At 37.1% G+C, this 138621-nt stretch overlaps 6 protein-coding genes across 14 annotated transcripts; 2 read left to right on the forward strand and 4 right to left on the reverse strand.

Moving 5' to 3' along the window:
• Positions 1-583: 583 nt before the first annotated feature.
• LOC18447738 (E3 ubiquitin ligase BIG BROTHER-related) lies at positions 584-12770 on the reverse strand. The gene is made up of 8 exons (XM_011630055.3): positions 12657-12770; positions 11744-11992; positions 10567-10810; positions 7358-7395; positions 7196-7240; positions 5344-5471; positions 4078-4186; positions 584-929 (listed from the first exon to the last, which is right to left on the reverse strand). The coding sequence occupies exons 2-8, from the start codon at positions 11882-11884 to the stop codon at positions 891-893; spliced, it is 744 nt and encodes a 247-aa protein (XP_011628357.1). The 5' UTR covers positions 11885-11992; positions 12657-12770; the 3' UTR covers positions 584-890.
• Positions 12771-21897: 9127 nt separating this feature from the next.
• On the reverse strand, positions 21898-35926 carry LOC18447737 (DNA-directed RNA polymerases II, IV and V subunit 6A). Of its 5 annotated transcripts, none has more exons than XM_011630054.3 (6): positions 35779-35926; positions 24685-24718; positions 24190-24365; positions 23051-23102; positions 22758-22813; positions 21898-22455 (listed from the first exon to the last, which is right to left on the reverse strand). In XM_011630054.3, exons 1-6 carry the CDS (start codon positions 35811-35813, stop codon positions 22386-22388), a joined length of 423 nt encoding a protein of 140 aa, XP_011628356.1. In that variant the 5' UTR covers positions 35814-35926; the 3' UTR covers positions 21898-22385. The 5 variants fall into 5 exon arrangements, with proteins under 5 accessions (XP_011628356.1, XP_088704454.1, XP_088704455.1 ...); XM_088848328.1 differs by having other exon boundaries at positions 22758-22825; XM_088848329.1 differs by having other exon boundaries at positions 22758-22825; positions 24685-24991.
• Positions 35927-40240: 4314 nt separating this feature from the next.
• LOC18447736 (GRAS family transcription factor) lies at positions 40241-44096 on the reverse strand. Its single transcript, XM_006857823.4, has one exon. It carries the CDS (start codon positions 42663-42665, stop codon positions 40635-40637), a length of 2031 nt encoding a protein of 676 aa, XP_006857885.1. The 5' UTR covers positions 42666-44096; the 3' UTR covers positions 40241-40634.
• Positions 44097-67473: 23377 nt separating this feature from the next.
• Positions 67474-80982, forward strand: LOC18447734 (S-adenosyl-L-methionine-dependent methyltransferases superfamily protein). 3 transcript variants are annotated; one of them, XM_006857821.4, is made up of 6 exons: positions 67474-67973; positions 71440-71650; positions 72978-73281; positions 77350-77742; positions 78788-78865; positions 80437-80982. In XM_006857821.4, the coding sequence occupies exons 1-6, from the start codon at positions 67527-67529 to the stop codon at positions 80699-80701; spliced, it is 1698 nt and encodes a 565-aa protein (XP_006857883.2). In that variant the 5' UTR covers positions 67474-67526; the 3' UTR covers positions 80702-80982. The 3 variants fall into 3 exon arrangements, with proteins under 3 accessions (XP_006857883.2, XP_088704458.1, XP_088704459.1); XM_088848332.1 differs by lacking the exon at positions 78788-78865; XM_088848333.1 differs by lacking the exon at positions 71440-71650.
• A 627-nt stretch (positions 80983-81609) lies between these two features.
• On the forward strand, positions 81610-83805 carry LOC18447733 (protein MEN-8). Its single transcript, XM_006857820.4, has 2 exons — positions 81610-81890; positions 83612-83805. Exons 1-2 carry the CDS (start codon positions 81647-81649, stop codon positions 83617-83619), a joined length of 252 nt encoding a protein of 83 aa, XP_006857882.2. The 5' UTR covers positions 81610-81646; the 3' UTR covers positions 83620-83805.
• Positions 83806-91584: 7779 nt separating this feature from the next.
• LOC18447732 (plant UBX domain-containing protein 8) lies at positions 91585-107316 on the reverse strand. Of its 3 annotated transcripts, none has more exons than XM_006857819.4 (10): positions 107073-107316; positions 103674-103738; positions 102880-103465; positions 102520-102638; positions 102149-102398; positions 101655-101816; positions 101372-101536; positions 93482-93625; positions 93260-93316; positions 91585-91944 (listed from the first exon to the last, which is right to left on the reverse strand). In XM_006857819.4, the coding sequence occupies exons 1-10, from the start codon at positions 107154-107156 to the stop codon at positions 91837-91839; spliced, it is 1740 nt and encodes a 579-aa protein (XP_006857881.1). In that variant the 5' UTR covers positions 107157-107316; the 3' UTR covers positions 91585-91836. The 3 variants fall into 3 exon arrangements, with proteins under 3 accessions (XP_006857881.1, XP_011628355.1, XP_088704460.1); XM_011630053.3 differs by having other exon boundaries at positions 103560-103738; XM_088848334.1 differs by lacking the exon at positions 93260-93316.
• Between the last annotated feature and the right edge of the window lie 31305 nt (positions 107317-138621).

Consider the following 138621-nt stretch of genomic DNA (forward strand, 5'->3'; position numbering starts at 1 on the left):
AGAGAAGTAGAGAGAACACAATATTTACGTGGTTCAAGCTAAGTCCACAGATACAAAACCCAACTGGCTACATCTTCATTCGTTTGGATAAATGTTTACATCAATAATTTTCCTTTATATATAGAGGATAATCACACAATTACATGAGATAAAGATAAAGATAGTATGATAACTAGATGACCAAGTAACTAGGTCTCTATCTTCTAAATACCTAACCGTATCAAAAGATAAATATGGTAGGATAACTTGATGACCAAGTAACTAGGTCTCTATTCTAGATACCTAACCTTACCAAGAAATATATACTGTCTCTATTCTAGATACCTAATCTTACCAAGAAATATATACCCATACATCCATAATGATGTATATCAATATGAACCCAAGATATCCATATCTTAACACTTCCCCTCAAACTCAAACTCTAAATGCTTTGTGTGACATATGCTCATATATCCATAATGATATATATCAATACGAACCCGAGATATCCATATCCTAACAAAAACATGTTTCAAGCTTGAAACCCAGAAGGAAGGGTTTATGTCCTTTGGCTTTAGCCATAATCAAAACGCCTCCGAAGTTTCTTTAGTTGCTAAATTCATTTACATGATAACTTCAGTTCAACAAACATGAAACCCTTTACCAAATTATAATCATTTTAGAGCAAATTAGTCCCAAGTTTTAATGCTCAACATAAATTGATGGCAGATAACAGGTTTCACACACATGATATTGCAGGCCATTAAGTTGAAACAGTCCAATTGTCCAAGGGATAGAGAGGCCTGTGCAATGTTCCAATGAACTTTTCAAGATCACGGCAAACTTTTTTTATTTTCCATATAATGGCTCAAAAATATAGATTGCCATGCTTCTCACTCTGATCTGGGTCAAGAACCAAACACCTCCACATAGCAAATAGGGCAAGCCTGTCAAAAGTACATGGCAAAAGTAAGTTAGAGTATGACTATAGAGAGAGAGAGAGGCCACACTTAATCCATACCTATTCAAAGTGTTAGGAGATCTAACACATGTTATGGGCAACAATAGGGCTGAGAATGGATCGGATAGGGTCCGGATCCATTGGGACCCTGATTTGATCTAAAAAGTATACATGGGATCTAGCTTTGGCCTGATCGGATCCAAAATATTTGGATCTAGATTCAGATCCGGATTTGAAAGTATCCATGGGACCTGGATACATATCCAGACACAATGGGATCCAAAAAATTATTTATATAGTATTTTTATATCTATAAAATAATATATAACAACAAAATACTATATAATATATATGTATAAATAAAATCATATATAATATTTTAATAACTGGGTCAGATCCATCCATACTCTGATTTGATCCGAATTAGTATTTGGATCCAAATTTTTGATCCAGATCTGACGTCGAGAGAGAGGGAGAGAGAGGACACCCAATTAATTCATAAGTTATTTCCACATATCTAAATGGCTAACCATGTGTAGTTCAGATTGTTTGTGGTGCATGCAAGCATAAAGGTATGCTGAGATCACTTGTTTTGGAGAGCAATGCTTGAAAATTTGTTACATGGGTACTAAGAAATTGTAAAATAGGACAAGTCCTTACTGTAATTTCCTCCAATATGTAGACTCTACAACCAATCTTGAATGAAAACTGTGGTTCAATGTAGTTATGGCATTTGTAAAACACAATTGGTATTCCAGGTCTTTTTCAGACAAGTTCTTCACATGCCCATAAGACCGGGTTCTGGCCGGGCCAAACCAGGTCTCGAGCATGAACCGAATTTTTTGGCTGACCCAGACTTGGCGGGGCCTGAAAATTAGCATCAAGCAATGGCCCGGCTCATGCCCTGACTACGTCAATGAAGCCATGCCTACGGCCTGGCCCAGCCCGGATGTAAATCCGGCCACATTGGGACGGGCTCGAGTCCGCTAATAGCGGAAAGGGAACTTTCAAATTTTCATTTGAAAGGAAAAATTCTCTCTCACAAACTCTCTAGCACATACACAGAAATGCTCCATTGCTGTACCAAAATAAAAAGTTTTTTCCTTTCCCTCTAATATTCAATGCTATTTTTGAGCTGGAGTGTATAGACAACATTTGGGGTGCTATGACAATAGTATATGGACTATGGATATAAGATTGTATTTTATAACAATCATAAAAAGGCTTTAGACCGTAATTTTTATAAATTATAAAGATTTTATAGCCTATAGATAATAGAATGTGGACTATATAAAGTTATAGTATGGGCTACAAACAATATAGTCTATGGACTAATTCAAGTTTTTGTTGGGCTCAGGCTCGGCCCGGCCCCAAAATTATTCAGGTTTAGTACGCCTGGCCTGATGGCCAAGAGCGCGGACCAAATCCTGCCCGAAACCAGGCCTGGCCCGTTTGACGCCGAATATCCCCACATAGAAAATTAAACATGGTGGGTTAAACAGGCTTTTGCAATTTCAATAATTGAACTCAAAAGAGAAATAAGCTTCCCCAAAATTATTCAGGTTTAGTACGTCTGACCTGATGGCCAAAAGCGTGGACCAAATCCTGCCTGAAGCCAGGACCGCCCAGCCAGCCTAGGCCGTTTGGCAGCCGTACATGCCCACATAGAAAATTAAACAAGGTTGGGTTAAACAGGTTTTTGCAATTTCGATAATTGAACTCAAAAGTGAAATAAGCTTCCCCAATATAAAGGATTGGTCACTAATTGGAAAATAATGTGATTAATGAAAACGGATGGCAACAAATCATGTTTTACAGGGGTAAGAAACTCAGCTTGCAGCAGATCTGTTCAGGTGTCTGTGTAATATTGGATGTAATTTATTTGCAAAGTAATTTGGGGATTTCTAAGGAACATGAGAAAGATTCATTCTGGGTATTTTTTAAGGGGATCATCTACAAAGAGTCTATTTATCTTTTGTATATGAATGTCACAATCATTCTTGTCCCTTTAGTTTCAAAATGGGTGGTTGTAAGAGTGTCATTGACTAGACACAAAGTTCCAAAAAAAAACATTCTCAGACTTCGTGACTCACCCAAGCCATCCAATTTGACATCTAATGAGTGAGAATGATTGTAACCCCACACAAAAGATAAATGGTCTTTTTGTAGACAATCCCTTTTTTAAGTGATTTCATGCCTATGCCGTGTTTGGATGGATCACTAAATGGGAACTCCACTATTTTTGCTGCACACTAGTGCAGGAATTCCAACTTAGTTTTTCATTTTGGAACCTGCCTATGTATAAATGCTGCAAATAACGGCTAAATAAAAGTAGCAGTAGCAAAAAAAATAGATTTTTTTTTAAAAAACATTTGTAGGTATTCTGGTAAACTAGAATACTTCTGAAGTAGAATACTTCTAAAGGGTCCACCCAAACTTGCCCTTGAGGCATTTGTTAACTTGTGCCATGTTAACAAAGCCCAATGTGCGGCAACATAACATGGTCTCACCTGACAATCCCAATGCTTTAGCTTAGAGATTCATAAAACCTCAGCTAAAAGAATGTCCGCTATGGAAAAAAAAATAAAAAAGTTAAATAATTTTAAAAAATAAAGAAAAAAGAAAACTGCCACCCCTTTCAGACCCTACTTGTGCAACACATGGGCTTCCAGTTCATGTGCACAAGGATGCCAACAAGGACTAGGGATGAAGAAGCATCGTTTTGTCAATTCATAAGTACATGTGATGGTGTTGTAATTCTTTAAAATCTCAAATATATGTGCTAGTGTTCTAATTATTTAGAACCCAAGGTACTTTTATTATTGGGAAAGTATACAATAAGACATTTTACCTTTGGCACAGAATGGTCACAAATAGCCCTAAACATCAGATGTAAAATAAGGCAACTAATTCTGTACCATTATCCATGATCAAAGGCTGAGAAGATTTTTGTGGAGAAATGACACGCCCCAGTCGCCTGATTTCACTATCAGACGCCTTGTGTGCTTGTGACCTTTTTGTCCAAAGGTAATGGTGTCACTGTATACAATACCTAATTAATTTGTTTCAGAACCAGGGCTATTGGGGTTCTTATCTCTTATGATAAGAAAGAAAATTGAAACAACAAGAGTTACCTTGTTCTCTTTCAACCAGCGTGTGACACATTCTGAGTGATAGTGATGCTGACAAGGCAAAGTGATCAATCGGTCACCCTTTTTGTACTCCATATGGCATATTACGCACCTTTAGAAGTATAATACAAGATTATGAAAAACGCAGGAATATGAAAGGTAATAAGAACATGAAAGATAATAAGAGTAGGGAGACTGTTGTCTTTCATATGCAAAGGTCACAGACACCCCAAGCCTCAGATGTAAAATCAGATAGCTCAGGTGTATCATTTCTCTGCACAAAGTTCGAGGAAAATTTTGACTTCAAGCACAGACAAGGTACACTCCCAACCACCCGATTTCACATTTGATGGTTCAGGTGATTGTGACCTTTTCATACTAAAGGTTAACAGTCTTTTTGTATACTTTGTCATGAGTGAACATTATAGTTTAATTATAGAAACTACCAATCATATATTTCCAAAAGAACAGGTAAACCAATTAGTATGACAACAGCATGATACAATGGCAACCACAGAAAGCATTTTTTGAAAGAAGGAGATATCATTATTGGCTTAACTGGTTACTTGTTGACCATTGCTACCCTATATCCAAGGTTCAACTCCCAAGCTTACCATCTCAAAGAAGGAAGAAAACTTATTTTTACCTTAAATAAGAGGTCTCACCTTTACTTTGTCATAGGAATTGGAAAAATTAGGGGTGCTTCTATATGTTGGGAATTCATTAATGATGTTCGTGCACTGAAATTATGAGCTAATGTTCCTCAAGTGTCGCTACACATCCTCATTAGCAAGAGTGAAGTCCACAGAGTTACCAAAGAGAAAAGGCAAAATTGTTCCAACCATATTATTTTCCAAACAGATTTTCGGATCAGTCATAACCTCAAAACATTTCATTTCAAGATTACCTACAATCACCACCAATTCTGTTTTCTTCAACAACTGTCAGATTAGTCATAATGAACTATAGGTGAGTTTCGATGGACTGAGTGGGTATCTTCTTCTTTACAATGAATTGAAAACAAAGGGAAAACAGGTGTTTAGAGGTGTTTTTCAAATAAATGGGGATTGAAAGTGGAGAGGAACAAACACCCTATAAAAGTGTTTCACGACAAGTGCATTACAAATATAGATGGTAACCTAGCATACCATTCTTTATAAAAAGTAAAATTCCAACAATGATATCCCTACTCAATTCTCCGGAACCATGAGAAATTTAAAATCTCTGAAGTAAATGCCATTGAATATTCAATATGCAAGTGTATCTTACGGGTCGTGATTGTTATTCTTTGAGAAAAACCCCCCATGTTTATACTTTGAAGTTGGAAGGAAGGAAATTAGCTCATCAGATAGTCCTCGACTTTGGGTGCCAATAGCCTCTCCCAATGAAACCAATTCCTGCCACGAATAAAAGGTTAATCATGTAGACTGTAAAATATCAAAGAATTTCTCTCTGATTCAACAAAACATTGGAGGACAGGAATAAATGGGTTTGGCTGTCCAACAAACACTTAAAATGGTGATGTATTAAATAAAGCTTGTCATACGTTAAAGAAAATTAACATTCAATGGTAATTGTTGTGATGGGATGTGATAGACCATTAAACTCTGCTTTTGGTTGCAATAAATTATCGCTGTACTTTTTATGTCAATATATACTTGCAAAAAACCATTAAAATCAGTTGACTTTAATTTGCAGAAAATGTCCATGGTTTGTAAACCGAATTCACAATCTGGTTACCGTATTAAGGTGATCCTATCATTGATTTCAGTGTGCATACCGTGAACCAAGTGACTGTATTCACAATGTACTAATTAAAAATAAAAATATAAGATGATGGTTCTGATAAACAATGAATGGAGATGATTAGGAGAACCTATGAAGCATAACCAAATAGAGATCCTACAGAAACAAGCTTGAGTATAAATGGAACTGGGAAGAGCAATGAGAAGTTCACTTTCATGATATTTTGCAACAGATGACAACCTTACATAATCGCTTCCCCACATGGCAGATTTGATAGCATCAGAATTCAAAATGAAGATCATAAGAGATGAGTAACATAGATGTATTGGGACTTATGAAAGAATATGGCTTCTAGGACTATGTCATTTTAAAAACAGCGAATCTGAACCAGAAAGGAAAAATGGAGAGGATCATGCGATGATTGGAAACAGAAGTTTTGAGACCAAATGAAAAAACCAGATGCTTTCTTCAGTAACTGACCAGAACAACTGAGAGTTTCCTTGTAAGAAATGCAAAAAGTTGCATTCTAGGAAATCAATCACATGATCTACTGAGATGGTCAACCTGCAACTTGATCTAGAAGAGGAAATTACGAGAACTTAATGATTCTTGTGGGGAAAACAAATCTAACATTCATTCCAGGACTAAGAGAAAATAGAATAGACCTTCTGGTTTTATTTGATGAACGTGTGTTAAAAATTTAACCCAATTCTCAGATATGATTGACATTATTCCTCCTCTAGATAAAATAAAGGGATATATAACTGAATCAAAGAAAGAAACTTCCTCTATGTCGACGACATATACAAGATGCTCCAACACAAAGTGTATGTTGTCAACCAAAAAGTAGGAGGTCTTCCTCAAAACTATCACCATCAAACACTACTTAAGACAGTTCACTTCACTAGGTAATGGCAATTTATGCCTTAAGAAAAAAAAAAAATCATTACTTTCAGTGATCTGAAAAGGTAACTGTTGCTATCTCTCTGTAAAGAAAAATTTTCAGAACTACCCCTTTTTTGCACGCTTATGGCATTTCTTAAGTAAAGCTTCCCAATTCATGGTGCCACAACACAATTTAAATATCCATGCTCTAGTTTTCTAATATGTCTTAATAAATATTCCAAATAGTGGACCCAATAAATGTCTATGATCGAACAAATTTATACCTGAAAAGGAAAACTGTTTCATAATTAGAACTATACTTTTCTTTACACTATAGTTGACCAATGAGAATGTAATCAACAACAAAGAGCATTGCAGGAATAAGCATTATCCTTCACTTACTCTCTTCGTGAATATGGAAATTTTTATCAAGAATACATTAGAACAGGTTAATACCGAGTAACAGAGGGAAAAATTTTCAAGCATTCACCTCGTAAGACATATTATCTGGGTCAACATCATCTTGTCTCACTGCCTACAATAAGCCAAGAAAAAAGCGTTCTTAAGTGGAGCATCTGAGGCAAATAAAACAACACATATATGTTTAAGAAGAAGCACAATGAATAACCAACTCAAAACTTCACAAAATTACCAGGGCATTTGTTTCCTCAGCATTAGGTTCCACAGTGGCTACACAAAAACAAGAAGAATTTTTTTTTTAACCAAATAAAATCTCAAAAGCAAAAATAATAGAAGGACCACTAAAGGGGAAGTATCAAAACAGTTTGAAATCTCACCCTAAATCGGTCTTCTTTCTAAATAACCATTTCCCCAGGTCCGTCATAAAAAATACCAGATAAATTATGGTAAAACATGTTAAATGGGCCAGGGTGACATGATAATTAGAACCAAGTAAATCAATGTATGCGCATCCAGGAATCGTCTTGTTAAAAAGAAGTCGTGTACTGGGGGATCTAGGGATGGATAAGGATACTAATGTATGAATGGCTCACAACATACTTTATTTGTAATAGATAAGAACAAGAATGGTGCTAAGTTCTATTTATCTTTTACATTGATAGTATAATAATAATTTCTATATCAAAACAGTTCAACATGCTATGATGGGAGAAAATAAGTAAAGAAAACAAGAGAAGAAATTAGAAGCTCAAGATCACTAGACAAAGGCAACGAAAGTGACATAACGAGACGTTTATCCAGTATGTCATAAATTCATTCAACTTTCACTAGAAGGAAGAATTCAATCCCCATAAATCTGAACTGAAAAGATCAAGGTTTTAAAAAACAGATCGGTGACCCGGATTATCCATCCAAATCTATCTCATGTTTGAGTGTTTGTTGTCTATTAAATTCAATTCATAGTCAACAATTCATCTTCCCTATCTCAGTTATCTAAATGGATAAAGAAATATGTGCTAATAGAAGCACAATTTGCCATTGAAATTATTTCTCATGCCATCTAAATCAATTCAAAAATTTCAAAATATATAAAAAATACATTCCTGTGATGTTTTCAAAATAGGTGCACAATTTTTTTATAGTATCTAAAATGAAATCTATAAGATCACAGTTCAACTACCACTTCCATCATTATATACTTAATCACAAAGGCCTTCGAGAGAAAGACATGTGATAAGTTGAGTTAAAATGTCTAAACTTGTTTCTTGTGAGAGACAGAGAGAGGGAGGTGGTATTTGTTTGGGGTTGTTAGGACAATCATCAAGGGAAAAATACTAACTGAACCATGAAACATGGATAACGCTATATATCTTAGCACTACATCCTCTTTTCTTTTTATCTAATAATCAATTTTTTATATACACTGTATATCAACCAACACCAATCTCTCTCTCGTTACGTCTCTCTCTCTCTCTCTCTCTCTCTCTCTCTCTCTCTCTCTCTCTCTCTTATTGGCCTGATGCAATAAGAAAGAAATATACCCAACGCTTCCAATTGGGTGGCTACGCAATAAGTAGTAGAAATGCCCACTCTAAAAGTTACAGAAAAGCCTTAGGCCTTATTCTTTTCACCTTAGTATACTATTTTAGTAATATTAGGCAATTTAACCAAAACATGAAGTATATTTTTTATTGTACTTGTACATAACTTTTTGCAACGTATTTTCCAATAAGCTACAAGCAATATCGATAATCAATTGTAGATAATAGAGGTATTCTCACTCAAGCTCTAAGAGAGAGAAAGTTTGTGTCATGTATATTAGTCCCAGATCAGCTATTGCGAAAGGGTGGGGGGGCTAGTGCTATAAAAGGGGGTGAGGTGAGGGCAATGGGGGATTGTGAGCTCAAGAGCACATGGGTGAATAGCACCTCAATGAGGAGTGAGGGCCATCCCTATTAAATGGAGGCCTTGAAGTTATAAAACATAATTTATGAAATTAAAAAAAAGACAAAATATAAAAGGAGGTTGGGCCCACATCACCAATCCTTAAATAGAAAAGATATCAAATTTAAAAAGAAAAATAGTTTAAAGTTTTAAAAAAATATTTAAAATATACATGGGATTGGTAGGCCGGTTCACCAACCAAACCGGCCCAATTCACTAATAGAATTGGCAGCTGGGGGGAACCGAGAGGTATCTTGGTAAATGGATCCGCCTTACTGAATCCAATCCGAATTAGGAGATTCTGATTCGGATCGGCGATTTATGAAACCTTGGAAAAGATAATTATTTAGGGATTATGCTTTCTAAGAGTAATTTGAACAATTTAATTTCAAAAAAATAATTTGATTTAGTTCAATCCAATGTCAAATTTGCTTCGGAGTCTTCTTCGGTTTGGTGAGAAAAATGATGAAATTCGATGCTTCGGCCAATTCAGGGGAAGACTTTGGACTTTTTTTTAAAATTTAATATAAATAAACTAGATATTTATATATAAAATATATACAAATAATGAAAAAAATTTAAAATAAAAATATTAAAAAATAAAAATAAAAAAAATAACTTTTATATAGCTATTTCTTTGCTGACCGAAGCAAACCCGAAGCATATCAGAAGCAGACCCGGATTTGACCGAAGCAGCCCGCTTCCGAATCTGACCGAAGCAGCAGCACCATGCTTCGCTTCATTTCGGTTTATGCCTAAAATCTGAAGGCTTCGGCCCCTTCACCCGAAGCGAAGAGAATTTCATAACATCGGTTCAATCCTTGTAGAAAAAAAAGGGTGTTGTAAAGGGCATTTGGAGGATAGGAGTGGAACAAAAACCCACATAAATGTTAACTAAGTTACAACAAGAGCAAATGGAGGAAATTCCTTACCATGTGAAAAAGTAGACAAAAGATAAATATGAATGAAAATAAAAAAAAGATTCATGTGAAAGAAAGGACAAAGGTTTGGAGAAAAGAATCCAAGAGATGAAGGGACTCATTAGAAGTAAAAGATAATCTACAACTTCAAAAAGATAAATCTGATTTTCGAACCTCTGTGGTCTTATGGAGATAGTGACAGGGAGCCCTAAAACTCCATAAGTGAATCAACCATCCATAATGCAGATTAAGTGTCAGAGAGGATCACTTAACATGACAATAAGTAGAAACTGAGGAAAAATCTGAATTTTCACAAGGGAGGTAAATGACCCAATACAAAATCCTATCAATGGAATTGCAGAATAAGCATACAATAATGAACAAGAATCTAAAATACTTTTATGAGTAATAGAAAAGTATATTGTACATACTGAAACATTGGCACATTCAAATTTCCCAAGACATAACATAGTGCATCTTATTTTTGGGTAGATTAAACGGGTCCCCTACCCATGGTAGGAATAGAACTCAGGATGTCATGTTGTGGCATATATAACTATAAAAAATACATTGTTACCTAAATGAGTTCCAACAGTCTCATTCAAGGAAGTGTCAATAAGTTGATCCTCCAACTCCAACTCCAGCAAAGACCTAGCCAATGCTTCATCAATCGCTAACTGAAGCTCATCATTTTTGACCTGCAAATCTTTGTCCTCTGAACTTCTGCTCCCACCACTACTCTGGTCAGGGTTGGGATGAGCACCATTACTCATAGAAGCGACATTCTCATTATTCCTAGAACTCGTTTGAATCAATACTTCCTGTACAAAATCACTACTTCTTTTAAGGCTTATCTGTAAGCATAGAATCTGAGAATGCTAAAACAAAAAATGATGTAGACTCTCCCATACAATAAAAATCATGCAGAACAGGCTAAGGCTAACCTCTAAGCATAGAACCTAAGACTGCTGAACAACAAGAATGATCTAAACTCTCCCAAACAATAGAAACCGCATGAGCAGGTTGAAGTCTCACACAGAGTCTAGAAATACTTAAAAAAAATGTGAACTCTCCCATGTAAATAATTATATAAAAAGAGAAAGAAAAATCACAACAAGCAAGGCATAATGCTGAACATAGAATTTAAGACTACTAAAAAAGAAAAAGATACATAGACTCTCCCATGTAATTGAATGTGATACAAGCATACTATTGAAATGACAAAGCTTCATCAGTATCCACTTCTAACAAGCCAAATTATTATGGAACCGACAAACGAAGGGAATAATTTCTAAATCGTAACGAATTGGCATTAATAGAAAATATCACTTTCCAACGTCAACGTTGTGCAAGACCAGAAACAAACTAAAACTCAATGACAAAATACAAATAAATCTTCCTATTCTTATGGGTAAGCAAAATATAATCAAGAGTAGTCATCCCCAAAGCGGCCATTTACGAGGACGAAACAATTCACTTTAATGAAAAGTTCTGTCAAAATAAAAATTACTGTGAATTTGGACAGTGGGGAAAAGCCATGTAACTTCTATCATATTTCCAGCTAACTTGACTGTTTTTTTTTATCATACATGTTTTCAAAGTATCAAACATGAATACACAGACCATCTAGACATATTTCCTTGAATTTTAGATAAGTTATATAAAAGTCGCATAAATTTACTTGAGATCATCCAAAAATTTATAAATTTTATTATAGAATGGGATAACTCTACAAAAAGATATTCATGGCCAACCTGATTTTGGAGAATCTCAGAAAGAGCCAGATCAATGTGAATATGGTTGTCGCTTCCAAATAAAGAACCAAAATTGTCTTCAATCACACCACGAGGTCCTGCATTCATATAATGCACATCTACCTGGGGCTTCTCTGCCATCCTGATTCCTTTCCTTAGGAGACTAAGCTGATCTTCTCTAACTAAACTTTCAAATCTATCGTTTCTCACTCGAAAAGCCTCAACCTTTGTACTGCTCAATCCAGAATGCTGCTACACCAATTCATGGTAGAATTGTCCAAAATCAAGCAGGGAAACAAAACAATGCATTGCAACCAAATAGAGAAGAAATCTGACACAAATTTTTATTTTTATTTTTTTTTATTTATTTTTTGGGGTGGGTAAGCCAGGAATCAAGCTACAATGGAATTAGGCACCATTATATCAAAATCAAGTTTAGCCCAGGCACTGATTTTCACTTAAATCTCTTCAGTCCATGGTTTTTACCACAATCTATCAGTAACCCAACAGAGAAACAACAAAATCTAGTTCATTTTCACTGAAATCTCTTCCATCCATGGCTTTTACCCCAATCTATTGATGACCCAAGAGAGAAACAAAAAAACAAAATAAAATAAAATAAAATAAAATAAACTGGGTTTTGCCCCTATTAAGGAAAAAAAAGGTTGATACTTCTTCAAATGCAGGTCAACAAAGTCAATGTAATAAATACCAAATTCTCTTACAAAAGATCAACTGTAACTCTGTGAAGAGGAAGGAAAACCGCAATCTCCTAGATATCTGAGAACTATGCAGCTTCTGATACCCAAACAAAGGAAAATAACATGAAACCCAAGCCCACTTCAGATTCCTTACAAGAAAAAACCTGGGTTTTGTCCTCTCTCTCGAATTAGCCACGAGTGAATATACCCACCTTTATACAGTACCCAGTGATCTTTGTACCAGGGCTTGCAGTCTCTGAGCCAGTCCCCAATGCATCATTGCTAAAAAGAATGTGAATTGTATATCCGCAATTGAAATCATTGATTGTTGCAGGTTTGTTGGGGTTGTTTTTGCTGGTCCAGTGAAGCAGATTAACCACACTTTGTCGTATGCTGGTCGGGCGTGGATTCTATTGAATAAAACTTCCTATAATACCCTTAGATTCCATTGAAAACCCAAAAAAAATAAATGTTTTTTTCTGTCCATGATTAAAGGAATAAGTTTATATAAGGGCACGTACCTAAACAATCAAAGGCGTACCTTAAAAATTCATCAGAAGAGGACACTTCTTATGACTCTTTTCGTTCAGTTTTTTATAACGTTTCAGTACCAAGAGGTGGTTGTAAAATAGAACCGGAACAACTAATCTGATATGGATTCGAAGCGGTTTAACAGACCTAATCAATAAACTAGCTGAATCAACCGCTTTAGTCGGGTGGTTAAAAAAATGTTGAAAAAAATAGAAAAAGATACAAAAATGAATATATTAAAATATGAAAAACATATAAAAAATGCTTAAAACAAATCACATTCAAATGAATTTGAAAATTCATGAAAAAAATAGATTTCAACGAATCGATTTGTGCCTAAGGATATTTTTTATTTTTTAATAAATATTAGAAAATATAAAAGTGAGTATTAATAATCAAAAAAATTTCTTAATATTTACTATAATGTAAAAAATATTAAAAAATGCATTACAAAACAAATTTTTTATTTTTGGAAATTTATATACATTTTTTTTTTTTTTAAGTACCGGCTGATCACCAAAACCGTTCAAAACTTAAACCAATTTATTCGGGCGGTTAATAGTTAGATCGCCCAGTTTTGCGAATACTAGTACCCGGTAATTCATTCTGACGAGACATCTTACGATGTCATGGTGCGCACATTCCTATAGCCATACTTCTGGCTCTCGGGAGTCCCTTTGTAGGATACTTGGCCAAAGTATGACCCATTAGCCCAAAAGTAAGTACTGGCCAAGTCTACAAAACGAGCATGAATTGGGTGAACAAGAATTGGGGACAGGATGCGGGTGAAATTTCTCCCCAATGGTTGAGATGTTCAGTCGACTCCACCCCTTTTTGTTGGGTCTGGACCCCTACGACTGAGTAGAAAAGGCAGGAGGAAAGAGGTCCCGGTGAGCTAAAGTCAACAAGTGTTTGTTTCAATTCTCAAAATTCCTCAAATCGATCATCTCAACCTTAAGAAGTATGGACAAGACAAAAAATAGATTTTAAATTCTGAAAATAGCACATCTTGTGATGCATTGTTTGGCTGTCAATTTTTAAGATTTTCATGTATTAATAGATCTATTTGATGTATAGTAATTTTTTAAGTTTTATATTTTATAATTAGAGATGAAAATAAATTTTCAAGCTATCACAACGATTTTTAGTATTGCAACAATATCTTTCGATACTATTTAAAGGTGCATCTTACTTTGATGGCTTAGGGCAGCGGCCTTATAAATCCCACCGATAACAAAATTACTCACTGGTCATTTATATTTCCTCAAGGACAATCTCATTTTAGTGATTTCCTGGATAGCACTTTTGTCTTATTTGAAAGTTACATTTCCAACCATTTTTAGGCCATTATTCAAACTTACAGAAAAGGTTGATGAATAGGATGACTTGAAAATCCGTCTTTATTCCATTTCAAAAATTGTACAGATTGGTTATATCTATAGACATCAGAAATCTTGACAATAAACTATTCAAATAATTTGTTTGAAAATGCATTATTTCGAGGACTTTGAGATTCTTGTTTTTTTGCATTCATATATCTCGACTTCGGGATAATCAATTAGAGGATTTTTTAGGGAGCAATCTTTTTTAAAGGATTTTTTTACAAGTTCAATAATATAAGGTTGATATCTTATATGAACTTTCTCTTTCTACAAAAGAAAAAAATTTATATAAAGCATCAATCTTACAATATACAAGTAAGGTGCACCTTAAAAACCCATCGATAAAAGTTGTTACAACACAAAATAACCTTCAAATTGATCATCTCACACTCAAGATGTATGGATATAAAGAAAAATAGCTTCCAAATACATTATTTGGACTATCCATTTTCATGATTTTAAAGCGTTGATGGATCTGCTTGATCAACAATGATTTTACAGCAAATTTAATAATAGTGACGAAATAGATTTTTATACCAGCATAAGAATTTTTTGGCACCTAAATTCATCTATCAATAGAATTTGGTGCACCTTGCTTTGATTATATAAGGCCGAGAGCCTATGTAAAGATAATCAAGCAGGTATACTTGATAGTTTAAGGCACACATATACTCCCTTAGTCAAAAGAGTTTCTTGAAAATATTTTTTCAATCTGCAATTCTAAGAACCCCTAAAAATCACTGGATGATTATTTTCAAAAAATTATTTTAAATTTTTTGACACTTAGATCTAGCCCTTTAAAAATTACAGAGTCTATGTTCAATCTTGAAACACTATATTTTTATAGTATGTAAAGAGTTCAATTCATTATTTTTATTTTTAGTTTTACTAATATTAATCTATGAGTTGAAGAAGTTACATCCCCAAAATTTAGAATCCTAAAAGAATAAGTGAACGGTATACTCCTACAGTAGTATAAAACCTTTTGGTTAATCTTCAGTCACTAGTGGGAAAGAAAGCATTTTTAGAAGCCCTCTCTCTCTCTATCTAGAATGAACATTTTATTAACTTCCAAGAAATAGGACAAAAGGAGAAGAAGAAAAAAAAAAGACATAATTAGACAAAGTTAGTGATCACCAACGAGTCACAGTGAACACCACTCTTGGCAAGAGAATCTGCCTCGGTGTTGGATTCTCTGAAAATGTGGTGCATCACAACAAATTGAAATAGTAATAGCTCTCTAATCTATATAAATAATAATGTTAACCTTCATGGGAACCTATCTTCCCCTTGCCCGAAGCTATAATATTTGCATAGTTCCCCTCAACAATTTTACCACTCATGGTAACCTCTCTCTCTATGGTACATTGACATGGTAACCTGTGATTGTCCCTTGCCCTTCTACTAGGAGCATATCATATATTCACTCTCTTGGGTAAAACTCTATTTAGGAATATTTTAAGAATATGAAATTTGGGGATATAACCTCCTGTATTGAGAGACCAACTAAAAAAACTGTAAACAAGCTAAATATTCCCATAGAACATAACATACTAAGATTGGACAAAAATAATCTAATTTTAAGATGTTTAGGAAATAAAAAGTTGTTTTTTTCCTAGAAACTACTAATCTACTGCCCTCCCTTAATGTGGATCGAAACGATTTAATTGAAAAAATTAATTTCTAAGTCTTTTTCCTAAGAAATATCGTGTGCAGTGTGATCCCGCAAGAGCATGCTATAAGCACACTACTCCCATTTACTGTTTTGGTAATGATCCTTATACTACCTCTAAGAGAGGCTCTCTTAGGAATTATTAAATATGAGGGAAAATTATCAAAATATCAATAAGAGTGGTGCTATTTAGTATTTTATTCATTTACAACTATTCTTATGCTTTTATTGGTATTTTGAAATTAAATCAAAAAATATGTGTAAAGCGATAAATAGTATGCCTTTTTTTTATCAAACCACAAGAAAAGCTTTGTAAAGTTATCTTGTATTGATAACACTCGTACATAATTATCAATATCAAACCGGACAGGTGGTCCAACCAGTTGAGCTATTTATCAATGTTTTAGCTAGTCTAGTCTAAAATAAAATCTAAATTTTGTAAAAAAACCGATTTTTTATCGATTTTTGCTAGTCCGGTCGCCTGGTTTCCACGGGTTCAACCGTCTAAACAAAGTGAGCATTTTTTTTAATACAATACATATTTCAAATAATTATTTATATTTTTAATATTTTAAAAATTAATCAAACCAATTTAATTAATAGTCAACCGATTTTAAATGCACCACTCACCGATTCAATTACAGCTTATGATCGTAGCGTTGATTTCGTATTGCCCATAATAATCTCAATAGCACCATGAAAAAGGGCAAATAATCTCCAAGGTTCCAATTTTTCACGGGGCCCCCACAATTTTTAGGGTTTTCAATGAGATCGTCGTTTCCTTTTCAGAGCGCGTGAGAAGTAATGGAAGTTTTAACCCGAATCAACTTTTGGTTATATGGGGGACCTACACACAAACTTTACATTGACTTATTTCACCTGTGATTATTATATTTTATCTGTCTTTTTCACCTGGTTATTATTATGTTTTTATAAGTCTTTTTCACCGACCATTCTTATTTGCTCTATTGTGATTTGCCTGAATGAAACATATGTGGGCTAAAATTAATCATTTTGGGCCATAATTTGATTTTTTATGTTTGGGTAAGGATCATATAAGGTTGTAATTGTATTAGTGATAAGAAGGATGATGTGATTTACATCATTAGTTTTAGTATTTTAGTTGGGCAGTTGGTGGATGAGGACTTTAAGCTTTTTTTTTTTAGTCCGTTTCAATCCCGAGTAAAAAAAGTGTGATGCATTAAGTAGACAATCAACATAAAACTTTGTTGTATCTTATTATGAATCTTGAACATGTGGAGAAGAATATAGAAATACGATTTATGTAGCCGATCCCAAATAATTCAGATAAAGCTTGGATGATGATGATGATTTTAGTTGGACGGTATATATTTGACTCGTTAAAATATTATTAAAATTTAAATTTATTTAACAAATATATTAAATCTACATCATCCCGCTAAAATAAATTGTGCACAACACCACGACCTTCATTCTAAAATTAATGTTGTCACATTGTATATAAATATAAACCGTACCCTTTTAAGTTACTAATAAAGTTTTGGTAAGATCACATGTTTAAAGTTTTTGATAGGTCTACATTTCAGAACCCCAACAGAAAACCCGACCTAGCACCGGAAAAAACTGCAATGATTTGTAAATGGTAAATTTATCAAAATACCACGAGAGATGCATTCTTTTATCATTTTATACATTTGGTACTATTCCAACTCAATGTGTTTTTTATGGATACATTTTCAAATTAAATCAAACAATATGGTTAAATAGTTCATCTCACATGAGTATTTTGATAATTTTACTTTTCTAAATTCGTTTTTAAATTCCTTTTGTAAACACGTCTTTAAATAGTTTATCTCAATGTTAAATTCCTTTTGTGAAATGCTCAAAATGTATAGATATGTGGACCTCTAAAACTTTAAGAGAGAGTGAAAAAAAATGTTGTAAGATGGAACTGTTTTTAAAGCATTATTTTTCTACCCAATTCATGATTGGAGGAGATGATTGATTTACAAGTTTTTTAACACTTTACGAGATACTTTCCCTTTCACTCCATTTATGGGTTCATTTGTGGATATAAACCACGATTAAATTCTAAATTCCTCCTTTCTCTCTTGGTCGGTGGCCCCTAACCTCGATTAAAGTCTAAATCCCTCCTTTCTCTCTCTCTCTCTCAATTTCGTTTTCTATGTGTAACTATTTTTTGGATTCTAAATCCCTCTTTCTCTCTCATTCTAGGTCTAGATTTTTTGTCCCATGCTCTATCTCTCTCTAAAATTTGTTTTCTGTCCCTTTCTCTCTTAATTTCGTTGTTTATATCTCTGTCTAAATTTTGTGTTTTATGAGTTTCTCTCTCTAATTTTCGTTTTTTCTGTGTTAGTAATCTCAACATTAAAAATAAAAATAAAAAGTGTTAGTTATCTCGAGATAATGATTTCTCCCTTGCTATAAAATTTTCTTTTTAGTGAAAATTTCTCCATTCCATGCATGCACTCTTCGTGTATTTATTTATTGGGGAATTAACGTATAAATCCCTTTAATAATCCATATTTTTCATATTTTATGAGAGGGTCCTTTATCAGTTTTTTATTTTTTATTATAAAGGGACTTCTGTCCCGCACATGAAATGCCGGAACTGCCATTATATTAATGTTGGTCCGGCACTTCTAATACCAGACTATTTGGCCCCAAGCCAATCTGGTACTACAAATACCAGATTGCATTTTTCCATCCTTTGAGTTGGCTCACTACTTGAAGTAGCACACCAGCTTTGGCAAAGACATAGCAAATACGCTACCAAGAAATAGGTTTGCTTATGCGGTTTGGAAAGGGTTATCTTCTATTAGACACTTATAAAGGGGCCTCTGTCCCGCACATGAAATGCCGGAACTGCCATTATATTAATGTTGGTCCGGCACTTCTAATACCGGACTATTTGGCCCCAAGCCAATCCGGTACTACAAATACCAGATTGCATTTTTGCATCCTTTGAGTTGGCTCACTAATTGAAGTACCACACCAGCTTTGGCAAAGACATAGCAAATACGCTACCAAGAAATTGGTTTGCTTGTGCGGTTTGGAAAACGGATATCTTCCATTAGACACTTGTTCTCGGCCTACTGTCGAGTTCTAGTCGGCAATGGTTCAAAAACCCAGTTCTGGCATGCTAAGTGGCTAGGTGATAACCCTTTAAAATCCTAGTACCCTGACTTGTTTCTTAAATGCATCCCTAAAAACCTTCTCATTAGCGGCGTATCAGAAAGATAAGCGGAGAATATCACTTGAAATTTGATCCTCTCTTCAAGAAGGGAACAACAATATCTTCAACTTATGTCTAGGTTTTATTATCTGTGCCTCTCGCATTGCAAGGATGACAAGGTCATTTAGGAGCTGGAGGTGTTTTCACAATTAAATCCCTCTACAATATCCTGTGGTTGGACAGATTCATTCCTGCTAACAACTCTTCCATGAAGGTGTGGTCCTGCAAAGCCCCTTTCAGGGTGAGAGCGTTTCTGTGGCTGGTTAGTTGGGGGTCGTATCCTCACCATGGATCAACTTTGGATTAGGGGGGATTCCAATTGTCAATGTCTGCATATTTTGTAAGCAGGATAGTGAGTAAGTGGATCACCTCTTTCTACACTGCCCTTTACTGAAATAAATTTGAGCCTGGCTTCTACTCAAAAGTAATTGCCATTGTGTGATGCCTAGAGAAACGCTCGATGCTTGGAAAGAAAGGCTAGACAGTTTGACCTCATTGTCGCCTTTATTCTTTAAAAATGGGCCCAAGCACACGTATCCTTCAAGCACATCTCGAAAGAGTTTTTCGATTCCAACTTTCATATGCTCTTGACCTTGAAGAAAAAGAAATTTGCGAAGGACAGCAGGTGCTTTCCCCCCATCTCCAGGCTTCAAACTTAACTTTGATGGCAGTGTCAAGGACAAGGGGAGGTTTGCTAGCTATGGGGGCCTGCTCCAGGATTGTTCTGGTAACATGATATGGTCCTTTCATGGGACATTGCCACCAAGTTCTGCAAATGAGGCCGAGTTTTGGCCTCTCTACCATGGAACCAGTAAACTTAACGACTCTTTTAAGAAGATCGTCATTGAAGGAGATTCTCTTAATGTTATCAACTGGTGCAGGAACCCGCCTCTACCCCTTGGCAATGAATAAAAGCTTGGCAATGAATAAAAGCTTACGTGGGACCGAATAGATAAAAGCTTATGTGGGAAGGAAGTATCTTTTATTCATGTCCATAGGGAAAGGAATGGAAGTGCCAAAACTTCTTACCTACTTCTTGATTTTATCCTCTTATTGTACATCACATCTTGCCATCTGGTTTTATGTTTAATGGAAAGCTTGTGTTAATGTTTAAAAAATAAAAAATAAAATAAAATCTTACCTACAATTCAGTAAATGAAATACGATACCAGGGTTATTTGAGCAAATATAAAAGACTGGGAAAAATAAGGGAAACCCGAAATACTATGAAAAAATGAGGATTGGTATTTAGATAAAACCCAACTTTTATATTCTACCCCTTTATGTAAATTCATAAATTTTAGTGCTCAAAATTTGTTTATGCACTAGGCCATTTCATGGGTAAGGTTTAGAAGCACCTAGGCACACCTGTTCGTCCACCTTTCCCTTTTAAAATAATGGTACATGGATTTTATATCCAAAACCTATAGCGCTCTCTCTGAGCAATCTTATAGGGTGGGGTTTGTATAAGGTTGAGGAAGGTGTACCTCTAAATATTGGTCAAAAAAAAAAAAAACAGTGTACCTCTAAATGGTACGAAAGATAATTTTTCAACGGCAAATATCCTTGTGATGGACTAAATATTTGTTTTCATCTGTAATTATAAAATTTAAAGTTTAAAAAAATGGTATAAATTGAACATTATCTACAAACACTTCGAAAATATAAAAAATTGACAGCCCATACAATGCATTACAATATGCACTACTTCCCATACTTGAATTTTTTTTTTTAACGTCTACATGTCTTGATGTTGAGATGATAGATTTGAGTGTTTTTCAACATCAAAAGAACCTCTTCTAATGAGTTTTTGATGCGCACCTCAATTTTGATTCTTTAGGGCCTCAACGTTATATAGACTTTTTACAATGTTCAATAATATCCCTCACCGGATCTTATAATTTTAAATTAACCTCGGTAAATTACCTAAAATTGAGATCCACTTTTTGAAATAAGTGCAATATTTTGGATAGTAGAAAACAACTCCAAAGATTTAGTAAACCTGCTCAGCCAACGTGTTAACCCTTATCCACATGTATGTTAGGACTGAGGACTCCCCCAAAATACAAATGAAAGAAGAGAAGACCCATTAGCTCTGAAATCCAAGCCACACATACATCTACAAGATGGATATTGAAAAATGGTCTGTCCCATCGAAGTTTCATATTGACATTTTTAGAAGTATATCCAAAAATATAGATTTTCATTTTTAATTTTTTTTTTCAAATTTGTACCCATCATGGTTGAGATTTTCATTCCCCAAAATTTGAATCCAAAATCTCTCTAAAATAGATTTTGGAGAGAGACCACATTTACATAGATGAGTCGGCCGACTCAGAAACCTTATCCTTTCCTATTTTCTATGAGCACCTTGTGCGTTGCAAGGTTGGAGTGTCTAAAAGGAATTTGATTATTTCCTTTCTTAGACCCTATGCAAGTTGAGACTTAGAGAGAAAGTGTGTCAGCTAACAAATTTCGGAGACAGAGCTTTATCACCCAAATAATTTCACATAGAGTGAGAGAGAGCTTTATCAGCTAACAAACTTCAGAGAGTGTGTGTTTTATCAGCTAACAAACTTCAGAGACAGTGTGTAAGTTATATCAGTTAACAAACTCACGGTGAAAACAGATTTATCCGCTAACAAACTTCAGAAATTGTGTTGTATCAGTTACAAACTTCACGGGGAGAGCTTTATCAGCTAACAGAGAGAGGGAGTGAGAGCTTTATCAGCTAACAAACTTCAGAGACTGTGCGTGTATTTTATCAGTTGCCAAAGTTCAGAGAGAGAGTGTCTTACCAGCCAACAAACATCCACACTTCTGAGGTCCACCAAATTGTGTGGGCTATAGTTCCCAAAAGATGGATCTTATATACAAGGTAGAGATACTGGTTTTAGAGAGGGCACTTTGAGATAGTTTCTATATCAGCTACTACATGACTTCGAGATAGTTTCTATATCAGCTACTAAATGACTTCGAGATAGTTTCTATATCAGCTACTACATGTTTTTTTGAAACTATATCAGCTACTACATGTTCAGTCTCAAACCGCATCAGAAATGATATCAACGACACGAATTTTACAGTTCCAAACCAAAAACTGACCATGGATTTTCCACTAATCACCCCCAACTTGTCGTTTCCACGAGTCCTCGACAATAAGCTCATCCACCCCCCAATCTTCATAGCTGCCATAAGTTGGAAGGTGATTCAAATGTTATGAAACAGAGTGTTTATTCTCAATGGAGATGGAAGACAAGATCTTGATAAAAATAATAAAACGAACAAAAGGGTAGGTCTATATGTGTATGCGTGTGTGAGAGAGAGAGAGATGTGAGACAGAAGGCCAGTAACTTGACAAAAACAATAGAAAACAATAGGGTAGTTCAAAGGGAGACTGATTCTCACTGGGACATGGAAGGCGAGAACTTAATAAAAACAATAACAGAAGGTTCGATATATGTGAGACAGAGAGAGAGAGAGAGAGAACCTTCCATCAGGTAGGTAGCGGCGGATGGTGAAAGGAATTTTCCGCTCCCGAAGCTCCTTCATAGCAATCTTACATCACAAAAATTGTAACGAATGTTTTTTATTGCTAGTCTTTTGTCAGAAATTTTAGACATGTTCTCAATCTCATCCAAAAGTAGCAGTTTCGCTACCATTCAAGAGTTGTTCAAGTAATTTCATACGCACTAACAATATTCATTTCCATAATCACCTCAATAGTCAAAGGTGCTGTCCTCTTAAATGACATAATGAAAGAGATAGTTAAAGAGAGCTTACCTCCAATGGATCTGTCTCGCCTTCCAATTCGACCATAACAGGAGCATTCATGCTGCAAAACAATGGAAAAACCATTGAGTGTTTTGCTAGAAAAGAATCAATGCTTGAAGACAAATTTCAGGCGATCCAAACTGAACTAGGGAGAATCCCAGACAAAAAGGAAAAGGAAAATTTACAGAAAAATCCCATTATATTTTTGGAATTTAAACACACAATATATGCTCAAGTCCCTTTTTTTGAGAGCATATGGTGTATTTTTTAATTATTTTCTTATACATCGGTTAAGCTCAAATTTGGGGCATTCATATTTCTCAACATTACACACCAATACAAAATAGAAAAGAATAATTACCAAAACATCCCATAATCTTGTAGGGGTATTTTGCTGATTTATTATTTTTAAATATTTTTTCATGTGTGTGAAGATGAGAAGTATAAACACTCCAAATTTGAGCTTAATCAAATGCCAAGAGAAAGGAATAAAATTAAATCATATTATGCACCCTCAAGAAGCAAGAAGTAGGACTTCAGTCTAAATATGAAAGATAGGAGACTATTTTTAAATTTGAAAATAAAATGGGGTCATTATGAGAATTTTCCCAAATGAAAAAGATAACAGCAGAGTTGTAACTTACAGGTATGAAATCAGTATAGAAACACATGAAAAGGATGAATTTTCCATATATTCAGTTGTTACCAAAGAAATGAAATACGTCAACAATTTATTTATGGTCATGTGAGAATGAATCAATTTAGCAGTGTCAAGGAACATGGATAGTCTTGGAACATGGATGGTGGTTGTGTTTGCAGCTTTGCTAAATGGTGGGTGAACTATTTTGGCTACAAATATTCTGTTACCCATTCTCCTAACAAACTAATCCTTTTTATAGCTAATATCTAAAGGGAATGCATCCACCAACCATTCTAAAAGATGGATAGCAGAGATAAAACATATTTCCTGCCAACAGATATTCCCCAAGGTTAGTTCATATCCACTTTCTTTTATTGAGAACAGATAATGGATACTAAAAAATGTGTGCCAGATAAAAATACACAGGCTGTTTATTTTATGCTCTTCCAAATTCTTAAAGATGAGGTGGATGAGCATAATAAATTTTACCACAAATTTAATCACCGACCTGATTTGGAGGGCACGTGTGCCCAAGATTCTTGCACGCTCATATTTTGTCATGTACTTTGATGTCTTCCGAGGCCTATCAGTACGTGGCTCCTCATCTTCTTTTGTTTCGGGTTCAGGGCCCACAAAAGCATCAGGATCTTCCTCATTATTCTCTACTTCTTCTTCTGCTCCCTCCTACACAAGAGCCACTAAATAGCTGAGAGTTTCCCTATTAAACGTTAAAAAGTGTATTTGATTGGTGGAAGAGGGGGCTGCCAACGCAGCCACTTCCACCAACTCCGGAAGCCGCAGCTTCCATGGGGTAGCATGAAAGTCGCAGCTTCCCCAAAACAAGGTATTTAACACTGTTTTGGAAGTGTGTGGAAGCAGCCAGTGTCTCACTTCCCGCGAAACAAATGAGGGAAGTGTTATTGTTGTGTGAACCACGGCTAGAAGCAGTAGCTTCCACAAAACAAATGCGCACAACAAGAAAGGAAAAGTTTTAAGCTCATACCTCAAGCTCGGGTTCTGGTGGTTCCTCCTCATATCTGTGACATGTTGGGCAAAGTGTCATGGTCAGATCAGAAGTACAAAATCAAAGAACAAATAAAAATAAAGCAAGGAAACGTATATATTTCAATCCACCAGAATCAGAACAAGGGATTAGTAGAGCACCATGCATATTCTTTAAAAAAAAAACTTGGGACCTAGTAGGAATGGAACACAAATATCACTTTGCTGCACCCCACCACGCTGACCAACTATGCCCTGGGCTTGTTCCTAAAAGAATGCCATGTATTGAATAATGCACGAACAATTTGCTGCAAGTGTCAAAATAAACAAAAACAATAAAAACAACAACAACAACAACATAGAAATGAAATGCCACTCCCCAATATTTTAAAGTGATGGTAACAGTTTGCCCCAGTTATGCAGCACTATAAGACTTCAGTGACAATGGATGGAATCATGAACCTTCAAGTTCCAATGCGCACTATGATATTGCTTAAAATATCCAATAGACAACCAAGGAATACAGAACAGGGGAAATGATGAACAGGTCCAATCCAAATACAAGATACTTCTTTCTGAAGTAGTGTTTCAAAACATAGACCCTGGTCAGGACTACCTAGGATCCATAGCCCAAGTGAGATGGGTCAACTGGGAAATATCTTGTAGTACTCTGCCAGGTCTAATCAAGAAAAAGCATTTGTCAGGTCAAGGAGCGTGAGACTCGCATGTCTCTGCTCTTTACACAGGACTAGCAGGGTCCTGAGGTGAGTTGACTTCAGTGACACCCAAGTCAACTCAACAAGTTTTAAAACACAGTTCTGAATTATACCGACCTATCTAAATCTCATTGCAACAAAGAAATAGGCCACAAATTTTAGTATGAAAGTAAACCGGGACTTTCAAAGCTAAAAATTAGTGAAAAGCAGGAATAAGTGAAAAATGCAATGCCTGATATAGGGATTTCCCTTGATTTCGGCCACAGGTGATGTATGATCATCCATAAAAAGACACAAGTACAGAATGCAAATCCCTTTCAATATGACAATCAATCACTTAGTTGGAGATCAGTTGCTAAAAGGTTCAGGACAACGATTAGTTTCAATGGGGTATCATATATAGTTACTTGAAATGGATACAAGTATGATTTCAGCCAAAAAGTACACAAAAGAGCAAAAGTTTTAGGGGTCCACACATCTCTTTCTTCTTTTTTCTTATTTTTAGTTCAGTTCACCATCTTGCCTCTTCACTTAGCCTGTGCTTCCCATTAAAGTCCCCTATTTCAATACATTATGTTGGTAATCAGCAAAGAAAAAAGGAGGAAAAGGAAGGCTTCAACATCCTCTTTCTTGCAACAAAGATATTTCCTTTCAATGCCTTCACAAGCTTCTTCAACAATGTCAACACCTCCAATTCGAATAATCCATACTATTACCATCACATGGCATACAGCCCCCTCATCTCAACCTTTTCCACGGGGACTACATCAGGAACCTTGCAATGAATAAATAGACATTCTGATGCTTCTGCATCTTCTCTACACCGACCATAGTGGTATGAAAACCAGTGCCTGATGCTTATATATATATATATATATATATATATATATATATATATATATATATATATATATATATATATATATATGTGATCCTTGTCTTTAATGGCCAACACGAACAAGAATCCAAAACGCTGTTGCCTCTTCAACCCATAATGGGGATCTTGAACCAATATCCCCGACACCAATTAAAAGGATGAGGGGAAGAAGGGTTTCCATGGCACTTCAAACATAGTCCAGACCAACAACTTTTATTGCAAGACCGCACAAGATAGAAAAAACATTTTTCCATGGCACTTCAAACATGTACAGAGGAAAATATGTCAGAAGTAATGCCAATGTATCGTTTTCTTAAAATAACTTGAGCATTGGATTCAACAAAGGCATCCCTGAGGGACTCTATGGTTGTACTGGGAGGCTTGTCACCCTTGCGGCAATGAGAGGATGCCATCTTAGAAGTGATGAGTGTGCTGTTGGTGCACCTTTTTTTTTTTTTTTTCTTTTGATCAATAGGAGCTTGTTGAGAATATCCAGAAAGGGTATGGCAATCACCAGAGAATCAAATATATCCAGGAATAGAATTTTCAAAAGAATTTAGTTATTACTTCACTTAATTAATTTGGCAATCTTATATGGACAAATTCCCCATTTGATTCGTCTTGTCTTTAACCATTCAAGTTTTTAAGCTTAAGCATAAATGCAATGCAACCCAATGATGCTTACACGTGGATGTAAGCTTACAGGTGGGCTGTACTAAATTTACAGTGGCTTGCCATCTGAATTCGAACCTGACCATCGCAAGTATGACAATAACACACTTGAGTGGGTATTCTCACATTTCAGTACTCAGTTTCTGAAGTAATTGAAGATCTGAATCTAAAGCATTTGATTTCCTCTAATAGATACAAGCTTGATCAACAAAAAGCGAAATGATCTAGAATTCTCGAGTACAACCGAACACCTCAAGGAGCACTAGCTCAATTCTATAGTGCAAGAGCAGCAACCTGGTCATCCTTAAAGAAGTCAATCCATCCAATAAGTGGATTCTAGAGTAAGAAGTCAGAGTGGTTGCAAAAGATAACTTGATAAGACATTGACCAGGTTGCATGAATTCCTATGAAGTACAAGACCAAGCCCAAAACCTAGGTTATAGAAAACAAAGCTAAAGCCACACCAGTTCCAAAGCCCAAGAAAGCAGTTGATTCAACACGATTCATAGTACACAAAACTCCGATGATAAAGACCTAGCTTAAAGAAGTGAAGATGGGGTAAAAAATAATTGTTCTCCAAATCAAATTAGCTCATACCTTTATGGTAAAATAAAGTTATCATCTACTAGTTATTTTGATTCTGAATCAAATCAAACTCAATTGGGTGCAAGCAATGTGTTACCAATAGTTATGCATAAGATGTCATGTACTATTACAACCTATTACAATTAAAAAAAAATAGTTTTTTATTTATTTATATCCCTTCTATAAATGGGTCTGGTTTCTGCATAACTGTTGTTGTAGCCCAGGCGACTACAGCCGCACCTCAAAATCCATCGGATGTTGAAATGAATGATGCAGTTAAGCTCCTGGAATGGACAGCCCAGATCAGATGCTACGAGGAGAGTGAATATGGAGCATTTCCAGGGGCTCCAAATCCTTTTGTTTTCAGGATCTTGATCTTGAAGATCGAGAGAATGGACTTGCACAGCTTGGTCACCAATGCATAAAAACATGGGTTTTTAAGCCGTGGTTTTGGTTGCTTGAAAGAGGGAAGGAAGGATCGAATTCGAAATGAATACATCCGAAGGAACTTAGGGGTAGCGCCAATAAGCAATAAGATGAGGGAAAGTAGACTTAGGTGGTATGGCCATGTGCAACATCGATCTAGAACACTAGTTAGGAGGGTGGTTCAAGTGTAAAGCTCAAAAAGTGCAAGGAGAAGGCCAAAAGGTCATGGATAGAAGTAATGAGAAGAGATCTGGTGACTTATGGTCTGACTAGTATGGCCTTTGATAAAGCCGAATGATCGAACAGGATCCGTGTAGCTGGCCCCAAATAATTAACATACGGGTCGGATGATGATGATGATGATGATGATTGTGGTGGTGGTTGTGGTTGCCTAAATTACAAGTGGTTGCACGAGGGCATATAACATTATACTAAGCATTGTAACTTAGTATATATATAACATCCATTAGTATCAATGTGCATTTGCATCTAACTTGATCAGTAACATGCACAGTTTTCACTTCATCATCATCGTCGTCAAAGCCTTTTCCCAACTAATTGAGGTCGGCTACATTTATCCCGGTCTGCCATTCTGCTCTATTAAGGGTCATACCCTTAGTGAGGCTATAAGTGCCCATATCTTTTCCCACTACTTCCAATCATGTCCTTTTGGGCCTATCCCTTGCCCTTTTTTAGCCTTCCACTTGAACCAACTCATACCTCCTAACATGTGTTGTATGGGGTCTGCGCCACACATGACCAACCCACCGAAGTCTATTCTCTCTCATCTTATCGCCTATTGGTGCGACACCTAAATTTCCTTCATAAACATTTAAATTTAATGTAAAAGATGCAAGATACAGGCAACATTCCTCTATCGTTATCAATGCATGATTGTCAGGTGCCCAACACTTACACCTAAGACATATCAAATGCCATTCCTCAAATTCAATGCCTATAGACCAAATTGTTGTTCACACAGCAAGCGATAAAACTTAAAATAACAATTTTTATATCTAATAGTGCATCACAGCATATTCCTCTAAGTTGATATACCATTGTTGAAGATATCCAATGAAATAAGAACCCTCCCCATTAGCCTTCAATGTCACTCTATCTCAATGCAATTAGGTAGTGAGCAACCTCTAATAAGCTACAGATTTTGGTATATCCTATCATATCGAAAGCATACGTTCTTTCTCTATCAATCATAAGCACGTTATATATCCCCCAATGTAGATGTCTTTCAAGTTTGGCACCCAATCACTTACTCTCTCCTTAATGCCTAAAGATCATATTCCATTGTTTTGTAGTTTGTCTCAACACTGAGAAAGCTTCTACCACAGGATATACGGTGCTTAGGATTATCAAGGTTTTAAAATAACACAAGTCAACTAAGGACTCACCTGAATCCACTTGACCTGAAAGCATGCAGTGTCTTGCTATACAAATTTAAGACTCACAAGAGTTTAATATTATTTTCTGAAAAAAACCCAGACAAGTCGCGTTGATAATATTGGGACAAAGCGTTGTCCCGACCCAACCTTGAGAATCATAAAAGAATGAAATAATGGCATATGCATCACATTGGATACATGAAGGGCTCTGAATTCACGGAGAGAAGTTGCATAATGTTGTGCTACACAGTTAGAAAGCAACATCAAAGTCCATGTGCCTCGGTTATGTATTTTTCAGGTTGAGGTAAATCCCGAGAAACTAGTAAGCCAAATTACAACAACCAAAGGAGAAACCTCCAAGTTTCATTGGCTGCCTTTTCACGTGTAACATTTGTGGTTGAGGTAAATCCCAAGAAACTAGTAAGCCACATTACAACTACCAAAGGAGAAACCTCCAAGTTTCATTGGCTGCCTTTTCATGGGTGACATTTGTTTCTCTCTCAAAATAAGAACACCGTGCAAAGTAATATAAAAAACAATAAGGCCCCAATGCTTGCCACATGTGACCAACAGGCAGCAGTTGCTTAATAAACACTAAATTTGATAAACAAATCCTAAGCCAATTTCGCCTCTTCAAAGCTACAACATAAAGAGTAGGATGTTATTAACAATTTCACAACTCAAAGGTACTCCTTGCAATATTAACACAATCGATCAAACCAAAAACACTTTGCCATTGCCAACCATCAACAAACCACTCTGATTAAGGAAATCCCCAAACGAACTCTTTTTTTTTCCTTTTTTTTTTTTGAATAAGTGTTTTTTTTTTTTTTAATAAGGGGACTTAGTATCCCTAAATCACCATATACACCAAAACAAAGACGCAAATGAAATGCCACCCCATATCCCTACAGTAAATCATTCCCCATGAGCTCCATAACATATAGAAGCAGCATCGCCATCTATACCATAGTTACTGGATTTTTTTCTTTTGGGGGGTTGAATATTACTGGATCTTTGAACTAAGGAGGCACTCTGACACCCTGAACAGGGTTTTGCAATTTGGGAGCAGAAACTTGTTGACAATGAACTCCCAAGCTTGTGGGAATGTGTTCCCTGTTTTCTTGGATTCCTTCTAAAGTTGTCAAGGAAGAACCCCACATTTCCTCCAGCACACTCCATAGTGGGAACCACAAAATGGATCACAAGCTAAACTTTGGGTTTTTAAAGAAGGGGGAACACTCACATTCTAAACCAAATGCAGAAGAGAACTCAAGCATCAAAAGCCTTCAACTATTTTTTGCAATTGATTCAAAAGAGAACTCCAGTAACAAAAGACCAAGCTAACATGACTACTGCGTACCAAAAACAATTTCAAGTATTTATATATTTGTAATATTCTTTTTTTTATAATTATATATTTGTAATATTTATTGCATAAGAACTACATGGTGCTCCCTAGCGAAGCCGCTTCTAGCAAACAGCAATCCCGTGCTCACAATCCAGCTCCCATAAACAACATTAATGTCTCCAAATCCCAAATCACCTCTAAACCAACCTCTTGCATCTTTTCTGCATAGCTCCATTTCCAGACGTGTCATTGTTGCAGACAGTAATATTGTCTATAAACTCAATATTATGCCTTCTGACTTCTTAGATAAGTCAATAGTTCACTACAAGTCCTAAAAAGTGAATCATAACATTTACAAATTGTAATCTATAGTGTAAAGAGAGCATAAAAACCAAGTAACATGTAGTGATGGTTTCCCCACGAACCAGTGCAAGCAATAGATAAAGGGTCAAAAGCTGGCCTTCGATACACATTTTGTTTTTGTTTTTATCATTTACTCAAAATCTAAATTTTCATTTCTATAACACAAAAAACAAAATAACATTCATAGATTGAGGTGCAATGAATGTTGATCACATCACCCAACAAAAATATAGCACACTGCAGTGAACCTATAAAGACATAAGCTTCTCACAATCTCAGTTAAATAGAACCCTTCATGCATGGAACTCTCCCTCTCTCTCCCACACGCACTACTTCATAAAATCTCACACACCTCCTACAACCCACGAATTTCAAAAGTTCACTATCAGTGCTTTCTACATTTCAAGAGAAGAACCTTTCCTTCCTATTCTTCCACCAACTCCCTACCAAGCCTATCCCAACCATTTATTCATTCAACTGTAAAGTGTGAATTGCTATGCATGGTTTGCGCTATACAGTGGAACGAAAAGGGAAATGTGGAGAGGGGAGGGCTGTAGGCCCATTGGGTATTACATGTTACTTACAAAACTCTCTCCTTCCATGTTACGTACATGAAGCATGAGAATGGAGCTGATTGGGTTTAGCTGCCATCTGCCGATCATCCTGACGTCATCCAAGATGTATTCAAATCTAAAGAAAACAAGGAAACACCACTAGCCCAAGGGAAATACTGCTGGACTTGAACTTCAAAGAACCAGTTGGCAAGTAACACAGCTATTGGAAGCTTGAGAAAATCAAGCTCGAGAAGAATGATTTCATTGCTCACCGCCATCCACTAATCAATAAGTGAAAGACTGGATATGGAAGGAGCACACAACATCATAGATGCAAATCTAATCTCTTATCTCTATAGAGTGGATTAGAAAAAGAGTCAAGATGCTCGAGATTTCATTACACCAACTCATTTCCAGTAAAGGAAATCACAATATCCCCACCAACAATGTGGATAAAATAAACGTAGAAATAGCAACAAAGAGTTCTCTGCTTTCAACTTGAGATTACAAATGCTATTGTTTGAAATAAATTCCAAAGCAGCATCCAATGTTTAAACGAGCCACTCTAAAGCAATATTATCAACCACATTTCATCAAATACAAATCATGATGTGATAGAATATAAACCAGTTACCTAAAAGTTGCATTGCATCTAGAACCATCTAGGGATAGAACATTTAACGGGTAGGGTAGTGTGTCCACCTCCCAAAATCCATCTTGGAGATGGATTAAGAATTCAGAACTTTACAAGTCCATCATCTTGCCGACCACGATCATAAATCTCAAGAAAAATTTATCTGCCTTCTAGGGTACTACACATTTTTTTATATAAATTATCTGCCTGCTGCAGCAACATTGCGATATTCTGGCCAGGTACTCAGAACCCAGCTTCTACGTTCTTAATAATAAAATTAAGCTATGCAAATAACAAATAACTTCAAAGCAGAATCTACATTCTTCAAGAAAATGCCATGAAGACTATTAATACACATACTTTCTTAAGATATCTTAATTAAAATAGAAGGTCTATGAGATTCATTGCTGCTGCATCTCATATCAATACTCTTAGATCGAACTGAAGAGGCACAAAACATGAGGAAAATATGGAACTTAAATAGTGATAAAAAAAAGAGCCCAAGATTTCCTACGCCCACAGGAGTACACTATCCATCTACTCCCTCCAGCAAAACTTACACTAGGAATATCTTTTAATTCCCTATGTGCCTAAAACAAAGGGCATCCAAATATTGTACTAGAACCATCCAAATTTTTAAGGGAATGATTTAGATGTTCAGGAGCTCAAAATTGATTTTTTTTTTTTTTTTTTGAAAAACTTAATCTAGTTATAATTAGATGGATCCCAAAATTTCAAATAAAAAAAAAACTCCCAAGAAAATGTATAGAATGCTCCCGAGGGAGCATGGCATACGCGATAAAAAAAAATTACGATGATGTAATACAGTGCTATATAAATAACAAACAAATCATAAAACCATAATATCGCATCCTTTGACAAATGCATTGTAACACCATTCTATCCCATCTGCAAAATGCCTTTATTATTTGGCAAAACATTCTAGGACCTATTAAGCCAAACACCATCACATTTCCAAACACTCATATAAAGGACAAAATAAAAAACAACCACTAAAATGGGTTTTGACCAGAACTAAGGTCACGCAGTTCTAGACCACTATCAAAATGGGAAGTTTGGGAAAACTAGTGCCTGAGCATTCTAAATAGCTAGAATGCCTTTTTTTTCTTTTTTTTTTTTGGAATAACCTAAAACTGGTTGGCCTCAAGACCCTCAATCCTCTTCAAGAAGAATTCAACTGGTCAAGGTTTTCATCTCATATTCTGATGCCACTCATTCAAGCCCTTATTTTCCTCTAGAGCATATAGATGCCTTCAATGATCTTACTATTCCCTCAATATGTCCAAAACAGAAATATAGGAGTATTGGACACAGCTTCCAAAGCATCCAACCTTGTTTATGTCCGAAATACCAACAAATAACTTAGACAACAGCCACATTAAAAACAAAAAAAAAATTTACAAGACCCATGACACCTTGAACTAGTTCATAGAGGCACAGCTTTGCAACAATGGTTGGATAAAGTGCAACCAGAGCTGTATTCTCACAATGAATATGCTATGGTATAAACTGAAGTTCACTAGAATCTGGGCAGTAAATTTCCATTACTGATATCTTTTAATAGTATAAATTATGAGCATGGCTTTTATAGAATTACAAATTTGTTATTGAAACGTGTTATAAATAATGTAAACAAATAAATTAATACTCAATTGTGAAAATTTTGTCATGCTATCATTACAAGCCTGACAACTGCCAAAGCATAATATATAATATCATCATCATCATCATCATCATCAAGTGAGCCTTATCCCAACTATTTGGGGATAATATAATCCAAAACATAATATATAATATACCAATAAAAAATAATAATATATGATATATAAGTACCAAATCCACCTATTGTTTTCCCTCAACTAGAAGTGTCCTCTATAGGGCCACAAAAACTGCCTCATGCAAACTATCAAATTATTGATTTCCTTCAAGCCAACTTCCAAAACAACCTTACATCCACACATTTGCAAACATCCCACCAATTAGACATCCTTGTATTCAGTATTTGGATTTAATGCCCACAAATAATCCTTCTTCAATCACTGAATATAATTCATCACTGAACTCGGAACGTAAAGAAGAAGAAAAGCAAATGGCAATAGCTAATGTTCACGACAATTACAATCCCTTCTAAAACTTCTTTCCTAGCAAAAACCACCTTATGACCTCAACTACCAGGCCCGGTAAGTTGAAGACAACTTCAAAACTGGTCAAACAATATGTAAGAAAATACAAATTCATCACCAATATTCACTTCCTGCATGTCATTCCACGACTGACAGCCTCTCCTAATGCACATTTCAAACCCCTGAAATCAACTTCCCCAAATCCTATAGGATGAGGCCTCGCCAGATAATCTTGTATCATTGACATATTGCAAAAGATGTGTATTCTTTATTCTACCAAAATTGAAGCTTATGGATCTAGGCAACAGATTCCCAACACATAAGATGACTGCCGAAGTCTTTAATCAACACCAAGCCAGAACAGAGGGGTATAATACTCTCTATAGTCCACAAGAGGTATAGATAAATTTTCAGCTCAGACATGTGTATGGTTCAATGACAAAGGGCAGAGATGCATCCTAACATTCACGAAATTCATCAAATAATCTCATTTTATGGATACAAATACTCAAAATAGAAGTAAAACCACTAAAATGAAATTTCACATACTACAAAACAGTTACAAACACGATAGAAGTGAACAGATACATGAGCTAATGACACAACTCCTCATTAAATAGTTTAAATACATTATGCATCTGCATTGTTTTAGGAGAAATACAATAAAATGATGAACACTAAATATAATTTTTCAAAAAAGGCAATGAGTCTAGGAGTGAGCAACCAACAAATCCACACATAGCTAATTTGTCGAGGATTTTCTCAACAATTAATAGAATCTTTCCCTTATCTTGATTTCGATACAGTCAAAATCTGAAGTGTTTTCCATTTGTTACAATTTTCTTGCTTAACATTATAAATTCACAAGTTCACTATACATCTCTCATGATTTTCCTTTTTACTTGTTCCCTTTTCTTTTGTTGAAATTCTTCATTGTAACCTAAATAATTTCTTTGAATCATATCTAAAGAAAAAACAAACTGCCAATGTCCTCAGGTGTAACTACAAAGATACATTTCTTCTGAAACCTCCCTCCCTCCCTGTGGTACTCAGTATTTGTGCCTGAAAGTACTTGTAAAAAGCAAATGCAATTCCAACGGGGGAAAACAAAAAAAACAACTTGATTCACAAAGTCTCCATAACAGAAAACAGGAAACAAAAAACACTCAATCAAAACAGTTGTCATGGAGTGAATCCCATCACAGTTTCCATACCTAATACAAAGAAGATACAATAATGACCAACCGTCAAGCATTAAACCATAATTTTCCCACCATGCATCACTCATCAAGGCCAGAAGTTGAAAGGTAAGAAATGGTGAAAATCCAAAAAAGAGAACGTAAAAAACAATGTAAATTAACTGAACATAAACATACCCCATATCCATTTCATTGTAGTCGTCATCCGCCATTACTGAAGCAGCAAAACGAAACCCGTCAAATGTTAGGGCGTCGAAGAATTAGGGTTTTCGTGTAGAGTTTTTTTTTGTGTAGAGAGAATTACCAGAGCCAGAAACCCCAAAACAGGGAGCTAGATAGTGCGAAGCGAAATATATATGGGGCGTCCTTTTATATTTATAGGTGAGAAATTGCAGTTTGTGAGGAGAGGGCATATACTATGTTTCCGAGGGAGCGTACTGTGCATCTCCTCCTTCGTTCAAAGCACCTCCTTACAAGAATTTTATTAGTCTACAATTTTGAAAAACAAAATAAATTACTGGGTCATTATTTTTTAAAGAAAAAAAAAATTGAATTTTCAGTTTTGTGACACTTAGCCCTTTAAAAATTAAATGCTCTATTCAATCTTGAGGTATATATTTTTTTTAGTACATAGATAGTTTACTTAAAAAAAAAAAAAATCTGCCGAGATTATTCTTTGAGTTGTAAAGGTTACGTCTCCAAATTTTGTGATCCAAAAAAAATCCGTTGCATGTATTTTTCTCCAAAAAAAATTCGTTATATGTATTTTACCCAATGGAGGAAAAGGATAGTATCCTTCCGCAATATGTTTGATATGTTCCGGTGGAAGCAAGCATAATATTTCAACTTTTTTCTAGCTAATATTTTCTTCAATAATTCTAACAGTGTAAGCATTTCAATATTGAAACCACATTTTGTAATAATTATTTCAATGTTGAAACTACATTACTCAACGCTATTTGACGGTAGGCTCTAATTTGATTGTTTAGAGCCTAGGCTCTATACAAACCGCACCCTATACATAAAGCATCATCCTTCACCTCCAAATGTGGTTAGAAAATGCAATTATGGAGTTGAAAACCTAAATGATGGCCTAAAGATCTTATCTTCACTCCTAATTATGAAATCTAATTCCAAAATAGTGGGCCATATAACGTTTCACATGATGTATACTTTTTTGGACTTAACAACCTTTTTTTTATATATATATATATTCATACATCTCGAGGCTGTAAAAGAACCTTTTTCGGTGGATTTTGAAGTGTTCTTTGCCTTTATAGTATAAGATTAACACCTTATGTAAATATTTTCTTTTGATAAATTTATTGTGCTTTAAATGTCGCCCAATAAGTTTATCTCACTATTAAAATTCATTCCAACACAATAACAGTTCCTTATAGAATTTATTGTGAGACTTAGCTTTGGCTATCTACTCATAGCCTTATGGGCCAGTTTTTTTGATTCATTGCTCATTTTTTAAGATTGGAAATGTTAGCTAATAACCATGGTTGTGGTCCAGGAGACTATAATGACACCTCAAAATTCCATTCTTTTGATGGTTACAAATTTATTTTTTTGACCTCCATGATCAAGATATTGAAAAAAAATGTAATTATAGCTCTAAAAAAGCTCCATATCGATAGTTTTCACAAATTTGGATTGTCAATTTCAACAAATCACCATAATCGTCGAAACGTTTTTCTAATTAATTGGGGTTGCCACACGAATCCTGATCTATCAATTAACTCTATTGAAATAATTAGACCGCCACAGTTCAGGAGCTCTAATCATGCATAGTTAAATTTATGAATATATTTTGAAATCTTCAATCCATCAAAAGATGAACTTTTGAGGTGTAGTTGCACTAAGCCTGGCCACCATGGTAGGAGTGCTAAACAAGCAAATGCTTTTCCATATTTTTTTTATTTTTTTAAAAAAATCTATTAGGATCGGTCTGGCTGCGACCGTGTTGTTCCTCCATTTCTCTCTAGACATTTCCCCAACTCTCTCTATAAGATTGACTAAAGACGGTTTGAAATGACCATTCCTTAGGCGGTGGTCCATATGGGCTCATCGAGAGCCATATGGGCCCTATCCTTTAGCGAGAATGAAGTAAGAGACTTTATCATGAAGCTCGGCAATATTACTGCCAAGATCCCAGGCCATTCTCAATTTAAGTGTGTGAGAATGCGTTGCATATAATATTATGGCGTGCCCTGTAAGTATAGCGCAAGTACGCGTCAATAGAAAGCATGTGTATGAGTGATGATGTATTTTGTATTAGAGAATTCGGAGTAATGGAAGAGTTCCTTTGTCTAGTCCAATTTTGATGCATGCATATTTCTAACACTGCCAATGTCGGGTCTCGGGCCTGGGCCAAGGCCCATTTGCCCCCAATCCAAATTGGGCTCTGGCTAGGTTTGGCCCGGCTCATGCCAAACCTGTTGTCGAGCCTATAGCGAATTAGACTACAACTACGATTTTGCATACCTTTTTAGATTTTATGGAAAGGGAAAGTATAAAATGAGACTATTTATCTTTCATACAAGGTGGTGACATAAATATTGATCATTGGATTTGAAATTGGGTGGCTGCAATTATTCAATTGTCTAAACTCAAACTTCAAAAAAAAAAAAAAAAATCAAACTTTGTGACACATCCAAGCCATCAAATTTCACATCATATGATTGTAAGGAATTGTGACGACCTTGTATCAAATGTAAATGATCTCATTGTATACAATCCCTTATAGAAAAATTATGCATTGCATTTTATTCAATCTTGTCCAAGGTCTGGACAGTTGATCATCATAACCATGCCTGATGACCTGCCAAAACACACTTACGATATCAATAATTCAGCATTTTGCGATTTTCAACTATTCCAACTCATGATTGTGTGTGTTTTGATAGACTTTTTGAAATTAAATCAAAAGGAATATAGTACGTTAAATAGTTTATTTCTCAGATACTTTTTGATAAGTTTGCAAAAAAAAATTAAAAAATTACAATTGCATAAACAGATTGAGACATTTACTACGTATCTCTCTTGACAAAACTTGTCAATTTTACTATTTCCATGCATAAATAATCCAGTCATTGCCTTGGTACAGGTTGGCTGAAACAGGATTCAGAAGAAATACAAAAATAAAACACAAACAGAAAAAGAAATGGGGTTTTCCCTATTGCTATCTTTAAGGCAATGTTTTTGATAAAAAAAACTCTCTCTAGCTGAGATGTTAAGAGCAAACACTCTATATTATACTAACAGAAACCTATCATGGTAAGGAGAAAATGATCAAGGCCTTCCATGCTTGTCTAACCAGTTCTAAGCATACAAACAAATCCTTAAAGTCCCGAACATCATCTCATTCAAAAATATCACAATCACCCTGAACCATCAAAATTCCACAAAATAATTACCTCACGCTCATCTCTAGCCACCATTTGTGAAATCGGGTAGCTGAAGGTGTACCATCGACGTCACTTGAAGTTCATGGAAAATTTTCTCATGGTTTTTCAGAGAAATGACACACCCCAATCATCAAGTTTTACATTTAAGGGGTCTTGGGGCTTTTGTAATCCAATGTACGAAAGGTAAAAGTTTGATTTATACAATAATCACATAAATAAAATATGATACATTTTGTAGCAAGAAAATATGATGAGAGATACAAAATCCGGACAAGCTGAGATTCAAATAAAGTTTAACGAACATGGGTTCAAATTTAATATTGAACAGCACAAAAGAAAAAAGAAACTCAAGTATTTTGTTTAAGCACACCTGAGTAAGTAACGGAAAATATACTATACTAGGATTAATCAGGTTATGAATGAATATTCGCATCTGAAAATATAAGCCCTTAATGTGAACCACCAAATGCTAAGAATCGAGAAAGTTGAGGAAATGGCAACATTGGTTCGTAATTTGAGATTTTTGAATATTTGAGGAATCTCTTGTCTATCTAGAATCAAAAGGTGGATCTTACAGCGGGTGATTAATTTCAACTCTTTTGGACATACCAATGCTTTGTGTCCATTAGTCTCACTACATCATGCAACATTGGTTTGTAATTTGAGATTTTTGAATATTTGAGGAAATGATGAACAAAGTCTCTTGTCTATCTAGAATCAAAAGGTGGATCTTACAGCAGATGATTAATTTCTACTCTTTTGGGCATACCAATGCTTTGTGTCCATTAGTCTCACTACATCATGCATACTCAAATGAATATGTGTGTGTGTGAGAGAGAGATAGAGAGGAACATAATTCCAACTGCAAAGAGAGAGAGAGAGAGAGGAACATAATTCCAACTGCAAAATCTCAAGCTTCTCAAGAAAACAAATGCATGCTCTATTGGACATACCAATGCTTTGTGTCCATTAATTAGTCTCACTACATCATGCAACATTGGTTTGCAATTTGAGATTTTTGAATATTTGAGGAAATGATGAACAAAGTCTCTTGTCTATCTAGAATCAAAAGGTGGATCTTACAGCAGATGATTAATTTCTACTCTTTTGGACAGACCAATGCTGTGTCCATTAGTCTCACTACATCATGCATACTCAAATGAATGTGTGTGTGTGTGTGAGAGAGAGAGAGAGAGGAAAATAATTTCAACTGCAAAGTCTCAAGCTTCTCAAGAAACCAAATCCATTAATAACCATAATCAATGGGATTATTACATGAGTATCATCAGTTCAAAGAAACATGATATGGTGAGGTGAGTAGTACCCCAACAACAAACAAAAAGAATATGACCTTCCTAAAAGAATAACAGTACCAGTGTATCATTCTCCATGTATCACCTGCACTATCAGCCAAAGCAAATATGTAAATAACAAACTGAGAAAAGAAGCAAAGAATTAAAGAATGGTTGCCAAGTCTGTGACATCTCGCTGCCGAAACAACCCTGTTCTTCTCCCCCTAAAAATCAGCAGCCAAAGAATCAAAGAATAGGCCTTAGCCTGGTATAAAAGAATAAATGAATCAAGAAGATGACTCTCTGTATGTATATCTTTCTTCTCACTCTATCCTTCTATCTCTCCACCTGGCTGGGAAAAGGAAGAGGAGGAGCCTGCAACATCAATGGGAGCCCATGAAGAAACTGTGAAGAGAGGCTGATCTAACCAACAAAGAGTTAGCCCTTCTTCCCCCTGTTTCACCACATTGTAGCTATCACAATCATACATCTTCAGTATCATTTGGCTCTGAAGTCTCTCTCTCTCCTCGACTCTCAAGCTTCGAAACCCAACTTCCTCCATCAATCTCTTCCATGTTTCGAAGCTCTCGTGTCTCTCAGTTCTCTCTCTACCTTCGCAAGCTACTATATTTCTGATCTCCCTAGCAAACATCTCCTCTACTTTGATCCTAGCTGGGCTATCCCTTGGGAAGCTCGCATCAATAGAGTCAAAAATTGCAGAGTAATACTTCAAAGTTCTTAAGAACCTCAATTCCCAATTTGGATCATTATGACTAGCCTCTTGCTCAGCTATGACCACCATTACAGGCCTTGTGCTCTGCATCAAACCCAGCAAATCCCTCAAAGCCCCAACATTATCATCATAGAGAACCGTATGCAGCTGCAAAATACAGTTCACTACTACACTCTCTCCCTCCTTGACATGAAGCATCCAAAGCCTCACATCCTCTAATTTATCAACAACTGCATGGAATTCAAACTTCAGGTTCATGGCCTCTGCAAATCCAGCTAGCCTCTCTCCCGTTTCTTGAAGTTCATGTTTCGATTCCCCTATTCCTGTGATCCTAACATGGCTCGGTGGGTTGGGCCTAGTAGCCAAGCTCTGAAACAATCCAGGCCATTGAAGACCTTGCTTTATGTCAAAGTCTATTATATGTACTTGGTCCTTCCCTTCAAAAGCTCGCAATATCATCTCATTTGCAGTGAAATGCATGAATTTTGGAATTGGGTTCATCTGGTTGAGAAGCCTAAAACCAATGGCAGAATCATCCTCTGAGAAATCAGATTGCAGAGGAAAGAGATGGAAGATATGGGGCCAGAGTTTGAAGACTCTGAGAGTGAGAGCCTCTGTGAAATAGGCCACAACCCTATGAATCGAGGTGCCCTCTGGTGAAGCAAGCTCCCCCAATCTAGAGAGAAACTGACTAATGAGAGTGAAATTCTTTGAAGTGATCGCCTCTGTGCATGAAACCAGTAAGCTCACTAGCTCAAGACCCTGTTCTCTCTCTAAATTTTCACTGCTCTCCGGAGCTTCTTCAGGTTGGTAGGGGACTGAGGTACCTTCACCTGTGTCCTTCTCTGGCGACTTGTTCTCTTCTTTATGAGTCAAGCTCTCTGTTTCTGAAGAACTCGAGCTTGTCTTTGATTTCTTCGGTTCTTCACTGGTTTCCCCATCCTTATTATCTCCCTTCTCCAATACCTCCGTGACAATAGACTCAACCCAAGCACTGGTCTTTGCTAATGGAAGAGGAGAGAGAATCGACTCAGGTTTAGTATAACTATAAACCCCTTCTTCTTCAATGGAAGGGGGCGAAAATGAAACCGGAGGATCAAAAGATTCAAAACCAGGGCTCAAACCAATTGATTCTGGCTTTACATTCTCAGAGAAGCAGAAATCATCATGACCCAATTGGCTCAAAGAAAGTTTCTCCTCTCCTCTAATCCTCTTGGCTCTACTTGTGCTAAAATCCTCAGCTGGGTTCTGATCGCAAAACCTTTTCAAGCTCTTTCCTCTCTCCCAAAACGTCTCTGAAACTTCAATCTTGTTATAGTCGGCTGCTTTTGGCCTGAAACCAGATGTGATAGGAGCTGGAATCCGAGCATTTCTTCTTAGAGAACAGGTGGTCGAGCTCTCTATTAACGGCTGGGATCTAGGAACTTCTTTTCTCGAGAAACTACAGGGTAAGTCTAGTCTCTGCGTACTCATTGAATTGGAGCTATGCTGTGATACATAAAGCTTGTCCTGTATTTGAAAGTGGCAAGATTGCTTTTGTTGGGTTTGGATGCTATGGAATTGCTCTCCTGAATCTGTCCTTAACCTATGCCTTGGAGACAACAGAGCAGAGCACCCGGCCAACATCCTCTGATCTTCTCCAGATCTTCGATTCTCGGACAAAACCCAATCCCTTTCCCCTTATTATCTCTGAAACTGAGACTATGGAAGTCCTATTTCCATGTATCAAGGATGGATTGAAATGTGCTTTCTGGAATCTTGGGTTTATCTGTGTCTTATGGTATGAATATGGAGAAATTTGCAGGTTTACTGTTTAAAAGACTGATGTGTACTATCTGAATTTTACTAGAATTCAAAGTTCAAATTTGGACCGAGTAAACTGATGGGTACTAACTGATTTTTACTAGATTTCAAAGATCGAAGTATCCAAAAAATAAAAGAAATTATCAAAAGGAGAGAAAACTGGGGAAAATGGTAGGGAGAAAAAGCCCAACAACAATAACAGACGGCCAGAAGTGTACTAAACAGGGGATTCCAAAGCATTCAGAAAGCAAAAGAGGGTAACACTTGGTAGCAGAAAAAGGAAGACATAGAAGAAAGAGAAAATGGCTATTTTCTATAGAAAAACACAGAGGAGATCGAAATTTCGGCTTTTAATTTGTGGGGATCTCTCTCTTGGAACCACAGAGGCTAAATAAGGAAAACCACAGTAAAATAGGAAAACACATTGTTTCGAAATTATCTCCATGACCAGAAAAGGAAAACGCAATGACTCGACCAGCACGCTCGAGAAGCAGTATATACTATCTAGAGAGAGGGAAAGTTGACATCAATGAACAGAATTAGGCCGGACGACTTACCTGAAAAGGCTTTCCAGTCACCCCATTGCCTGAAAACTATCGACCCAAAAGAACCCAACCCGCCGGCAACCGAGAATCAAGCGAGCTCTCAGGCCTGAAACCCACCTTTCCCTCTCTGGATACTCCATACCCGATATTACAAATACCATCTAAAGAGAGAGGAAAACCCAGAAATAAACAAGCTATGAAGGCACCTCCCAGAAGAGGGAAAGGAAATCAAAGCACCACAAAGAGGGAGAGTTCATTGCACAAAAAAAAACCCAAAACTCTAAGTAAGAGCCTTTTCAAAATTCAGCAATTTCTAGACCGTTGAAATGGATTTCCTGTTCTGGGTTTCTCCAATCTTCTTCTCTCTTCAATGTCAAAGACATGGGTGAGATTTTTACGCTTCTTTTTTTTTTTCCTGGAGTGATCAGAGACTGTGGGTTAGCGGTGGATTTGTGGCCGTTGGATTGGGAGTTTGAACGGTTGGTACAGTTTATAAATGTAGCCGTTGGGACGGGCAACGGTCATTATGACCGTTTGGGTGTACGGAAAGGGGCATTATGGGGAATAATTCGGTTCATGACCGTTGCCAACCCCGACGATACTGGCGGTGCCCACGAGTGGGAATCTCTCATGTGGGGAAGATGACTATCTTGCCCCTGGTCTTTTTTAATAATTCTAAAATGACGTCAGAAGATCGTACTAGACTAGGATCACATTATATAGTTACTCCCTCGTGGATCTTATTTATCTTCAAACGTTGCCATCTTTTATTTTATTTCATTTTGAATATTTTAAAGAGTAATGATCCTATGAGACTCTCCTACACTTATGTGTGTAGGATTTCAAAAGGATCACCATTAAATTTGACAGACATCATTATCACATGGGTGTGGGATTTGATTTTTCTAAAAATTTATGTCAAATTTAATGGTGATCTTTTGATATCCTACACACATGATTGTGGGAGGGTATCATAAGATCAATACTCTATTTTAAAAAGTGAAATATATCAAAATTCAACGAAGAGAATGGTTGACAATGGGCTAGTGGGCCCTAATCTGCCCGACACTAAAACAAAGTAGGGCATGGGCCATAGTAAGGGCTAGCCTAGGGTCAATCCCGACACGGTTCAGCTCTGCCCTCTTTTTTCCGTATGTTTTCTTTTATTTTTTCTTCATCTGTTTTTTACCCCGCTTAGCCATATAAGGATAAGGACCTTGGCCCGACCTATTGCCACCCTTACCAAGAGATGAATTTTATTTTGAGAAAGGTTTCTATACTTCCCCTACCATCCAACCGTCCAATTTTGATCAAGAGAGTCACTCACCATTTGATCTTAGATCCGACATCTCAAATTATTTTATTTTTATTATTTTTATACAAATTGTATGAATATGAAATTTGGTACACGTCATCTTCTCATTGGGGCGCACCTATAAAAAATATTAAAAATAAATTTTCAATAAAATATAATGACCAAAATACCCCTTAAAACTTTCAGGGATATTTTGGTTATTTTATTTTATTAAAAATATTTTTTGCCAATGTGAGTTTAATAGAGGATTGAATTTCGAAAATTTGGTGTCAAAATAGATTATAGAAAAAAATTAAAAATCAAATAGTGTAGAGAGGCGACATTCTGCTTGGGGCAATCTTCGCCCTCCATTTAGAATGGACGGTTGGATAAGGGGAAGTATATAAGTTTTATGTTATAAAGGAAATATAGAGAGCTTCCCCTTTTATTTATTTTTTGTTTAATTTTAAAATCCAATTGAAATACGTGAGATCATGGAGTAGTTGAGAATAGGTAAATGTTAAATGATGGGTGCGGTCTGTATGGAGCCGAGGCTCTAAACAATTAAAGTAAAGTGCACCTTCAAATAGTATCGAAAAATGTGGTTTCAATACTGAAAATCTTTGTGATAGTCTTAAAATATATTTCCATCTTTAATTATAAAATTTAAAGCTTCAAAACTAGTGTAGATCGAGTAGATCTATGAAAATCTTGTAAAAAAAAATTTGGGTGAATCAATGAGGAGAGGGCCCTAACCCTAGTGGGAATTGAGCCAAAGGCGTATCGTTGCAAATCATTAAGCGCTAACCAATTAAGCCTGGGTTATTTTCCTAGAAAATTTTGAAAATTGACGGTCTCAAAATGCGTTACAATATGCACTATATTCCCTAAACTTGAAATCCATTTTTTTCTCATGTCCATGCATCTTGATGTTGAGGTAATCAATTTGTGCATGTTTGGGCATTAAAACAACCTCTTGTGAAAAATTTGAGGTGGGTTCTAATTTTATTGTTTAGAACCTCAGCTATATATAAACTTTTTCCATAATTGATAGATTAGGTATATTTTGATAAAAATTCTTTTAAAGAATGAATATTGTGATAAAAGAGTTTAGAAGGATCTTAATCTCTACTACTTGCAATATTGGCTTTGCTTATGCAAAGAAAAAAAGGAAGTTATAACATATAAAATTTAGTCACGCTAAAAGATTCTATGCTACTGCAGGAGTATACTATCTTTTTACTTCTTTGTGTAAAACCCTATCTAAGAATATCTTGAAAAAGAATGTAACCTCATCAACCTCTTAACCAAATAATTATAGGGAAAGTATATAATGAGTCATTTACCTTTGGTACAAGGTGGTTGCAATTAATCTTGACAATTGGATGTGAAATTGGGTATCTGCATTTATTTCATTGACTAAGCTCAAACTTCAAAGGAAATTTTCTCAAACTTCATGATACGTTCAAGCTATCAAATTTTACATCATATAGTTATAAGTAATTGTGACCTCCATGTACCAAATGTAAATGGTCTCATTGTATACAATATCATAATTATAATTGCACTTTATATGTGTCTGAAAAAGAATAACATCCTCATATTGTGCAATGATAATCCAATTTTTTTTATTGCCAAATTGTATAGAAACACAATTTTTTTTCTTTTTTTAAATACCCATATGATGATTCTAAAGTGTGTCACAGAAAAAAAAATCATAGAATGGATCCTCTAATAGCTATTTGTTTCCTCCAGTAACGTGCTCTACAGTCCATGCCACAGTTAATGGCATATGTACTCCACCAAACACCCAGCTTAAATTTTAAGGTATGGAGAATTCTCATTTCTAAAACTTTTAGTTAGAGCTTGAAAAGGCCCTATTGAGGGAGCTTGATAGAGTGATGAAGGAGCTCAAGCAAGAGAGAATTAAATCTTATTGATTTAAGGTTCATCTTCATTGAAAGAGGAATAGTTCAATAAGAAGCAATAGATGGTCCTAATACAATCCAACATGACTAGAATTCTATGTATTTTTTCTTTTTTGAGGTTCAATTTTTAAGGACTAAAACATGACTGGGATTAGGAAAAGAGTCTGGGCTTAATTATTTATCACCTAGCTATTTTCAATCCTACACCACATCCTAGGCTCAATTCCTACCAAACGTAGGGGTCATCCCAAGAAAAAACATGACTAGGATCCTAATAGTATATACATGCATTGTGTGCACACATATATTAGGGAAGCTCTTTTATCCTTTCTTCTTATTTTTTTTTTCTTTTTTTTTCTTGTGTAATCTAATAGATTTAGTGAAAAAATAAGTTTGGAGAGGTTTTATATGTAAAGGTAAATCATTTTTTTTTGTGGAATCTCATAATAACAATCAGTACTCAAATTTGTTTTTGGGGTAAAAACCAAGACGTAGTGTTTTAGTCATCAGCAACTAATCAATCAAGCTTAAGCCCCACTAAGGAATTGGTTCAAGCGAGTTAACCTATGAAGACAAGAACCTCACTTCTTCACTCTTGGTAGCACACCATACAGATAGATCGATAGAGAGGCATATAGTACGATTACAATCAAGAAAAGATAAATAAGCTCAAAGCTAGGGTTTTTTGAAATGAAGTTAAGTACCATCGTAAAAAAAAATATATAGTTGGAAGTAGTGAAAAAAGATATAAAGACTTATTGTCTCACTGAGGATACGACCCTTGATATAGCAGAATGGCGAACCAGGATTCGTGTAATCGATCTCAATTAGTTGGGAAAATGATTTGGTGGTGATGATAATATATCATTGTCCCCAAAAGAAAAGCTCAAAGCTAGGTGGTCAGTGTTACTGGGCGTGATATACCATTGTCCCAAAAACACTTTCTTAAACTTTGCATCTAGTCAGTGACATACTTACAACCACTTGAGTTAAAATCTAACGGACAAGAGTAATTGTGACATCCTTATACTAAATGTAACTGAGCTCTAAACAATTAAATTAGGTCGCACCTCAAAAATTTCACTAGAAGAGGTTGTTTTGATGCCTAAATATCCTTAAATTGATCATCTCGACCTCAAGATGCATGGACATGAGAAAAAAATGGATTTAATGTTTTGGAAATAGTGCATTTTTTTAGACCGGTTTTCAAGATTTTCAAGTTTTTATAAATCTACTCGATAAACACTATTTTTTAAGCTTTAAATTTTATAATCAAAGTGTAGGGATCTCGTGATCCCCTTAGCTTGTGGAACGGGGAATCCCAAACACCAGGATCCCACCCAAGATTGTGTATATGATTGACTAAATGCGAAGTAGATGAATACAACTATAAATCGAGTGTGAGACATAAAGCAAACATGAAAAACACACCACAACAAACAAGATATATGTGGTTCACCCCGTATGGTTACATCCATGGCCTCAGCAACTAGAAATCAACGATCACAATGAAGATTATAGTTTTGGATTACAGAAGATAATACATATCTCTAAATATCGGTAAAAGGTCATCACTGATCTTCCCTTCTAAACACACTCTCCAAACTGAGCAACACCGTCGATCAATAACATCTTTCTCACCACTACCGGAAAGATAACCTTGAGAGCAACCGAGAAACTTTTTCTCTCAAGAAGTGAAAGTTAACCAACCCAAAACTCATGAAAATAACGCATCTCTCTCAGATGCCATGTCTCGCTCTCTCTTTGAGACCCATTTTCATATTGGAGATCTATTCCCATAACCCCCAAAGGGATTACCGTCAAAAGATGATTATTATGTCATCATTCACTCTCTTATAAATATATCACTTTCTTGCTTTTTAAGAAAGTCAATTTTTAATTTCCCATAATACCTTAATCTTTAGAAGAAAATATGGGTATGGTGATTTAACTATCACCAAACCAACACAAAGATGAAAATATATTTGAAGGCTATTAGAAAGATTTCCAATATTGAAACCACATTTCTCAACAGTTTGAAGGTGCGTTTTACTTTGATTGTTAACTGCATTCAATTGTAAATTGTCTATTTATATATCTTTCTGTTCCCATCACAAAGACATCGAAAAATTTTCTACAAGCTTGCATCACAAAAACTGAAAGATTTATCGCTGATCTCACATTTGATGACAAGGGATGCTTACCTTTCATATCAAGGAAAAAGTATATATATGGGTGAAGCCCTAAACACTTAAATTAAGATGCACCTCAAAAATTCACTAGAAGAGGTTGTTTCGATGCCCAAAAATCCTCAAATCGATCAGCTCGATCTCAAGATGTATGGACATGAGAAAAAAATGAATTCAAATATTGGAAGTAAGCATCTTGTAAATGCATTTTGTAGACTGTCAATTTTCAATATTATTAAGTATTTATAGATTTGTTCGATCTACACTATTATTGAAGCTTAAAATTTTATAATTATATACAAAAATAAATTTTCGGACCATCACACAAATTTCCTGAACTAAAATAATATCTTTCAGGCACTATTTGAAGGTATGCTTTAGATTCAAATTTCCCGTACTAAAATAATATCTTTCAACACTATTTGAAGGTATGGGTTAGATTGTTTAGAGCCTCAGCCTCATACAAACTACACACTTAAGTTGCTCAATGTTTCCAAGTATACAAGACAGACGGAGAGAACCAAGGTGTAGAAATAATAATAAATGGAATGCCTTAGTTGAATGCGACATGTTTATCAATTGTCCGAAGCACACTGAGCTGTCCGATGTGAAATCGGACGTTAAAGTACGCCATTTATTGACGCAAAGTTTGACGAAAAATTTTCAGGTTTCAAATGTGGTCAATAGGAATCGGGATTGGACTTAAATACTTCAATCCCCCAGCTAGATGTGATTATTATCTTTCTATACAAAATGTTACTTCGTTGTAGGGCTGGTATTCGTCCATATCCTGTAGACTTTTTAATGGTTCAGATTGAATCATTTCCATTCAAGGGATAAATTTAAATATTGCTTTTTTATTTGTAGTTTCACGTAAAATAGATATTAATCTAAACTTTGTATTAAACCTCATTTTTATAAGTATAATTAAATTAAAATAATAAAAAGAATATTTCGAACGATAGAGCATAATGGATAAAAACATTGATCAAAATGGGTGTTTTAGTCCTTTTATTTAACACAACTTTAATCATTTTTATTTAGTTGTATTTATAAAAATGATCTGACACCCAAATTTTTTTATAAATATCCAAATAAAAATAAAATCAATTTTTGACCATTAGATATTGCCCTCGTTAAATCTTAACCATTGGAAAGATGCTTGTGCGCTTTTCGACCCAAACATGATACTTTTCTTTTTTTGTATACTTTCGCATCGAATGCTTTCCCATAGAACATGCATTTAAAGGTTTTTTTTTTCTTTTGGACATGTTTTCTTTGAGTCCAAGTAGAAATGAGTCACCTCTTAAAAACCTATTTTTGAGATCGATTTTTTAACTTAATTTTTAAGGACATGTAATCTGTAACATGAAGATCATGAATATGAAAAAATAAATAATTTTAAAAATTAAAAATAATAATTCTATTAAGAAAACATTTGGAAAGAAAACATTTGGACCGTTAGTTTTAATTGTTTTTAGATGGACAAGCTATTTGCATCCATCTTTAAGATGGAAGCTTTATATGTTGAGACCGTATATTGTAGAAATGCGGTCCAATGTGCATGAAACAATTTTCCTTCTTCTTTTTCTACGCCATTTAAAGCCAATTTGTGATGCATTATATGCATTTCGGCGTGAAACAATTTTCCTTTTTTTTTATTCTACGCCATTTAAAGCCAATTTGTGATGCATTATATGCATTTCTCCATATAGGCAAGCATGACCCACATGAGGTCACCAAACATGGGTTTGTTTCTATAAATAGTGCTAAATTTGAATATGAAAAAGAAGATAACCATAGGTCAAATTCCTAATAACAAATGACGAAAAGAGGTAACAAAAAAATATGGCCATGCATAACTTTCCATTAAATTTTAGGGAAAATTACACATATATTCATTAATTTAATCCTAATTACAATTTTATGTAAAATTCTCATTTATTACATTCAAAAAGTTGGATATCACATGTATACGGAGCTGCACATATTTTTTTTCCAAAATTGCCCTACTTTTGGATCTTCATAATCCAGAATAAATAAATAAAATATTCTGAACTTTAAGGTCCAAACTTTCCCTATTTTTTGATCGTTAAGATCCAGAAAAGAGAAAAAAAAAAAAAAAATAGGAGCTTCAAAGTTTGAAATTTCGTGGTTTTCGGATCTTTAGGATATGAAATATACAACATTTTGGACCTTCAATGTCCCTAAACTATTTTGGACCTTAAAGGTATGAAATTGTGTGTAGACAATTTTGAAAGAGCAAATGTTGAGTTTTCAAATTTTTGACGAAATTAAATTGTGGATTTTTTAAAGGAAAAAGTTTATATAACATTGCAACCTTAAAATGTAGAATTACATAGGCACCTCAAAAATCTATCGGAAAGGTTGTTTTAATGTTGAAAAACCGTCTAATTGATCATCTTGACATTGAGATGTATGAATATAAAAAATAAAAAAGAAGGTTTTGAGTCCCAAAAATAGTGCATCTTGCAACACATTATCTAGACCATCCATTTTCAAGATTTTCACATGTTTATAGATCTGCTTGATTTCAACCATTTTTGAAGTTTAAAATTTTCTAGTTAGATATGAAAAATAGATTTTAACATAATCCTAAGAATTTTTTACAACAAAATTGCATGTTCTGATAAAATTTGGAGGTGTGCCTTAATTAGATTGTTTAAGGTTGCAACCTTATAGAAACCACACCCTTTTTTTAGAAGAGCAAACATTTGAAAAAGTTGGTGCTAACTTCTTCTTTTCTATTAAATGAGAATATAAAATATTTGTGGAGTGATTTTACACATATTGGTTTGAGTTTCATTTGTCGATTTTTTATTTCGAAAAGAAAAAATAAAATTTTGGACTCCTAAATTAGATATTTTTTATTTTATAATTTCAAAATTGGAAAATCCAAAAATAAAAAATATTGAATTTTAAAAATCCAAAAAATTCAATCATAGTTACTTCATGCAAAAATAAATTTGAGGTCTTGAAAATTTTAAAAGGGAAATTTGGTCATTTTTTTAAAATATCAGCAGAATGTTATAATAACAAATATAAAATGGGGAGAGTAGTAATAACAGAAAATTTTAGACAAAATTACAATAACGCTTAAAATAATGGCTATATTTTTAATTTTCCCTAGATTTTATTGAAAGTCTAGAACCTGGATGGAATTTGGCATAGCTATTTGTACCAGTAAGGAGAAACTCTATGTTACTACAATATGTACCATGTTGTACATTAATGTGACTATTTTGATTACTGTGATGTGTTATGATACATGGCATTCTTGACGATATTACCATCGAGGGCAACTTGGTATTGCGTATTTTCATCCAAGTAGAAATGGGGAATACTGAAAATAAAATTTTAATTTTGGTTTTTTTATTCACCCATAAAGAGTTTGTTTTGCGAAAATGTACATTAATATTGTTGCCCTCGGAATGAGAAGGTTGTAATTGCTCTTGGTCATTAGATGTGAAATTGGATGGCTAACAATAAGTATGCTTGAAGTTTAGAAGATTTCTCAGGAAGTGCTGCACCCAAATGTCCAATTTTATATCTAATGGCCTAGGGTATTTGTGACTTGCATGAACGAAAGGTAATTCTTATCTTATGTAACCCATTTATTATTAAAATTAGGTTTTGATTGGATCCAGATCTGGATCTAGAAGATAGTTTCAGATTGGATTCAAATTTGGATCCGATGTATCTTTTCGGATCTAGTGGATTGGGCCCGATCCAAAAAATTCTTAGCCCTAGTTTTCACAGGTCAACTCCATTTCCGCATCACATCCATGAATTAGGAGATTTTAAATTATTCCGATCTGATGATATTTGAAGAATTGACTCACAATCTAAAACAAGGTAAAAGATGGACCATTACTAAGAGTCGAAATTTATCTTTTTTTTTCAAGTCCATGATTGTCGTGATCCACATGATAAACTAATACATTTTTTAATTAAAAATCCATCTTCAAATAAGATGATAAACTAGTACATTTTTTAATTAAAAATCCATTTCCAAATGAGTGCCTCCCCATGTACACCTACAAACCCATTATTATTAGGGATTGTATCCTAAGAGACCATTTATCATTGGACGCGGTTAGCATGCGGCCAGCCCACATGTTGTAGAAATATGGGCTTGGCAATAAACATATATTTTAAAAATAATTTGATATTAACTTTTAGACAATATATAATCTGTAACAAGGAGATCATGAATATAAAAAACATAAATAAAAGTTGAAAACTAGAAATAATAATTATATTAAAAAGATATTTGGACCATTAGTTACAATTGGTTTTAGATGGACTACCTATTTGCATTCATCTTAAAGATGGATGCTTTATACCTCTGGATCGCATATTGTAGAAAAGGATCGTCTACAAAGAGACTATTTATCTTTTATACATGGAGGTTACAATCATTTCTACTAATTGGATGTCAAATTGGATGATTTGCGATGAGTCACGAAGTCCGAGTTTTTTTTTTATCTTTATGTCTATTCAATGACACTCTTACGACCACCAATTTTGAAATTAAAAAAAAAACAATTACTGTGACTTCTATGTACAAATGATAAAGAACAATTGCTTCACATAGGCTGGACCGCATTTCTACAAGGGGGTATATACAATGAGACCATTTACCTTTGATATAAGGCAGTCACGATGACTTACAACCATCCGATGTGAAATCTGATAGCTTTTGTGTATCACAAAGTTCGAGAAAGTTTATTTTGAAGTTTAAGCTTGGTCAATGGAATAAATGCAACCATCTAATTTTACATCCAATGATCATGATTAATTGTGACTAAAGATAAAATGGTCTCATTATATACTTTTCCATTGGGAAAATATAATCTAATAGGCAAAAACCCATAAAAAAACATAAATGGGGTCAAGACATATCAATTAACAATATAGGTTTTGCTTTTAAATTTTTCATTTCACTCATCTCCTCAAAAAGTATATTAGCAATAACCAAATTGCTAATGTTCAGGGTTTTTAACTAGAACAAGTATGGGCAGTGCAATAATTTGATACATGAGGCCCCAACCAAATGACAAAAATACCTATATTGTTCAAGGTGAAATAAGCTTGTGGTTCAGAGTTCCGAGCTCAGAACAAAGACAATTTAAGATCATTTGAAAATATGTTTTTTTGAGGAGGTGTTTCGAAATAAATAAATAAAACAATATATCACCTGATGTCTTTTAGATCTTGTGATCCCCTTAATGATTTCGTAAATATTTTTTCAAACAATTTATAAAAGAATATCCCTTAACCTTTTTTTTTTTTTTGGGATACGTGGCCTATATCATCCACTTCCTTTGGGCAATGTTTCAAAACTTAGGTTGGATCACATATCCTTGTCGGATCGCCAGATTGACAATCTGAATCAGATATGAATCCAGATTAAAAATAAATGAAATAAAACAAAAATTAAAATGAGAGTTTATGGGTGGGGATTTAGAGAGAAGCTACGAGTAAGCTAGATAAGCTCATATAAAAAATGAAAATAATATATAAAGGTGGTTTTAAGGGGAACCCGCCCCAGCCTATACCATCCTGATTCAGTCCCAACCAATTCCCATCCAACAATCCGAACAATGCCCTTGAGCAAGAACTTGACCTCTCGACACTTGAAATTTGCTCTAGAAATTGATGCATCTAGTCCACTAGTGTTGTTTCTCTCTCTTATTTCATCCAATTTATTATTTATTGATGATCAATATGCTTATAAAAATATTTATTGATAATCAATACGCTTATAAAAAGGTCGTGATAGCTGGAATTTGGAACCTAGCAGGCATGGAACATAGATCGTGGTACAGGTAGCATTATTTTTTTGTCCAAGGAAGTTTGCAACTCCAATGCTGATTTATCTCTTTGATTTTTTTTTTAGACTCTCGAGTTTCAACAATCAACTTTAAAATAAGTACAATAATAATTATTGGTATTTTAATACTCATTGGTATTGTATTCTTTTTTTTTAATGATATTATCATATCATTACATTAACTTCTAATATGATTCCATATGCCCTACGTAGAAAACATTGTCTCCACCCTCCATGTCAAACTAGCAACACTAATATATATCATCGTTTAATATAAAAAATTAATAGTATTCCTATTGCATAAGCATACATTTTTATGATTTTCATTGACTTGTAGATTATTCTCCCTCCAATCCTAGACACCCATCTTCATTTTAACTTATTTATTTCCTCCTGGTTTTGGTGGGGCCGTGACTCTAGGAAATTTGGTAAGGCTGCATCTCGAAACCCTTCTCGGAAAATCGAATCCCGCCGAAAACCTGATACCTAAAAATGCATTTTTTCCCCTGATTATGAAATTTTAAGTTATGAGATAGGTGCAGACCTAATATATTAGTGATAATTTGAAATAGATGGTCGAAAACAAATGAAAAGATGAATAATTTTTAAAAATTGATCAAGTTATCTATGAGAAATGAACAATTTAACACCTTATCCATATTTTTTATTTAATTTCAAAGTACCCATAAAAGTACACCTGATCTTGAGTTGAATTAGCAGCAAGTGGGTAGAATGTTGAATAGTTCATCTCTTATGAGTATTTTAATAAGAGATTGTATACAATGAGACCATTTACCTTTGGTACAAGGAAATCACAATTACTTATAACCATCATATGCAAAATCTGATAGTTTTTAGGGTTAAGTGAATATGATAAATCTACAACCTTGATGCTGGAACTTCATTTTCCTGCATTATGTAACACACATTTGTGAAAACTTCTCTTTTTTCCTTTTTAAGTGGATTTTTTTTTCTATTCTTTACTCTATAAATTTTGGTTTTGAAAAACATTGAGAATTGGGCAAGTGCAAAGCCCATGGTAAAATCGAATAGTCCAGTGCATTTGGCTTTAAAATAGTGAATGAATGATGTGGAAAGTTTTAAGAGCTCATGTTCATGGGTTAAATTCCCTATATTATCATGCAAACTTTGGGTTCAAAGTTTAATGCCCCCTCCTTCTATGGTTGCCTTTGGGTCATTATATATAAATTTACTTGTGAAAATTATGCAAACCACCAACCACATTAAATTTGATTGACATGGGCCCTCTCCCATTCAAACCGTTAACCCGTTTACCTTTCTCCCCCCCCCGCCCCCCTCTGTCCCTACCAAACCTTAAAAAAAAAAAGAAAAAAAAAAAGAAAAAAAAAGAAAAAGAAAAATAAGAGAGAGAGAGAGAGAATATATGGTATTTTGGACTAACTAGTAAAAATGCACTTAAGCATCTTTTCTAAATTTATTTTAGATGTCGCTGCCAGTCCAACTCTCTAAATTTATTTTAGATGCTAAGGCAGTTTGGCATTTTTCAAGCCAGATTGGTCTCATTTCTGAATTTCTTTTAGAGACTAAGACCAATATAGATCTGCAAGTGATAGACTAGTTTTATTTCTATTCTTTTTTCTTTTGTTTTTTTAATAGTGCCAGACCGACCTCAGTTGACCTAAGAAACAATGATAGGGAAATGAAAATAAAATATCCGTGGGAAGAGAGGTTTGGGAAAAAAAAACTTAAACTTTATACAAGGAAAAAACACATCTCTAGCCAACTGATTTCACATTTGATGACTATAGATAATATAAACTTTGTGTACCAATACCAAAAGATCGCATGACATACAATCTAATAAAATATAATCCCAAGTGGTGATTAAGCAAAGAATGGCATTCAAGTTCCACATTAATTTCAAATTTCAATGATAAAAAAAAATAATTACTTGTTGATTTTGATGTTAGAGTCAAAATTCAAAGTTAAGATTAACACAATGTTCAAGGTTCAGTTTGTAGTTCAGCCACCCAATGAAAATAAAATAAATCATATAAAATATATTTCTCATTACATTTTATCACGTCTTGGCACTTGAAAACTAGTAATCACTTATTATTTTATATCTTAAATCATATGAATGTCCCAATAAATGAATACCAATTTTGACCTCTTCTAAGACCATGCACATGGGCCAAGGGATATGTTCCCTTCCACAAGGGCATGTGAAGTTATACTTAGACTTGTAAAGGCCCTTAAAAAACCCTCTCTTCCACAACAAGAAGGTTTAAAGAAGACACATGAAATAATACTTTATGTACACAAAAGAGTTTGTTTTTTTTAGGAAGAAAGTACATAACTGAGTTTTTAATATATAATATAGAATTGTGGTTTGCATGAGAGGTGGAGACAGCTAGCATAGAACCTTGATTTAGAAGCTGCATTTACAAATCGAATTTCAAGGCATTAATTGATTACATGTAGATACAAGACATTGGTTTGCTAAACCGTCTGGATCATGTGTACTCTTGAATAGCTTTGATTAGTGTTACCCGGATAGAATCGGCCACTGATTTGGAAGGGGTATGGTCTAGTTAGAATCGATCTAGTTTTGATTGGACTATAGTTTAAAAATATAAAATTTATTAAAAAATATTATTCGATTTTATTTGGTCGGTCAAACTAGTCAGGCGGACTATTCAAAATTCGACAAATGCTGGTTTTGACCTACTTTTTTACCAAATTAGGTCTTTACTTTATACCAGACCAGCTAAGCCACCCGTTAGTGGTTTGACTGGTTGGACTACTTATCAGTCCGATCTTTATAATTATGGTTTTGATTGAATATCGGCCCATTTCTATGCTACAAAATAATTGCATTTATTTTTTTTCCAAATTTTATTGTGATCGTATACTTTAAGACCACTTACTTTGGTACAGGGAGGTCATAATTACTTTTAACCATTGGACGCGAAATCCAACTGATTGAAGTGTGTTATAACGTTTTAAAAATTTTATTTTGGACTTTATGCCCCAATAACATCTAACGGTTAGTAATGATTATAACCACTTTATACTGAAAGTAATGGCCTTGTAATATATATATCTATACTTTTAATTTACATGCAAATTGAGATGTCCATGCATCTAACAATGACAAACCAGATATAAAAATAAGAATTCAAGTAAAAAAAATTTACCAATATACCGCTAAATGTATCATAGGTGTTTTGGTCATTTCTTACTTGAATTATTTTTTTTTATTTTTGCTTGGTACCCAAAATTTTATGTGAATAAAATTTGTTAATCAATTTGTTTGGACTAGATTCTATTTGAACTATTGAAATGGTGCATGTGAGCTCTTCAAACATTCACATGACATGGAGACTATACTTTTCCATACTAATATATGGACATGTGCCCTTTTATCCCATAAGAAGCTTAATAATGCATTCACAAACCTAAATGGTACAATTTTGGAGTGTCTGGGGACACACCTAATGTAGTGAGTTCACTTTTTAAGATCCATCTCCAAGATGCATTTTGGATATAAAATGTCATAGGTCCATCATCTAGACTATCATATTTATAAATATTGTGGAAAATGAAATAGAAAATGAAATTTCAGCCAAAAATGTTGATTTTGTATTTTTTAAAATCGGCTATCTTATTCCTTAAAATATCATTTAATCATCATTGACTTTGGAGGCCAAAATCATTATAAGGTGGTGGTAGATTTGCAATACGTTAAGACTGACAAAAAACTTTGCCAAATTAAGGGATTGTATACTATAATATTATTTATGTTTAATACAAAAAGGTCACAAACACCTATAGCTATTAGATTTATAAATTTGATGGTTTGGGGTGCATCATAACATTTAAGTAAATTTCTTTCGAAACTTAGTTGCTTGATTCGCATCCCATGACCAAGGTTTATTGTGATTTCTTTGAACAAAAAATAAATGATCGGATCGTATATTTTCCCTTTAAGTAATCGCATAAACTTTATAACATCTGATATAACTATGGATGATTATTGCCTTTCATGCTAAAGACCTGTATTTCAAAACCCGACGATTCCATGACCACGAATTGGTTATGAATACATAAATCTATATTTTAATTTTTTATTTTTATTTTAATATTTTTTGAATCACTGATTTAGACTAGCCTATATCCAACACATATATATGATGGATGATCCACCCCACTTATCCAGATTTTGAAACACTGCTAAAGACAAAGGTTAGATTATATAATTTGCCACAAGAAAAATTTTGTTTTCCTGATTTCCCATTTTCACTTATACAATAACAAAAAATATTATATAAAAAAGCGCACAGATAGCAAAGGGCGACACATTAGGGCATATTCGTACTTCTAGACATTCCTATGGGTAAAGTGGTGAATGGGACCCACGTACAGAGCGAACGGACGGCGAGATAAATACCGACCTGGCTGGAGGAGATCGGACGGCAAGTAGTGTTTTGTTCTTACACCTATCCAGCATACGTGCTCACGTGTAATCCATAGGGAGCACAGATGACACGTGGCAAACTCAATCTGCCACGTAGAATTAAGACGCAGGCGAAAGGTGGTAAACTGCTTAAATAGTGGCTAAGAAATTTCATGTGCTCTTGCTGGAGCACATTGTCCATTTACTCCTTTATGGAGAACCTAATACAAGAGTAATTTTGGGATGAGCTGGCTCACCTTGAAAGAGAAAAAGAATAAAGAATAAATAAAAATTTTACTCTATTTGTGTCTAAAAGCAGTATCCCAATATTGAATAAAAGTTAATGGTGAGAGAGAGGGGTTCAAAGCAGTTAAATAGACATGCTTAATTTCTGTTTTTTTTAAAGTTGGAATCATGTCCATTTAGGTTTTTAAAAAACCAAAATTAGGTAGTGCAGTCTATAAAAAAAAAACATTACAAAGCGGAAAAAACGGATATATGGGTAATAACATAAAGTTTTCAGTATTTTGGTATTAATAGAAAATAAAATAAATATTTTTATAACTTTTTCAAAAAAGTATCTAACAAACTATTTATTTTTTATACAAAAAAGGTTACAATCACAATTGATCGTTAGACTTGAAATCAAGTCATTGATGATGTGTCATTTAACACAAAATCCAAAACAAAATTTCTAACATGTTGTGAAATATTTGAAGGTAGTGAACTTCATATTCAATAATTAAAAATTATTGTAACCGCTTTTTTATAAAAAAATAAATGATATTTCTCACGATGGGATTTCTATGGAAGGTTCAGCCTTCTGCTGAACCATCATCTCTCTGTACTCATCCTCTTTTGTTAATTTAAAAAAACTGTATTCACCAATCTCTCTCTCTCTACAACCATACTCACCAACCTCTCTCTCTCTAGTTTTGGAGCATTAGGGCTTGAAAAATGATGGCATGCTTGAATCCAGTAAGAGAGTAAACCCAAGTCAAAAGTTGCATGTGCATGAATGGTACTTGTGTAGGTGAACCCGCACCAAACATACCCAATGCAAGGAAATATTAAACTTTATACTGGAAAAGGGTGTACCCACCTCATGCATAAAGGACGGTCAGAGAGGAATAAGAAAAATAAATGTCAAGTATGAGGCTGTTTTGATATTTAATTCTTAGACATTAATTGCTCTGTGGTCAATGGCAATAAATAAAAAGGAAAAGTTTATATAGAGCCGAGGCTCTAAACAATTAAATTGGAGCCTACCACTATCTACTCTAAACAATTATGTTTTCATAGATATGTTGATCTACATTATTTTTTAAGCTTTAAACTTTATAAATAAAGATGGAAATATATTTTGAGGCGATCACAAAGATTTCCGGTATTGAAACCACATTTATCGATACTATTTGAAGGTAGGCTCTAATTTGATTGTTTAGAGCCTAGGCTCTATACAAACTGCACCCATAAATAAAACCCCTTCATTATTTTCACCCCATAGATCAATGGTCTAGATCGCATGTGTTCTGAAAATTGTCGAGCCGGCTCAGAATGGGTGAAGTATCGGTTAAGATTTCATCGATTCTCATTGACTGTTTTTTAATAGAAAAAACCCTAGAGAATTGGTTAAGATTTTACCAATTCTCATGGACATTTCGGCTCAAGTAACCTTCAGCTAGCTCAAAACCAGTGGTTGATTGGTTCAACCCAACATATCTTTCAAAAAACCGGTCCAGAAGAACTTGGCTCAAGCTCATCCAGAACGCAATGAGGCTGATCCATTCCATCGTTTGCTTTTAGATGTAACGAGTCTTTCAGAAAACGGGTCCAGAAGAACTTGGCTCAAGCTCATCCATAAGGCAATGGGGCTGATCCATTCCATCGTTTGCTTTGAGATGTAACAATGCTCAAAGTAGATCCACATTTCTCAATGATTGCGAAATGGGCGGGTCGGGGTTTGGACTTTGGATCTCGACCTGGCCCAATTAGGTATGGGCATAATAGATCCAGGCTCAATTGAGTCTGAACACGGGTTGCGGTCTAGTGTGGACTTATCTACATTGGATCCAAGTTCAGCTTGGGATTCACCCAACCCAGACCACATATATATATAAGGCAGGTCTAGCACTAGGGCATAGACATTGCGGGTCAGGTTCATGTCTAAGTTTTAGGCCCTGAGCTCAGTGGATTAGGTTTGGATCAAGCTTGGCCCTGCCTTGTTCGGGCAGGCCTGAACCCAACCCCTTGCCACCGATAAAAATGTAAAAAGTTTATATATAAAATATGGTGCATCCTAATAAACATAGGAGTTAAGAAAAGGAAAAACTATAAAAATCTTTGCTTCATTTGAGTAATTAACCCAATGATTTTAGTTCATATGACTAGTTCAATGCCTACCATCCCTATAAGATAACAAAAGTAGCAACTAGGGGTGGGAATGGTTCAACCCATGTACCTGAACCGGTCCAGGTCTTGACCTAGATTTTGGGTCTAATCGGTGGGTTTGGTTTGGGTCCATTTGGCCTTGAAGCGACCTAGTTTGGGTTTGTGTCCAGCTTAGATCTTGTCGGATCAATTCGGGTCGAGGTCAACCCCACCCAATCGGATTTGGTATATATAATATACTAATAGAGTAATAATCCTATGAGATCCTCCCACACCCATGTGTGTAGGACCCCAAAGGATTACCATTAAATTTGGTACATATCTCTAGAAAAGTCAAGTCCCACACCAATGTGATAACTTTTATAAAGATCTATGCCAAATTTAATGGTGATCAGTTGGGGTCCTACACACATGGGTGTAGGAGGGTCTCATAGAATCATTACTCTATACCAATGGTTTAAAAACCGGATCGGTGACCCGGATCGGGCTTTTCAAAAACCGATCCGGATTGGCGAATCGGCGATCCGGATCGGCGAATCGGCGATCCGGATCGGAATCGGGTGAATCGGTCAGAATAAAGCTTCAAAAAAATCCGAAAAAATTATTAAAATTCATTATAAATATTGGTTTTTAGGAATTCAATAAAAAATGAGGGTACTTCATTAAGAATTTTCATGTTTTTGAATGAATATGCGAATATTGATATGTTCTTTCCCTGCATGAACCGCCATTCAGCATTTAATTTACAGTATTTCGTGCTCATCCCTACACTGTTGCTGTTGGGACTCGATATGTGAATAATATGGCTGGGATAGGGTGGCCTCAGAATCATCATCTCTCTCGTTTTCTCTTTGAATAATATGGATTAAAAAAAAAAAAAAACAAATTTTCAAAAAAATCGATCATGGATTAAAAAAAAATCACAAATTTTCAAAAAATTCTATCATGGATTACAAAAAAAAATTCGATCATGGATTAAACAAAAAAAATCACAAATTTTCAAAAAATTCAATCATGGATTACATAAAATTCGATCATGGATTACATAAAATTCGATCATGGATTACAAAAAAAAACAAACAAAAAATTCAATCGTGGATTACGAAAAAAGAAAAAAATAGTTCGATCATGGATTACAAAAAATTCAATCATGGATTACAAAAAACTCTATCATGGGTTACAAAAAAAGCACAAAACAAAAAATTCAATCATGGATTAAAAAAAAACAAACAAACATTTCGATCATGGATTACAAAAAAAAAACAAACATTTCGATCATATATTACAAAACATTCGATCATGGATTACAAAAAATTCTATCATGGGTTACAAAAAAAAAAAAAAAAACAAAAAAATCGATCATGGATTACAAGAAAAGAAAACAAACATTTCGATCATGGATTACAAAAAATTCTATTATGGGTTACAAAAAACCAAAAAATTCGATCATGGATTACAAAAAAATCTATCATGGATTACCAAAAAAAAAAAAAAAAAAAAAAAAAAAAAAAAAAAAAAAAAAAAAAAAAAAAAAAAAAAAATCCGTACGGAATCGCCGATTCACTGTTCGTACTCGCCGATTCCGTACAGTGAATCGGCGATTCACTGTATAGAATCGTCCGGTTCTCTCTAGAACCGGACGATTTCCGATTTTTTGGCGATCCGGTTCCTTTTTCACTATTTTCGAGTCGAACCGGGCGAGTCCGGTTCGACTCGGCGTTTTTTAAAACGCTGCTCTATACTAATAATATTAATTATATAATATAAAATGTATACTATGTCTTTCATATTTTCATGTATATACCCAAACCTGATTGCCCTAGTGGGCGGGTTTGGGTCCAATTGAGTTGGACCTGACTGAGGTCCAAATCAAGTTTCAATCCAACTTATAACTAGTCAGGTCCGGTTGAATTGGACTCCACCCGACCCATTTCCATCCCTAGTAGGGGTGGTAATGGGTTAGATCCAGCTAGACCCGGACCCGGAAGCAGTATTCAGGTCCAGGTTGTGGACCTGGACCCAACCTTTCGGGTCTAAAATTTGGACCCATACCCAGACCCCAGGTTAGATCTATTCGTTGGATCCCAAGTCTGGTAGGGTCCATTGCCGCCCGTAAATTCTCTAGTAGCAACAAAAATAGGGGAAAGTTTATATAGAGCCGAGGCTCTAAATAATCAAATTAGAGCCTACCTCAAAAATTTTACTAGAAGAGGTTGTTTTGATGTTCTAATACCCTCAAATTGATCATCTTGACATCAAGATGCATGGACATGAGAAAAAAATGGATTTCAAGTTTTGGAAATAGTATATTTTGTAACACATTTTTTGATCCTCAATTTTCAAGAGTTTCAAGGTTTCATAGATCAACCGATTTACACTATTTTTGAAACTTTAAACTTCATAAATAAATATCAAAATATATTTTAAGGCTATCACAAAGATTTTCATAATAAAAATCACTTTTCTCGATACTATTTAAAGGTTGGCTCTAATTTAGTTGTTTAGAGCCTAAGATCTGTACAAACCGCACCCAAAAAGCAAAACAATAGGTGATAGTTTGGTCTTTAAAAGGGCAATTTGGTACATATTCATAGCTATCACGTGGAAATTACATACAAGAGCGTATCGGTGCAAACGCGGCATTACTGAGCAGGCAAGCTACCTCCCTCCCTTCTTCCCAATATTAAAAATAACAACAAAATGAAATATTAAAACAATTATAAAACATTTTAAAGGGATTTACCACAATAATATTTAAAAACAACTAGGAATTTATAAATTGGAGATTAGAAAAACGACAATCCCTTCCCCATAGTGAGCTGCCCAAGATCCTTCTTCCTTGAATAACCCCACTATTGGGGCTATTTGACTCATTTAAAATATTGGATTATAAATTAAGTATTAGAATAATTTCAAATATGAAAACGATGTATAAAATAAATTATTGCATAACAAACTGAGGGCCCTATTGAAGTTTGAACAAGGGAAATATTTTGGCATAATGTTAATGATGCTAATAATTAGCTAAAAATAAGAGGGCCTGGTTTTCGCAGTGTCACTGATTTGTGACATTTGGCAACGTTGTCCTTCAAAACTCATCATAAAATGCAGTTCTTTATGTTGGTCTTCAAATCTAAATCCTCCACTAAATGTGAAAATAAAGCTCTAAAAGTTGTTTAGATTATTTTTTTTGGGTAGATCAATGGGGATTAGAGGCTCTTGCCCGTTTCTAAAAATAGTTAGTGGTTGTCGAATATGTCAATGGGAATGGAAGCCTAGATAATTGTTCAGATTTTACTGATATTTAGTTCAAAATAGATTATTTTTAAAATTTAAAATTATTAGTTTTTATTTATATAATTGTTAAAGTCAACATGATCAATTTGCACACATTTTCAGGCTAAAATTGTATTTACTAATAAGATTTGAGAAACTTCTTTATAAAGCCTAAAAAACTGTTATCCCAATAGAAAAACTGAAAAATATAAATATTAAATATACAGCTGATAGACCTGCATGCCAACATCATGCTTTCCCACTATAGCAGTTGAAATATAAATGAAGAGTAGAAAGGTGAAGCACATTATATCCACCGACCAACAAAAGCCAAAAACCGTTTTATTTCCAAAAATAAAACTCTATAAAAATCAAAATAAAAAAGGGAAATTATCAATATACTCCTCAATTTTTAAATATTTAACATTCGATAACTTTTTCTACTATTCCAACTCGAAATCAGCTTTTGATGAACATTTTGAGATTATATATATATATATATATATATATATATATATATATATATATATATATATATATATATATATATATATATATATATATATATATATATATATATATATATATATATATATATTTGAATAGTTAATGCTTTATGCTTATTTTGATAAATTTCCTAATGAAAATGTCAATGCTATTAGGACGATTAGCCCAAAAATACATTAAAAAAAAGGGTGCGGTTTCAATAAGATTGCGATCTTAAACAATCCAATTAAGGCGCACCTTTAAATTTTATCTGTTGTAAAAAATTCTTAAGATTATCTTAAAATCTATTTTTGTGTCTAATTAGAAAATGTTAAACTCCAAAAATAGTTAAAATCAAGGAGATCTATAAACATATAAAAATATTGAAAATGGACAGCCTAGATGATATGTTGCAAGATGCACTATTTATGATACTCAAAAACTTTTTTCTTTTAAATTCATACATCTTGATGTCGATATGATCAAATAGAGGATTTTTTCAACATTAAAACAACCTTTGTGGTAGATTTTTGAGGTGCATCTGTAATTCTACATTTTATGGTTGCAACATTATATAAACTTTTCTCTTAAAAAATATCAGAATCATCCTTTCTTCATAGCCTAAGGTGACTTCTATGCTTAGATTTAATTATAAATTTGGAAACTTTATCAAAATTACAACCTATGCAACCAGGACACCTACCGCCATTGCACGGCCCAAGATCATAACATTTAGGGTTTAGGTTCATGGGTTTTGGGTATTATCAAAATACACGTTATTTTTTCAGTATTTACGTTTTTTTTCCTTTCTCTATCATTCCGCTAAGAATAATATGTATCTTGCTCTGCGTTTCGAAATTAAATCAAAAGCTGTGTAAAATGTTAAATAGTTAATATCTTAAGAGTATTTTGACAAATTTCCCTTACAGATTTATATCGCACACATTATTAACACCTCATACTCTCTTCGTTGAGTGTGCTTTTTAAAGTATCTTCACACGTATATCATTAAATATGTCTAAAAATATCAAATAATTCAATCGGGTGACACGTGAGTTTAACAACAATGTTAGAACTGTTAATAAACTGACAAATACATCCCACTTTACGAATTAATCTCAATTTACTTCAGTTATATGATCAAAATTGGATGATTATTGATCTACCTACCACATATAATAAAGACACAAAGCAATATGATTTTTTTTTTTTTTAATTGCTCTTTTGTCCGACAATAACTACACCAGACAAGTGATATATAGTACATTGTACACAATTACACTGTATTTCATCTATAATACATTGTACACAAATGGATCATCTAATCCATCCCTCTTGGCTCATTTCGAATGTAGTTTAGTAAATGATGCTATTTAATTTTCCAACTTTAAATAAAAACAAAAAAATGAAAAATATCTTGTCTTAATTACGAATCCATTTCATTTATTTCAAAATCCCCAAAATTAGCACACAAAATAAAAAATTCCATATTCACCCCAATCATGCCAAGGGGCATGGTGATAATTTCCATGAAACAAGGGCATGGATGTCATTTGGTATAAGTCAGGGGTAGCCATCTCTGGTTCGATTAGTGAAAGCACAGAGTGTCACCCCAGGGCAGTGTATTCAATATTAAGAAAACCCAGGGGTATTTACGTTATTCTCATGGAAATTATGCTTTCTTCTTCTCTACTTAAAGCCGCCTCACCCCCACTTTCTCTCTCTGAAACACCACCCCACGAGGCTTAGAGAGAGAGAGAGAGAGAGAAGGCAAAGAGTCATAGAGATAGAAAATTGAGTCTTAGAGAGAGAAAGAGAAGACACAGAGGATTATCAGAGGCATAAAATGGAGGCTTAGAGAGAGAAAGAGAAGACAAAGAGGATTATCAGAGAGGCATAAAATGGAGGCTTAGAGAGAGAAAGAGAAGACAAAAGAGGATAATCAGAGAGGCATAAAATGGTGGCTTAGAGAGAGAAAATAGAGAGGTCTTAGAGAGAGAAAATAGAGAGGTCTCAGAGAGAGAGAGCAGAGAGAAGACCGAGACTGTTTCAGCCATGGTGAAGGCGTCACTATTTGGTGCCGTTAAGTCTCATTCCTGGTTTCGCCGCCCAAAAATCCTCTCTGTCACAGTTACCGTCACCCTCTGCTTCCTATTCTACCTCCTCGGAAACTATAATCAGTCTTATGGGTCCAGGCCCACCGCCACCCCAACTGCTGGCTTTGTCCGCGGCTGCAATCTGACGGAATCCGTCATCCTGGACTTCGAGCGCCACCACATGGCGGAGCCCGACTCTGAGTCGGATGCAGCTGCAGCTAAGGCCCGGTTGTTCCCACCGTGCGAGCCGAGGCTCAGCGAGTACACCCCGTGTGAGGACCGAGACCGGTCGCTGAAGTTCGAGAGGCAGAGGCTCATTTACAGGGAGAGGCATTGCCCCGAGAAAGGTGAGCTCTTGAAGTGCAGGATCCCGGCTCCGTTCGGGTACAAGAGGCCATTTCCATGGCCTCAGAGCAGGGATTTTGCCTGGTTCAATAACGTTCCTCACAGAGAGCTCAGCGTCGAGAAGGCGGTGCAGAATTGGATAAGAGTCGAGGGAGAAAGGTTCCGGTTTCCGGGTGGCGGGACGATGTTTCCGAGGGGGGCAGATGCTTATATTGATGATATTGAGAAATTGGTTCCTCTACGGAACGGGTCGATTAGGACCGCCATTGATACTGGTTGTGGGGTGAGTTTCTCTTTTTCTAAATTATTTTGTTGGGTTTCTCTCTCTAAATTCTTTTACGAGGTTAATTGTTTTTTGGGTTTCTCTCTCTGTTATGTGTTGACGTTGGGTCTCTCTCCTAAATTCCTTCGTTGGTTTCTCTCTCTTGATTTCGTTTGGGTTTCTCTCTCTCTGTGGAGTCGCTGAAAATTGGAGGTCTATGAGGTGGGTCAACCACTTTCTCTTAGCTCTCTCTCCCTCTAGATTCTTATCAAATTTTAAAACTTGATTTTTTTTTGTTGTTGAATAGTTAACATGAATTTCATTGATTTGTCAAAAATTCAAAATTCATCGATTTATTTTTGAAATATTATAAAAAAAAAGATATTTTTTTTAGTTTTTTTTTTGGATGATTGCAGAGAATTGCAGAGATATGTTCATCAGAAGGGTCTCTCTCTTGTAATTCTTTTTTTACTTCTAAAAATTTGTTTTTTTTAACCCTTTTTTTTTTTATTTTAGCATTTTGACTGTGTATTAATATCTTTTGTGTGTTTTTTATCTTTTAATTTGTCTGTTTATATAGGTTGGGTTTATCTTCTTTCCTTTTTTTCTTATGGATTTTTAAATTACGAAAAATCGATCTTTTTATTCCTTTTGATGCATTAATTGAGAGATGGGCTTATCTGTGGGGACATTGATACTCTTTGAATGAGTTTTTTGTTTCATTTTCTTGTTTTTTGAATGGGGGTTTTTGTTTCATTTTCTTGTTTTTTAAGTAGGTTTTTATTTCATTGTCCTTTATTTTTTTGTTGGGTTGCTCAATTGGGAAAAGAAAGCTTGGCCTTATTCTCTTTGTTTCTGGCTTTTTGCAATACCTGGCCCCCCCTTTTTTTATTCATTTGAATCTCTCTTGCAATTTCTTTTTCTTTTTCTCTTCAATAACTCAATTTGTTTCTTAATTTCATAAATTTTCCAATTTTTGGTTACCCCTTCAGTTTCTTTAGTGGTATTTTGGCTGAAATTAAGAAGAAATGCATGCTCCTTCATGGAAATTATAGAGAACGTGGCATAATCAAATTTTTACCTCTTTTTTTTTTACTTGGGTAAATTTCACTTTAAACTAATTTATTTTTCAGGCTTTGCCTTGTGTCTTGGACGAAGTAAGGGCAAATTCGCCACTGTTTTTTTGGTTTAAAATGGATTCATTAATTTGGTCTAATCAGACGGCTTAATGCTTCCAAGGGGGATGAATCATAGAAAGGTAAGAAGTGCAAAAATATGAGAAATTCAATGGCTTCAAGTCTTCTAGTGCCTGCCCCTGACTAAAAAATGACCAAAATACCCTTTTTGAGTGTTTTATTTGGAGACTTGTCTCCCTCTCTCCAGAAATTCTCTCTCTAATTCCAGTTTTTTTCTCCACTCCCATACATTTTAGAAAAATAAGTGTAATTTCTTCTGAAAGTATTTTTTAAATGTGAATTGTGGGGGTCTAGGAACATGGAATTCTAGTTATATGAATCTATTGGATTGGTTTTTTTTTTTTTCTATCTTTTGAGTTGGCTTTTATTTTCTTTCCTTTGAATTGGCTTTTTTTCTTTCTTTCTTTTGAATTGGCTTTTTTAATTATAATAAAATTCCTTTACGTCATTTGGAGAGAGAGAGAGACCACCAAAGAACTTATGAGAGAGAGAGACCACCAAAGATCTTAAGAGAGAGAGAGAAAGATCTTAAATGGAATTTTGTCTATTGAGACAAAATGGTTATGATAACAAATGAGAGAGAGAGAGAGAGAGAGAGAGAGAAACAAATAATGTATTGAGACATATAACATGAGACAAGTGGGGGGTGGTGTTTTGTGATTATTATTATTAAGACTCTTTGGGTGTTGATTAATTTATCAGTCAATGCTAAGAAGGCTCACCCCTTTCATTGAATCTTACTTAAATCTTATTGGCATGTGAACATTTGTGGTACAAAAAAGGCTTTAGAGAGATGTCACTTTTAGGCTAGAAAGGGCCTAGATTCATATTTATGTGGGGGTGTTCTTAATATAATCCTAATTGGATTTTATTTTATTTTATCCTTTTTTAATTGTGATTTATATCAACTTTTATTGAACCTTTTTGGTTTTCATGCAGGTTGCTAGTTGGATTCTAATCCTCACTATCTTAATTTTCTAACCCCAATGATTTCGCTTTTTTAATTTGTGGTTGACAAGAACTTTTTAGTGGACCTTTTTGGTGGTCCTTCAGGTTGCTAGTTGGATTCTAATCTTTACTCTATTTTTTTGAGTATTTCTAATCCGTACTCTATTGATTTTGTCTCCCATTGATTTTTTTTGCTTTTTATATAATTTGTGATTCAGAATAACTTTTTAGTGAACCTTCTTGGTGGTCACGCAGGTTGCTAATTGGATTCTAATCCTTACTACGTTGATTTTCTCAGTCTAGTCATTTTTTTTAATTGAGAAATTTACTCGGATATAACTTAAAAAAAAAAAACCCATAAATAGAACAATGTAATTACATTCATAACTTCTTTTCTATCTTTTATTATTTTTTTAAATTTACCCAAATCAATTGGGCCTTGAAAGTATAAAGTTGAGTTTGGGACGACCTCATCTGATTACTTGGACCAAGAAGTTCAAATTTCTTAGAAACCTCAATATGGATTCTTATTCAATGGGCTTTTTGTCGAAACCTCAAATTCATTTTGGGCTCTTTGTCGAAATTCAGACCTCCAAATTCTGAAACCTCAAATTCATTTTGAGTTTTTTGTCGATAATCAGACCTTCAAGTTCTGAAGCACACAGATGAGTTTGAAGCACAAAGATGAGTTGAAAAAAAAATAACGACGAAAGACTTTCAAGTCCTGAAATACGGAAAAAGGAATTTCTCTGTGATGCGTGCGTGTGTAGAATAACTTTTTAGTGAACCTTTTTGGTGGTCAGCGAAATTGCTTGTTGGATTTTAAAATTGCTATATCGGAATTCTTAGCCGAATGAATTTTATTTAAGTGTTTTTGAAATTTTATCAAAATACACCTAAAAATCAACTATCTAACATTTTATTCGTACCTTTTGATTTAGTTGTCAAAATACCCACATTTAAGGGTTGGCAATGGACTTGGATGCCGACCCGGACCTAGACCTGGCCTAGGACCTGAGGGGTAGACTCTATCTGGGTCCGGGTATGATCTAAAACTTGGACCCGGTGGGTCGGGTCCGGGTCCAATTCATGGACCTGAACACTATTCGGGTCCGGGGTTGAATCCGACTTAACTTTGCCACTCCTACCCACATTTTTTCCATTATCTTTTAATTTAATTTCAAAATACCCATCAAAATAGTTGAAAACCTAAGCTGTTAGATTTTTGAAACTTACATTTCTTTTGATAAATTTCTATATATATATATATATGATTTTTTTTGTTTTTTTTTTGGTGATTGAAGATAAACTTTTTTTGAATAAAGTTTTTGTTGGTGGTGCAGGTTGCTAGTTGGGGTGCTTATCTCATGTCAAGGGACATATTGGCCATGTCTTTTGCCCCAAGGGACACCCATGAGGCCCAAGTGCAATTTGCCTTAGAACGTGGGGTCCCAGCCATGATTGGGGTTTTGGCTTCAAAAAGACTCCCCTACCCTTGTAGGGCCTTTGACATGGCCCATTGCTCTCGTTGCCTCATCCCTTGGCACCTTCATGGTATGCATAACTGAGTCCTTTTCTGCAAGCTTTAAGCTTAAGGTTCACCCAACTTTTTTGTTTTGTTTTGTTTTTTTATTTTTATTTTTGGGGGGTGGGGAAGTGATTGATTTGCCTTTTGGGTCTTTGATAAGTGTGTTTTTCACCAACTCAATTTGACTTGGTGGACTAGTTGGCTAACTTGTTACTCTCACATATAGTATATATTTAGTTGGCTAATTCGTTGGCTGACTTGGCTGGGCTGACTTGGCTGGACAAATTGGCTATATTATTTAGTATATATATTTTTAAATATGTAATATATATATATAAAATAATTTTTCTATTTTTTAAAGAAATTTCTAGGCTCGGATCTGGGTCTAAATGACTTTGGATCGTCATTTGGATCCGACCACTTGGACCTGACCTAGGTCAGGTTTGGGTCCAGATCAAGGTCGTCTCGGATTGGCACCCCTACCCATAGATTCAACCAAAATAAGGGAAACCTTTTTATGTGCCCAAAAGACTTTATAGCCTTGTGGGAATATACTGTCCATTTACTCATTTGGGTAGACCCGTTATGGAAGTAATTTTAGGACCCCAAATTTTGGGGATGTAACCTCTACAGATGAATCCTAGGGGACAAAAAAATAAATAAAATAAAAAGGAGAATTGAACCCACTGTGTACTAGAAAAAATAATGTCTCAAGATTGAAGAGTCACCGTCTAATTTTTGAAGTGACAGATCTAAATGTCAAAAAACCTAAAAATTCAAATTTTTTTCTGTTGGAAATAATCATCTAATGATTTTTAAGCGGTTCTCAAAATTGAAGACCGAAAAATTCATCCCAAATACGTATTTTTACTTATGAGTATATACGCATTATGCTCCAACATAAATCATGTGTCCCCGGTCTGATCTTAATCAGACGTTTGGGAGTAAGTCGATAACAATATGTCTCATTTGAATTGGATGGTTGGAGTGCGTCTAGAACACTATTACTGGCTGGCCCAAAATTAGTGGCTGTTATCTCATTCTCAACTGTCCGATCAAGTTGGAAGTGCTAGATGCAAATTTTAGAAGGTAAAATAAATCACTGTTGAATGCCTATTTGGAAGAAACCTCAGGGAAAATGGAAAGGTATACGGACCATGAAAGCCACAATGGCATGTTCACTATTCGTGGGAAAGTATAGTATACTCTAGGGCGAGTACACTGTAGCAATGTTCGCAATGTGAGCATCCATACCATAGTCTCATTGCTCTTTTTATCTTTGGATTTACTTCCATTTTGTCGTTAATTTGAATCAGTGATACAGTCTTAACACGTGGATAACTGAAACTACAGATGGGCAAAACCTTATAGAGGTGGATCGAATTCTTCGGCCCGGCGGATATTGGATTCTTTCAGGACCGCCGATAAATTGGAAGACACATTGGAAAGGTTGGCAGAGAACAACGAAGGATCTCATGGCTGAACAAAATGCGATCGAGGCGGTGGCTCGAAGCCTCTGTTGGAAGAAGATCAAAGAGAGGGGTGACATAGCTGTTTGGCAGAAGCCCTCGAACCATGTCCACTGTAAAATCAACCGCAAGGTCTTCAAGAACCCACAATTTTGCAAAGCCTTGGATTCGGAGTCGGACTCGGCATGGTAAGCTTCTATACAAGAATTGTGAAATCTTATCATGAAATTGTTTTTGACAACCAAATTCTTGATTGTTTTGATCCAAGGTTTTTGAGATCTTGTAATGGAATTTTCTTAACAACCAAATTTTTGTATCTTTTGAATGTTCTATTTTGAAATCCTATCATGGAATTGTTTTAAGAGCCAAATTCTTTTTATTTTTGAACTTCTACCCAAAACTTTTTGAAATCTCATAATGAAATTGTTTGACACGAAATTCTTGTTTAGTTTGAAAAATATGATTTATCTTGGTTTATTTAGTGATGGATTTCGAAAATGAGCTTAAAAAAAAGAAAGAAAGAAAGGTGGATGCTCATTAAGGGGAATATTTTTTATGTGCTCTATGGTGAATGGTGCATGCTCCCATTTATGTAAATTATGGGGCTAATTTAGGCCGATCTTGTGAAGTCATTTTTGGGGGTGGCCATGGACCTAGACCTAGACCTGACTTGGAACCTGAGGGATAGACTCGATCCAGATCTGGGTATGGGTCAAAAAATTGGACTAGTCGGGTTGCCGGACCCGATCTCGTACAGGGCACATGTCTCTGAACACTTGAAGGGCGCACAACCAAGTGATTCAACCTAGCATTATCCAAGGGCCATAGAGTATAGTTTTTGTTTTTCTTTTAAAAAATTCGTTATCGAAAGTTTGGGGTGTAGATTCAATTTTATAGCGTGTACCGAATAAAAATGAAAAGAAAAAATATTTTAAAAAACAAAAATCAACCTGAATACTCTTAGAACATTTAGGGGTATTTTGGTTAACTTTTGTTATTCAAAATAGTTTTTTATTTTATTTTATTTTATTTGGTGGTCTCAATAGAAATAGAAATAAATCTATGTCCCAAATTTCAAGTAATCTTTTAAGGTTGCGGTTTCCATAAGGATGCAACCTTAAATTATAATCATACTATATAATTTTGATGTAAAATGCTATTAGGATTATCTTAAAATATATTTTTATATCTAATTATAGAATTTTATATTAGAAAAATAGTTAAAATCAAGTAGATCTATAAACATATAAAAATCTCGAGAATGGACGGTGTAGATAATATATTATAAAATGTACTATTTTTTAGATCCGAAATCTTTGTATTTTTCATAGTCATCGGTTTCGATGTTGCGATGGTCGATCGCAAGGTTTTCAACATCAAAACAATCTTTTTCGAACGATTTTTGAGGTGCATCTATAGCTGTACAAGATTTCAACAAACTTTTTCCATCTTTTAAAAAGGATTACTTTATTTTTGACGGTTGGATATGACGTAGTCCAAACTGAATGGTTGTACGTGGATAAGAGACTTTTCAGTCCACGCGTGCGTTTTATTTGATAATTGAGGGTTTTATTATTATTATTTGAAATTAAGGTGCCACACGATTTTTTGATAAGAATTGGGGTTTATTTATTTATTTTTGAATGTTATAAGAATTAAGTATTTAGTATGAGAATGAGGGCCAACATATGAGTTGGCCAATTTATGGAAGAATCCTTGTGTAGGCGTGCGCATAGGCATGCCTTGCAGGGCAGTTCATTGTATGTAAGCATAGGTCTGTTCATTGTATTTAGCCATGTTGTATTTTTTTTTCTATAGCAAGGTTGGTGGTTTTTTACCAAAAAAAAGTTGGGTAATGTTTTTCAAAGAAAAAAAGAGTGTAATTATGATATTTTTGCCTGAACATTTATGACTTTTCTTGGGAATGGTAGCAAACTTGGATGGTGCACTTCTTCCTTTTTGTAATATTCCAAAATCCGAACCAATTTTGAGTTGGGTTTTTTTTTTTTCCTTCCCATATAGTTAGACCTGATCATGATCCCGGTCCGGGTATGGTTCAAAAATTGGACCGGGTCGGGTCTGGGTTTGGGTCCGTTAATATTTTTTGGATTTCAATATATGAAATACATTTAAATATGGTAGAATATATAAATGTTTTGATTATTTGGTCGGATATGAGATTGGGTCCCACACTATATTTTTGGTTTTTGGGTTTAGATCTAGGTCCGGTCGGACTCAACCAGACCTGTTTTCACCCCTACTTATAGGACGAAAATAATGCATAAAGCAAAAGTATAATGGGGTGCTCTAGAGAATATTTTAAATGAATGGTGGCCCTCTTTTACGTCTAAAAGTTGGACATCTAAAGTAGTCCATGTGTTGAAAAAGTCCAATGTATAAGATTTATGTGCATACTCATATTACATATTGAGTGGATTGCTCAACGATGCATCATGAGTGATACACATGTGCGCTCTCTCGGGACTCAGACATGTGTGTCGACACATTAAGAATACGACACTAGTATCTGATTTAATGAATTGTTTTTAATATTTTTTATTAAATTCATTATAAAAATATTTAATATCACTTAAAATCTCAATTCCTTTTTATTTAAATAGTGTATGGAATTTTGTGTGTCTGAAAAATCAATTTTGAGATAAGAATTTCTGACGGTCATTTTGTATGATACAATTAAGAACATTGTCTTTTTGTATGGGGAGAAAAAGGGGATTATATATTACAAGGCTATTTCCCTTTGGCTCAAGAATCCGGCGGTTTGAGATGTTCACAAGGTTTGAAATTCTTTTTTTTTTCTTTTTCGATTTTGAGCTAAGTGTTATGAGAAAAGTCTGGCAATTTGTGATGTTCACAAGGTTTGAAATTCTTTTTTTTTTCCCTTGATGCTCTAATAGTGCGATTTCACATTCAACAACCGAAGTTGATTGAGAGTCAAAAGCTAGATGGTTTATTATCTATAATAAGCATAATTATAGTTGATATGTTTAGTCATGTGTTTTGTTTCATGATATTAGTGTGGTCAATATTACAAATTATTTTCGCCAAAATGCCGTCTTTGTTCCTCCTTTTTTTTTTTTTTTTTGCCTGTTAATTTTTTAGAGGTAATTTTATCATTTGTTGGGGTTAAAGTGATATTTACGTTGAGAGGCAGTCATATTTTATAATAGTGTAGCATGACACCCTGAAGCATATCCTTGTTTTTCAGTGTGAATGTCACTTTTCCTCCACAAAATGATGAAAATATTTTTTTAAGAAAGGTGTGGACACTTTGAAAAGAAGTAAGGAAATTTGATAACTACAGCTTCACTTTTTTAATGCTTTTAATGTTAAACTCTGTGTGACTTAATTATACTGACCTTATAAATCCTATAAAATAAGCACAAATTTGAAAAAAATAAAGCAATCTTGATAATATTGAGTTAATACTCTTGTTTAATGTTACACTCTGTATGACTAGATATCTGAACCTTATAATTCCAATCCCTTAGTGAAATTAAAGGAAATTTATCAAACTATACTAAGATTCAAACTATTTAATATCTTACTCACATTTTTTTTTATGTAATTTTAAATAGCTCGATGTACTTTTGATCAAAATTTGGGTAGCACATCAAATGACACCTCAAAATGGCTTTGAAATTTATCAAATTTCACTTAAGGTAAAATATTAAAAGGAAACAATTTGTACACGGTGGCAAACCTATAAAAGTATTCTTGCATTCATCTACAACCTCTATTTTAGTTGGATGTTGTAGATTTGGCATTTATCTTTAATTTGTTAAATTTTGACACTAGCTTAAAAGACCTTTTAAATTTATATCATCTAGCTAAAATAGGCAATGTAGTACAATGCAATCTTACTTTTTACAAGTGAGTTCGCATGTTGCCTCATATATTGTAATATCACGACCAGACCGACCAACGAGGTGTTAGGTTCAGTCAAAGTCGGTCTGACTGTGGGTTAAATTAGTTAGATTGGAATTAAAAATATATAAATAAAAATAAAAATAATTTAAAAATATGGAATATATTAATAAATTTTACTCATCTTTATTTAGCTAGTCAGTCTTTTAGATTAGATCGATCAAGGCACCAGTCTCGGTCAAACCACCGGTCCTGTCCGCTGTCGATAGTTATGAAATAAATTCATCCATTGTTAAATAGTTCAAATTTTTAGTTATATTTTGATACATTTATTTAAAACTGAAGCATGCCTAATTTCACTGGTGATTCAGGTACAGAGATATGGATACATGCATGACACCATTGCCAGAGGTGAATGATATAAAAGAAGTTGCAGGTGGTGAATTGAAGAGATGGCCTGAGAGATTAATGGCTGTGCCCCCCAGAGTACTTGGTGGAAGTGTTGAAGGAATTAATGGTGAAGCTTTCATCAAAGACACTGAGGATTGGAAAAAGAGGGTTTCATATTATAAGATGGTTGTATATCAATTAGGGCAGAAGGGGCTGTATCGAAATATTTTGGACATGAATGCCCATTTAGGAGGGTTTGCTGCTGCACTCATTGAAGATCCTGTTTGGGTGATGAATGTTGTTCCCCCTCAAGCCAAGGTTGATACACTTGGAGTTGTCTATGAGAGAGGGTTTATTGGCACTTACCATGACTGGTTAGCTCCCTTTCTCTCTCTAGTTATCTATCACTCTTCAGTTATCTCTCTCTAGCTCTCTCAGTACCGGTGTTCGAAAAATCGAACCGGCCTCAGAAACCGGCCAAGGACCGGGTCCGAGTTACTGGTAAACCTTGAACCGGCCTAACCGGATGTGTCCCGGCTGGTCCATAAAGTGTTAGAAACCTATAAACAGCTAATTTTTTAAAAAAAAATATGAAAAATATATTTAAGGCCTAACTAAATAAAGCATATCCAAATGAAGTTAAGTTGAAAAGTAGTGAAGAAAATGGATTTTAGGTATTTTCAAATTTTTTTAAAAAAAGATGGAAAAATATAAAAATAAGTACTTTCTAATCTTTGCTAAAATGATAAAAAATATTTTTCAAAATGATAAAAAATATTTAAAAACAAATTACAAATAAATCAATTATTTTTTAGGATTTTATAGATATGTTTTGGAGTATTTTTTAAATACCCGGCCGGACCATCAAAATTGGATCGGTCAGTTCTTGCTTCCAATTTGATTGTCTGGTTCTGAGTTGGACCGGCGGATTTGACGAACACGGCTCCATGCTAATCACTCTCCACTTATTTTTATCTCTATTTTAATTCTCTCTCTAGTTATCCATCTCTTTAGTTCTCTCTCTCTTCTGTAGGCGTGTCTCTCTCTCTCTCTAGAAGTGTATCTCTCTACTGAGTTAATAAGTTCACACTATGCACTAGTTTGTAGTAATGGCACGTCGGCAACAGCTTAGAAGAGAAAACGTGTGTGTCTCTCTCTCTAGAATCTCCCAAGTCGTGAGCCTTGTGAGAAATGGGCTAAATTTTCCCCATTGCACGACCCAAAATGTCCTGTTTTCTCTCTCTATTCTACATTTGTTTAACCCGATGTTTCTGGCCTTGACGGGGTTGACCTTAGATATTGGCTTCTCTCTCTCTCTAAATTCTCTCTCTTATGCGCACTTCTCTTACCCATATTGAAGAGAGAGAAATGGTTTGTTTTTTAAGAGAGAGATATAGTGATGCTTGGAATTTGGTGCAGGTGTGAGGCCATGTCGACGTATCCAAGGACGTACGACCTCCTCCATGCAAATGGAGTATTCACCATCAACCAAAACAGGTATATCTCATCTCTGGTGTTTTAAATCTTGGCGAGGCGGTTGATTTGGATGGAAATCGATAGGGACTAAATTAATTTTGAAGTAAATAAGGTATAGGTCGATTTTATATATATATATATATATATATATATATATATATATATATATGCTTTTTTTTAAAAGAATTATTGAAACCCTCACCCTCCTACCTTACAAATAACTTATTAGAAACACTAAAGAAACCCCAACAATAATGGTTTTTTGCACTTCCCCGGTTAAAGTCTATAAATTTATGACCATAATACCCCTTCTCCTTTTAACCGCATTTTCATAGTGCTGACCGGCACTATGAAATCCTTACACTATAAACTCCCATTTTAGTTTTTTTTTTTAGGATAACCATTTGGACCGCCTCAGACCCGATCCAACATGATTTTGTCTGTGAATGGTCTGGATTGGTTTAATTAGTGATTTAGAAAAATATAAAAAGTAAGTTAAATAAATTAAAAATTAAAATAGGGGTTTATGTGGTGGGGAATTAAAGGAACCTAAAAAAAACTTTAGATTAAAAAAAAAGAAATAAAAAGGGTTTTTCGAAACTAGGCTAGGACCTATACCATCTCGGAACCGGTTTGGTCCTTACTAATCCCATCTGAAACAATGATCTCGATTGGAAATTGCTTGGATTTTGAACCCTTGTTAGACTAGTTAAAAATCAATTAAAAATTTCATTTAGGTGATTGGATCATCTAGTATACTAATAAAATAAATATATTTTTTAGATAGGACACGTCTTGGTGTATTAAATCAAATCAAAACCTTTTCGAATACGATCTCTTGCAAAAGTCTATCTTAGATATGTATTTTAGGCATAAAATTTAATGCGCCGGTCATCTCGACCATGATGATTATGAAATTGAAAATATAGATTTTGAATTTTAGAAATAAACTAGTTAATTTTTGGGTGATTCAACATTATTAATTTTTACTTTTTATAGATCATTAGACTTGCACTACTTTTTGAATCTAAACTGGAAATGCGTCTAGGGTTACAAAATGTGCATACTTAATCATTTTGTTTAGCACATCAATTGTTTTATAAAAAACTATGAAATTTGCCCCGATTTTTTAGTTTGAAGGTTAAAAACTTGAATAAGTGAAGGCATCATGTTGAGTTGACCACTTGAGTAACTTGAGTTAAATGACATAAATACCCTGACTTACTATCGATTCAAACCCATTCATATTGTTCTTGGTTTGGAATTCGAAACAAGCAGGAGTACTTAAGCTTTTTAGCTCTGGGGTGTGGCCAAATTAACAAAATGCATTCCGAAGGCGGGGCCAAATTATCAAAATGCCCCGGTTTTTGAGTTATGCTAGGTTTCACACTCATTACATGATATTTTAATAATAATTAAAAATTCCAGGTTTAGAATCCTAGATAAATAAAGAAGGTTGAGCTCTCGAGTCATTTGGCTCGAGCGACTTAAACATGCAGAATCACCAAAATGTAGTGAGAGAGACAAGTCCTAATGGTTGTCGTTGCATTCCTTGTACAAATCTGAGCCACATGATTGCACGATTGTCACAGATGCGATATGGAAGACATACTGTTGGAAATGGACAGAATACTTAGACCAGAAGGGACTGTAATCTTGAGAGATGATGTTGACCTTCTGTTCAAAATTAAAGAAATTGCTGATGCTTTACAGTGGGATACTCAAATGATTGACCATGAAGAAGGACCTCATATTAGAGAGAAGATTTTGGTTGGAGTCAAACTGTATTGGACCTCTCCACCTCCTTCCCCTTCTTCTAACCAACAATTATCTGCCTCTTCTCTCTCTAACTCTTAACTCTCTCTCTCTCTCTCTGAGTTTTGATTAAATTTGCCAAGATTTTGGCAAAATTGGCCATCAAAGTATTGTGTGTCCAAAATTGCAATTATGGGGGTTGGTTGTGGCATTCTTTTATTCTGGCTAATTGTGGCTCTCTGTTCCATAATTTCCATTTGATTTGAAAATATTGGAAAATATTTTAGTTGTCTTTTGTAATCCTCTGTAATTTTGTTTTTATTTTTTGTTGACCTTATTGTTAAGGTTTTTCCTTTTGCAATAATCTTATAGTTGATTCATCATCATTGTCTTCATTTATCGCTGTAGCTTTAATTATTTAAGGCCGGCTGTATGAATCTTAGTCCGTCATTTTTCGCTACTAATACTTTCAGCTAGCCGAAAAATCTTATATTGGATTAACATGTTATTTTCTTCTTAACATGTTCCTCTTTATTTAAACAAGGTTGGGAGGGGGGTCCTATAAAAACAAGGTTCCTATTTCCTAGTGTTTCCTTTGAGAGAGAGAGAGAGAGAGAGAGAGAGAGAGAGAGAGAGAGGGGGGTCATGTAAAGGTCCCTCTGAGAGAGAGGTGGTGGGAGGGGGGGTCATGTAAAGAAGGTTCCCTCTGAGAGAGAGAGTCAGAGGTAGGGGGTCATGTAAAAGAGAGAGAGAGAGAGCATGTGGAAAGCCTGAAATAAAATAAAATAAGACTTACTATACCTACAAGTTCTTAATCACTCCTTGCCCAAACATTAAAAAGGCAAAAAAATTAAAATAAAAATAAAAGTAATTCTTATATTCACATCGCTTAGGTGGTTCATGAGAAAGAGACCATGCCTTCTTCTCTCTCTAGAATTTCTCTATCTAAAACTCTATATATACATGTATGAGCCATGAACTAGAACCACTACTACTAAGATGTCTTCTCTCTCTAGTATTTCTCTCACTAGAACTCATGTGCAGGCCATGGCCATTGCTCTTGTGGTCTTGGCTTTGGCATTAGGCCATGGTAAAGCGCAGAACACTTGCTCAAATCAGCTGAGCGGCCTGAACCAGTGTGCTCGGTTTTTGGTGCCTGGTGCATCTCAGGTGGCTCCCAACCAAGAGTGTTGTTTGGCTCTCCAAGGGGTTGAACAGAGATGCCTCTGCGAGACGCTCCGGATCGTCTCGAGGTTGCCGAGTGCCTGCAACCTCGTGCCGCTCAATTGCGGTATCGGAATCTCTCTCTCCCTGCATAAATATTTTATCTCTCTCACATTAAGTTGTTGGCGCATTCTGCACTAGTCTCTCTCTCATTCTACATACATGCATTTGGCTCATTCTTTGCTATTATCTCTCTCTCTAAGCATTTGGTCATTCTCTACTGTCTCTCTCTCTATATAAGAATTTGGTCATTCTCTACTGTACTTTCTCTCTCTTCATGTATGCATTTGGCTCATTCTTTGCTATTGTAATCTCTCTCCTCTCTCTTGGTTGGTTAAGTCTGTAATATTCTCTCTCTATCCTCTCTCTTAGTTGGTTAAGTCTGTAATATTCTCTCTTTCCTCTCTCTTAGTTGGTTAAGTCTGTAATATTCTCTCCTCTCTCTTAGTTGGTTAAGTCTGTAATATTCTCCTCTCTCTCTCTCTCTCTCTCTCTCTCTTATTCTTTACTATTTGATCTCTCTTTTTGAGTATTTGGCACATTCTTTACTACTATGATCATTCTTTAATTATTTGACACGTCTTTGACTATGATCTCTCTATCTATTGCCTTTTTTCCTTTCTTTTTTATTTTTTATTTTTTATTTTATTTTTTAATGTTAACCGTGATTTTCATTAATATAGAGTCTATTGCCTCATTTTTTATCATTCTTCACTACAATGAGATCTCGTTAGGTATTTGGCTCGTTCAGTTTCATTTTTACTATGAATTTCCCTTTTCTATTCGAAAAAAGTCCACTTATCTAGCCGTTCGATTTGAATGATTGACTGAGATAGACCTAATCACAATCTCATGCCGCTATTATGTGTTATTTTTTATAAAAATATTTTGACACTAAATTTTGAGCGGCCATTTAACGCTTAAAATCGCACTTGCAAATAATAGAAATAAAATTCGTAATAAAATAAAATGATCAAAATAGCTTTAAAAGTTTTAAAGATACGTTGATTGTTATATTTTTTTTGGAAAATTATCAGAAATATATTTTTATTTTCGCCTAATTGAAAAAAAACCCTCAACTTTCACAAACCTCGTCTACACATTTTTTCCTCAATTTTAAAATTTTTTTTTTTTACCAAAATACCATTCACGGTGGTCGTATTATTGTGAAGCCCTAACATTACCGTACTTTAAGTACCATAATGACTACTCTATTTTATACGGCATTTTAAATGCCGTGATAACGGGAAGTATTTTAAATGCTAAAAAAGAGAAAAAAAGGTGTAGTCGAGGTTCATGAAAGTTGATGGTGGTTTTTCTTATTTGTCAAAAATCAAAGTACATTATTGATAATTTCCCTATTTTTTAGGTGCACCCCTTTGAGATAGTGATACGTACCAAATTTCAAATTCATATTACCTATAGAAAACGAATTAAATATAAAATACTATGAGGTGTCAGATCTAGATTCAACGATTAGTGACTCACTTTATCTAAATTGGACGGGTTGAAAGTATATATATAACTTCTATACACTAAGAGATGTATAGAATTCTTTGCTCCTACTCTCTCTCTATCTTATTGGTCATCCTTTCCTATGCTCTCTCTTATTGGCTCATCCTTTACTAAGCACTCTCTCATTTTGCTATGCTCTCTCTCATGGCCTCGTCCATTACTGTGTTCTCCCTCTGTTGGCCCATATTTTGCTATGATCTTTCACTAAATTTCACTATGGACTTGATATATATAATTATTATATTTTTTTTATTTTTTATTTTTATTTTACAGGTGCATGAAGGCAAAAAGCCGTGAATAAGCGTGGAACATACGCAGTGAACTTTAGATTTAGATTTTTTTGTTTTCTTTGTAGTTTCTTCTTTTTCTTATATAAAAAGATATGTAATGGGAGGAAGCCCTCCTACAAATAAACGAACTTTTTTCTTTCTTTGATAGTAAGGAATGAAGTTGCTCTATTTGCTCTATAACTATTATCCTTATTGTCTCTTTTATTGGCAATTTTTGGATAATTAGTGGGACCTTAATAAATTAATATAGTATTTATTATGTAATATACTTTTATTAAGATTGGAAATTATAAATTTCAATAATACAAAATGTAAATTATGAGTACATAAATTTTTTATTGAATGATAAACTTTACAATAATTTCTAAATGGATAACAAATTAAAATATAAAAAAACCACTATCTAACTTATATATCCATTATCAATAGGAAAAGTATACAATGAAATCATTTACATGTTGTATAAGGTTTTCACAATTAATATTGACTTTTGAATGTGAAATTGGGTGGTTACATTCATTCTATTGACCAAGCACAAAGTTCAAAAGAAATTTTCTCGACACTCAAACTATCAAGTCTCACAATGGATGGTTATAAGCAATTGTGACCTTGTACAATAGATAAATAGTCTCATTGTATACAATCCCTTATGAATATCTTGTTGCTCCGATTTGTACTATTATTGGGAGAATATTTTATCATGATAATGATGGGCAGCACTCAATATTGTGATTAGTTGATTTTATCAGGATATTATCAGAGCTATTATTAGCATCAAAGATATTTTATATTTATCAGAGATAATTGACACAAAGTGCCCTACAAGAAAATCAAATCAAATGTGAATGGAACTTATGAAACTCCATGAGTGTAGTAACAAATAATCACAGTCTGATCAAGGAGGGTGTCTCACGAGTAGTCAGCTTAGGAATGGAACTTAGGCTTGATTGGTTAGCAGTTGACATTAGCAACTTTGCATCTTAAATACGATTCCTACTACTCGTTAATCCCAAAAAAAAAAAAAAAAAAAACACTATTACTTGTCAACTTACAAAAAAAAAATAAAAAAAATTAATAGGACTGGTATAACAAATAAAGCCTATGTGAGACTCTAAAATGAAAGTCCGAATAAGTTTGTAGAGACGTGGAGTGATATAACAAGGAGAATGCATGGCCCACTTTACCAGCCACCACAACAGCTCTTACCTAAGCAAACCATTAATTACTCATCATTTATCCAAACAAAAGAGAAGCTTCATATATCATGATTTCACAGCACAATTGAGTTTATTTTTCTTTCTTATTTGGTTTTAATTTCTCAAACTTATTGAAAGAAAAATAAGAAAATGAAGCCCCCTATGGAGATTTTAAATTAAAATTAAAATTTTGAAGATTTTAAATCAGGAAAGTATATAATAAAATTTTTTACTCTTGATATAGAAAATGTCATAACCATTTTTTGCTGTGAAAAATGAAATTAAATAGGTTGAAGTGTGCCATTGATCATGGTCAAAGTTTATAAAAAAAATTCTCACTACAGAAACAATACATTCCCTATGACCATTTTGTACAAAAATAAATATAAATCTTGTTAGCTTATCCATTGCAAATAAGTGAGTTTCCACTTGACCCAAATTCGGGTTGGATCCATATCCAAATAATGTAAAAAAGACCCAAATAGGCTAGGTCAAGTCTCAGTACCCTGGGATGGATTATTTTAAAAATATTTATTATAATAGATTTACTTTCCTTCAATCTAGACCAAGTCCATGCCCATCACAACGGCTCAGGTCCAATGACGGGGGACTCAACACGAGTCCTCCGGGTCAAGTCTGGATCCTACTAGGAACAAAGAAAACAATAAAACACAGTTAGTGGAACTAGCATTGTACTTGGTTGACCATAGCATCTTCACATGAAACTATCAAAAAGAAAAAGACAAATAGAGTGGAATCTTATTCAATTGCATTGACGGTTGTGATTGACTAAGGACAATGATATTTGATTTTTCACATTGAAAGTGCAAAAATCAACTAGACCATTATGGAAAACAAACCAAAATTCCCTTGAGAATCTACTTAATGAGAGGCACTACTTCTCTTTCTACTTATTCCCATCCTGATTTTTCCTTTGTCCATTATTTTTTCCCCCAAGTCTAAAGTGGATAAGAGTGAGCTACTAATGGAAAATCACCACTAATGGAATGGGCTTAATCAAACTCACTAGTGATTAATTTTCTTCAATGTTTATCGGTCTGACTCAAGTTCACATGAGTCAGACTGGGACATTTTTAATAAAAAAAATACAGAAAATAAGAAACATGCTATTCGAGGTTTTTTCGGCTTAAAATCATATGGCTTGTGATCTGGTTCAAACTGCACCCGTTTGTTCTTTAATCCTTTATAACCACAAGAAGAAAAGTCAGAAGGACCGAATTCTATTTTTAAGTGAGGTTTGTATAAGGTGCCCTCTTTATACTGTGGAAGTCAAGCGCAATTCTTGATTTTGCCTTGGAGGTGCAGTTTCAGTGTTGAAAACCTATTTTGTCTTATAATGTTTTGAAAATCTATTTTTATCACTATGAGATTTAGAATACCAAAAAGGGTATAGATCAATCGGATCTACTGACACTTTTTTTTTGGGTTAGTAAATTTATAGATACTTGAAATATTCAAACTACACTAATTTATTACAACATACATTATTTTTAAAAATCAAATTGTTTAATTATATCCACATATCTTATGGTCCAGATGATCAGATTGGAATCTTTTCTAACACCATAATACTCTCTTCTAAAAGATTTTTGAAACGCACCTTTACTCATTTACTCGAATATAAAGGTAATACAAGGGTTGAACTTATATAAACATTTTCCTATATTACCCTTCCAATAAATCAGATTCAGCTCCCCCTACCCCCAATTATTTTCCCTTTCAATAAAATCATCATTCTCTGACGTTGCAAGGGCCGACTTGTCTTTGTAGTTACCGAAAGCATCCAAGAGTTGGTTAATTTTAATCACTCAAAATAAATCGCATTCCCCGCCAACTGCCCTTTTTTTACCCTCCATTTTCTTTCTTCTCTTTTTTTTTTTCCTTCCATTTTCTTTCTTCTCTTTTCAACAAAATCATCTCTCTCCTCTCTCTCTCTCTCTCCTTTCTTCTCTATTAAAAAAAAGTAATAAAAAGTCCTCTCTCTATTCTTTCTTCTATTTCCAAAAAAATCATCTCTCTCTTCTCTTTTCAAGGAAATCACATCTCTCTATTTTCCTTTTCTCTTTTCAAGAAAGTCATCTCTCTCTCGGAAAAATATCATCTCTCTCTATGAATGGATCACACTCATCCTCTCCTCTCTATACTTTTGGAGGATGTCCTCCCTCTCATCATCATTATCATCATTATTGTCATTACTTTTTTTTCCAACTAATTCATGTTAGCAACACAAATCCTAATTCATCATTTTGCTCATTTAAGAGTCGTATATTCAGTGAGACTATAAGTTCTTATATATTTTCTCACTATTTTCAACTATGCCTTTTTGGGTCTTTACTTTTTTTTTAAGCTTCCATTTGAACTAACTTGCACCTCCTTATAAAAGTTGTACGGAGTCTGCACTGGCCAACCCATCTGAGTCTACTTTCTCTCATCTTATCGCTTATTGATACTTTAGGGTTGTCGTGAACCCCTAGCTTGTGGAACCAAGAATCCCAAATATTGGGATCTCACCCAAGATCGTGTACTCAATTGCCAAAATGCGAAGTAGATGAATACAACTATAATCGAGTGCGAGAAATAAAACAAATACAAAAAGCACACCACAACAACACAAGATTTACGTGGTTCACCCCATAGGGCTACATCCACGGCCTTGGTAACTAGAAATCCACTATCACAATGGATATTACAATTTTGGGTTACAAGAGATAATACATATCTCTAAACATCAGTAAAAGACCATCACCGATCTTCCCTTCTAAACCTGCTCTCCCGACCGAGCAACACCGTCGATCAATATCCTCTTTCCCACCGTAATACTGCTACTGAAAAGATAACCTCGAGAGCAATATAGAGATTTTCTCTATCTAGAAGTGGAAGTTAACCAACCTCTTTCCCACCGTAATACTGCTACTAGAAAGATAACCTCGAGAGCAATATAGAGATTTTCTCTATCTAGAAGTGGAAGTTAACCAACCCAAAACTCATGGGAATGCCGCCCCTCTCTCGAAGGCCATGTCTTTCTCGTGGATACTCATCTCCATATTAGAGATCCATTATCATAACCCCCAAAAGGGTGACCCTCAAAGGATGTGTATTTTGTCATCTTTCACTCTTTTATAAAGATGTCATCTTCTTGCTTCCCAAGAAAAACAATTTTTTATTTCCCATATTACCCTAATCTGTAGAATAAAATATGGGTATGGTGATTTAGCTATCACCAACCCAACAGGTGACACACCTAAATTTTACCGAATGTATTCATTTCAAATTCTCACTTCTCGTCTTGTCACTTATTTATCTTAACATCCTCATCTCTGCTACACTCATTCTATGGGTATGTTATTTTGTGACTGCCTAATATTCTGCCCCATAAAGCAAAGTTGGTTACAACTTTCTTGTAAAATTTGCTCTTTAGCTTCATTGGTATGCGGCGATCAAATAAAACTCTAGTTGTACATATCCACTTCTCCCACCTAGTGTTAAAATTGTTAAAGTGTATTTTCTATAAAGTATATTAATTTTTATGTTATTTTATTATGAGTGATGTAGTGATGTTATAATTTGTAATTTTATGTAATAATAAGTTATGTAACTACTAGGTGGTTAGTAGTTATTGTTGTAAGTTAGTAGTTATTGTTGTGAGTGGAGAGTTATTATAGGAAATACAGTTGTAAGTACCTCTATTTAAAGAGGGAAAAAGTTTATATAGGGATGCTACCTTAAAATGTAGAACTTAGGATGCCCTTAAAAAATCCATCGGAAAAGGTAGTTTTAATGTTGAAAAACCCTTTGATTGATCATCTCGATATCGAGATGTATGACTATGAAAAATAAAAAGATTTAAGTCTCATAAATAGTGCATTTTACAACATATTATCTACACCGTCAATTTTCAAGATTTTCATTTGTTTATAGATCTACTTGATTTTAACCATTTTTTAAATTTATAATTTTATAATTAGATATAAAAATAGATTTTGAGATAATCATAAGAACGTCTTATATCAAAATTATGTACCATGATAAAATTTGAAGGTGCACCTTACCTCTACACCTACGGATGCATCTGTATGCCAACTGCACCCTTTAAAAAGAGATCTGTGGTGAGAAAATGGGGCCACATGTGTTAAGGTTGTGTTGAGATTGTAATGCCTTTGTGTACCCCATGTTTTCCTTTAATGAAGTTTTTCTTCCACTTCATCTTGGTTCTTCTTCTTCTTCTTTCTATTTGCTTGTGAGTCTTGGGCTAGTGTGACATTGTCACACAAATTGAGAAACTGACGGTTCCGGGATTATGGCATCCGCCTTTCTTTACCGACCTATGACATTGAAAGTGCGCGCTCTCTCTCTCATAATATCATAACCCACGCTCACGCATATGAGCCAAGTTAATAAGGGTCTAAATAAGCCAGGGTCATGCAATGGGCCCCCACATTTTTCCTTTAAATCAATGTCCCTTTCTTTAATATCATCAAAATAAGTAATGTAGTGGTCCATTTCTTTCACAAACAAATATTAGTCAATTTTGGAAACCTTTCACTCTTCTATTACGTAGTCTATACGGGTAAACCTTCCAAACTGATTTGATTTAGTCCGGATCGCCATTCCGAATAGGTCCAGCGAGTGACTGATTCTGCAGGCTGATTCAAGTTTAAAAACATTGATTTCAAGGAAAAATGTGGGGCCGATTCATGGAGATTCCATGACCTTGGCTTATGAGATTGTATATAATGAGATCATTGGCCTTTTATATAAGGTGGTCACAATTATGTACAACCATCTAATGTGAAATCTGATAGTTTGGGTGTATCATAGCGTTTGAAAAAATTTCTTTTGAAGTTTGACCTAGGTCAATGGAATAAATGCAACCATTTAATTTCACATTCAATGGTCAAGATTAATTTTGACTACCTTGTACTAAAGATAAATGATCTCATTGCTTACAAAAAACGCCTAAATACTAGGAGTTAGGTTCCTATCTGAGCCACACATTCATTTCACTATCTAAATTGTAATGAAAATTGCAATAGGTTAGGTAGAAGGCTATAAAGCAAAAAAAATTAGACAAATTTCAAAAAATTTGGATGAGAAATGAAGAAAATAAATTGATAAAGATGGAGTTTTAGGTTAACTGAAATAATTTTCCATGAAAATTGCCCGGCTCAAGTGATCCCTGATTCTCTGACAAAATATCCCAATTCCATTGAGAGAACTAGTCTAGAGTAACTATGCAATTCACAGCAAGTATCGCGCCGAAACTACCTCAATAACGGTGCAAATCATTTTTGAACTAAAGGTCGAGATGTGTCCGGCCCATCCATAACCCGATGAGCCTGGCCCTCATCAATCCTTGCACTTAGTTTTAAGTAGTTGACCATTAACAAATGCACCACACGTTTCCTCAATCGACTGGCTATAGAAACTGCACTTACTTAGTTCATATCATTACAATCTTTTACTCTCATATCTAGTGTCTTCAAATAAAGCACAATCAGTGCCACTAAGCAATTTTGAAACCAATCATGCAACCTTTGAATTAGACAGCCATAATTTCAGCATGATCAAAACACCTTAACATTGTACCCATATTGTTTAATGTAATTTCAAAACACCCATACCAAGACAAATGATCAAAAGTTGTAATTTCGAAACACCCATACCAAGACAAATGATCAAAAGTTGTAATTTCAAAACACCCATACCAAGACAAATGATCAAAAGTTAGAATATTGTTAAAGAGTGTAAAACCCTAAATAGTGCGTCTCTCATAGGTATTTTCATAAATTTCCCTTTCAGACGTCCCTCATACCTACAAACATCTAGTCCCACTACAAATCCGGCCATCGTTGTGTTTCAAGTGATGTATCAGATTTGTAAATGGGTTCGGTCCTCCTCGACTAGGATCCACCCTGGCAGGGTTAAAGGTCAACCTGGTCTGGGGTCAAGTTGCACACGACCTAGATCCAATCCCCAGGGAAAGCCGGTCTGGCTGGGTCCAAGTCAAGCGGATCCAAATTGGACCACCTAGTTGAGCACCTGACTGGGTTTGTTTGACCTATCAAGTCCAAGGACCACCCATTTATCAGTCCTAGCGTGGATGTTCCATATGTAAAAAGCTAACCATGGGATTAGGATTTTTGACACTGGTATGCGTATCCATGCCTTTAACATACCACATCAATAGGGCGGATCATTCGCACCCAAGATCTGTGTCAGAACAGGATCTAGATCGGTCTAAATCAATGATCCAAAAAAATATTAAAAAACAAGTAAAATAATATAAAAATTAAAATAAGAGTTTGACGTGGGAATTTTGAAAGGCACCTAAAAAAAACATTACATAAGCTTTATTTATTTTTATTAAAAAAAAACAAGTATATAAAGGGGTTTTGTGAGAATGGGGCGGGGACTCATTCAATTCCGAAACTAGTTTGGCCTTGACCAATTCCCATCCAGATCGAAAATTGCAGGGTTTTAACACATTGTTTCATACCATGCTACAACTTTTCCAGTATTTATATTTCCTATAATTTCTTGTCAAATAAAAATAAGAAAAACAAATGTCCTAAAAAGCATGCACTTGCCTAAATTCCATAGCCAGAATTCCACATCTTATGATACGGTGATCCATAACAAATGGGTAATCAGTTTTCAAGCAAAACAAACAATAACCATTGCAGAAGGGGTCACCCTTTAGGCAAAAGAAACAATAAACAATTGCAGAAAAGGGTCATTCTTTAGGCAAAGGCAGTAGAATTTATATTAATCAATAGAATTGAGCAGAAACCATTACCCTAAACTTCAGCCTCATAAGAGGAAACTTCTTCTGATTAATGGGTTTTGGATTCTCAGCACTGCAAACACTCACCATATAATAGCAAGCCACAAGAAATGTCCCTAACACAATACCTCTTTTGTTTTGCTTTGTTTTCTGTTGTCTTTAATTCTTTTTCTCTTTTGTTTTATATGATAGAATGAGCTAATGTGGCTAAATCAACTCCAAAAACAGTGCCTCCAGCTTACTGCTGAGCCCAACCTCACTCAAGGATAGGCCTTTCTCCCCATCGCTGAATGCCCGTCGAGGGTATGGCCTCACCTGTTAGAAAAGGATTGGGTGTTAGAGTGAAGCTATGTTACAAGGACACATACAAGACAAGGACACATACAAGAATCTATGTCCAACAATATACGTACTCTCCTTTTTACAAAATCCAGCAGAGCACATCTGTACAAGTGACTTTCTAATTTTTCGTAGTAATTAACAAATCAGCTTAGAAATGGAACACGAGCATTCAAATCAAAGACATGTCCAAAACATAGACACATCTATACTTGTATCTTAATAAGACATATAGTTGGAAATAGCGAGAAAACATATGGGGACTTATGGCCTTACTGAAGGTCATAAGTCCTCACTGAGGGTATGACACTTAATAAAGCAGAATGACAGATTAGGATTCATGTTGCCAACCCCAATTAGTTGGAGAAAATGCTCTAACGACGATGATGATCTTAACAAAACAGACAAGTGTCATACAATGCAGACCCAAGTGTCCTTGAAGATGGGACATAGTCTTGTTCGTTCAAACCATAGAATTCTATGTCCATGTAGCAGGCATGTGACACCCACGATCAAAAAATGAAAATTTGCACACAGGAAAATGCATATCCCATGTCAGTATGTGTGTCATGCGTGTTTAATTAGTTGGCATGTCGGATTCTCCTAAAAGCATGTGACAGACATGTTGTTACATAGGGAAAAAGATGCAAAATTCTTTTTGCTTAAAAGTATTTGATGGGTATAAAAACTTCACATAAACTTGCTGGGTTATATTCTTTTAGTTGGATTTAATTTCTGTCAAAAACTGAAGGCTGAAATACTGATAGTCACTTGAACACCAACATTTCCCCTTCTCTCTTAAAGGGGAAAAAAAAAAAGGAAGAAGAAGAAGGGTTTCAACCAAGCAGTAATTCCCAAAAGTAATATATTTACATTATTTTTCAGAAAGGCCTACTCAATCACAATGCAGAATTTTTACATTCTTTATGTTACAAAGACAATCATCAGGATTCCCGCAATTGAACTCTTGGTAAATTTTAAAAAATCTGAGATGGATTTATATTTTTAGGCTAATTTGTTTCTGTTCCTATCAATTTTATATGAACTTCATGCAGTTCAGTGGTATATGCAAGGTGTGGCATTGAAAGAATTGAGGTCTTTGACCAAAACAATACATGAACCAACGAGACTCATCATGATGATGATGAGTACAAGAACCAACCAGACTCATCATGCATCATGATGATGATGAGTCTTGTTGGTTCATGTATTGCTTTGGTCAAAGAATAGTCTGTAGAAATCACAAGAAAACACTGAGGAATAATAGACAGGGCATAGTGAAAACATTTACCAGTCTGTAAGTGTTGGGCTTTACCCCTCTGCCAACATCGATGAAGTCAAAAAGGGACTGCAAAATGAAAATCCAGGGATGTGCAAAAGGAAAATGTCACTTAACAATTCATACACACACACGCATACGCATACAAGTGCACACACACATACAAGGGCGATGTTTTTTCTATGGGGGAGGGGGGTGGTCGGGGGTTAATTTTGCCCCATAAAAGTTCATTACCTGAAGCTTGTCGGCCATCAGAAAACGACGACCACGGCGACTGCCATCAGGCATCCTCACAAGGAGTGTAATGGCATTCTCATTGTCAGCTGGCGGTTCCTGGGGTAGGGAGGCTTCTTTTGCCGCAAGTTGTCTCTCAAGCTCCTGTAGTTGGTAGAAAAAAATGTGAGAATTTGTAGGGGAAATAGTGATTGTTTAGAGAAATGCTTCCTTTTTCCTTTTCAGATTGGTACATCTCTTGCAAAAGAAACATGAGAGTGCAGGCTACTAGAACAGTTTCATTTGCTCATTTATGAAAAATCAGAACTTCTTGCCTGGCACTTAAAAGTACTTGTTTTAAGAGAAAAAGTGCATGAAGGAAACACTTCATAACCTGATTCAGACCATGAAACAATATTTAGACAATCAACCACGGCGGTCTAGACAATTTTTACAGACTTAGAAGCCAAATCTTGTGATTAAAAACTGCCAGCGCAACTTGGAAATCACCCAAGTTCGACTGGATTGGGAGCCAGATGATTCAGGGCAAGAAAACCTTGGAATCGCCCAAGTTTCCCCTTCTTTAGTATTTTTCTATATTTTTTTATTAAAAGCTCCCAGTCCAACTCAGACTCTCTCGAGTCCCACAGGGTAAATCGGGACCAGGACCTTAGCAAGTCCTACTCGAGTCTGCCTTGACATCTCCATGCCCTTGATTTTGGTAAAGCAATTCTATTGTCATATAGACTTCGTAGTAGTAGTAGTAAAAACACACTTCTTAATAATACCAATCAAACTAATGGAAATAACAAAGTTCACAAAACTCTCTGTAAAGCAGGTCCATTGATAAATAACACGATCAACAAGTCCATTTTCCAATTACAAGTGCCAACGCTCTTTGACAAAGCACACAGCAGTTTGACACAGATATCTAGATCAAATTAGCTTGTTAAGAGCCAGGGAAAAATCCCTAGAGGCTCCAATTCACTGGATTACTTAAACTAACAGTATTCATATTTCATACACCAATCCCACTACACACCCTAAACTATTTAATGGCTCTCTCTGTGGCATTGCATTTTACCTGCGTGCTTTTGTGAGCCCAAGAATAACGGTATGAAATATGCTTCTGGTTGTGGCTTGACATTATAGTCAGTTTTGAAAGCCCAGTTTTCTACAATCTGCTATAGGAGCTACAATCAGATCTCAGGCCTATGCAGGTACTGTGGTAACCATGACTCAGAAGGCACCTTCCTCAATGCCCTGGTATTATCACATTCTCCCAGAAGAGTAATTCATCGAATGTAACAACTAAAGAATGATAGAAAACTTACTCTGTTGTCACCATTATGGAATGCTTTTTGTATAGAGGGAGACCAAGGTCTTTTTCAGCGTAATAGCTCCTTTTCAATGAAATTATACGCCGCCTGTTTCGTTTGGAGCAAACAGGAAACACTCAAAGACTGCCTATGGAACTTGAATGGGAAGTTCACCATGGCTGACTCAAACCAAGAGCATACCTACGAAAGGTTTTATTTTATTTTATTTTTGAAATAGTAATGTTGTATTATTATTACTTAAGGATTTCAAAAAATTGTGGCAACCCACAGCACAGAAGCTCACAATAGTTGATTATACAAAAATGGTGCTAATAAGAGCACTCTTTACAAAGAACTAAGTAGCTCAAACAATCAGAAGAGAGTAAAAAAATACTGAAAACCAGGCTAGAAAATAAGGCACCAAAATGATTCCGGTGTGGTCGGTCACTCTCACTCCTCCTCTGGTGAAGGCGTCAGATAGAGTTGGCCTACTGCCACATATGTCAATAGGAGGTCTGAATATGCCTGCATAGATGGGAATATGCTCAAAAATATGTTCAAGTCTCTAACAATAGGTGGCAGTAGGCATATTCCCATCCATGCAGGTATATTCACCCCCCTCAGGAAGCTTCTCAGATTCTTCCTTTTACCAAGACCTCCAAGCCCAAGCCATCGTCCTTAACCCATCAGTTGCAGCCAGGGCATGGTCTAACCTCGCTCCCCCTAAAGTCAGGTGGCTTACGTGGTTAGTGTGCTCCGAAAGAACCATAACTGTGGACCAACTCCAACATCGAGGTCTCCAACTACCAAACCATTGTATTTTGTGCCGCAATGACGAAGAAACAAACCCTCACCTCTTCATCCATTGCCCTCTAGCCTTGGCTTTATGGGCAGTCATATTGAGACTCTGTGGATGGTAGTGGGTTACCCCGCAATCTGTCCCACAGATTTTCCAGCATCTGTGCTCCCCTCCATGGCCCAAACCAGGTTTAATCCTTTGGCGACCAGCAGTCCCCGGACTCCTGTGAACCCTATGGATTGAAAGAAACAACGGGATTTTTCAAGGCAAGAGCAAATCACTTGAATCCCTCTCAGACTCCCTCAAATCTTCTATTATTAGCTGGGCCAGAACCAGCCAACTTTTTAACCATTGCTCTACCTCGGACTTCCATCAGAGCTGGCCAGCCATTCTCACCCTACGCCCCCATAGACCTTCCAGATCCTCCTTGTGCCGTTCCCCCAATCCAGACCAGATTAAACTCAAGTTTGTTTGGGCAATCCGGGCCCGTCAGGGGGTGGGGACCTCTTTCGCGACACAGAGGACAATATTGTTCAATTATACTCCAAAAATATCGGGGTAACAGACTCCACAGTAGCAGAGGCAAGAGCCCTTTTAGAAGGGTTACGAGTTTTCGGCCCTTCTTGGAAACCCTCCCTATTGGTGGAAGGGGAGAACCGTAATGTGATAGATTGGAGACTGCAATATCTAGTCGATGAAATCTTTTTCCGTTGCTCATCCCTTCAAATATCGTGAAACCACACCCTCAGAGAAGCAAACTCCGAAGCTGATGCACTTGCCATAGATGGAGCCTCATTGCACAACCTAGCAGCTGCAGGCCCCCAACTTCCATAACTCCCCCCCTCTCTCCCTCTCTATCTCCCCTATATCTCCTGTTGTATTTAACCCCTTAGAGGGATCCATTTTTTGGCACCCTTAAGGTTCTTGTGTAGGGCACCAAATTGTTGGGTTTTTCTCTTTTGTACCAACTTTTCATCAATACAAAGGTTAACTTTATCAAAAAAAAAAACAATAGGCTGAGGCACCCAAGGCCCACATGATTACATGTTTTGAAACCTTTCAAATCACCAAATGATTCCCCCATGCATGGTTGAATCTCTTGATACTCCAAGGAGGGCCAAAGCTTCCGCCAAGGTGAATTTGGCATAGCCAATTATGACCTGAAAAGCTTAAGAGGGTGTTGGGATTGTGCTCTCTAAAGAGATCTCCAAAAGCAACATGACCGGGTTTGCCAAGCGAGCAACTGTCGAAATTGAGCTTGATTTGGCCATTGTTAGAAGGTCTCCAAAGAGAGGACCAAGGGATCTGAAGTGGCAAGGCCTCAACGATTTGAAACCAATTTTTGAGGAAATCTGCCGAAGAGAAGTTTCTGAGGGTTTGTTGGAGCTTGGTCCAAGAAATAGTCATAGCTTTGACTCGCTCGACTATCATGGCTCTCTTGTCCTCAAAGATTTGTGTATCGTCTGAAGGACCCAAACTGTTACAGCCATTGAGGCTCGCCAAAGAAAAACACCCGCTGCTGGAAAGGTGGCAAGGCAAAGGCTTGGAATGGCTGCAGAGTTGATTGAGGTAGCACCCACATCCAATGGAAGGATTGCAACAGCTCTGCCCACAAGTCTAGCCACTTCAGTATAGAAAAAGGTGGGAATTGGGTTCATAAGCAGCTTTGCACATGATGCGTCTATTAGGGAGAGAGATGCCTCTTTTTTGTAGATGATCTACCATAAGTGCTTTCATGAGAATCGCAATCCAGCAGAAAGATTGGATTTTGGGGGTCTTGGGTTGAGCGCTCAACTTGCTGGGGCAATGAAGGAAGAAAGGGGTGACGGTGGATTGGCGAAGGCTGTGGTAGAAAGAGGAAACAGTGAATACCCCTGGGGGTGAAGGGGACCAGATGATTTTGTTGGCCACAGTAGCTAGAAACGAAGTAGAGTGATGAGGGCCGAGAGGGAGGCAAATTCTCGCAGTTCCTGGTCCTGTAGTGCCCTCCTGAAATTTGGGCACCACACTCTTGACCCCCCAAGGTTTCAAAACATTGGGCTACAGTAGCTTCTCGGTCGGTGGACAAAAGGAATCGACAATGGAATGTTGATTGAAAAGGGATACGCCCAATTCACAAATCATACCAGAACTTACCCCCTATCACCCCATCTAGGTCTGAACCGAGTGTTGGCTTTGAAAGGATTAAGATTTGCCGATATAGATAGCCAAACTCTTGAAGGCCGAGAAGTTGAGTTCGCATTGGGCAGCCAAAGGGTATGGGTCTATATGGTATTTGTGTCTCACTACAGCTTGCCACAAATGATTTTCTTGAGTAGCAAGGCTCCACCACCACTTCCACTCCTCATGAGATTTTCAAGTGTAGTATCTATAGAGGCCAGCATCTAGAAGAGAGACATTTGAGAAAAAGGTAGATTTGAGAGTGGCCCTGATCAAAGTTATGCTGCCAGCCTACAAAAGAGAGAAACCTGCCTTTCCATGCAGCAAGTTTGCGATCAAACCTCTGGATAATAGGGTCCCACAGATGTTTCATTGGTTTACCAATGCACAAGGGCAACTCAAGGTGGGGAGGGGTTCAACCCCACAACCCAGCCTGCTAGCCAAGGCTAACATAGAAGGGCAGTCAGAAACCACTGCCATGAGTTTAAATTTGACTAAACTTACCTTGAGCCCTATAGGCAACTTGAAGCATCTGAGGTAAAGCCACAGCATGTCCATTTGCTGCCCGTCAGCCCAGCAGAAGACAAGTGTCATCTGCATACTCAATGCAAAATAACAGGACCCTGAGATCCAACACTGAAGCCCTCCACTCGGCCTTGTAGGTAAAACCTATCAATAAATCTGCTGAAAACTACAGCCACCAAGGCAAATAGCAAGGGCGACCAAGAATCTCCTTGGTGAAGACCTCACGAGGATGGAAAAAATCCTTTGGTGCTCCATTGATTAGTATTGGGAAGTAAGGATCCGAAAGCTTCCTCTAATCCAAAGTCTCCATTTGTGTCCAAATCCCATCCTAGAGACATCCAGCAGGTTCATTTGGCAATATAGTCCCATACATGCCATGTTCTCCATAGATGCCGGCTGTAGCAGCTTATACATTGGAGGAAGATTGTGAATGACTCATGAATACAGAGAATAAGAATTAAGATGAGAGCACATTAAAAGTAATACACAGTGAGCTAACTAGAGGAGTTGACCTATACCCTTAGCCTGAAATGGCTTCCAAAGGAAGCACCCAAATACATAAATCTCAACCAATAGTTGTCAACAAATCTGTTGGAGTTTTGTGGACTTTCTTGGCTCACCCTGAAGGGGAACAGAATAAGGCTAAGGCCTATCCAAGATGAGTAAATTATGCTTGCCCAATGAGTGTGCTTAGATGCACCCATGTAACTCACGAGGTGCACATGGGCCCATAGCGGCCCATGTGCACCAGCCACAATGAACCCATTCATGATGACACCATCATCTCTCCCCCTTACCTGCACTTTCCTAAGTCTGTAATAATGCAGCTTTTGTAGAGGGTAAGTTTGTAATTAGGTTCAGAGGGGGATCAGAGGGGGGGCACTTATGACTACATCTTTGAACCACATGTAAAAGTGAACACTTAAGCATGTGGGATACATATCACAGAGATTTGAATGCATTGAAGTTAGTTGGGGGAATCATGGAAGTTAGTTAGGGTTTCTCTCTTAATTGCTCTCCAAGAGAGCTTAGCGTATTTCTCTTTACCTAATCCAATCACTAACATTAAAGCTAAATAAAACTAGAATTTCCTTGGAATCAAGAAGGTCCTTCTTGGGGGAGAATACAATCTGATCATGTTGATCTATGGGGTGAAGAGAGGCTTCAAATCAAGTCATCAATCATTGATCAGCTATCATGAATCAAGGGTTACGATTACACCTTAATCCCTTAATCATCCAAACCCTAATTCTCCTATGATTCGAATTCCATCTTAACTTATAGTTTGCTGCAATAATATCTTCTAAGAACTGCATTTTGGACATTATCCATTCAAGTTAGGACTGTAAACGGTAAACTGCAATATTATTATTTTTTGTTATTCTTATTCTATCCCTACTAGTTGTGAGCTGAGCTTCTTGAAACCCCACAAAATTCACCTTTGAAGAACCTTGACTCAACTCCCATGGATATTATTAGCTCTATGCCTGATGAGACGATTTTGCAATGCTCTCTTACTAGAAATCATTTCCAAATAGGCACCTTGGGTTCAGATTTTTAACTATAGTAAGGCACTCTACTGGTTTACCACGTAATTCTCGAATCACATTCTCAAACCGACCCAGCGAAACCAATGATCCACAGTCTCGTTAGTCGTAAATAGGGGTACATGCATCAAAGGCAGCCAATAGGTGGCGGAATCATAGAGATACTAGACTTCAGGTGTCCCCCAGGGACAAGTCCACCAATTCGAGTATGTGCACCAAAACACAACGGTACTAGGGTTCTTTCTTAGACACATGTGCACGTTCTCCCCAAGAAGGAGGCTTTCTAGAATCACAACTATCATATGCACATCCTGTAGGATGTGCAGCAGAAATGTTGAGGATTTTTGCTCTTGCCCTCACAAGCCGCCAACCCCATTAGGGAGTACGTATTCCTACCAAACGCCATTGGCAATCTCTCCCACCTCAATATGGGCTAGCTGACTCCACAACCTTCCCCAGTTTGGTCTTATTCCTAATTGCTAAAAGGTTTTGTTGATTCTACCCACCAATCTGGGTTCTAGACCACTTAGACCTGGTGAGTCACATGTGCGTTAGGCACACCTGATGAGCAAGCATAATTTGCCTCATAACAAATTGGCCTAAGCTTCATCCCGGTCCATTTTAGAACCATGCTCCGACTGGACCCAAGAAATTCCTTTATAAATAAATTTGACTACAATGGTGTCAAGGCCTTGAAAGGCCACAAAACTCCAACATTAAATATACACAAGGAGAAAACTAGAGTAGTTGATTTAGTCCCTAGCCCGAAATGAATAAGTTCCAATAAGCCTTCTTGAGCTCTGATTTTGTACTTTCAACAAAAACACCAAAATGTATAAAAAGCGTGTATACTATGCTCCTGCAGGAGCATATGTACATCTACTCCCTCAGTTAGAATACCCACTTGGGAGAATTGTTTTGATCTGAAAATTTGGGAACCACCTAAGATCACTAGATTTATTTAAAATACATAAATAAATTGAATTCTGAGTTTTCTAATACTTAGATCTCACCCTCCAAAAATTGGATGGCCTTTGTTCAATCTTGAGACATTACTATTTTCAAACCCATATAGAGTGCTTGGAAATTTTTTCTATTGAGATTAGTCTATGATTTGAAGAGGAGACATCCCCAAAATTTGAGATCCTAAAGTTAATCTTACATTGGGTTTTACACGAGGGAGTAAATGAACAGTATACTCGCTCTGGAGCATGACATCTTTTGGCATACATAAATCACAACTAATAATTGGTAACAAATCAGTAATATTACTTAATAAAAGAATGGGTAGATTAAAATGGAATTTCCTACCAACTAAGGAATTATTACAAAATAAAAAATCGAATGTTCAACTGTCATTTTTTTTTTTTTGGGGTAAGTAACTATGTCATTTTGTAAGATAACAATGCAAGCAGCCTTTTTGGATGTTTTAATTCACTAGAACAAGAAAACCAAGGCACCATAAATGGAATATTAAAGTCTTTTTAGATTGCAGTTGTTTGTAGGTTTCATCTAGAGCATATGATAACAATGTTATAACTCCAACAAAAGTTAAGGCTACCTCTTCCTCAAGTAATTTCCTATGAGCATCCTCTAGCTCCTGTCTTTGTCTTTCAAGAGCAGCTTCTCGAGCAGCTGCCTCTTCCTGACAACGGAGCTCAGCTTCTTGCTTTGCCTTTAGTTCTTTCTCTTGGTCGGCTTGGAGTGATGCAAGATACTCATCGTCCTAAACAATTTGTTTTACGTAATAGTCAATGTTTTGAGTGCACATTATTCAGTATGAACATGGTGGCTAGAGCAACTAACTAAACCCCAAGGGAAAAGGAAAGGAAAGGAAAACAAACTTGTTGCTCCCTTAGTAAACGTTGTGCTGCTAAAGTAGGTGAAGGTGGTCGAACTATCCGTCTGGGATAGGAAAATCGATACCCAGCATCTTCAGGGACACCAAACATTGCAGCCTCGAGCATCACAGCTTCGTCATGCTCCTCAGAAGATATGCCACCCCACTAACAACAAATTCACAGACCCAATATCATGAATTAACACTAGGGAAACTATAAATTATAATCCAATGGACTATGTAGTGTATTAGCATCATCACCACCCAATGAAATGATGGGCGGTGAAGCAGAGTGAGTGGGACCACCATTGGGGTGACTTGCTTCGGAGGTTCCCACTCTCACTATCCATCATTTCAGCACGCAGTGAGGAAATGAAATGGACAATGGTTTTAGGCAGTCCATTGGATTATGGTTTATCACACCTCTAAGGAGAATATTCCATCAAAAAACAACTAATAAAAAATGTCATATCAAACTTAAAGGACAATGTGCAGCACCTCATCATTTTGGAAATCATGCTGGGGATGACTAGAGATGCTTTGTGGCCCAGGACTTGAAGGTGGACTATTGGACACGTGACCAACATCAGTGGCAGTTTCTGTAGTTGTATGAGTTGAATGCCTTGGCCTGTGCCTTACAAGTGGTACTTCCTCTACATCATCAGCTTCATCTTGGACCAATGGATTGCCTGCTTCCATCTTAGCTCGATCCGATGATTCCTCTTTAGATGATGAACCATACCCTTGGCTTTAGCCATCGAGGAGACCCACATATAAGAAACAAAAAATAAGGAGGTCTCTCAGAATCTTTAGGTAAACAACAAACTAGCATAAATATATAGTACTGAAAAGCAACAGCAGAAAGTTACCTTCCATTTGATGAGAATCTTTCCACTACGTCATGATGAAACCCATCTAAATTTTTCTCAAGATCTAGAATTCCATTAAACGCACCATGTTCACGCAAAGTCTTCTCTTGTTCTGCGGTCTAAAGTTGGTAAATAATCAATAGTGTAAAAAATAAAAACGGGGCTAAGTGTCACAAAAGTTAAAAAGAAGCAGCAGGCAAGTTCCATAAGACCTTGGTGATTAGAAGAGCCCTGCACATAAATGATCAAAAGCATAACAAGAGCATATCGGCACTAAAAGATTTGAAGTTTATGCAAATAACAAATGGCATAAAAACTTCAAAATTTTAGTTGCATTACATATATATTATAAATGCCAACCTGTTGCTTCTTATATGATTCTGTGGCTTCACGTTTTGAAGCCTCAATTGCAGCTTGCAACATTTCTTCTTCTATATCAAGACCATCATCTCTCACATCATCTTGTGGTGCATTCAGTCCTGGCTGACGCTCATAAATCTCAACATCAGAACCATCTGCATTTCTTCCATTATGACCAGAAGTGTGTAAAGTTGAACCAGTAGTTGGGGGATCCACATCTTCTTCATCATCATCAATTGTAACTCTGCCACGAATCTCTGGGCCAGGTAAATCCACACTTCCAGTAACATCCTCAACAGCGGGTGTAGCCCCAGAAGGTCCAGATTGGTTATCTCCATCCTTAAAATCTATTTGGATCTCTCTCACCTCCCTAGGATGGGAAACACGTGGCATACCACCCATTGGACCTCTCCCATCAAATATGCTATCATATATATTTCTCGGGAATTCTCGGTCAAGAAGTGAAAGTGGGTTTAAACTTGTTGCAGGAAATGGTCCAGGAAGTCGCTGAGGCTCAAAAATTTGGATTGGATCATCTGTATCCATGAAATCATTTTCATCGGCAGCAGCGCTTGTTGGCCGCGTGCTGGACAATGAAAGCTTAACATGTTAATAAGAAGAAAATATCCACTCACAAACCCTTAAATATCCTAAAACAAATTTTTACTTCACAAACATACACATGCTCCTCCATAGCCAAAAACGAATTTCCACTTCATCCATAGCCAATAGCAAAGTTATACATGCGCACACACACGAAGGGTGGTGGGTGGTGGGGAACGCGATCCACCTACCTAGGTCTTTGTTCTCCTTCATTGAAGTATGCATTCACAGCCCCGTTGAGATCACCCCCATGGGCCTGCCCAACATGATAGATGATAAAAGTAAACACAAATCACAAAATTGTACTCCAACTCTTTATAGCAATACAAATGTTAACTTTTCTAAAAAAAAGAAGATACAAGTCAACACAAAATGGTAGGAGGAAAAGGTGGCATGCTTTTTAAGATGATACATATTAAGAACAAATAACCCTAAAACTTGAATTTCATGTTCTTCATTCAGTAGAGGACGAAAGAACTATAAAACTGATGACTTTGACATTCTATGCAGGCAGGACCACAAGAAGAATCATAGGAAACAAAAAGTTGAAATTGTATGGTGCAGGCCTGGTAGCTTGGAGCTAGAATTTAGTAAAGAAGAAGATAGGGAAGATCCAAAATTAGAGAAAAATTAAAAACTAGAGAAAAAAGGAGCACTTGCTTCTCTAGGGTTTTGAATAAAGTCCATAACAAGATGCTTCATTATGCTTGAGTACATCTCTTATATCAAAAAACCTTAAACAAAAACTAATCCTGGTCATCCAACTAATTTAATCATTGCCATTTAATATAAGACCTTAAATGAATAATAAAAAAAATAAAAATCCAGAAATTACAACTTACACCCCTAGTGAATAAAATGCCTCAATAAATAAATAAGAGACATAAAAAGGACATATTCAATGACTATTTCTCTCTTCTGAGGTTCCGCTTGTAAACTTTAAGCTTTCTTTCTTATCTAGGCTCAAGAGCAGTATTGTACGCTGCATCACTATGACAAAGAAACTTGTGAAGAAGGGAGGAATGACAACTTGTGAACAGCATGATAATGATAAAAGCCAACCCTTCCAATCAATGCTCTAGCGGTTGTCCAGGGGACAAGAAAGATTGAATCCACAAGAAAATGAAACATCGAAGGCATCAAACAACAATCCAAAGTTTATGTACCTCTCTTTAAATAAAAAGAGGCATGAGGAACCCATGCCTACTCTGGGAATAAACTCTTAATGGAACCATAAAGACTTAAAAAGTATCTACAAACCTCATGTGCACTCTGAGGATAACAATTATCATGAGCTAATGGATAAGAAACTTCGGAACACGGTGCACTTTAATTATGAAGAAAGTGTGCACTAACTGGATCTTTTCGTTTGCAGCTAAAATGGGACTTCCAAACTGTAGCACATTGCCCTTAACACTCTTAGCCAAAGGGGTTCCTCTAAGGACTACAAGCACAACTAAACAGTTCCAGTTGATTCACGAGAATCATCCTCACTATTGAGCAACTAGAAGTACTGGATACTTGATATGTTGATACTCAATTTTTTATTCTATCATATGGGGTGCCTATATCCGCATCCCCTGGGTTTTCATAACCATATTTTACACATAAGTTAATGTCACCAATCCTAATAAAAAGAAAAAAAAAGACCATGAAAGTTCTCAAAAGGTTATAAACCAAGTAACCCAGTATCATGGATGGAAAACTGAGTTGCTAAAACTTTTAAGGATAATCGAAATTCAAATTTAGTCATGTTTTTACTTTATAATGTTGCATGTGGTATAATAAACCTTCGCATGACAAAAGAAAATAATAGAATAATCAAAACCAAAGAAACATCCAAATGAGCAAGGAAATATCTTTCTCCACTATACATGTTTTTTCCATGTTTGTGTGTTTTAGATTTTTGAAATTTTAAAGAACTATAGAAACTTACCCCAAGTCATATCACGATTCAGCAAACCCACTTGGCTCAGGAACAGACTGAATCATAGGTCCAATCTGAGTTATAAAACTTTTCTCAGGAGAAATTAGAAACCAAAACTGATTCTACCTTGCGTACAGGTTGACCGCAAGCTAGCAAAGTTAGCTCAAATGAACATATGGGTGGCCATATGATAATTTGGGACCTTTGGAACTTTACTCTTCCAAGCATACAGTAGTGACTCCATAAATGCCCACTAAAAGGAAGCTAATGTGAGTTTGTTGTGCACATAATTAAACAACAACTATTCCAGTTTTCATAATCAAACTTCACAAATTCTGTAAAATGTTACCAAAAGACCACTAAAAGAATGAGTTAGTAGCAGTCTATAGCCCAAATCTCCTACTGCCTATTTATCCAAACATGATACATTAATCATCATGTATCACCATACCATCACCATCATGGACTATTAACAAGGTCATCATTATCATGATCAGTGTATTTAGTGTTTTAAAAGGTGATAAAGCGGTGCCTAGGAGGCAGCCTTATACTTGAGGGCAGCCCAAAGCAAAATGAAGGTCCGGGGTTCCATAAAACGCTTTTTGAGTGAGAGAAACCATGAGACTGGTTGACGAGAGAGAACAACAAGACACCCACAACCACCATGCCCCAACCCCCTCTAAAATTTTCAAGAGAGACTGCTTAAACAAAGAGAATGGTTGACGAGAGAAGAAGAGAGAGAGAGAGAGAGAGAGAGAGAGAGAGAGAGAACACAACACAACAAACACATACATGCAGCACGACCTCTCTCTCAAACACACACCACAACACACATAACATGATCTCTCCCTCTCGCTGGAACACACATACACGACTTAATCTCTCTCTCTCTCTCTCTCTCTCTCTCTCTCTCTCACAGATCACAACATACAATGGCTAGCTCATACACACAACGTTGGCGCACATCTGGTAAGCCCACCAAGGGCGGTCTGCCTGGGCATGGGCTGGGGCATCAAGGATGGCACTGCCACGGAATCCAAGGTGGACGCCTCATGGTACACTGAACATGATCATTATTATCGTTCTTGTTGTCTACTACTCATGAAGTTTGCCTAATGCATAACCCAGAAAATGGTAGAACCTTGACCCCAAAAGAAACATTGATGATTCTGATGTAAATAGGATTCCCATATTCCATGTAATAATCCTTATCCCAATCACCAAATGTGAGGCAGCAAGTAGAAATGAGAAACCCTAACCCAATCAGTGAAACTCCAAATGATTGATCAAAGTCATTGCAGAATAGCACTCGGATGAATGGAACCACCTGGGCATACCCTAATAAGCTCTGGCTTGCTCTACATAGCCGAAATCAAAGGAAAAACGAATATGTTGATATTAAACAAAAAGTAGTAGAAAAGAAACAAGGAAAAAACCCAATTGTCACCAAATGGAGCAACAGACACCATATCCAGTCACAAATGGGAATGAGAGAAACCAAACACCAGAAAAATAACTCAAAACAACAAAGAATTTACCGTAAAACATGAAAAAATAGCCAAAGAAGAACAAAAAAAAGGGAAAAAAGCAGAGACTTAGAGAGCATAAGGCAATCAAAAGCCATAATTCTAACAATTCAGTGAAAAAAACCTCTGAGAATTACCTCAAGCTTCTGAACTGCAACAGCTTCACACGCGCCAGTGATGCTCATGAATGTCTCAATTGCATCACGCGAAGGCCTCGCCATTGAAATTAGGGTTTAGGATCACACTTTCAGGACAAATCAAATGGAAAAAAGAGGAAAATCGCTGTAAAAAGAGGAGAAAAAGAGATACTTAAACGCCGTTTGGGTTGCCCTATAGAAAAGTTTGAGATCAATTGGCCTTTTGATTCACTACTATAAGTGCAAGGAAGCTAAGTGAGATACGAGTATTTATATCTAACCCATCCTCCTCTCTCTCTAACCACATCTCTTCCTTTCTCTCTCCTCTCTCTCTCTCTATTATTTATGGGTGAGGTGTTTAGAATTTTAGACTATTTGGTTTTTGTTTTTTTCTGGGTAAATAAGAATTGGGAATCTTGAAAATCAATACATCGAGTTCATATATATATATATATATATATATATATATATATATATATATATATATATATATATATATATATATATAAAAATAAATTTTTAGGGATTGGCTTTTTATACTTAGTATTTATAATTGGAAAAAGTTTATATAGAGCCAAGGCTCTAAACAATCAGAGTCCACTTAAAAAATTTAACTAGAAGAGGTTGTTTTGATCCCCAAATATCCTCAAATTGATCATCATGACATCAACATGCATGGACATGAAAAAAAAATGATTTCAAGTTTTGGAAATAGTGTGCTCTATAATGTATTTTTTTACTGTCAATTTTCAAGATTTTTAAGTTTTCATAGATCTCCTCAAGTCCACACTATTTTTTAAGCTTAGAATTTTATAATTAGAGATGAAAATAGATTTTAAAGCTTTTTTTACTGTCAATTTTCAAGATTTTCAAGTTTTCATAGATCTCCTCAAGTCCACACCATTTTTTAAGCTTAGAATTTTATAATTAGAGATGAAAATAGATTTTAAAGCTTTCACAAGGATTTCCAGTAGTGAAACGACATTTCTCAATACTATTTTAAGGTGTATTTTACTTCGATTGTTTAGAGCCTCGGCTTTATACAAATCACATTTTTTAGAATCTTCTTCTTTTTGAGCTTAGAATTTAATCTTCTTCCTCAATTAATGTATTTAATTGAGGATTGAAGGTTTAAGGATTATTTGTCTAGAATGTGGGTACGCGGAGTGTAGGGATTATCTATAAAAAAAAAAAAAGTCATTTATCTTTTGTACATATAAATTATAATCATTTTTGTCCTTTGAATATCAAAACGGGATGGTTGTAAAAGTGTCATTGAATAGACACAAAGTTCCAAAAAAAAATTCTCGGACTTTGTGACTCATACAAAACCATCCAATTGGACATCTAATGAGTATGAATGATTGTGACATTCATGCACAGAAGATAAATGATCTCTTTATAGACAATGCCCTATGAGCAAGAGTATCCTAACGCTCGGATCCCATCTCTTCTCTAGCTGAATTGAGGGATTCAAATTTTCTCAAAACATTTTATTTTACAGGGTCTAGGCATGATTCCTACATTATCATTCCCTCAAGATATTGTTTGTTTTAAAGAAAATTTCTCTCCAGGAGGTAGATTTTTGAGAAATCGGTTTCATACCTCCTAGGGTATGTAGCCAATTTTGAAGAAACTATGGAGATTTCCCACAATTTGTATGGCGGCGTGCCCATGGAGATTTTTGGAAGAGACATTTTCACAAACAAATTGTGAAAATTTGTCTTGATCAACGAATATATTTTTTTTGGTCAGAGATTTCGGACATGCCCAATGTGCCCTAAATTATGCATGCATACTTTTTATAACAAAAAAGTTCAGTGAGGTTGATTCCTTTGGTACAGAAGGCAACAAACATCTTAAGCCATCGGATGTGAAATCTAAAGGTAATATGTATAACCAATTGCCTTGTTGTTGAAATGAGATTTCCTCAAGCTTTTTTTTGACCTTGACCCTTCAAATCTCACAATTGATGGCTTAAAATTTTTTCTTACCTTTGTATATTAAACAGAGTCTTCCAACTTTCTAGATGTTTCCAAAATGCTAGAAATTCTTAAGGGTTCCCAGAAAAACTACAAAAAGATTATCAAACAGGCCATAGAGAAAACAGCCTCACTATAGACAGTCCCTTTTCTCATACTATAGAACGTATGCCTGCATTTTAGTATGGGATGCTGGAATGGGTTGGGCATTGGTAGGGTGGCAACAAGTCCGGTCCTGACCCGGACCCGAAAATGTTATGGGACCCGGACATGAAAATAGAGCGTGGAATTTGGACTTGAACCTGACCCAAAAATTAATATATCTATGTATTAACTATATTTAAATATATTTCATAATTTTGGACCCAAACCCGAATAGTATTTAGGCTTAAGATTTGGTCTCGGACCTAAGCCGTCGAGTCCAAATTTTTCACCTCTACCCGGACCTGGATCGGGTCTACCCCTTGGGTCTTGGGTCAGATCTAGGTCTATTGCCACCCCTAAGCTGGTGGTTAGGAGTGTTGATGTATCAACATAGCGACCACCTTCCATCCCACTATTATCATATAAAAAAAAGACAGAAAAAAAAGAAAAAAAAAAGGGAATCCAATCAAATGAAGTTAAATAAAGGTTGCCTATGCTAAAAGTGGAGTGATGAATTCACATTTGGAGAAAGTGGGTGTCATGAGAGGAATTCATCCCCTATAGGGGCCCACATAAAAGGTAATTACAAGCTTGTAAGAGAAATATACTTTTACTTTGTAGTGCTTTTTTATGGTGCTGGTTCATGGAAAAGAATAAATATTAAAAAGTAAAGACCACACTCCTATGCACTGTGCATTTACTCCCTCCGGTGAAGGAGCTGCTTAGGAGGATATTTTTACTTTTTCTGATTCACCTTAGGAAAAAATTGGATTATTGTCATCTAAAAACAAATTTAGATTTTGAGTTCTTAAACTCTAATTGGCCTTTAAAAAATTGGTTCGTCACCGTTCCATCCTGAACTGCTATCTTCGTTCAGGCACATCTAAGTGCATGGAAAGTCTTTTTCATCATCATTGTCGAAATCTTTTTCCAACTAATTGAGGTCGGCTACACATTTTAAGTGTATGAAAAGTTTTTTTCTATTTTTTATTGTTGATGAGGTTACTTCAAGTGATAGAAGTTAGATACCCAATTTGAGGGCTTAAAGTTACTCCTAGATTGGATTTTATACGAGTGAGTGAATGGAGGAAATGCTCCCCCAAGAGTATACAATTTTTCAATAATAGTAAATTTCGATAAATCAATGTTAGACAGGATGTCATCATCATCATCCAACCTTTATCCCAGTTATTTGGAGGAAATAAAAGACAAAAAATACGATAAATGGATGGGAAAATAAAAAATAAAGGCTAGGAAATATTTCTATTTTATGTTGATTTTGTGTAGATTAGCACAAATGTGAAAGCAGCTAGGTATTCCCAGAATATTGACTTGGATGGCATGCGTTGCTTGATGCTAAATTAAACCGATTTTCGATTTTTAAAAACCGAAATGGGCCTCATTTCGATTGTTGAAAAACCGAAAATGGCGCCATCTGTTTAATACTGTGCAACCTTTTAGTCTCCAAACTCTTGCTCTCTGCAAATCTTTGGGTCGCAAAACTTCTGCTCTCTACAATTCTCTCTCTCTCATAAATTTAATCAGTCTATAAGTAATTTCTCGATAGATTTTCACAGATAATTTCAACAATATAAGTACATATTTTGGCACGATCTGAATTCCCTATGCCTCTCTCTCTCTCTCTTCAAAAATAACATACTACCTAACTTTTCTATCTCTAAACGGAAATGATATCTCCTGATGTAATTTTTAGCCTCCGCCATTGAAAATCGGAATTCATAAAGAAACCTCTCTCTCTTTCTGTTAGCATCTATGATTGGCAAACAAGGTCTCAACCCAAACCTCTAATGGCTTCCCTTCCACTCTCTCACGCCACAATCTTAAATCTCTCTCTCCTCCATTAATGGCACCAACCATCGAACTCATGTCATTTCTCAACCACCCTATCCTGCCCCAACTCAATTTCCCAACACTTTTGCAACTGTCCAATCCTACCCCAACTCAATTTCTCAACACTTTTGCTCCCAACGATGCTCTCTTGGCTTGGTTTAAAGGCGAATTTGTAGCTGCAAAATGCCATTATAGACCTTCTATGCTCTTACCTTCGATTGGTTTTGTTAGACCCTCTCAGTATGACTCAGTCTTGGCTTGTACATATCAGAAGAGACTAAATTGGTTTCTCAATGTGGAAGTTTTGAGTTGGGGTCATGTTCGGTTTTTCAAAATCCAAAACCAAACTCATTTTTGTTTTTAAAAAACTGAAAATGGGTAGTTTAGTTTCATATTTTTGAAAAACATTTGTTATGAAGATCATAAAATGGACATATGTGTAATAGCATAAATATTTAAGTACTTTCATAATAACGGAAATTAAAATGGATATTTATGTAATTTTTCCTACTTAGAAAGTAAACACATTTTAAAATACTCTCTCTCTCTCTCTCATTTTTTTTATATAAATTAATGACAACTAGCATAATATTATGTGAAGAGCAAGCTTTCTATGCTTTCCCTACAACATAAAACTTATATACTTCCCCTTATCCAACCATCTATTCTGAATGGAGGGCCAAGATTGCCCCAATCACAATGTCACATCCTTACACTATTTTATTTTTTATTTTTTTCTATAAATTATTTTGACACAAAATTTGTATGTCAAATCCTCTATTAAACTAGCACTAGCGAAAAATATAAAACAAATATTTCTAATAAAATAAAACGATCAAAATACCTCTAAAACTTTCAAGGGGTATTTTGGTCATTATATTTTATCGAAAATTTATTTTTAATATTTTTTATAGGTGCACCCCAATGAGAAGATGACACGTATCAAATTTCATATTCATACAATTTATATAAAAATAAAATACTTTTAGATGTCGGATCAAAGATCAAACGATGAATAGCTCTCTTGATCAAAATTGGACGGCTGGATGGTAGGAGAAACGTAGATTTGCCGGGAAAGTATAGAAACCTTTACCTTATGTAAATATATTTATTCTATAATATAAAGCGCTAGTTTCCATGGGGAACATGTCACATGATTTTCGGTTCCTAGGCTCATAGCATATTTTTATCGTCTCATAAAAGTATTCTTTGCCATACGTTTGTGTAACATTTTATATGTTGTAACGGAATTTATAAATAATTATCTTATTTTTTATTTTTTAATATTCAATTTTATTTTATGTGATAGACTACAAATATAATGCATTTTTGAAGGACTACCTATCTTTGGTATGAAACTTAAAAAGGTTGGCTGGAGGTTACCAAAATTGAAACAAAAGGCTTATTAAGGCCTTTTGTCCTTTTCTTTAATTCGTGTGGAGCTAAAAAATGTTAATTAGAGGTTACGAAATTTCGGCGAGGTGTATTGATGCCTTTACTCATTTTCTTCAAAATAATATCATATATAATATATGAGTAATGAGGAGACCCTCCCACACTAATATGTATATGAACGTAAAAGATCATTATTAAATTTAATACATATCTCTAAAAAAACCAAGTCCCACACCCATGTGATAACTTTTTTTAGAGATCTGCGTCAAATTTAATGGTGATCTTTTGAAGTCCTACACAAATGGGTGTGGGAAGATCTCATAGGATCATTACTCATAATATTTTTATTACATTATACTATTATAATAGGGTGCAGTTTGTATAAGGCCGAGGCTCTAAACAATCAAAGTAAAGCGCACTTTCAAATAATGGCAAGAATTGTGGTTTCAATATTGAAAATTTTGTGGAAATTTATTTTTATCTCTAACTATAAAATTTAAAGCTTAAAAAAAGTATAGATCAAGCAGATCTATGAAAACTTGAAAATTGACAGTAAAAAAATACATTATAATATATAATATTTCCAGAACTAGAAATCTATTTTTTCTTATATCCATGCATCTAGAGATCGAGATGATCAATTTGAAGATATTTGGGCATCAAAACAACCTCTTTTAGTGAAATTTTTAATATGAACTCTAATTTGATTGTTTAGAGCACCGCACTTATATAAACATTTTCCTTATATCAATATATCTATATTATAATATATAAATATATTATATTATAAAATATAATATATAATGGGTATGGTTTGTGTAAAGCCTAGGCTCTAAATTGTCAAATTAGAGCCTACCTTCAAATATTGTCGAGAAATGTGGTTTCAATGCTGAAAATCTTTGTGATAGTCTTAAATTATATTTTCATCTTTATTATATAGTTTAAAGCTTAAAAAATTGTGTAGGTCGACAGATCTATGAAAACTTGAAAATCTTGAAAATTGATGATCCAAAAATGCATTACAAAATACTCTATTTCCAAAAGTTGAAATCCATTTTTTTTCTCATATCCATGCATCTTGACATCGAGATGATCAATTTGAAGATATTTGAGCATAAAAACAACCTCTTCTAGTAAATTTTTTGGGGTAAAGTTTTCCCATGTGGTTTCTATAGAGCCTAGGCTCTAAACAATTAGATTAGAGCCTACCTTCAAATAGTATGGAGAAACGTGGTGTCAATATTAGAAATTCTTGCGATAGCTTTAAAAGATATTTTCATCTTTATTTGTAAAGTTTAAAGCTTAAAAAATAGTGTACATCGGCATATCTATGAAAACTTGAAAATCTTGAAAATTGACGGTCCAAAAATGCATTACAAAATACACTATTTCCAAAACTTGAAATCTATTTTTTTCTCATGTCCATGCATCTTGATGTCGAGATGATCAATTGGAGGATATTTGGGCATCAAAATAACCTCTTCTAATGAAAATTTTGAAGGAGGCTCTTACTTGATTGTTTAGAGCCTCGGCTCTATACAAACTTTTCCCTTCATAATAAATATTTTAAAATCTATACAAACTTATACCTTCATAATAAATATTTTAAAATCTAATGGGCATCAAGATAAAAAATATCATGTCGATCTCCACTTAATATCTACCTCATTTACATTCTTAATGAAATTAACTATAGTGAAGAAATTTGAAATGGAAAAACTAAAAGTAATTGTGAATTTAAGTTAGGAAAAAGTTTATCTGGAACAGAGGCTCCAAACAATCAAATTAGAGCCCACCACAAATTTTCACTAAAAGAGGTTGTTTTGATGCCTAAACATCTTCAAATTGATCATCTTGACATCAAGATGTACGGACATGAAAAAAAAAACAGATTTAAAGTTTTGAAAATACAGCATCATTCAGCACATTTTTGGACCGTCAATTTTCAAGATTTTTATAGATCAGCTCGATGTACATTATTTTTTAAGCTTTAAATTTTATAATTAAAGATGAAAATATATTTTAAAGTTATCACAAAGATTTTCAGTATTGAAACCATATTTCTCGACACTATTTGAAGGTGTATTTTACTTTGATTGTTTAGAGCCTCGGCTCTATATAAACCGCACCATAAGTTAAATAACTATACTTTTGCTGGTTGTCATAGATTTAACTAGAGAGAGAGATAGATGTCTTAGGAATATGGATTTGGGAAATGAAACATGACTTGCAGCTCAAAACTGCTATTTATTCTACTTAAAGTGTGTATTGAAAAGAAATAAAGTAAAAGTTTTCTCAGTAGTGCATTTCTCTTCGACAGAAGTTTAATTTTGCAAGTACCATGATAAATTAACAGTTGGAGTTCATCTTGAATCGAATGCTCAAAACTAGGGGAAGTTTTAAAATGGATTTTAAAAAGGAAAATTGTTTCATGCGGATTGGACCGCATTTCTACATATGCGGTCCATAAAGTTTAAAGCATCCATCTTAAATATAGATGCAAGTAAGTGTTTCATCTAAAACCAATCGAAACTAATGGTCCAAATGTTTTCTTACTAGAATTGTTATTTTTAATTTCTAAAATTTATTCATTTTATCATATTCATGATCTCCATGTTAGAGATTACATGTCCTTAAAAATGAGATCTTAAAACCCATCTCAAAAATAGATTTATTAAGAGGCCCACACTTCTACATATGCAGCTTTGGCCGCATAGAAACTGGGTCCTTTTAAAAATCCAAAAATATTAAATTTTTTTATTTTAAGAAACAAAAAAAGTTCAAGTGGCGTCATGTGTCGTAAATGTAGATTTTCAATTTTGAAAATCTGAAAAGAGCAATTCGGTTATTTTTTAAAAATACCGACAATATGTTATAATAACATATATAAAATGGGTTGTGGGTAATAACAGAAAATTTTAGGTGAAATTATATTGTTAAAAATGACATACACATAGAGCAAATATTTTATGATAAATTCTTCAATTTCGCGGGAGAGATAAAGAGAGTACCCCAATCTCTAAGAATCCTAACCCAATAGTATCCCTAGAGAGAGAGCATGATCATTTGGAGAGAGAGAGAGAGATAAAGCAAGATCATGATCATGTGTAGGCCTGTGGCTTTAGTGCAACAGTGATAAAAAGATTGGGCAATGGCATAGAGGATTGGTACAAGATTAGAGCAACAAGTGATAAAAGATAAAATTGCAATCTCAACCATACATTGTAAAAAATAATGGCTTGTAACGAGAAAATTTTATTTAAAATATATATTATATGCAACAAATCAATAAAATATATAATCAATGGTTAAAACATATAGTTTCTTGCTTCCCATCACGAAACAGGTTAAAATAATATCACCACAATTTACTAAACAAGCTTTACAGTTTTCAGGTTACCAATTTTCACTTTCCTCCTATTTCTATGAAAGTCAGCATCAGGGAAAATTTCATAAAAACTGTAGAGAAAGTTATCAAACGCATCCTAAGCCTGACATCTTTGTACCACAAGTTGGAAAAGTGGGATCCACATGTTCGTAATAATAACAAGAGCAACTCCAAATACCCATGAAAGATGAACAATTTAACACATATCTTTTGATTTAATTGCAAAGGGCAAAATGTTAAATACTTCATCTTTAATAAACGTTTTGATAAAATTCCTTAAAGGATTTTAGGACCTCAAGCACATTCTCGATATCTTCAAATCCATTTTGGCATTAAAAGATGAGGTTTCTATAAGGCCTAGGCTTTATGGAGACAAAATAAAGCCTTACCTCAAATCTTCGTTCGAAAAGTACTTTTGGTGACAGAAATATATATTTGGCTCTAAAATCAATTTTTATCATCGACAATAAATTGTTGAAACTAAAAAAATAATACAAATCTTGCGGATTTGTGAAGATTTATTTTTAAGGTAAAATGGATAATCTAGATAATTAGTTCTAATATACCTATTTGTAGAGTTTGAAATCCTAATTTTTTTTCACAACCATAATGTTCAAGTCGAGGTGAACGATGTAAAAGTCTTTCGGTGCTTGACTAGTAATTTTCGATGAGTTATGAGGTGAGGATTTACTTGATAGAGTTAGAGCCCTATCAAACTATTTTCTTTTATTTTTAAGACTCAAAATTCATCTTTTTTTATGGTTGAGGAGAGCATGTGAATGTTTGGTTCTTCCATCCACAGGGACCTAGGCCCAGTGTCGGGCTTCGGCCTTCAGGCCAGGCTAGGGTTACCTTGTAAGGACCAAGGCCAGGTCAGGGCTTGGGCTAACCCCAATCACTCTATACATATGGACGGTCCAGATTGAAACGAATGCAATGGCATTGACACGTCATAAACCACTCAATACTTTTCATCCCAATAAGAACGTGAAACTTTGGTAGATACTGGCCTTGGGATGTGGATTCCTTGTTGTCTAAGTTCAATGGTTTATTGATACTTGAACTTAATAAATTGGCCTAGACTTAGTAAATAGGGGTAATAAATTGGTCTTTTCTCTCTCTAAATTGGGGTAATAAATTAATCTTTTCTCTCTCTAAACTTGGACAACAAAACTGGCCATTTTTCTATGTATTGTTGAGTGGGTGAACCCAAAACTATTTTATGGAAGTTTTTTTTTTTTTTTTTGAACAGTATAACTTTTACAATAAAGGTTTGAAAGCTCATTCTATAGAGAGAAATATTGTGAGACAACTGAGGTTGAGTATTGGTGTGAGGTCAAGGTGGCATGTTTTTTTGTAAAGGGAAATTCTCCCCTCCACAAAAATTTGAACAAACATCCTTCCAATGATTCAGATTGAACAAGGCCATATATATCCCGTTTAATCTTTGAAAGGTGAGATTTATGTATTGAAGAAAAAAATTCAATTTTTTATTAAAAAAATAAGCAGCTCTTTATCTTGGGCGGATCTCAAAATTTCAAATAGAAAACCTAGTCCCAATCAGCTCTTTCTCCCGAAGGAGCAAGCATATAGTATGATCCCTGGGGAACATGACATAGGTGTTCTCTTTTAAGAACACTAAGCTGACTCATCAAGAACCTATCCAGACGCCATAGAATAGGGCTTATGAAGGGTCCACCAATATTCTTTTTGCTCTTTTGGTAGGTCAGCTTTATTTGCACTTTGCACTGTCAAGAACCCTAAATCTCTCACCTAAAAACTAGGTCCTCACAGCTAGATCTACAGCATATGGACAAAGCTCATCACTGTTTGCTGTAGTGGACAAATCAAATTTTAAAGCCAAAAGGTTACATGGTTTTGTAGGAGCATATTGTTCATTCACTCCCTCAAGCAGGACTATGTGGAGGACTAATTTTGAGAATGTCTCAATTTTTCAATGATCATTTAGTGTTTAAGGAAAACAAGATCCAATTTTTCCCTTTTTCATTTGAAAACACTCATCTGTTGCTTTTAAAGTGGATCCTGAAGTCTCACATCGCAGAACTCCTGCGATTTCTGCCGAGGGAGTAAGTATATAGAGTGCTCCTTTTAAAATAAAGGAACACACAAGGAGTCTCACGATGGTGGGCAAAGACTCAGAATGGAGAAGCTCTACTAAATCAAATGGGAAAGAGTAATGAAAAGTTTGATCAAGGGGAGAGACAGGGAGATAGATTTCTATTTTATTTTATATAAAAAAAAGTTAATATAAAATGTCAACCTTATATATTATACAAGTAAGGTGTACCTAAAAAAACCCACAAGAGAAGGTTATTCATATCGTGGAAAACTCTCAAATCGATCATCTCGACCTCGAGATTCATAAACATAAGAAAAAAGGGATTTCTAATTCTAAAAACAATTCATCTTCTAACATATTATTTGCACAGTATATTTTCAAAATTTTCAAACATTTATAAATCGTCATTTCTAAAATTTTAAATTTCATAATTAAGAAAAATAATAGATTTTTACATCATTGCAAGGCTTTGCAGCACGAAACTACATTTTCGACATAATTTTGAGGTACACTTTACTTCAGTAATATAAAGTGTACACCTTGTACAAACGTCACCTTTTATAAAATCACAGCATGACCATTTACATGCCCCAGTTCTTAAAAACAATTGAAAAAAACAAATGTGCCATTCGCGGTTAATGAGAGAGAAGGCTCATCATTCATTACTAGGTTCAATCATACCAAGAATTTGGAGAGAGAGAGACACTTCCTAGGGGGCTTGTATCATCATCAGAACCAGCAATTCATTATTTTATATTATAAATTTCTCATTGCCACTGCAAAAAAACTAATCGACATAGGCAGGCATTCTTGATTAAGAAGAAAGAAAGAGTGGAGCATTTTAATGGTTTAGAATGAGAGAGAGAGGTGAAGGCCATTTATTTTATTGATATTTTCTCGTTGTGATGATAGATATAAAAGTTCATTTCCACACTACTATGCTGGCTCTCTAGGTCTTTCATAAATGTGATTATACTTTTTTCTTGTTTTTTGTCTTATATCCTAGACCTAATGATATAAAGAGCGGCTCAGATGGTGAAGTCACCACCAATTGGTTAAATATTTGTGTGTTAGGTAGGGGTGGTAATGGACACGATCAGATCCGGCTCAAGTCCGAGTATGGGTCTAAATTTTGGACCCAAAAAGTCAGGTCCGGATCCAAAACTTAGAGTCGAAAATTATTCGGGGCTGGGTTTAGGTGAACCTCGACCCAAACAGTTGCCTCCCCTAATGTTAGGTGCTCTTTTGGTACAAATGACACACTTATGATATAAAAATCAAATATCATAACTAAGTCAATCTTTCCGATAAAGCCTTTATCTAAAGGAAAATTTAGTGTTATGGATATGGGTAAAATAAATAACGCCAAATAAAGTTCATACGTGTTCAGTCACAGTTCTCTAAACTCAAGCTCCATATGTATATCTATAAAGACTATAGATTGTGAGATCATTTATCTTCATTACAAGGAGGTCACAATTACTCATAGTCATCAGATGTCAAATTGGATAGTTGGGAGCGTATCACAAAGTTCGAAAATTTTTCTTTTGAATTTTGAGTCTAGTCATTGACACGTTCACAACTACCCGATTTGAAATCTGATGGATAAGAGTAATTGTGATTCGTGTACTAAAAGCAAATGGTCTCTTCATATGCTAAATATGGGTGCAGTTTATTTAAGACTTCAACATTTAGCAATCAAGATAAAGCACAACCCTAAACTTGTCGGTAGATGTATTGTTGGTGTCGGGAACACCTACAATGACTTGAAAATCTATTTTCTGATTAGGAAATTTAAAGCTCAAAAAATAGTGCAAGTTTAACGGAAAGAAAGCTTGAAAATAGATAGTTCTGATAATGAGCTACAAGATAAAGCATTTTTACGGTTGAAATCATTTTGTTTGGATATTATACATCTCGAGATTGAGATGAGCAATATGAGGTTATTTTTGCAATGGTACAACTTTTTTGGTGGATTTTTGAAATGCATCTTACTTCAGTGCATAAGTTTGACTCCTTATAATAAATATTTTCATACACACGCATTCACAATAAAAATAATAACAATTCATTTTTTGTTTAAGAAGCCATAATTGTCCTTAACCATTGTTTATGAAATCAAGTGGTAGAAAGTTTGCCATTTTTACTTGGTTCAAAGACTTTTTTATCCCCATATTTTATGACACATGCTACACTACTAGATTTATTATATCAAGGAAAAACTTTATATAGAGGAGCTCTAAACAATCAAATTAGAGTCCATCTAAAAAATTTCCTCAAATATGTTGTTTTGATGTTCAAATATCCTCAAATTGATCATCTCGATATCAAGATGTATGGACATGAGAAAAAAAAAGGATTTCAAGTTTTGGAAATAGTGCATAACGCATTTTTGGATCATCAGAAAGATTTAATTTTCAAGATTTTCAAGTTTTCATAGATTTGCTCGATCTGCACTATTTTTTAAGCTTTAAATTTTATAATTAAAGATGAAAATATATTTTGAGTCTATCACAAAGATTTCTAGTATTGAAACCAAATTTCTCGATACTATTTGATGGTGTGCTTTACTTTCATTGTTTAGAGCCTCGGCTCTATATAAATTGCACCTTTATATCAAACAGCATGATATTACATATAGGAAAAAAAAAATTATAAGTACGAGGCTCTAAACAATCAAATTAGGGCACACCTCAAAATTTTCACTAGAAGAGGTTGTTTTGATACCCAAATATCCTCAAATTAATCATCTTGACCTCAAGATGCAAGGATATAAGAAAAAAAAGGATTTTGAGTTTTGGAAATAGTGCATCTTGTAATACATTTTTTTAATGTCAAGTTTTCATAGATCTACACCATTTTTGAAGCTTTAAAATTTATAATTGGAGATGAAAATATATTTTAAGACTATTACAAAGATTTCTAACATTGAAACTACATTTCTTGACACTATTTGAAGCTTGCGCTTTACTTTAATTGTTTAGAGTCTCGGTTTATACATACCGCACCCTTACGTATAAGACTAACAACTCTAGTTTGTTGCCCATAGTTGTGAGCAATGGTTTAAAAAAAAGGATCGGTGACCCGGATCGGGCACCTCAAAAACCGATCCGGATCGGCGAATCGGTGATCCGGATTAGGAATCGACTGAATCGGTCGGATTAAAGCTTCAAAAAAATCCGAAAAAATTATTAAAATTCATTATAAATGTTGTTTTTTAGGAATCCAATAAAAAATGAGGGTACTACATTATTAACTTTTATTTTTTTATCAATTTGTGAATATTGAGATGTTCTTTCTCTGTATAAATTTACTTTAACTATTAAATTTGCATCACATAAAAGAAAAATCATAGAATTATCATGGATAAAATATATAATTATATACGAACTATTATAAAGAGTAGACTAATCAATGAAATAATGGCCATTAAAATCTCGTTTTGGCGAAATACCCTAACCCGCTAAAAAAACCTAAACTATTACAGCCTAACTAACTATAATCCAAAATTATTACAACCTCACTAATTATAATATTATATACTAAAATTATAATTATTAGTTTACATTTTATAATTATTTTATTAGACAAATAATAACAAATTAAAAATATTTTATAATATTATCTAATTTAAAATGTATTATTGACAACTGTAAGAAAAATAGTACATTACATGATTTATAATGTAAAAATTCATAAATAAAATAAAATATTTGGTTATCAATGTAAAAATTAATAAAAAAATAACACTTCAATTTTTCAAACATTTATTTTTTTAGGTTTCTATAATAAATTTAGTAAAAGAGATTGTTAGTAGAAAGATGGAGATTTCAAATAGAATAAACTTTTTATTTTTATTTTTTATATACCTTTCATATTATTTACAAAAATAATTATACCACTATATACAACAAAAATTAACGGTTATATAAAAAATTCATTTTTTTATTTTTCACTTTTTTGTCTTTTATATTATTTACAAAAATATTTATATTTATACCAACCACTATATACACAACAAAAATATTTATATTTATACCAATCACTATATATATAACAAAAATGCAACACATGCCCAAAAGAATTCGAAAACAACAAAAATATTTATACCAACCACTATATACGCAACAAAAATGCAACACATGCCCAAGGGGGTGCGCCTAAAGGGATTCGACCTTGGGACCTCCAGTAAAAAATTGAAAATCGTAACCATCAAGCCATCTAACTACATGTGACTATAAACTGTTGATTAATAGACTATATTTATATTTCGTTTTCATTTAATGATGTTTGGGAATTATCCCACATCGAAAGATGGGTATTCAAATTTGATATATAAATACCTATGCAATATGAATTATAGAATGTGTATAAAAATATTAAGGCCACCTCGCATGTGCGTTTGGACAAAAGTGTGCGCGTGTGAGTGTGCGTGGGGCACGCTCGCACGTGCGCTCGGACACACGTGTGCACGTGTGAGTGTGCGTGGGGCACGCTCGCACGTGTGTGTCATGTGTTACGTATGTGAACCGGGCTGAACCAGATGGGAATCGTCGGTTTCACTTTAGAACAGGGCTGAACCGGATGGGAACCGGCAGTTTCACTTTAGAACCGGGCTGAACTGGATGGGAACTGATGGTTCCACTCTAGAAACCGGGCGGTTCTTGGTTTTCGGTCGGATACACGTGTGCGCGTGTGAGTGTGTGTGGGGCACGCTCGCACGTGCGCTCGGACACACGTGTGCGCGTGTGAGTGTGCGTGGGGCACGTTCGCACATGTGTGTCATGTGTTACGTGTGTGAACCGAGCTGAATCGGATGGGAACCGGCGGTTTCACTTTAGAACCGGGCTGAACCAGATGGGAACCGGCGGTTTCACTTTAGAACAGGGCTGAACCGGATGGGAACCGGCAGTTTCACTTTAGAACCGGGCTGAACTGGATGGGAACTGATGCTTCCACTCTAGAAACCGGGCGGTTCTTGGTTTTCGGTCGGATACACGTGTGCGCGTGTGAGTGTGTGTGGGGCACGCTCGCACGTGCGCTCGGACACACGTGTGCGCGTGTGAGTGTGCGTGGGGCACGTTCGCACATGTGTGTCATCTGTTACGTGTGTGAACCGAGCTGAATCGGATGGGAACCGGCGGTTTCACTTTAGAACAGGGCTGAACCGGATGGGAACCGGCAGTTTCACTTTAGAACCGGGCTGAAGTGGATGGGAACTGATGGTTCCACTCTAGAAACCGGGCGGTTCTTGGTTTTCGATCGGATACACGTGTGCGCGTGTGAGTGTGTGTGGGGCACGCTCGCACGTGCGCTCGGACACACGTGTGCGCGTGTGAGTGTGCGTGGGGCACGTTCGCACATGTGTGTCATGTGTTACGTGTGTGAACCGAGCTGAATCGGATGGGAACCGGCGGTTTCACTTTAGAACCGGGCTGAACCAGATGGGAACCGGCGGTTTCACTTTAGAACAGGGCTGAACCGGATGGGAACCGGCAGTTTCACTTTAGAACCGGGCTGAACTGGATGGGAACTGATGCTTCCACTCTAGAAACCGGGCGGTTCTTGGTTTTCGGTCGGATACACGTGTGCGCGTGTGAGTGTGTGTGGGGCACGCTCGCACGTGCGCTCGGACACACGTGTGCGCGTGTGAGTGTGCGTGGGGCACGTTCGCACATGTGTGTCATCTGTTACGTGTGTGAACCGAGCTGAATCGGATGGGAACCGGCGGTTTCACTTTAGAACAGGGCTGAACCGGATGGGAACCGGCAGTTTCACTTTAGAACCGGGCTGAAGTGGATGGGAACTGATGGTTCCACTCTAGAAACCGGGCGGTTCTTGGTTTTCGATCGGATACACGTGTGCGCGTGTGAGTGTGTGTGGGGCACGCTCGCACGTGCGCTCGGACACACGTGTGCGCGTGTGAGTGTGCGTGGGGCACGTTCGCACATGTGTGTCATGTGTTACGTGTGTGAACCGAGCTGAATCGGATGGGAACCGGCGGTTTCACTTTAGAACCGGGCTGAACCAGATGGGAACCGGCGGTTTCACTTTAGAACAGGGCTGAACCGGATGGGAACCGGCAGTTTCACTTTAGAACCGGGCTGAACTGGATGGGAACTGATGGTTCCACTCTAGAAACCGGGCGGTTCTTGGTTTTCGGTCGGATACACGTGTGCGCGTGTGAGTGTGTGTGGGGCACGCTCGCACGTGCGCTCGGACACACGTGTGCGCGTGTGAGTGTGCGTGGGGCACGTTCGCACATGTGTGTCATCTGTTACGTGTGTGAACCGAGCTGAATCGGATGGGAACCGGCGGTTTCACTTTAGAACAGGGCTGAACCGGATGGGAACCGGCAGTTTCACTTTAGAACCGGGCTGAAGTGGATGGGAACTGATGGTTCCACTCTAGAAACCGGGCGGTTCTTGGTTTTCGATCGGATACACGTGTGCGCGTGTGAGTGTGTGTGGGGCACGCTCGCACGTGCGCTCGGACACACGTGTGCGCGTGTGAGTGTGCGTGGGGCACGTTCGCACATGTGTGTCATGTGTTACGTGTGTGAACCGAGCTGAATCGAATGGGAACCGGCGGTTTCACTTTAGAACCGGGCTGAACCAGATGGGAACCGGCGGTTTCACTTTAGAATCGAGCTGAACCGGATGGGAACGGATGGTTCCACTCTAGAAATCGGGCGGTTCTCGGTCATCGGTCGGATACACGTGCGCGCGATCGTCGGTTTCACTTTAGAACAGGGCTGAACCGGATGGGAACCGGCGGTTTCACTTTAGAACCGGGCTGAACTGGATGGGAACTGATGGTTCCACTCTAGAAACCGGGCGGTTCTTGGTTTTCGGTCGGATACACGTGTGCACGTGTGAGTGTGCGTGGGGCACGCTCGCACGTGCGCTCGGACACACGTGTGCGCGTGTGAGTGTGCGTGGGGCACGTTCGCACATGTGTGTCATGTGTTACGTGTGTGAACCGAGCTGAATCGGATGGGAACCGGCGGTTTCACTTTAGAATCGGGCTGAACCAGATGGGAACCGGCGGTTTCACTTTAGAACAGGGCTGAACCGGATGGGAACCGGCAGTTTCACTTTAGAACCGGGCTGAACTGGATGGGAACTGATGGTTCCACTTTAGAAACCGGGCGGTTCTTGGTTTTCGGTCGGATACACGTGTGCGCGTGTGAGTGTGTGTGGGGCACGCTCGCACGTGCGCTCAGACACACGTGTGCACGTGTGAGTGTGCGTGGGGCACGTTCGCACATGTGTGTCATGTGTTACGTGTGTGAACCGAGCTGAATCGGATGGGAACCGGCGGTTTCACTTTAGAACCGGGCTGAACCAGATGGGAACCGGCGGTTTCACTTTAGAATCGAGCTGAACCTGATGGGAACGGATGGTTCCACTCTAGAAATCGGGCGGTTCTCGGTTATCGGTCGGATACACGTGCGCGCGATCGTCGGTTTCACTTTAGAACAGGGCTGAACCGGATGGGAACCGGCAGTTTCACTTTAGAACCGGGCTGAACTGGATGGGAACTGCTGGTTCCACTCTAGAAACCGGGCGGTTCTTGGTTTTCGGTCGGATACACGTGTGCGCGTGTGAGTGTGTGTGGGGCACGCTCGCACGTGCGCTCGGACACACGTGTGCGCGTGTGAGTGTGCGTGGGGCACGTTCGCACATGTGTGTCATGTGTTACATGTGTGAACCGAGCTGAATCGGATGCGAACCGGCGGTTTCACTTTAGAATCGGGCTGAACTAGATGGGAACCGGCGGTTTCACTTTAGAATCGAGCTGAACCGGATGGGAACGGATGGTTCCACTCTAGAAATCGGGCGGTTCTCGGTTTTCGGTCGGATACACGTGGGCGCGATCGTCGGTTTCACTTTAGAACAGGGCTGAACCGGATGGGAACCGGCAGTTTCACTTTAGAACCGGGCTGAACTGGATGGGAACTGATGGTTCCACTCTAGAAACCGGGCGGTTCTTGTTTTTCGGTCGGATACACGTGTGCGCGTGTGAGTGTGTGTGGGGCACGCTCGCACGTGCGCTCGGACACACGTGTGCGCGTGTGAGTGTGCGTGGGGCACGTTCACACATGTGTGTCATGTGTTACGTGTGTGAACCGAGCTGAATCGGATGGGAACCGGCGGTTTCACTTTAGAATCGGGCTGAACTAGATGGGAACCGGCGGTTTCACTTTAGAATCGAGCTGAACCGGATGGGAACGGATGGTTCCACTCTAGAAATCGGGCGGTTCTCGGTTTTCGGTCGGATACACGTGCGCGCGTGTGAGTGTGTGTGGGGCACGCGCGCACGTGCGCTCGGACACACGTGTGCACGTGGGCTGAGCCAAATGGGAACCGGCGGTTTCACTTTACAACCAGGCTGAATCGGATGAGAACCGATGGTTCCACTCTAGAAACCGGGCGGTTCTCGGTTTTCGGTTGGATACACGTGTGCGCGTGTGAGTGTGTGTGGGGCACACTCGCACGTGCGCTCGGACACACGTGTGCACGTGTGAGTGTGCGTGGGGCACGTTCGCACATGTGTGTCATGTGTTACGTGTGTGAACCGAGCTGAATCGGATGGGAACCGGCGGTTTCACTTTAGAACCGGGCTGAACCAGATGGGAACCGGCGGTTTCACTTTAGAATCGAGCTGAACCGGATGGGAACCGACGGTTCCACTCTAGAAATCGGGCGGTTCTCGATTTTCGGTGGGATACACGTGCGCGCGTGTGAGTGTGTGTGGGGTACGCTCGCACGTGCGCTCGGACACACGTGTGCACGTGGGCTAAGCCAAATGGGAACCGACGGTTTCACTTTACAACCAGGCTGAATCGGATGAGAACCGATGGTTCCACTCTAGAAACCGGGCGGTTCTCGGTTTTCGGTCGGATACACGTGTGCGCGTGTGAGTGTGTGTGGGGCACACTCGCACGTGCGCTCGGACACACGTGTGCACGTGTGAGTGTGCGTGGGGCACGTTCGCACATGTGTGTCATGTGTTACGTGTGTGAACCGAGCTGAATCGAATGGGAACCGGCGGTTTCACTTTAGAACCGGGCTGAACCAGATGGGAACCGGCGGTTTCACTTGAGAATCGAGCTGAACCGGATGCGAACCGATGGTTCCACTCTAGAAACGGGCGGTTCTCGGTTTTCCGTGGGATACACGTGCGCGAGTGTGAGTGTGTGTGGGGTACGCTCGCACGTGCGCTCGGACACACGTGTGCACGTGGGCTGAACCAAATGGGAACCGGCGGTTTCACTTTAAAACCGGGCTGAACCGGATGGGAACCGATGGTTCCACTCTAGAAATCGGGCGGTTCTCGGTTTTCGATCGGATACACGTATGCGCGTGTGAGTGTGTACGGGGCACGCTCGCACGTGCGCTCGGACACACGTGTGCGCGTGTGAGTGTGCGTGGGGCACGTTCGCACATGTGTGTCATGTGTTACGTGTGTGAACCGAGCTGAATCGGATGGGAACCGACGGTTTCACTTTACAATCGGGCTGAACTAGATGGGAACCGGCGGTCTCACTTTAGAATCGAGCTGAACCGGATGGGAACGGATGGTTCCACTCTAGAAATAGGGCGGTTCTCGGTTTTCGGTCGGATACACGTGCGCGCGTGTGAGTGTGTGTGGGGCACGCTCGCACGTGCACTCGGACACACGTGTGCACGTGGGCTGAACGAAATGGGAACCGGCGGTTTCACTTTAGAACCGGGCTGAACCGAATGGGAACCGATGGTTCCACTCAAGAAACCGGGCGGTTCTCGGTTTTCGGTCAGATACACGTGTGCGCGTGTGAGTGTGTGTGGGGGCACGCTCGCACGTGCGCTCGGACACACGTGTGCACGTGTGAGTGTGCGTGGGGCACGTTCGCACGTGCGCTCGGACACACGTGTGTGCGTGTGAGTGTGCGTGGGGCACGTTCACACATGTGTGTCATGTGTTACGTGTGTGAACGACGCTAAATCAGATGGGAACCGGCGGTTTCACTTTAGAACCGGGCTGAATTGGATGGGAACCGGCGGTTTCACTTTAGAACCGGGCTTAACCAGATGGGAACCGGCGGTTTCACTTTAGAATCGAGCCGAACCGGATGGGAACCGATGGTTCCACTCTAGAAACCGGGCGGTTCTCGGTTTTTCGTCGGATACACTTGCGCGCGTGGGAGTGTGTGTGGGGCACGCTCGCACGTGCGCTCGGACACACGTGTGCACGTGGGCTGAACCAAATGGGAACCGGCAGTTTCACTTTAAAACCGGGCTGAACCTGATGGGAACCGATGGTTCCACTCTAGAAACCGGGCAGTTCCCGGTTTTCGGTCCGATACACGTGTGCGCGTGTCAGTGTGTGTCGGGCACGCTCGCATGTGCGCTCGGACACACGTGTGCGCGTGTGAGTGTGCGTGGGGTACGTTCGCACGTGCTCTCGGACACACGTGTGCGCGTGTGAGTGTGCGTGGGGCACGTTCGCACATGTGTGTCATGTGTTACGTGTGTGAACCGAGCTGAATCGGATGGGAACCGGCGGTTTCACTTTAGAACCGGGCTGAACCAGATGGGAACAGGCGGTTTCACTTTAGAATCGAGCTGAACCGGATGGGAACCGATGGTTCCACTCTAGAAACCGGGCGGTTCTTGGTTTTCGGTCGGATACACGTGCGCGCATGTGAGTGTGTGTGGGGCACGCTCGCACGTGCGCTCAAACACACGTGTGCAAGTGGCCTGAATAAGATGGGAACCGGCAGTTTCACTTTAGAACCGGGCTGAATCGGATGGGAACCAATGGTTCCACCCTAGAAACCGGGCGGTTCTCGGTTTTCGGTCGGATACACGTGCGCGCATGTGAGTGTGTGTGGGGCACGCTCGCACGTGCGCTCGTACACACGTGTGCACGTGGGCTGAACCAGATGGGAACCGGCGGTTTCAGTTTAGAACCAGGTTGAACCGGATGCGAACCGATGGTTCCACTCTAAAAACTGGGCGGTTCTCGGTTTTCGGTCGGATACACGTGTGCGCGTGTGAGTGTGTGTGGGGCACGCTCGCACTTGCGCTCGGACACATGTGTGCGCGTGTGAGTGTGCGTGGGGCACGTTCGCACATGTGTGTCATGTGTTACGTGTGTGAACCGAGCTGAATCGGATGGGAACCGGCGGTTTCACTTTAGAACCGGACTGAACCAGATGGGAACCGACGATTGCACTTTAGAATCGAGCTGAACTGGATGGAAACCGATGGTTCCACTCTAGAAACCGGGCGGTTCTCGATTTTCGGTCGGATACACGTGCGCGCGTGTGAGTGTGTGTGGGGCACGCTCGCACGTGCGCTCGGACACACGTGTGCTTGTGGGCTGAACCAGATGGGAACCGGCGATTTCACTTTAGAACCGGGCTGAACCGGATGGGAACCGATGGTTCCACTCTAGAAATCGGGCGGTTCTCGGTTTTCGGTGGGATATACGTGCGCGCGTGTGAGTGTGTGTGGGGCACGCTCGCACGTGCGCTCGGACACACGTGTGCACGTGGGCTGAACCAGATGGGAATTGGCGATTTCACTTTAGAACCGGGCTGAACCAGATGGCAACCGATGGTTCCACTCTAGAAACCGGGCGGTTCTCGGTTTTCAGTCGGATACACGTGTGCGCGTGTGAGTGTGCGTGGGGCACGTTCGTACATGTGTGTCATGTGTTACGTGTGTGAACCGAGCTGAATCAGATGGGAACCGGCGGTTTCACTTTAGAACCGGGCTGAACCAGATGGGAACCGGCGGTTTCACTTTAGAATCGAGCTGAACCGGACGGGAACCGATGGTTCCACTCTTGAAACCGGGCGGTTCTCAGTTTTCAGTCGGATACACGTGCGCGCGTGTGAGTGTGTGTGGGGCACGCTCGCACATGCTCTCGGACAAACGTGTGCACGTGGGCTGAACCAGATGGGAACCGGCGGTTTCACTTTAGAACCCGGCTGAACCGGATGGGAACCGATGGTTCCACTCTAGAAACCGGGCGGTTTTCGGTTTTCGATCGAATACACGTGTGCGCGTGTGAGTGTGTGTGGGGCACGCTCGCACATACGCTCGGACAGACGTGTGCGCGTGTGAGTGTGCGTGGGGCACGTTCGCACATGTGTGTCATGTGTTACGTGTGTGAACCGAGCTGAATCGGATGGGAACCGGCGGTTTCACTTTAGAACCGGGCTGAACCAGATGGGAACCGGCAGTTTCACTTTAGAATCGAGTTGAACCGGATGGGAACCGATGGTTCCACTCTAGAAATCGGGCGGTTCTCGATTTTCGGAGGGATACACGTGCGCGCGTGTGAGTGTGTGTGGGGTACGCTCGCACGTGCGCTCGGACACACGTGTGCACGTGGGCTGAACCAAATGGGAACCGGCGGTTTCACTTTAAAACCGGGCTGAACCGGATGGGAACCGATGGTTCCACTCTAGAAATCGGGCGGTTCTCGGTTTTCGATCGGATACACGTGTGCGCGTGTGAGTGTGTGCGGGGCACGCTCGCACGTGCGCTCGGACACACGTATGCGCGTGTGAGTGTGCGTGGGGCACGTTCGCACATGTGTGTCATGTGTTACGTGTGTGAACCGAGCTGAATCGGATGGGAACCGACGGTTTCACTTTAGAATCGGGCTGAACTAGATGGGAACCGGCGGTCTCACTTTAGAATCGAGCTGAACCGGATGGGAACGGATGGTTCCACTCTAGAAATAGGGCGGTTCTCGGTTTTCGGTCGGATACACGTGCGCGCGTGTGAGTGTGTGTGGGGCACGCTCGCACGTGCACTCGGACACACGTGTGCACGTGGGCTGAACGAAATGGGAACCGGCGGTTTCACTTTAGAACCGGGCTGAACCGAATGGGAACCGATGGTTCCACTCAAGAAACCGGGCGGTTCTCGGTTTTCGGTCGGATACACGTGTGCGCGTGTGAGTGTGTGTGGGGCACGCTCGCACGTGCGCTCGGACACACGTGTGCACGTGTGAGTGTGCGTGGGGCACGTTCGCACGTGCGCTCGGACACACGTGTGTGCGTGTGAGTGTGCGTGGGGCACGTTCACACATGTGTGTCATGTGTTACGTGTGTGAACGGCGCTAAATCAGATGGGAACCGGCGGTTTCACTTTAGAACCGGGCTGAATCGGATGGGAACCGGCGGTTTCACTTTAGAACCGGGCTTAACCAGATGGGAACCGGCGGTTTCACTTTAGAATCGAGCCGAACCGGATGGGAACCGATGGTTCCACTCTAGAAACCGGGCGGTTCTCGGTTTTTCGTCGGATACACTTGCGCGCGTGGGAGTGTGTGTGGGGCACGCTCGCACGTGCGCTCGGACACACGTGTGCACGTGGGCTGAACCAAATGGGAACCGGCAGTTTCACTTTAAAACCGGGCTGAACCTGATGGGAACCGATGGTTCCACTCTAGAAACCGGGCAGTTCCCGGTTTTCGGTCCGATACACGTGTGCGCGTGTCAGTGTGTGTCGGGCACGCTCGCATGTGCGCTCGGACACACGTGTGCGCGTGTGAGTGTGCGTGGGGTACGTTCGCACGTGCTCTCGGACACACGTGTGCGCGTGTGAGTGTGCGTGGGGCACGTTCGCACATGTGTGTCATGTGTTACGTGTGTGAACCGAGCTGAATCGGATGGGAACCGGCGGTTTCACTTTAGAACCGGGCTGAACCAGATGGGAACAGGCGGTTTCACTTTAGAATCGAGCTGAACCGGATGGGAACCGATGGTTCCACTCTAGAAACCGGGCGGTTCTTGGTTTTCGGTCGGATACACGTGCGCGCATGTGAGTGTGTGTGGGGCACGCTCGCACGTGCGCTCAAACACACGTGTGCAAGTGGCCTGAATCAGATGGGAACCGGCAGTTTCACTTTAGAACCGGGCTGAACCGGATGGGAACCAATGGTTCCACCCTAGAAACCGGGCGGTTCTCGGTTTTCGGTCGGATACACGTGCGCGCATGTGAGTGTGTGTGGGGCACGCTCGCACGTGCGCTCGTACACACGTGTGCACGTGGGCTGAACCAGATGGGAACCGGCGGTTTCAGTTTAGAACCAGGTTGAACCGGATGCGAACCGATGGTTCCACTCTAAAAACCGGGCGGTTCTCGGTTTTCGGTCGGATACACGTGTGCGCGTGTGAGTGTGTGTGGGGCACGCTCGCACTTGCGCTCGGACACATGTGTGCGCGTGTGAGTGTGCGTGGGGCACGTTCGCACATGTGTGTCATGTGTTACGTGTGTGAACCGAGCTGAATCGGATGGGAACCGGCGGTTTCACTTTAGAACCGGACTGAACCAGATGGGAACCGACGATTTCACTTTAGAATCGAGCTGAACTGGATGGAAACCGATGGTTCCACTCTAGAAACCGGGCGGTTCTCGATTTTCGGTCGGATACACGTGCGCGCGTGTGAGTGTGTGTGGGGCACGCTCGCACGTGCGCTCGGACACACGTGTGCTTGTGGGCTGAACCAGATGGGAACCGGCGATTTCACTTTAGAACCGGGCTGAACCGGATGGGAACCGATGGTTCCACTCTAGAAACCGGGCGGTTCTCGGTTTTCGGTGGGATATACGTGCGCGCGTGTGAGTGTGTGTGGGGCACGCTCGCACGTGCGCTCGGACACACGTGTGCACGTGGGCTGAACCAGATGGGAACTGGCGATTTCACTTTAGAACCGGGCTGAACCGGATGGCAACCGATGGTTCCACTCTAGAAACCGGGCGGTTCTCGGTTTTCAATCGGATACACGTGTGCGCGTGTGAGTGTGCGTGGGGCACGTTCGTACATGTGTGTCATGTGTTACGTGTGTGAACCGAGCTGAATCAGATGGGAACCGGCGGTTTCACTTTAGAACCGGGCTGAACCAGATGGGAACCGGCGGTTTCACTTTAGAATCGAGCTGAACCGGACGGGAACCGATGGTTCCACTCTAGAAACCGGGCGGTTCTCAGTTTTCAGTCGGATACACGTGCGCGCGTGTGAGTGTGTGTGGGGCACGCTCGCACATGCTCTCGGACAAACGTGTGCACGTGGGCTGAACCAGATGGGAACCGACGGTTTCACTTTAGAACCCGGCTGAACCGGATGGGAACCGATGGTTCCACTCTAGAAACCGGGCGGTTCTCGGTTTTCGATCGAATACACGTGTGCGCGTGTGAGTGTGTGTGGGGCACGCTCGCACATACGCTCGGACAGACGTGTGCGCGTGTGAGTGTGCGTGGGGCACGTTCGCACATGTGTGTCATGTGTTACGTGTGTGAACCGAGCTGAATTGGATGGGAACCGGCGGTTTCACTTTAGAACCGGGCTGAACCAGATGGGAACCGGCAGTTTCACTTTAGAATCGAGTTGAACCGGATGGGAACCGATGGTTCCACTCTAGAAATCGGGCGGTTCTCGATTTTCGGTGGGATACACGTGCGCGCGTGTGAGTGTGTGTGGGGTACGCTCGCACGTGCGCTCGGACACACGTGTGCACGTGGGCTGAACCAAATGGGAACCGGCGGTTTCACTTTAAAACCGGGCTGAACCGGATGGGAACCGATGGTTCCACTCTAGAAATCGGGCGGTTCTCGGTTTTCGATCGGATACACGTGTGCGCGTGTGAGTGTGTGTGGGGCACGCTCGCACGTGCGCTCGAACACACATGTGCGCGTGTGAGTGTGCGTGGGGCACGTTCGCACATGTGTGTCATGTGTTACGTGTGTGAACCGAGCTGAATCGGATGGGAACCGGCGGTTTCACTTTAAATCCGGGCTGAAATAGATCGAGCTGAACCGGATGGGAACCGATGGTTCCACTCTAGAAATCGGGTGGTTCTCGGTTTTCGGTCGGATACACGTGCGCGCGTGTGAGTGTGTGTGGGGCACGCTCGCACGTGCGCTCGGAAACACGTGTGCACGTGGGCTGAACCAGATGGGAACCGGCGATTTCATTTTAGAACCGGGCTGAACCGGATGGGAACCGATGGTTCCACTCTAGAAACCGGGGGGTTCTTGGTTTTCGGTCGGATACACATGTGCGCGTGTGAGTGTGCATGGGGCACGTTCGCACATGTGTGTCATGTGTTACGTGTGTGAATTGAGCTGAATCGGATGGGAACCGACGGTTTCACTTTAGAACCGGGCTGAACCAGATGGGAACCGGCGGTTTCACTTTAGAATCGAGTTGAACCGGATGGGAACCGATGGTTCCACTCTAGAAACTGGGCGGTTCTCGATTTTAAGTCGGATACACGTGTGAGCGTGTGAGTGTGTGTGGGGCACGCTCGCACGTGCGCTCGGACACACGTGTGCGCGTGTGAGTGTGCGTGGGGCATGTTCGCACATGTGTGTCATGTGTTACGTGTGTGAACCGAGCTGAATCGGATGGGAACCGACGGTTTCACTTTAGAACCAGGCTGAACCAGATGGGAACCGGCGGTTTCACTTTAGAATAGAGCTGAACCGGATGGGAACCGATGGTTCCACTCTAGAAACCGGGAGGTTCTCGGTTTTTGGTCGGATACACGTGTGAGCGTGTGAGTGTGTGTGGGCATGCTCGCACGTGCGCTCGGACACACGTGAGCATGTGTGAGTGTGCATGGGGCACGCTCGCACGTGTGTGTCATGTGTTACGTGTGTGAATTGGGCCGAACCGGATGGGAACCGACGGTTTCACTTTAGAATCGGGCTGAACCGGATGTGAACCGACGGTTTCACTTTAGAACCGGGCAGAACTGGATGGGAACCGATGGTTCCACTCTAGAAACCGGGCGGTTCTCAGTTTTCGGTTGGAACCAACACGGGCACGCGTGTTTTCGAGTCGAACCGGGCGAGTTCGGTTCGACTCGTCGTTTTGTAAAACACTGGTTGTGAGCATATTTGTCAAGACCGCAACTATGTACATTGGCAGTTTATTTGTAAAATTCGAAAAAGCACACCAAATGAGTAGATATTAATTAGGTTAATTTAATATCAATAAACATTTCATAATCACTCTTAGAATATTAAACTGAGATTAGTGGAATTAATCAGTAATTAAAAGGAGGATTGTTGTTTGGAAACCTATGGACTCATGAATTGATTTAAATTGTTCATTTGACTTACTTAAGCCCACATTCCCATATACACCTTATGAAAGGTTCATTCTTTCCTTATTTGGCTGCCCCCGAGACGCCCCTTCCATTTAAGACAATTAAAAAGGGACAATGGTTTGCTGGGGTTGGAGCCTTATAAAATAAATAAAGGCATTGGAAAACGGCTTGAATATTATGTTTGTTAAAAAAAATTAGGATTTAAATTTCTAAAAGTGGGGTATATTACAACAAATTATCTAGGCCTTCCATTTCGTCGTAAAATTAGTGTTCATAGATCAACAAGATTTGTACTATTTTTTGAGTTTCAAATTTATTGTTGGCATTGGAAATTTATTTTAGAACCATCATGGAAATTTATATTGCCAAAGGTGCTTTTCAGACAAAGATTTGAGGTAAGGCATTGTTTTGTTTTCATAAAACCTAGGCCTTATAGTAACTTCATCCACAAAAAAAAAAAAGAGTTATGATTCTATGAGACCCTCCCACACCCATGTGTTCTTTAACTCTCTCTCTCTCTCTCTCTCTCTCTCTCTCTCTCTCTCAATATTTGGTTTTCTTTTCAGGGTGTGGTTTGTATAAGTTACAACCTTAAACAATCAAAGTAAGGTGCACCTTCAAACTTTGTCATGAGATATACAATTTTGGTGTCAAAAATTCTTATGTTAGTGCGAAAATCTATTTTTATTTCTTTTTATGAAATTTTAAATTCTAACCACGGTTCCAATCAAGCAGATCTATAAATTTATGAAATCTTGAAATCTCTTTTCTCTCGACTATAGAAGTCAAGATGCTCAATTAGGTATTTTTCAACATCAAAACAACCTTTCACAAGGATTTTAGATGTACACCTTAATTTTATATTTTAAGGTTTCAACCTTCTATAAATTTTTTCCACCTTTAACCTCTATTTTTTATGTTTCTTGCTTGGCTATCATTTGTAATTGTTTCGGGATTGTATACAAAAATACTATTTACCTTTGATACAAAGATATCACAATTACTTACAACCATCATATATAAAATCTGATAGCATAGGTGTGTCACAAAGTTCAGAAAAATTTCTTTTGAAATTTGAGCTTGGTCAATGGAATAAATGCAACCATCTAATCTCACATCCAGTGGTCAACATTAATTGTGACCACCTTATACTAAAGATAAATGGTCGCATTGTATATTTTTCTCTTTATTTATTAGATATTTTCCTTTTTAATTGATTTTATGAAATTAAAATCAACTATCCACTATAGGAACCAAATCAATGGGGACGAAAGGATCTACATTTAATCTGAGCTTATTCAGTTTAACAATGGACTGTTTTTCCAAGGATGATGGTTTCAATTTGCATGAAACCATCAACTTCATGTTGATCTCAACCATCCAATCCAAGTAAATGTCGGGTCAAGTTCAAACCGGACCCGGCCCCACTGGGCTCCACTCACACCCGAACCTAAGTCGGGTCCAAATGATTAGACTCCTACCAGACCCGACCTAGCTAGTGAGTTGACCCCAAACCTAACTTGATAATGTCTTGAGTGGAACCGGACCTGATGGGTTCAATCCCAGACCTAGGTCTGCTTGACTTATCAGCCACCCCTACCAATAATATGCAGGAACAAGTGTCGTAATTTTATAAGCCCGACATAAAGGTGGGTCCCTAATGGATACTTAATATGTTTAAGGGGCCTCTATATGGCTAAAAGCATAACATAATCACACGATTTGCTCTAATATTATAGTATTAGGTTTCTCTTCTTAGACAATGCCGGATGCTATTAATTTATAAAATTTCAATGGGAAATTGTCGATTGATGCTCTTTCCCTTGGACAAAAGCAGCAAGTTAAGCCAGGAGTGTTTCACCCACAATATGACATCACCATAAAGTACCTTGTGTTTGCCAAAACGAAAATTTCAATCGAAATTCATTGAAATTTTGGGACCATAGTTTCCAAGAAATAAGTTTTAGGTTACCAATACACTTGTCACGGTTGCCATTACAGAGGACCTGAAATGGTGGGATGGGAGTTTCAACCAGGAGTTGGGAACTTTACTAATGCCAAAGATCGTATGCTCCCGAGGGAGCATCATCCATTCGTATAGTCCGCTAACAACTCTAAATTTTAGAATGTAACCTTCTCTCCTCAAATTGGGAAAAAAAGAAAGAAAAAAAAAAAGTAGCAAAAAAAAATAATATGCATGAAAAAGATAGTTCTAAGATTGAATAGAGATCATCAAAATTTTAAATTGTCTCATTTTAGAAGACCTTTGATTAATCTTGGGACAATTTAAAATTTTGATGGTCTTTGTTCAATCTTAAAACTATCTTTTGGACTGGTCAAATCTAATTATTTAGCAACTTAGTACCCAACCTTTTATTTTTTAAAACATTTATTGATGAAAGTGGACCCGAAAATTTAGGATGTAAACTTCTCTACCTAGCGACCGCTCTAAAACTGGAAAAAAAAATACTATCTGTGTATAAAAAAGATAGTTCTAAAATTGAACATAGATCATCAAATTTTTAGATTGTCTCAAAGATTACACAAAGGTCTTCTAATTTTTGGACTGGTAAACTATAATTATTTAGGAACTTAGTACCCAATTTTTATATTTTTTTAAAATATTTGTTGATGAAAGTGGACCCAACAATTTAAATGTACTGGGTTTACATGAGGAAGTAACTATACAGCTTGCTCCCGCAGGAGTAGACTTTGCACTCATTAATTGGCTTCTTTAAACTAGTGCAACCCCTTGGGATTGTCACCTTATTGGCCATTGGTTCCATTTAATTAATGGCTTAAATCCCTTGAGATCTTAAGTAAATTGATGGCCAGCACATTATGTGTGCAAAAAGGATTAGGGCACCTTAAAGGAGCTATAAAGTGTTGGTGGTTGCCATCCTATTGCTTGGAGCATGCAGGGGCATTGGCATTAGCAGTAGCAGTTCAGAGTTCCTTATCAGATAAAAAGCACAATATTTCAATGTAGTGGTTAGAGAGAGAATTAGAGTATATGCTAGATGAGGCAAAACTAGTGGCTATATATATATATATATATATATTGAGGCAAAAACCCTAGAACTTAGGTGTTGGTCATCTTACACATCACCAAAATACCATATCCCAGAAAGATACACAATTAAATTCTAAAGTTCAACCAAGAGTTGCTCTTTGAACTCTAAGGGACACCTCCTCCCTAAAGGGAGCACAAAAGGGGCCCAAAAAGGAGCATTAAGTTGCAATAGTCACTTATGAACCCTACATAGGGTCCCTTGTCTAAGCCCTTTAAGGAATTGGATGCTTTTATTTTCTAGGCGCGAGTAACATAAGGGAGAACAAGATTTTTGTAAGAACATCGACCATAGTCTAGAGCATCTTCTGGGATGAAGTCAGAAAGTATAGTGCTCTCTAACACTCACTCTCTCTATGGGGGTGTTTGATGTGCAAGTACTATCAAATTAGATACACAACAATATATATGAGTTTTTAAAAAATCTACAGGCTGATTAGGACTCGCTCGAGTCAGCCCCAATGGGAAGCCAGGCAAATTGGGGCCGAAGAATAAAGAAATCACTCCCGTTTTTTCC

This window comes from Amborella trichopoda, chromosome 9 (genome assembly GCF_054954075.1).
Source record: "Amborella trichopoda isolate Santa Cruz 75 chromosome 9, AtrichopodaSantaCruz75HAP2 v2.0, whole genome shotgun sequence".
Classification (NCBI taxonomy): Eukaryota; Viridiplantae; Streptophyta; class Magnoliopsida; order Amborellales; family Amborellaceae; genus Amborella; species Amborella trichopoda.

Bases quoted from the DNA above. Each gene is read 5' to 3' on its own strand.
- LOC18447738 (XM_011630055.3), bottom strand. From the start codon at position 11,884: ATGGCAGAGAAGCCCCAGGTAGATGTGCATTATATGAATGCAGGACCT. The intron at 5,472-7,195 runs GTGAATGCTTGA...TATTCGTGGCAG, and splicing joins CAGATAATATGTCTTACGAG to GAATTGGTTTCATTGGGAGA. The intron at 930-4,077 runs GTAACTCTTGTT...TACTTTTGACAG, and splicing joins GCTGGTTGAAAGAGAACAAG to GCTTGCCCTATTTGCTATGT.
- LOC18447732 (XM_006857819.4), bottom strand. From the start codon at position 107,156: ATGGCGAGGCCTTCGCGTGATGCAATTGAGACATTCATGAGCATCACT. The intron at 102,399-102,519 runs GTAACTTTCTGC...CGATGGCTAAAG, and splicing joins AGATTCTCATCAAATGGAAG to CCAAGGGTATGGTTCATCAT. The intron at 101,817-102,148 runs GTGCTGCACATT...ATTTGTTGTTAG, and splicing joins ATGATTTCCAAAATGATGAG to TGGGGTGGCATATCTTCTGA.
- LOC18447733 (XM_006857820.4), top strand. From the start codon at position 81,647: ATGGCCATTGCTCTTGTGGTCTTGGCTTTGGCATTAGGCCATGGTAAA.
- LOC18447736 (XM_006857823.4), bottom strand. From the start codon at position 42,665: ATGTTGGCCGGGTGCTCTGCTCTGTTGTCTCCAAGGCATAGGTTAAGG.
- LOC18447734 (XM_006857821.4), top strand. From the start codon at position 67,527: ATGGCGGAGCCCGACTCTGAGTCGGATGCAGCTGCAGCTAAGGCCCGG. The intron at 71,651-72,977 runs GTATGCATAACT...CTGAAACTACAG, and splicing joins CATCCCTTGGCACCTTCATG to ATGGGCAAAACCTTATAGAG. The intron at 77,743-78,787 runs GTTAGCTCCCTT...AATTTGGTGCAG, and splicing joins ATTGGCACTTACCATGACTG to GTGTGAGGCCATGTCGACGT.
- LOC18447737 (XM_088848328.1), bottom strand. From the start codon at position 35,813: ATGGCGGATGACGACTACAATGAAATGGATATGGG. The intron at 22,826-23,050 runs GTAAGCTCTCTT...TTGTGATGTAAG, and splicing joins GCGAGACAGATCCATTGGAG to ATTGCTATGAAGGAGCTTCG. The intron at 22,456-22,757 runs GTTCTCTCTCTC...AACTTATGGCAG, and splicing joins CGCTACCTACCTGATGGAAG to CTATGAAGATTGGGGGGTGG.